The sequence below is a fragment of the Cydia pomonella genome, chromosome 8 (assembly GCF_033807575.1).
Source record: "Cydia pomonella isolate Wapato2018A chromosome 8, ilCydPomo1, whole genome shotgun sequence".
Taxonomy (NCBI): Eukaryota; Metazoa; Arthropoda; class Insecta; order Lepidoptera; family Tortricidae; genus Cydia; species Cydia pomonella.
Window position 1 is genome coordinate 10,500,386 of NC_084710.1, and position 126,976 is coordinate 10,627,361.

At 36.7% G+C, this 126,976-nt stretch overlaps 3 protein-coding genes across 6 annotated transcripts; all 3 read right to left on the minus strand.

Moving 5' to 3' along the window:
• Positions 1 to 31,352: 31,352 nt before the first annotated feature.
• Positions 31,353 to 99,146, minus strand: LOC133520547 (A disintegrin and metalloproteinase with thrombospondin motifs 1-like). Its single transcript, XM_061855028.1, has 17 exons — positions 98,478 to 99,146; positions 98,292 to 98,404; positions 98,036 to 98,198; positions 95,663 to 95,828; positions 70,442 to 70,582; positions 65,480 to 65,599; positions 60,355 to 60,487; positions 55,225 to 55,394; positions 53,528 to 53,673; positions 50,524 to 50,642; positions 50,018 to 50,126; positions 44,733 to 45,094; positions 42,164 to 42,270; positions 38,449 to 38,571; positions 36,500 to 36,604; positions 33,517 to 33,649; positions 31,353 to 32,195 (listed from the first exon to the last, which is right to left on the minus strand). Exons 1-17 carry the CDS (start codon positions 99,025 to 99,027, stop codon positions 31,917 to 31,919), a joined length of 3,039 nt encoding a protein of 1,012 aa, XP_061711012.1. The 5' UTR covers positions 99,028 to 99,146; the 3' UTR covers positions 31,353 to 31,916.
• A 1,624-nt stretch (positions 99,147 to 100,770) lies between these two features.
• LOC133520549 (uncharacterized) lies at positions 100,771 to 103,314 on the minus strand. The gene is made up of 2 exons (XM_061855034.1): positions 103,175 to 103,314; positions 100,771 to 101,289 (listed from the first exon to the last, which is right to left on the minus strand). The coding sequence occupies exons 1-2, from the start codon at positions 103,292 to 103,294 to the stop codon at positions 100,879 to 100,881; spliced, it is 531 nt and encodes a 176-aa protein (XP_061711018.1). The 5' UTR covers positions 103,295 to 103,314; the 3' UTR covers positions 100,771 to 100,878.
• Positions 103,315 to 103,517: 203 nt separating this feature from the next.
• LOC133520548 (uncharacterized) lies at positions 103,518 to 120,600 on the minus strand. 4 transcript variants are annotated; one of them, XM_061855030.1, is made up of 9 exons: positions 120,321 to 120,598; positions 118,077 to 118,279; positions 117,506 to 117,669; positions 111,498 to 111,751; positions 110,991 to 111,087; positions 107,361 to 107,460; positions 105,548 to 105,655; positions 104,348 to 104,512; positions 103,518 to 103,656 (listed from the first exon to the last, which is right to left on the minus strand). In XM_061855030.1, exons 1-9 carry the CDS (start codon positions 120,436 to 120,438, stop codon positions 103,600 to 103,602), a joined length of 1,266 nt encoding a protein of 421 aa, XP_061711014.1. In that variant the 5' UTR covers positions 120,439 to 120,598; the 3' UTR covers positions 103,518 to 103,599. The 4 variants fall into 4 exon arrangements, with proteins under 4 accessions (XP_061711014.1, XP_061711015.1, XP_061711016.1 ...); XM_061855031.1 differs by having other exon boundaries at positions 118,077 to 118,264; positions 120,321 to 120,596; XM_061855032.1 differs by lacking the exon at positions 105,548 to 105,655 and having other exon boundaries at positions 120,321 to 120,600.
• Positions 120,601 to 126,976: the final 6,376 nt, after the last annotated feature.

Here is a 126,976-nt window from a genome sequence, read left to right on the forward strand (position 1 = left end):
GCCTAGTCCTGATATAATTGTCATAATACGGATAAGCAGTTCTTTATTCGATTGTCTGATACCCTCTAACGTTAGCGCTAACCTCTTCAAGGGGTATCCTTTATAACGCTTACGCCATTTTCAACTTTGTCTTTACAAAAATAGGATCAATATTGCCAATTTATGTTTAAAGTGAAGGACTGGACGCTAGATACAGCGCGTTGACAGCACAGGGGTCATACTTTTTTGAATTAGGAAAGCGATACCCTTTCATTTGTAGCGGTAGCTCTGAAAAGAAAACCCCTTCCTAGAGCTAAGAAAAATGAATGGGTAATAAAGTCAAAGTGAAAGGAAATCGTTGGGGCTATTCGATAAATGACTAAACGACTATTAAAGGCTTTTTTCTGGGAAGGAGTGGTCGTCCATGGTGAACGATCCATAAACATTTACTGAATGTCAGTAAATGTTATAACTACACACTCAGTAAGTATTAATGGATCCAATCCTGAGAAGGACCAATCGTAGGATTACCTTATATAGTTGCATACAACTTTCTCAGACAGTAACATACAGTTAGTTAGACAGGAGTGTACAGACTATTACACAAGCATCAATTGTAGACCGTCCCCGTTTGAGTATATTCCCATACGTAGCGTGGCGCTGTACGTCTAATTTGGCATTAAAACGAAGCCTAATCTTAAATATAATGCAAACTCCGTCTTAAATGTTAGTGTTGAATATTTGTATATTCGAAATATAAGTATATCCCTACCTAAATTCATTATTAGTGTCACTTATAATCGAATGATCCCCCAAATTTCCAAAATGCAACTAAGCAATTTTTGACCATCTTCCCAAATACATTCTAAAGTCGAATCTCTACTACAGCAAGTACTTGTTAAACAAATGCCCGCATGTTCGTGACTTGTAGCCCGAGAGCACAAGCAAATAAGAGCCTTTTCAAACTACGCGGTGTCCCGCTAACGGTATGCAGTCGTTTAGAAGTAAAACAGATTGCGGCGGTGTTCTGGTTCTTTGAATAAAACATTAATGGCATACCTTTCACGCGGCGAACGACGCAGACCTTGCCGCGTATTCCGAACATTATTCGCGCAGACCTCGGGAACCTTACAGTAAGGTCATATGAAATTGTTTGTTAACGGTCTCAATTTTATATGGAGATCAATTCGATTTACATTTTGATGTCTAAATAAATATTATCTTTCACACATGCAATTCGCTCGTACTTTAATTTGAAAAAATAAAACGTGAAATTTTGAAACACTGGTATTTTTTCCATTATTTAATTTATTGTTATTTTTTATTTAGAGGTCATAACTAACAGCACGTTTTGCGCTGTTAGTCCTTACCTTTGACATATTCATCTTCAGTCCAATGGTCTTTGACATATTAATCTTTAGTCCAACTTCGAGGCTTGCGTTTTTAAGGTCTTCTAGCAAAAGACGTAACTCGGATGAAGTTGAGGAAAACAAGACTATATCGTCGGCTAAGCGAAGGTTGGTCAGCCTCCTCTCCCCGACAGTCTCTCCTCCCAAGTTTTTGGAACACGTCCTCTAAAGTGCTGGTGAAAAGCTCCGGTGACAGCGGATCTCCCTGTTTAACTTCTCTTTGTACATCGAAGGAGTTAGTACAGAAGACTGAAGTTTTATGGTGGCTGTGCTGTAAAAATAATTATGATTTTCCGATTTACTTTATTGTTATAAATTGCTACTTAAAAAAAAAAAATATTCTAGATTTGCCCGCGATTTCACCTGCGTGGAATTAGTAATTTGGGTAGCTTCTTTTTTATCCAATCTGCTTTTTATTGATTCCTAATACAAACTTCCTTATTTGAGAAACACTTATAAGGCATTCATAAAGTTTAAAAGCAATCATTCAATTTGCGCATACACGATGCATCAATTATCTCACTTTCGGGGTGGAAGTGAGATCATTTTCACCCTCTTAAGGCATAATTTGCGGGATAAAAACTTTCCTATGTCCTCCCGAGACTCGAACTATACCAAATTTCAACTAAATCGGTTCAGCGATTTAAGGATGAAGAGGTAACAGACAGACCGACAGACACGATTTCGCATTTATAAGAACAGTATGGATAGTATGGATGTTATGAATAATTTACATGATAATTATGTCATGATCCTTATTCCTTATTACCATCGCATACCGACATGCTATCTAAAGCAAACTAGAAATGGTATGTTCCCTGATTATGCTTCTACAGGCGGGTCCACACAGAGCGAGCAGTGTCGCGCTCTGCCGAGGGTAAGGCGCGCGCTGCCTCGGCCAATAGTACGGTCAAATTAACTCAAATTTCACTAAAGTCAGGAACTAATTCTAAGGACTAATAAAATCACTACGGATTGTTTTGTATGGGCTAAAAATCGAACTTTATACAATCGTTACTAAATTCACCCCCCCGGAAAGGGGTGAAATCGGCTGAAAATAATGTAATGGTTGTAACTAAGAAGAGAAAAAAGGTGTACTCGGTGCAATTTGGCGTACGTTTTACAACACTTATATCTAAATTCGCACGTGTTATTTATGTTAATTTAAGCTACGGAACAGGTAAAAAAAAAAAACAACATACAAAAAAATCCATTTTGGCCATTGCGGGTCTGGGGAAAGTAATGTACTCGGTGCAAATTGAGTAAATAATTAGAAAAAATATCTAAATCCAATGTCAAATTCGCACCAGGGTGCGACACCCGGAAAGTAGTTTTTCATGTTTTACTGTCGTTGTACTTCGGGGGAAATTTTAATACTATTGGAAATTGATGCAATCATATTCATTTGATTTTGTTTACATTCGCACCCCATAAAAAATTGGCATTTTTATACGGAACATGCAGTTTTGTAATCAAGTACCAAAAACGTAGAGCAATAAATACACAGAAGCGACAAGCGCGTGATTAGTGGCAAGAGAAGGAACGCGCGTAGATGCACCGACGAAGCACGGCTCTTGAGGCACGAGTAGTGGCATGTACCTACTGCAAAAATAGTATGATTTTTTTTCTTTTATACTACGTCGGTGGCAAACAAGCATACGGCCCGCCTGATGGTAAGCAGTATCCGTAGCCTATGTACGCCTGCAACTCCAGAGGAGTTACATGCGCGTTGCCGACCCTAACCCCCTCCCGCCCCTCGTTGAGCTCTGGCAACCTTACTCACCGGCAGGAACACAACACTATGAGTAGGGTCTAGTGTTATTTGGCTACGATTTTCTGTAAGGTGGAGGTACTTCCCCAGTTGGGCTCTGCTCTAGATCTGGAATGACATCCGCTGTGCTGTGCCCTACCACACAGAGCGAGATGACATTCACAATGCCCATACCTCTCGTAAAAGGTTTCTGAGTATGCAGACAGACAGTCAACAAATAAAAGACAGGTACGCTCAATGTTTGTTAAATTCGAAAAATCGCGTTTTTCCATATACTTACGAAAACGTTAGACTACTTAGTTCACTCAATGATTGTTTAAAACAATAGTTCCGTTTTAATGCCAGAAGAAAGATTTGTGCTCGTTGCCCGTCAAAAGTGTCAAACAAACTGTCTCGGAACAATCGCTGCGCGTAGGCTTTGAGATCCGGATCTAGCGGGTCATAAGATCCGGATATTACGGATCCGTTAAATATGGTTATTGACCTATAACCGAAACAATTTTTGAATGAAATTTATGAATAATTTTGTCATTTAAATATAGTATTTTCATATATTTAAGCAATTCAAATACTAACAGCACATCAATTTTGATAAGTACATCATGTCACGCAGTAACTTTATACAATGAATGCGAATGTTGCTTAATGCAAATATTAGATCATTGGATATCCTGATGACTTGGGGCTATAGCCTCAAAACAAAAGCGACCTGGAGGCCAAGGCTAGGATAGTAGAGTAGGAAGGAGAGAAAATTGGTCTGATAATCAACCACTAGAATATCTCCAAATGAATAGGGCTAAGATGGTCGGTTCTTTATCATTTGTCATGAAGGGCATAGTGACAAGTGATAAAAATAGAACCATGCTGCCACCGCAGATCGAAAAGAAAAGACCTACCTAAAGTAATCGGGAAGAGGAGATAGATGTTCGAATCCAAAATGCCCTAAGATGCTCAGCAGCGCTTCACCGAGTTCTAGTAGCCAAGCTGATCAGTAGACTGTCCATGATTCAAGTCTATAAGACAATAATTAGATTTTGATGAATGGCATCGGTAAGTATTACACTTGAACTCTGAATCAGAAAAAAAAGAACAAGTTCTTAGTTAAGAAGACGAAGATCTGGCGGAATATTCTGGGACCTATCAGAGATGAAGATAGAGAAGATGAAAGCGTAGGAAAAATAGGGAGCTAGAGTAGCTAGTTGCGGCACCCAATATAATTAGCGAGATTATAGCCGCACGACTTCGCAGACTTGGTCACTTAGAGTGGACGGGAGAGAATCGGGCTGTGAGAAGATAGGAGCGATGTAGCCCTAAAACGCCCTCGGAGTATCCAACTAGCGTGGAGTGGTGCAGAATAGAGCAGAGTGACGTTGTACTTGTGTCAAAGGCCAAGATTCTTGTTGGATCACTGATCCAGTGAAGTAAGTAAGTATTGCTTTCATAGTTAGTATTTCATGACGAATGAACACGAGGTGAGGCATTGGATGTATTTCCAACTATGCACCAGCTAATCCAGATATAAACCCTCCTTATTAAGTACGGTTTTAGAGATAACATTATGTTAGCTATTATAATAATCAAGTAATCATTTAAAATTGGTTGGGATAATATCATTGTATTAAAACATAGTTAAAAACGTTATTTCTGTGTTATCTAAATCCGTTTATTCGGATATTTATTTTGGTGGATATTCGAATAATTAGAATATCACAATATTCTAATTGCAAACCCTACATATAGTAGACACCCAGTAGTGACACAAATAGGTAATGTAAATACTGCGAGGAGGATCTTGTTTAGGAAATAATCGGACAGACAGACGGACATGACGAATCTATAAGGGTTCCGTTTTTTGCCATTTGGCTACGGAACCCTAAAAACAGAGCGATCGAGTATATTCCTTCAACAGGATGCTCTCTTACAGCATATAAAAAGGGCTTAACAGACCCACATTGGGACCAAATTACCTGAATAGCGACCCACAAATGCTAGATTCTTGCAACTAGGCTTGGCGAAAGAAAAATTATGGACCAGCGTACACCTCTTTGTAGAAAACCCTTCCTGATGCTAGTCTTAGCTGCAAGGAGCTATATTGTCTTGCAAGTGCAAAGAACGCTGTACAGGGTGTGGGTGAGTAAAACACGGATTTAAATACACTATGCTTTGCGCATGCGAAGGTGCATTCTCTGGGACAAAATAACACGTAAAAAAAAATTGTTTAATTAGTGTGTAACTTTAATTAGCTAGATCCGGAGTAAATTATAATAAAACGATCTTAGTATTCTTAATTTTGATAATAATACTTTTATCGAAAATATTACTTTACTATAAATATCGTTCAGCAAGTTACCTTTACTTAAACATCATTTGCCTTGCAAATTGTATTGAAACAGCCATCCGACTCTTGGTGGTGTCATCCGGTATGGAACAAAAATAGTGTAATTTGCTTGTTTATAAACCGATTTTCAAAATTTTAATGGAATTTAATAGCTTACTAATGTAGCATTCATATCTTGATACAATGTTTTCCTGTAAAGTTACTAGTAAAGTTGATGAAAACAAAAAACGGATTTTTTTTCGGGAAAATTTAAATAAAACTTAAAATTTCTCGCAAACTATGGTACTTACAAGGTCAAATGTATAAACGATATTGTAGCGCATTTAATTTTGCTTTTTATGACACCCCACACAAGCTTACATGTGATATACTTTTTGTGGTATACGCAATATTCTGAACACGGCACCGGCCATTTTGATGACGTTATAACTGGTGACTTAACCACGTTAGAAACTGTCTCCCGATGGTTTTTTTGTCAAAATAACATGCTTAACAACATACTAAAATATGGTGCTGGTTTCATCAAAGGCACCTTTTGGGCCCTATATGACCCTAAGGCAAGCGCCTTCATACCTACTCGTATAACATTTTTTTATACAATCAAACACATTTGAATAAGTAGTCGATAAAGCGGTCAAACACCGATAGATTATTAATATGTTGTAACATGACATCACTATTTTTGATCTCACATAGACAATTTACGCACAAACTTGCATTTCATTTTTGGTCGCATTCTTGATATCCTATTTCTATGTATCCGGATCCGAAAAATTGTCGGATATTGCAAACCCTAGCTGCGCGCTGCGCTATCTCCCCGCCCCGCGCGCCCCGCGCCGTGTGCGGCAACCACCTTCGCTTGCAGTTCGTTGTGATTAATTCTATTTACTTTTTGACAAACTTCCGGTAAAAAAAATCTATTTTTTATTTAGTGCAAATGTGGTGTCTTTAGATAAGTACCGTTTTTAAAATTTTCACGTCTCTCTTAATTTCCCCCGAAGCACAATGTACAAAATAATTAAAAATACATGTTCCATAATTTGCCCAGGCGTGCAAAGTTAACTGAATGTTTATAATGCTTTAAAAAGCTTAACTTGAGATTGCACCAACCGACTGACTTATCCTCGAGCCGCAATCGAAAAAAAAAATTTTTTTAGGGTATCATACATTGCACATCTTTTTAATTAAGATATACTATGCACCAAGGTGTTCTCTATACACTACTTAGCTTGAACTCAATAGCTTTTAATTTACTCCAAAATTACGGCACTTTATAGTTTATACCTAAAATTTAACGGTCTTCCGTACATAATAGAAACGGTGCAACTCGGGGGAAATAATCTAGTTGCGCCATCTAACGAATCCAAAAAAAGCACGACTACACGACTTACTTCCATACTTTTCGTTAACTTGACTATACTACAAGGCTTGTCTACATTGGCTGTTTGCCGCGCGAGAGAATTTCCTCGCGACGTTGCTCGCTCTGTGTGTACCCGCCTATAAAGCTTAATCAGCGAACATAACATTTCTAGTTTGCTTTAGGTAGCATGTCGGTATGCGATGGTAATAACAGTGCTTCTATGTGTGTCAAAGGTGAACACAGGCCTGATGTTATCAGAGCATAACATGAAAGAATGCCGTGACTGCACGTGTTGGTTGTAAATAAAAATAAAATTTAATATTGATAGTGAAAAAATCCGTCAGGATACAGTCGTTTGTTCTTTTATTTTATTTTTTATAATACGTCGGTGGTAAACTAGCATACGGCCCGCCTGGTGGTAAGCAGTAGTAGCTCCGTAGCCTATGGACGCCTTCAACTCCAGAGGAGTTAAATACGCGTTGCCGTCCCTAACACTCAGCACCCTCGTTGAGCTCTGGCAACCTTACTCTCCGGCAGGAACACAACACTATGAGTAGGTTCTAGTGTTATTTGGCTGCGGTGTTCTGTAAGGTGGAGGTACTTCCTCAGTGGGGCTCTGCTCTAGATCTGGAATGACATCCGCTGTGCTGTGCCCTACCACACAAAGCAAGATGAGATTCACAATGCCCATATCTCTCTTTTGGACACAGTTTAAGGACATACCCGGGTCCAAAGTCCATGTTTTTTGTCCATTTCTAATGCTATAATACGAATATACGAATATAGAATGAAACTTGTTATTGGAAGAATACGATTTTAAAGTTTAAGCTCAGCTTTTCCTTATTTCAATATGGAATTAAGGTAGGTTTAGGTTTTTAGATCATGATACGGTTGCCAACAATTTAATTAGCAATTTTCAAGGTTTTCTCTAGTGACTTCATCGATTTGAATTCTGTTCTTTTTTAACTTTTGATAGATAGAAAAAATAAAACACGAACAAACCGCACTTTTAGGGGTAAAAACAGCACTTTAAAGATTTGTAACATTTCATGCACAAAAGCTAAACATATGAATATTGCTTCTCAAAATGCGCCATTTTATTTTTGAGGAAACTTATCAATTACTTCTTTTTCTTTAAAATTAGAATTCTAAAACATGATATCCGCGGTACCGAGCACGTATATCCTTCTCCCTCACGCTTAATATGCTCAGTTAGAATGAGAGAACTCGTATTAATATGTACTCCAGATGTCGACTCAGTTTTCATTTTACCTAATAAAAATTCTAGAAGCAATGGTTTTTTTAGTGATAAGATAAGTACTTGTATTAATATCCCTAGGGCCTGATTCACAATGTGTTTCAAATTAACAAATAAATTAACTGCTAGATAAAATTTCATGTAAAACTTAAGCTTATTTGAAGATTGTGAAACGCAAACGATGACTTTATTCGTCAGATAAGATAGCTTATTTAAAGACTTTACTTGGACATTGTGAAACAGGCTCTTAATACAGTTAATATGCTTTGCTCTACAACAATAAAACAACGCTTCCTAACGTAAATTGTAATAACCTTTTTAGCGAACGACATAATTATAATTTATTTCATTTTATTATAACAGCAAACCTTGCGAAAATTAACCCCCGAGGGCTTGTTGTATGTGGAGCCTGGCACGCTGGCCGGTCGTATGAAGAGTCAATTAGCGTTGCATTTGTGTGTCTAGCCACTTCCCATAGTCCCCACATGTCGCGCGCATTCTGTCTGAACAAAGCGTTTCCCTTGAGGTAATTCTTTGGAAGCGCTTTTTCAGTTATAACTATTTCGTGGTTTTAGTTTTGAGGTGAAAATTTGGAGTTAACATCGTAAGAAGACACTAATAGACTAATCCCAACAAGGTCTAGTTCCTCTAGGTTGAGAGATCGAAATTATTTTTAGGGTTCCGTACCAAAAAGGTACAAAAGGAACCCTTTTTTTCTTAAAATCTATTTATGTGTTAGCTTTATATTTAAGCTAATAGGCGGGAGGTTATGTCAGGTATCTTTACGTTTCGAGCTTCGGTTGCATATATTAGACTTTGTTTCCTTACTTTTTTATTCCTTTATAATTATTACTTGCATTCAATTGATTCCTTACAAAAATGCCACCTAACTAATTAATTCTGGCCTAAGCTTCAATAAAATGGTTTATTGAAAATCGTGCTCGACAATGGGGGTCAATGAGCCCTAGAATGGTTGGAACTCGAATTCCACGTCCACGGCCCATGTTATTGGAACGTGTAAAAATAGGAATGCTTCAGTAAATTGAAATCGAAATCAATATAGGGTAGACGAAACCGGGGTAATGTGTAAACAGGACGAGATTCAAGATTCTTGGCACGGCTGAATGGCATTTCCTACTGTTAGGCCTGTTTTGCGTTTCCCAATAAACTTACGCGTTGTGAGTCGTAATATACTGTAGGCATTCAGGGCGACTTCGTGATAGAATATCTATTTATTATCACTTACTCGTATGGGTCATATGATGAACTATACAATATTTTTAAATCCATTGATTTTATTATGTGATAGCCAGCAAAAGAACAGACGAGCCTGATGGGAAGCGGTTAACGTCGCCCATGGACATAAGCAACATCACAGGAGCCACTTAAGCGTTGCCGACCTTCGAGAACCCTAAACACCCGCTTTAAATACTCGCTTTAAATTACTCTAAGGCCGCGGACTGGAAGCAAAGCGCATAGGTACTACGAATTATTTTTGCAACATTGCTATTTTGCTTTACATTAGTGTTACCCTGCATCTAGATAAAAATAACGATGTGTTTATCTGTCTCAGTTGGCTTAGATACTAACGACTGCTGACGCTAACATGTCGACAATAGTGAAAAGGAAGTGTATTGAGAAGCGGGTATAACTTTATTCCTAATCTACGTGTTGTTACATAAGTTACATTAATTGTAAGAGGGAGTCAACAAAAAATTTTAGTTTTATATTGAATTTATACACATTTTAATCAATATCAAATGACATGAAAGAAATCATACGGAAAGTATATTATTATTTACAAGGGCAGACTCCAACCAAAACCATAAAAAACCTTATTTTCAATTGTATACCGATAGCCTGCAGATACCACCACAGTATATTTTCAATGAAAAATAGCTAGTTATATATCTGAGGGACCTGAGGAGCAACATTTTAAACAGAAGTATATGTGATAATCCAAATTAAAAGGGACCTTATAGAGGTCGGCGCTTACGCCATTACTAATGCGGTACTACGCGGCGTAAGCGCAGACCGCCATAAGGTCCCTTTTGATAGGGATTGTCACATATTTTCATAGTAATTGCTATGAAAGGTAAAAATCCACTCTACAGCCATAACATGTATAATATCTTCCGTTGCTAGTTTCGCGCGGTGCCCCATATATCTTGTTCCTTTTCCTGGCTTTAGGCCTTAGGTCCCCTTATTAATCAGGTAGTAGTTAAGTACCTTGTACAGTCAGCATCAATAGTAGTGGATGAAACAACGTGCCATAAGTATATCTTTTACAGTTTTAATTGTTCTATATTAAAGACCATCACTTTTTGTTAAACTGCTACAGAATGATCTGCTACTTTTGATGCTGACTGTACGGTAAACGCACGTAACTTTAGTCCACAACCTACAGCTATGCTCCTAATTGCTTTAAACTATGTAGGTACCTATAGATATTTTTGAAATGATGTTGAGCATGTGATATAGAAAAAACATTACTGTTTGCTTGTTTGCTGTTTACTTGAGTTTACGGTACCTAAATCATCGAAAGCACAGACCTATTTGGCATTCAGCCACGATTGAAAATTATGTAAAAATATCTTAAACAGCTTTTAAATTAAACTAAATATTTTTAAACATAAACGTATTTAATTATTAATGGCAGTATTTTTATAGTAAAACTCATTTACACTACTTGGTTTGTATGTATTAGTTATTGACATAAAAAAAAAGTTGTTACTCTCTAGGTAGTTACAGAGCTTTTTGTCACAATCCATAACTCCCGCGGGAACAATATAGGCTTTTTTTCTTCAGTACACCTGCATGAAATAAGATCTTCGAGCAAGTGTGATGAAAAAATATTAACATTATTTTAATTTTGCAGTTATATCCCTTTTGAACCTTCGTTTCATGTAACATAAAATAATACTAAAAAACATTATGCAAATGATACTAAAGTAATTAATAAGGTGCAGTTTTGTGGGCATTCCGGTGATGCATGGGAAAAAAAATTAATAGCGTTCAAATTTAAATACTGTTGTAGTTATTCTTTCAAGCATTATAGGTGATTTTAATACATTTGAATTATTAACGAAATAATGCATTGGCGTTATTAGCGCGGCATGATAAAACACAACACTTTCCTAAATATACTGATCATAAATCGAATTGGAATTTCTGGGATAGCGGAAACGTTCCCGTCATCCGAATACTCCAATAATCAGTTAACATGCCAGTGAAATGCGGTTATCTGACATATAATAAAGCTAACATTAATCAACGGATTTTGGGAGCAATTATTTGTTGGCTTCATCTTTAGATTAGCCCCTAGTGGCAACCTTCGTCTGACTTTTCCCGCAACCCTTACCTACCCCTTATTAAATCCCTGTTAACTTGTAATAAAGAAAAAATATAAATAGAGATCTGTAATATTATTTAATTTCTCATGCTCTTAATGTGAGTCGTTGTCTCGTTCTAAAAAGTGTGCAGAAAATGATATGACTTCCTAAGTACACTTTCCCTCTTTTTTTACGATAAGTAATTAAAATTTTGGTCTTAAATGGTTGTTGTACAGTTGTATTAACTCCCCATTCCATAAATTTTGACGACCGGTTTGGCCTAGTGGGTAGTGACCCTGCCTACGAAGCTGATGGTCCCGGGTTCAAATCCTGGTAAGGGCATTTATTCGTGTGATGAGCATGGATATTTGTTCCTGAGTCATGGGTGTTTTCTATGTATTTAAGTATTTATATATTATATATATCGTTGTCTAAGTACCCTCAATAATATAATATATAATAATATATAAATAAGGATATTTTTTGGATCCCTTTGTTTGGCATAGTTATTGAATGGCAATCCTGAAAAGTTACGCGATTCTGAGAAAAACTAAATTATGGCTATCGAAAATACAGACAAACAATACATTATGACTTAAAACTTTATGGGAAACTATAGAGTCTCGCTATTTTTACCTAAACTGTTAATTGAAAGTACCAAGAAATACTACTGAAGTATTTACTTAGGCCGTGTTTTTTTTAATGCACTATGTATTTTATTTTCCTCGTATTTGAAATGAAAAGTAGAGTGTTTAACTCGGGTGAAAGGGACTATTTCAGTCTCGGAATATTGGAAATACGTCGACAGAAATGGGTGTCTTTCATCCCTCGGTTAACAATCTACTATTCGCTTTCGTTGTGTTCTAGCGAATGACTAAGAGATTTAATGTTGCAAAACATGTAAAAATGTATGTTACATTACATCACATTTGAAACGTACTGATTTATTTTTTCAGTTAGTGTATCAAAATTTCTAGTACTACAATCAACGTTGGAAAATTTTACCCTTTTTTTAAAAGCAGTAAAATGGCCATGACAAGCATTTGTCAATAATAGCATTAGAATTGAATAAGTTTACACCGGCAACCGGCAATAGGTACTTAATCCATGCCCGACTTTGAGCACTTTAATATTTCATTCCTAAATAAGTGGTTATTGTTTTGTATTTACAGTAGTACAGTTTATTCGGCGGTCGGCTCTCATTTCATGCCAGATTCACCTCCAGCAACGGAAAAAGCCTTTTCGAAGTGAGGGCAATTCTGATTTAACAATTTGATATGATTTCTAATTCTTATTTTGATACGACCTTGTGTCAGCGTGCGCCGCTGCAACACGTAGCGTCAGCTGCTAACGTTGAACGTCTACGAAATGCAATCAGGAGTCGTCTCGTAAGGCATGCCGCTCGCACATATTGCCTGGTCAAATGACTCAAGACCGTATCGAATTAAGATGGAAGTCATATCAAATCGTTAAACAGAATCGGCCTCCGTGTGACATTGAGCGGCGGCATATCGGCCGACCTTTCTTCCCACACGAGTATACAGCGTACTTCATAAAACCGTTCGACTGAATTATTACTTTTCTGCCCCGTAGCCCTTTATTCGGATACAAAACGTTCTAGTCCCTAGATGTTTTTAAAGAATTTGTTGCGGAAATTTGTACTTACAATATGAGTAGATAATAATTAACGGGAAAATAAGCGATGGAAATTCTATAAATGGTAGGTACAGTGTATATTTTCGTAAGTACATAAGCTCGGAGAGGACTGTAGTCTCGTTCCCTGTCTCTCATACTAAAGTACATACCTTTTAAGAAATAATTTTATTAACTTCAGTAAGAACGCTTAAAAGACAAAATTAGTACACAGACGAAATTGGGTACTTGACACATGTTGAATATTTTAACAATAATTAGCTAAATGGATAGAAAATGAGCCATCCATTATAAAAAAATGGAATTTAAAAAAGACATATTGAAATTATAAAAAAACAAGGCTACAAAGTATCAAACAAAAAAAAAACTTACAAAAATAAAATAAAGACTCGATTCCTTAAATTTTATTGTAAAATAAATTGTATGGCAACTATACCTATACATAAACGCAATATTTCAGGGTTAATAAAATAGCATTTTTTTGATCTTCTATTGAAAACAGACTAATGTAATGTGACGACACATAACAATGTCATTTTTTAGAGGCGTTTCAATCGTCGAGTGCGAGCGTCAGACTCCAACTCTCATTTCTGACCTTAGTGTTACTTGAATGCCATGAGTGCTATACAGATAGATCCTCAGGAAAATCAAAATCGATTGACATTATTTACAAAAACTGTCAAGTAACCAATTACAAGAACTATTGCGTTTGTTATATTCTAATTAATTTAGCGTTTAATACAGGTACGAAACGTTGAGTGCTCAAAAACAGTCCCGAATAACGGCCAAAGTTCAATATCTGTAGACAAACGTTTAATATTCAGAGCATTCGTAGCGTAATGGCCGGGCGCTGTACATAACTCTGAGCGACGCAATAAAATAACAATGTCAATTAAATTTCGATTCCCGCCAAGAGGCGACTGCCAATTCACTGATTTTTTATGATAGATGTCCCAAGTTGCGGCAAATAAGCCAAGATCAAAACGAACTCATCGGTTCGCTTTAGGCTCTGTTGGAATTACTTTCAAACTTGGCGATGAGTTTCCTCCTATAATATTCATTATTTAACGAGCGCTTAACCATACATTGTCGCTGCTTTGGAATAAATTATTTATCGACTTCCGAGTTAAGGGCAGTTGTTTGTAAATTTTATAAGTTGTTTAAGCTTGACTTAATCCTGTTATCGACAGACGCGCCCACGTCGAAGGAGGCCGTCGTATCGCGCCGATTCTGTTTCGCGCTCGCGCCAAAAACGGTCACCTAGGTAGTACACTTCCATACCTATCAACGCTCCGATTCGGTCGCCGCGCCGCATAGATTCGCATTTGCGAGTTGTTTGCTTACATAAAACGCTGCCTAAGAATTTACGGGTGATTTATTTCGTTCTTGATTTTCTTGTCGTTGGTCCATAGAGCATGTATGATTTAGTATCTATCAAATAGGAAGTTTTTCAATCAATTTTTTGTTTCTTTGGTTCTGTTATTATTTTGACTGTTATTTAAAATTCATTTTTAACAAGCAGAAACGTCTGCGAACGATGCTATTAACTGCCTGACTGTTTTTTCTCTTCGATTGACTATAATCGACAAAACCCTTCAAATATTATAACTATTACGAGGATTGCTTCTTATATTATCCAAAATAAAGTAAAAACCAACAAACTTATATGAGTTCTGCACAGTTCCGCATACTGGTGGAATCCCGCCTTTAGGTTGTGCTAGATGCAATGCGAATAAATTTTTTTCCTCCTAAATGTTCATAAAATATTATTTTATTAGTGCCCTTCATACTAATGCTTAAATAACTAGTTTAAAATTTCGCACAGCTTCGATATTGTGGTACACCTTACTGAACTGAATACAGTGTTATTTTCGATGGGATCATGGCAAAAAGTAAGTTGATCAACGTACTGCTGTTGGGTTAAACCACGCCGAAAAGTTATTTTTTCCAATTTTTTTCTGAAAACAATAGTAGGCTGCCCTCGTATCAGTAAACATTAAACTTTTTCAAAATATTTTATCGTACTAATTCAACTATTACCTACCTACCATATTTTTTCCGTGGCTAATTAATTATTTTCATTAAAAATAAGTTCCTATAGGAGTCAAATTTATAAGGATCATAATTCAAAATTTTAAATAACTGACTGAAGTTTTTAATGACTCTGTGTGTGGCCTTTCTACACGATACATCACCAATACCTACTTTTCATTTTCTAAACACTTGACCGGAGACAGTGACGTAGGTATCCTTGATCTATTAAGGGTTTCCGGCTGGTTTCCGCCGACTAGAGCTACGGCGAAACCATTCTATTCTCGAAACACAGAGAATGTGGCATTTCAGAAATTTGACTTAGGATGTGCTTTAGCAAATATTTTCACGGATCGATCACTGCTGGTCACGAAAGCAATGGATGCGTAAATAAACCTAGGCATCAAAAAGAAGAGACACGGCCGAAAAAGTCATTAATAGAAAAAAAAAAACAACTTTACAAAACAGAAATTTGAAATGCCGTTAAAATTACACCCATAGTACGAGTACATCCCATAACAATTACAACTAGCACCAAGACGAAAATTACTTTTCTTCGAGGAAATTATTAATTATAAAACGGCACTTAATCGCGTATTTAAACGACGAGGACGGCGTTGTCCCTCGTGACTTATATGCACTACGTACTAGACAGTCTATCGAGTGCAAATTGTGTCCGCTCTATTCGGCGTTTGACGTCTGTCACCTAGTTCTTAAGCTTGGTGACTGACGTCAAACGTAGTTGCGTAGCTTGCCAGAGGCGAAACTGTTACTTTTTTGCCTACATACGAGCTGTAAGGAATCTAGATAAAATGTATCCCATCAAAAACATTTTCATGCAAAATGTTGCCAAGACTAAATGGCTCGCACTGTCAAAAAATTATCAGATCTCTTGAAGAGCCAAGCTTCTAACTCTACAAGCCCTAACTTCACATACTCTACACCTTAGTCAAATATATGGCTTCGCCGTTTCGCTACCGTCACATGGGCGGAATGTGAAAAATGTATTCACTATTCATTATTTTTTAACATACAATAGTTCTTGTAGTAACGAAACGGCCAAGCCACATATTTTGACTAAGGTATAGAGTTTGTTAAGTTAGGGTTAGTAGAGTTAGAAGCTTGGTTCTATAAGAGATCTGATAACTTTTTGACAGTGCGAGCATTATGGTTTTATCTTGGCAACATTTTACATGAAAATTTGATGTTGAAACTATTCTATCTCTTTCTCCATAACAAACACTATCTACATACCAAATTTCAACTGAGTCGGTACCTACATCGAATATTGACTCCCCATACAAAACTCCACCCCTTATTTCTCCCCCATAGGGGCTAAAAATTTCAAGTTTGTTTTTTGTTGTTTATGTACTAATACTATCCTACCAAATTTTAGCTTCCTAGGACTTCATGAAGTACCCTAAGGGTTTTGATGATCATCAGTGTCAGTGAGTGAGTGAGTCAGTGACGATTGACCAATCGGGTTTTTTTTAGATATGAATAAAATCTAATGTATGAGAGCTATGGATTTTTTGTGCTTAATGAGTGCATTATTGACATTATATCCCGAGAATTTTGTTTATCTGTTATAGTCCAAACCCAAGTTTTGAGGGTTCAAAAAAATGACGAAGCGCTTCGAGAAAAGGTAAATAATGCCCTTGCGGCTTTGCTCGTCTTGGCGAGGTCACTACCGTGCCCCCAGATAAAACTGTTTTTGTGACACTGTGAAATAAATTTATGTGTGTTTGAGTGTGAAACTGTAAAATAAATTTATTTCCTTGCAAGTATATTGATTTTTTTACACATTGACACTGACAACATTAAAATGTAGAAAAATAGTCATAAAACTCTTTCTATTTAACTCTCGTACTCGTAGCAATTATGATCAAATCGCGCTTATAGTATAATATAGGTACTACTGTATAATAAAAACACTACAAAAATTAACATATAAAGTGTAATATATCATTATTGTGTATATATTCTACAAACAATAATAAAGGTAATCATTAGTAAGTGTTACACATCCGGGAAATGTAATCTATGCGCCAAAGAAAATGGCGTAGGGTAGGGTGGTCTAAGGCTGCGCACTTAAGCTTTGAGGTGTGATAAATTAAAAACAAACGATACAAATGAAATTAATTTGAGTTATTTTCTTCCACAATAACAAGTCAACATAATTTTAAACACTATTTGTAAATGAGATCTTATGTATCTTGATATATTCAATCATAAATGACAAATGAGAAATGCGCTTTCTTACACTCACTACCAGCCGTGTAAGACTGCGCAGCAACATGTGTAAGACTGCGCGGCTGGTGTAAGAATGCGCGGTATCTCAGGACTCTATAATTATTTACATCTATGCGCCAAAGAAAATGGTGTACATACCATCGTGAGTGTTTAAAGTGACTTTTTAATATAATCTAAATGAGCTTAAAACAAAAGTTTTTTCGCAAAGGATTATTGCTTTTATTAATTTTCTTGATATTAATTTTTTTTTCGATTTCTCGTCTCTGTGAAACCCTCATCGAAATAATTGGAACCGTTTTTGGGTTAAGAATATTACTCGTCTAATACCTGGTAAAGGTTAAAGTTACGACTCTGATTTTTTCTATTCTCTTTGCCACGGTATCTCGGGTTTTACAGGTAGGTAGATAGGCTTATAGGAGAAGGTTCAGCGCATCTGTCAGCGGACATAATGAATTGCTTTCATCGTGGATGCAAATCCAGTTATTCAACGAACTGGAATTCAATCCTAGTCTAGCTTGCTGAGGACCTGTTTGGAATTGAAGTAAATTGTAACTAAACTTCTTGCAAATGAGTTCATATTTTTCTGTCTATAATAAGCAATGAAATATGATCTAAACCAATTCAACGAAAACTGTAACGCCACACAAAATGTCACTCGTATATTTGAACAGGATCTATTTAACTAATGTCAAGAGATTTAAGTGCGTGTTCAGATTTGATTGCATAGTACTACAGTACTAATTGTATTAAGTATTAAAAAAACCCTTATTAACATAATATTTGATATAGGTAACCTACTTGTAGCTCATCAAGATTCTCTAATTCGTTCACAAATTCGATATTAAAACGCATTTGGTCAAAGCAGTCAAAGTTAACGCTAAAGTTGTGAAGACGGAGCCAGTGCCAATATGTATCGATCGGCAAAGCTAATGCTCACACAGCTCTGACCCTCGTCACGGACGGACAGTGGGTACACCAAAGAGCTGCGACACAAATTGGCACCTTAAACGCCTCTATTAGTGGAGGTGTTTACCTTTCTACAAGTATCAAGTTAGGAAAAAACTTGTAACTAAATTTAATGACGTCGGTCATTGCCAATATGGCGTCATAGTTTTATTGAAACGATGCTAGTTAATCTAAAATTTAAACATTTGCTCTAAAATATCACAAATCGTATGAAATGCGAATCACTAATCAGGCCAATTAGAACGTACATTGACATCAGAAAGACATCTATTCCAAGTGATGTCATTCAGTTATCGTGCATTTCGCTCGTACTTGTCCGTACGTGTATTGGCGCGCGTGAAAGTAGCGAGACCCACCATGACTAACATAACATCCTTCAGATTTCATTCTGATGTCAGTGTAAGTACGTTCAAATTGGTCTGAGTTATTGCGAAATTAATCTTTACAGTACATATGGGGCTACTTTATAGCACTAGTGCGAGAAGTAGCATATTATGTTACTGTGTCGAACATTTAAAGGGCCATATGTACTGTAAAACGTTGTACGATACATGTGCGAATAGGTAATTCGCAACTCGTGTCGATTTAAAACACTCCCTTCGGTCGTGTTTTAATTTATCGCCACTCGTTTCGAATTTCCTATTTTTCGCACTTGTATCGTAATGTACTATATTAATTCAGCAGTATGTTATAAAAAATACAATTTATATATTTTGAAGCAATTCATTTCATTTGTTAAGACTCTATTTCATTTTATTATTTATTAATATTAGTATTTGAATAGGCAAAGCAATGGAATCCAACATACCTACTTAGTTATTTACTTATCTGCTGTTTTACTTCTTATAGGACTAGCACGCTACGCGCTACGACGTGTTCCTTTGTAGCACTACGTCATTCTTTGTTCATAGGCGCTTTATGCTGCAAAGCGGATAAACCACCTAATCGGCTACAAACGTAGCGCATAACTCGCCCTGGCATGGAGTTGATTTTTTAAAATATATTTGCACATTTTTCTTCTTTAAATAAATAATGAAATTCTATTGAAATACGAGTAATTATATTAAAGAAGTGAAGTTTACTTTAAATTTACTGCATTAATAATAAAGAGATTGCTGTATTCTATATACCAGTTCCCCTCGGGTTTAGAACGAACGGAAACAGAACGCGATTTATGCACAATGCGAGCAGATAACTAGCTGTATCGGAGTCGAGACAATGGACGCCGAACGACTATTCCAGGCTCTTGTGTACCTGGTCCATGGTTTAGTCAATACAGGGTATGTCTCTAATAGTACGCTTTCATGTTCAATTTGCATCTCCGGGGCTTGAAACGCAATATGGCTTGCAATAATGTGCGCCCTAATACATTGCATGCGTTTGACGAAAGAAGAACTGAAAGTTGAATAATATCAGTGAATAATTGAATATGTGTGGTGGATATTCAACATTGTCGCGTTATATTATTTTTTTTGCTTCAGCTTTATGATGTAGGGTGTCGTTGGATAGGTAGTCCAAAATTAATAGGAGTCTTCAACAACATTTAAAAAAAAAATGCATATTCGTTAATATGTAATATGTTTGGAGCTCAACGAGGGGTGGGAGGGGTTAGGGTCGGCAACGCGCATGTAACTCCTCTGGAGTTGCAGGCGTACATAGGCTACGGAGACTGCTTACCATCAGGCGGGCCGTATGCTTGTTTGCCACCGACGTTGTATAAATAATCGCACTCTACAGTCCTCTCCAACTTTCGAACCTTGGGACTTTCAATGAGCACTACAGCGGACATGACCGATTAAGCCGTTTTTAGTTATCGCTAAAATTACTATCATTTTGATATATTTTTCAAGTAGTTAACAGATGGATGAGAGTACTTAATCAATATCAAGTTACCTGTTTGTATAAGTTTAACAGATTAGGGTCTGAGGCGTTAAAATCGTTTAGGAAAATTCGTACTATACCTACAGATTTACGCGGCTGCCAGATAATGAAAAACATACTTGGGAACAATACAATTTTCATAAACCATACTTGGGATCTTAGACCATTATACATGGGAATCCGACTAGACATATGCATTGCAAACTGGCGTATTAGTAACATTCAGGGAAGTCAATAATCATGTGTGAACATTCATGTTTCAAATTGCTGTCGGGTTCGGGTTTTTATTTCGAAATTTAACCTTTGCAGAAATATCCGTACGGCACTGCGGAACTGGTTGTGGGTGGCATACCCTGTGGTCCGCACCGCATCTTCGTTCGAGATTGCGAACCATCATGCGATCCGCACGGAGAGGCGGAGCAAGTGTGATTTACCATGCGGTTTCTGCATACAAATACAAAGTTAAAAACCGCAGCACCGTACGCCGCTGAGTGAAATGATAACTACCTATCCGCGCGTGTGGTTGATTGGTAGAAAATGAATTTTGATCATCCATTTGTACTTTCATGTATTGTGTAATCACGTTTAAATAAATAAATGTATCAACGGCCATGCACACCGCTCGTCGCCCCGCAGTGCGCTGACACCAACCCGCGGCCTTATCCCTATGCTTTAATTTATTAGGGCTAATTAAGTTTTGACTCTTTGTCTATTTGACAGAGTTAAATGTTGTTAAAGCTAGCATATGACAGCCTTCCTTTAAACTTCTTAGACGGACTTTCCAGGGCACAATTTTGAGGTCAGAAATTTTGAAACTTAAAACTATAAAATGAAAGCCTTTTGAGTGCATTAAAACTGTATTAGATAAATAAAACGGGTTTTAAATTAAGTACTATTATACAATTTTTAGGGTTCCGTAGCCAAATGGCAAAAAACGGAACCCTTATAGATTCGTCATGTCCGTCTGTCTGTCCGATTCTGTCACAGCCACTTTTTTCCGAAACTATAAAAGCTATACTGTTCAAACTTGGTAAGTAGATGTATTCTATGAACCGCATTATGATGTTTACACAAAAATAGAAAAAAAAACAATAAATTTTGGGGGTACCCCATACTTAAAACTGAAACTCAAAAAATCTTTTTTCATCAAACCCATACGTGTGGGGTATCTATGGATAGGTCTTTAAAAATGATATTGAGGTTTCTAATATCATTTTTTTCTAAACTGAAAAGTTTGCGCGAGAGACACTTCCAAAGTGGTAAAAAGTGTGTCCCCCCCCCCCGTAACTTCTAAAATAACAGAATGAAAAATCTGAAAAAAATATATGATATACATTGCCATGCAAACTTCCACCGAAAATTGGTTCGAACGAGATCTAGTAAGTAGTTTTTTTTTAATACGTAATAAAAATTTAAAAAAAAATTTTTTTTCATCAAACCCATACGTGTGGGGTATCTAGGGATAGGTCTTCAAAAATGATATTTAGGTTTCTAATATCATTTTTTTCTAAACTGAATAGTTTGCGCGAGAGACACTTCCAAAGTGAAAAAATGTGTGTCCCCCCCCCTGTAACTACTAAAATAACAGAATGAAAAATCTAAAAAAAATATATGATATACATTACCATGCAAACTTCCACCGAAAATTGGTTTGAACGAGATCTAGTGAGTAGTTTTTTTTTAATACGTCATAAAAATTAAAAAAAAAAAATTTTTTCATCAAACCCATACGTGTGGGGTATCTAGGGATAGGTCTTCAAAAATGATATTTAGGTTTCTAATATAATTTTTTTCTAAACTGAATAGTTTGCGCGAGAGACACTTCCAAAGTGAAAAAATGTGTGTCCCCCCCCCCCTGTAACTTCTAAAATAACAGAATGAAAAATCTAAAAAAAATATATGATATACATTACCATGCAAACTTCCACCGAAAATTGGTTTGAACGAGATCTAGTGAGTAGTTTTTTTTAATACGTCAATAAATTAAAAAAAAAATTTTTTCATCAAACCCATACGTGTGGGGTATCTATGGATAGGTCTTCAAAAATGATATTTAGGTTCCTAACATCATTTTTTTCTAAACTGAATAGTTTGCGCGAGAGACAGTTCCAAAGTGGTAAAATGTGTGTCCAAAGTGGTAAAATGTTGAACAAGATCTAGTTTTGAACTCGCATCACTCGCATGTCAAGTTCAAAACACGAATAGTTGAGTTTCGTCCGTTTTGTTCGTCCTCGCGGCATTTATGGAAAGGGGTTGAAATCGAAATACTGCTTTACCAACCGTATTGTAAGCAGCATACTTAAGTCTAACACGAGACTTATAGCTTATAGACGGACTTGCTCTGATAGACGGTCTTTCCAATATTGATTTAAATACATACATTTCGTGATAACATGCTAATTAAAACATGAGTGTAAACCGTAAAATTAGTTTAATGTTAGTATGTCTCTCGACAGTTTAAATTCGAACAAGTTAATTAATTACTCAACTATATAATTAATTATCATACTCGCAATTTATTGTTCCAACATAATTGGAGATACAGTTGATTGTAATATTATATTCATTAAATTGACTAATTATAATTGAACAACATTAGCCAATTATGAAAAATCAACATGCGTCATATAAATAATAATTTTATTTCTAGATTAAACATTCAGGACAATTCGAATTTTAGTTATTGAATCGCATTCCAATAAGATTCATACTGATATGATATTGATCTGATACTGATCTGTCAGTACCAAGTAATGTTTTTGGATTCGTGTTTTAGTTATTAGATCTCATTCCAATATGATACTGATCTGATACCTTTTGGCACTGACATATCAGTATATATTATGCCAGTGCCAAAAGTGACGTGTTTAGTTGAAGGTTGACGTAATGCGCAATTCAGCAGGTACTCTAAGCCCCACTTGCACCATTCCACTAACCCGGAGTTAACCGGTTAATCCGTTAACCCAGTGTCAAATTATACTGGTAACCAAGGTAACTCCAGGTTTAACCGATTAACCCCGTGTTAGTGGGATGGTGCAAGTGGCCCTAAAGGAGATTGGAACCATATCTCATATCGCCGCTATACTTACTCAACCTCGTATACGTATCTATATATTAGATACGTATATCAGATACGAGTTTGAGTTTTTTGCGCAACAGATTTGAAATAGCTCTTTAATTTTCAAAACCACGCGTAACTACGAGCAGTTGTCAATTAGATAATAAATATGTTTACTACAAATATCTTGTTACGAATGAATAATAGATAGATTTTAATAAATAAGTACTTAGTACAATTATCTGATTCAGAACTGTTAATTATTGTAGCTTAGTTAATAGTTAGTTAACGATACAAGCATACAGGTACATACCTACCTGCTATAAGTCAACTCGTAGCTGGGTACTAAGGACGCTTACGTTAAAAATGAGGTCTACAGGGCGGACCAAATCGATCAGTAGGCACATGAGTAATTAGGTATATCGCAGCCAGTCTGGTCGTACATAATATATGGCAACCTTAGTAATCGACCTAACCGCCATATTGAATAAACGTTCTTCAAATGTAAGTAAACGCGTGAAAGAATATTTGGGTTATATGTTATATACTCGTAGATTTGTAGCTGTCGTATGTGTATACGATAAATAAATGATAAATAAAAAATGATATATGAATGATAAATGATATTGGTGTATATGTCGTGTTTGTAGCAAGGTTGTATTTTCGTGAGATTTCGATAAAATTTACTGGATAGACAGAGTTTTCTATTATTTACATAATAAGCACAATTTTACTTAATGTCCTAAAAAATCGTTCACTAAGTTACGAAAAGGTATGGTATTTTCGTAACTAAAATTGGGATTCAGTGTTTATTCTGCACATAATGAGGAGCTCTTCGAACCAGTCATATTTTATCCAAATCGGCCCAGTTAAACTGCTAAGTGCTCGTACTTCTAGGTCTGCTAAGTCAAACTTGTTTGTCTAGTGTTCTTGGTCCAACTCAAAATTAATGACGTATCGTATTTCGACCGTATGATTATGAACAGTAAGATCATTGTAAATTTGACGACCAGTCCATGTCCGAGAGTTCGAGTCCCGGTAAGGGCATTTATTTGTGTGATGAACACAGATGTTTGTTCCTGAGTCATGGGTGTTTTCTATGTATTTAAGTGTTTGTATATTATGTATATCGTTGTCTGAGTATCCACAACATAAGCCTTCTTGAGCTTACAGTGGGACTTAGTCAATATGTGTAAAAATGTCCTATAATATTTATTTATTATTATTTATTTATAAACAGAAAGTTCATTTTATAAGCTCTGACACAATAAACTGTCCATTGGAATTTTCGTGATGCCTGTAGCACATATATCTACCTACCCCTAATTTCGTTGGGCTTTGTGAAGTTGCGACGCTATTCTTACTCGTTTTTAGCCAACATGACATGTATCCTCGATGCCATTATGTGTACGGAAAGTATTTTTATTGAAATAAAAGCTACGCCGCAGCTGATGCCGTACCGGTAATGCGTATGTTTTATTGGTTTTTAGGGTTCCGTAGCCAAATGGCAAAAAACGGAACCCTTATAGATTCGTCATGTCCGTCTGTCTGTCCGATTCTGTCACAGCCACTTTTTTCCGAAACTATAAAAGCTATACTGTTCAAACTTGGTAAGTAGATGTATTCTATGAACCGCATTATGATGTTTACACAAAAATAGAAAAAAAAAAACAATAAATTTTGGGGGTTCCCCATACTTAGAACTGAAACTCAAAAAATCTTTTTTCATCAAACCCATACGTGTGGGGTATCTATGGATAGGTCTTTAAAAATGATATTGAGGTTTCTAATATCATTTTTTTCTAAACTGAATAGTTTGCGCGAGAGACATTTCCAAAGTGGTAAAAAGTAAAAAGTGTGTCCCCCCCCCCCCGTAACTTCTAAAATAACAGAATGAAAAATCTAAAAAAAATATATGATATACATTGCCATGCAAACTTCCACCGAAAATTGGTTTGAACGAGATCTAGTAAATAGTTTTTTTTAATACGTCATAAAAATTAAAAAAAAAAATTTTTTTTCATCAAACCCATACGTGTGGGATATCTAAGGATAGGTCTTCAAAAATGATATTTAGGTTTCTAATATCATTTTTTTCTAAACTGAATAGTTTGCGCGAGAGACACTTCCAAAGTGAAAAAAAGTGTGTCCCCCCCCCCCTGTAACTTCTAAAATAACGGAATGAAAAATCTAAAAAAAATATATGATATACATTACCATGCAAACTTCCAACGAAAATTGGTTTGAACCAGATCTAGTAAGTTGTTTTTTTAATACGTCATAAATGGTACGGAACCCTTTATGGGCGAGTCCGACTCGCACTTGGCCGCTTTTATTACTTATACTCGTATCGAGGATGGGAATTGAGAAAAGTGTGCGTTTCCTTAGGTGGTTAGCAACTTTCATAGTTAAAATATTACTTAAGTATCCGTCTTAGGAAAGGATAGCAAACCGAGTTCCGAGCGAGTATATCGTCTACTAAAAGGAACAATCAAGTTATTCCAGATTTTTGTCAATACTTATTTGTGACCGCGGCCGGCAAAACGTCCCATATTATCGCTTGCCATAAGGACGAGATTTGCTTGTATCTTTATACGAATAACCTGTCAAGGCGTCCAAGGTGGCAATCTATAAAGTTGGACGTTTCGCCGGTCGCGGTCACATTTAGAGTCTAATAGTGAGAAGACTCTAAATAAGTTTTTGACAAAATTTTCATTTTTGGTACAGTCAAGTGTAAGAATATGCGAGTACACATCTTACTGAAAAATATGTCCCATTGCATCTTATTCCAGTGTAATAAGAGCGTAGTACCATGTTTATGAGACGATTCTCTCGATACATATTTTTGCAGCTGACTGTACCAGCTTTTATCGCTGACTGTCCTTTCCTTATTACAGGCAACTAAATTTTCATTGAGATTATTCTAACAATCCCAAACACAATTAGTTTGCGATGTTTTATCACAGAGATCCCATGGCCACCTGCTCTCTCCATTATCAGATCAGCTCCATGTCATCATAATATTGCATAGTTCCAACCTAATCGGAAATCGGGAGGTGGGTCAAATTTAGCTTGCAAGTTTTGACCCACACAAGCAAATTTTCATACATACATGAAAGTCAGGGCAGTTAAATAAAAGCTTGTAAAATACCATGGTCGCGTTTTGTAAAACATTGTACACTTTAATCTTAGTTTACCCCTGTTTATTATCTTAGTTTACCTCTATGCCATTGTCAGAATATGACAAACCGGCCTCGATCTTCAGTATCTACTTATCGAGGGACTGATTGATGGGATTGGAAGTATGCATCTTGCGAAAACGATTAGTTCTTAAAGAAAAGAAGGAGTAAATCCCTATTCATTTCTACTTAGTCGGTCCATAAGTTCCGTCACAAAGGTTTTTACTGGCAAAATGTAATACAAAGCTTTTAATAAATAAAAAATTGCATTATTCTATAGCTTGGTTTATGCTAATCATAACGCAATATAATTGATCGAATCGATTTTATTTACTACTTGTTTACTTTGGGATGTCAAAAGACGCGAGCACGCGGATGGATTGTGAAAAATTATATTTCACAAAATGGAAACAACATCAGTGTCGTATTAGTAAAATAATTACAATTGTTTTTTTAACAAATCTACTTTATTAAATAATATTTTATCACCAGCATTTAATTCTCCAACAAGTCTGTACTTCAGCTTATACCCCTCAAACTTAGGGTACTTTTCAGTACCCTATCAATCTGTGTTTTGCCAAATCTACTTCTCGTGTGGCAGTCAAATCTCACTTAGGAAGTAAAATCTATAAAAAAAGTATTTTATATAAATAAAATTCATTTTAAAGTATATAGACTCGCCATTTTTGTATGTAAGACTAAAACAATAAACCTAGATAACTAATCTACAATATAAAGGCAATCAATTGCCAGTAAAAATGCTGTAGATAGTAGTTTTCGGTAGTCAAAGTTGTACTTTATAGTCGAAATTGGCCCGATACACCTTATGCGTCTTGCGAAAACTAGTTTTAAAGAAAAATAGGTAAATTAAGTTTTAACGGTTTTTATAAATAGAAATGTTTCTTTGTTTAAAAGTACGGGATATACTCGTAAGTAGGAGGTATGTGGAAATTGGCACTTATGGACGATATAAGAAAGCTTAAATTTTATTCAATACATTTTTTTATTTTATGAATCCAACATTTATGCTAATTATGCTGTTAGCTTCAAACACAAAATTCAAAACGATTTTTTAAAAGAAATTAATATTGATGAAAAAATATCGTAATACTTTACCATACCTTTAATAGATCCAGAATCAATTTGTTTTCGTGAAAACGTTTCATATTTCTTTCAAGTGTCACAACCCAAATTCATTGATTGTTGATTGAGAAACTGTGAGTGCGTTTACTTAAGGGAGAGTAAGACTCAGCATATATAACTTTTAGGTTTATAGGAATAAATAGAAGTAGAACCAAGCCGAGGAATTATTGTTGCTGTCGTACGTGGACAAGTGGTAATTTGCCACGGGACATAGTGCGTGTTTAAGGCACAGCTTCGTAGTCGGAAATTAAATTGGGCCTTAGCCCAATTTAATTTCCGACTACGATAGTAGATCTAGAGGTATGCTATTTTTGTTTATTCAATAAAGTTATTATCTATTGACCAATTAATTATAATTATATTGGTAAGATATGGGTTTGTACTACCAATAGCTAGTATACACCTATATAAATTTAATGAAGAGCGTATTACCCAAGGATCGATTTTTCCAAGGTCTTTAACCAAAGTTCAAATACCGCGGCCTGAATAAAATATTTCGTTAAAATCTGTTAATATTTTCAAAGAATTTTTAATAATATTCGCTCGCATGGATTTTGTGGAAAAACACATTTGACCGTGAGACGGCGTCTGAGGATTTATTAGGGGAGAACGTGGGCGAGGCTGCCCGGCACACTGTAGATAATTAAGTACGTAAACTGATCCGTTACGCGTGGAACCTCTGCGACACATATAGCGTGCGACTGATGAGGGCAAAACAATATAATGTGACCGCAGACAAAACCATATCTATTCGGTTTGCCCAATGGTTGACTGATGGAAAATGAAGTCTGCCGTTTGTATTGTGCAATGCAGAATGAGAGTTGTAACATGTGTGAAAGTATAGTTGTTATGTTCTTTAAGAGAAGTGTTTATAGACTACCTATTACTTACATATATATAGTATTTGTAAGCGAAAACGCGTTTTTACTATTCAAAACTAGAAGTCAATACCCGTTATCTTCAAAATATGAGTGCTATTCATAGAGCCCGACTACCGCCACCTTGACTGTTTCAAAACTTCAGTAGGTATATTAACGTTTCACACTATAAATATCCTCTTAACACACTAATCTGATTATCTTTGATGTGTAATTAAGCATTAAGCACCGTTGACGTACTGTAATACGAGACACGCCTTGTAATAAGTAGTCACGTTCCCAGGGAAACTATTGTTGCGCACATGGAAATTATACGAAGTTAGCCTGTTCCGCGTCTTTTGCTCGAATAATGCAAGAGCTTTAGAAAAGGAAATCAACGATATAAGTAGTTTTCACTAAGGCAATTTGCGGAAACTAGTTTTGATATAAACATTCCGGTTAAAACTTTAGTTTTCACCGATGCCTTACGGAAAACTAGTTTTAATTTAACTAAAGTGTAAACGTGTTTTACTGAGGCGATACGGGAAACTAGTTTTAACTAGGAAAAACGCGTTTTCACTAAACACGTACTTATGTTTTTTTTATGTTGGTGTTTTAGCGATATTTCTTTATCATGTGAACCGGGTTAAACACCTTTTTTATTTGAAAGAAGGTTTTTTTAGCGTAATCTCATAGAAATTTCAAGAATAATAAACACACGGCAATATCTGTTCCTGTAATATTTATGGCAAAGTTAAATTGTTAAAAAAATATTCTTTGATAGACTTCGGAGGATTTTTTTTATTTACATTCATAAATCTATTTCTTTACCGTAATTTTTTTTAGAATGTAGAATTCAAGTTCTTTCATATGCGGTATAAAAAAATACTCTTACTTGACTTGAAGTATCATTTTCTATAGTGGATAAAAAAAACACTTTTTAATGCGTTTGGCTAGTCTTTTTTATAAATATTCCAAATTTCTAATCGATACCGTGCCTAAGTAGTTCCCGAGATATTCAGCTATGTGACATACAGACAGACGGAGAGTCTTTCCTTTTTACCTTCTTGGTACGGAACCCTAATAAAGATGTCATTTTAAACTTTATTTGACATCACTTGGCCGTGCGTCTCGCGTCTAGGAACTTGATATATCGGTAGGAGTAGGAGCGAGTTACGTCGCAAGACTCAAAGGCCGCAAGTAATGACTAATGACATATCTATAACATATTTATAAGTTCGAATACCACACCTGATGTGGTATCGCGTTCAGGATGCAACAGGACGTAGCTGTTTAAGATAAAAGGTAGGTATTAATAAATTTGCTGCAATTAGCGGATGTAGGTAGTACTCGTATTCGATTAGATTTCTACTAGCATACATTTGTATTTTCTAATACACTAAAAAAAAACCAATCTAATCTTGAAACATACTTCTTGATGACCTGTCTGGCCTAGTGGGCAGTAACCCTACCTATGAAGCCGACGGTCCCGGGTTCAAATTCTGGTAAGGGCATTTACCTATTCGTGTGATTTGCGCGGATATTTGTTCCTCAGTTATGGATGTTTTCTATCTAAGTATTTATAAATATGTATATTATATAATATGTATGGTTGGTCTAAGTAATACCCACAACACAAACCTATTGAACTTACTATGCGACTTAGTCAATTTGTGTAATAATGTCCTATAATATTTATTTATTTATACTTTAAAGACAGTCGATACAATAATATTAAAGTTATAAAGTATTTAATTGGATTAATTTATCGATGTAACCTCGTTATCAGTGCGTTGCGCTATTGGAAATGTTATGTCGTATAAAATATTGTCATAAATTTTATCATCTACAATTTTGAATCTAGACGTAAATATCATTAGAGCTATAGAAACCTTGATATTCGCGAAAAATGGAAGTTTATGAGCGTCGACCTTGAGTAACTTCCGACGCGCGCACGATATTTTCTGTGACTTTAAGACAATTTTTAGAACGCAATTATGTAGGTGTACAATACGAGTTTTCAACTTATTATTTGTCATTCCGAGCTACCCTTAATTTGACTGGATCGGCCTACCAGTCGTTACGGAGGTCATGGGGGAAAATTTCAATAAGTTTTGTCCAGCTGCATTAAAAAGGAAAAAAAAATCAACTATTATTAGAAATAGCACATTTATTATGGAAGTTATGGCACTTCGTTACACTTTAGTATATGTATACAATAGATTTCACACATACTGGTATGCTTAAGGACTTTAAACAGCACAATACAACACTAAATACACAAACAATATTTACGAAGGTACATGTGGTCTCAAGCAGTGTGTAAATTGGTATTTTAATATCTTATTACCTACTGCTAGGTATGTGAATATTTTTGGGTAGGTAAATTCATTTGTACATTATTAATATTATTACTATACAACGGTTCGTTAGCATTTCCTTGAAATATTATTTATTTTCTTTTTAGGGTTCCGTAGCCAAATGGCAAAAAACGGAACCCTTATAGATTCGTCATGTCCGTCTGTCTGTCCGATTATGTCACAGCCACTTTTTTAAATCAACGTATTTTCATGACTTAATTTTAAAAGTCAGAAAGTAAATAGATAAGCTTGGAACGATTTTGATAGCTCACGCAATGCAAGTGTTATTTTAACGTCATATTTCTATGTTCTATGAACTTATTAATTATTATTGCTTTGTGTGTGCTATCAAAATCGTTGCAGACTTATCATGGTCTAACTCTAATTTAGTTTTGATCAACTTTTCATTCAATTAAGGTTCTTTTATAATAATCACAGTTAGTAATGAAAACTGCGTGAAAGAAAATGCCATCCAATAATTAGAAAGGTACTATTGAGTTTCGTGTTCTTCAAGTGGGAAAAGATACATTGTGGTGGTGTGGTGTGGTGAATTCTGATAGAATATATTCTAATTTTCTGAATATACGCCTTGGTATATGCTTAAATTAGTATTAAGTAATTAAATAGGTACGCGACACCAAATACTGTTTATAAAATGTAAAAAAAGGTATTAAAATACATTATATAACATCGCCTGCGACGACAAAACTCATAAAAACTTTGAGTTTCGGTTGTCTACAACCGATGAAATGCAAATATATCGAAACTGTTAACAAATATAAAAATATCTTAATATCGATTGCATTGTACTGGTAGTTCGAGAACTGTTTAACCTGCTTCCGCTCTATGCATGCTATATCACTACGAGTATTATAGGTAGGTATATTCATATCTTAAGTAACATTGTTAGAATATTTTATTGAGCCACCTCCCCCCCCCCCCCCCCTTTTTCAAAGGGAAGCGATTTTTGTCCAATGCAAAAAGTGTTAAGATACTTTTGATTAGGTACGAGTATGCTAGCAGTGTCGGCATTTTCGCTATTTATAGGCAGTAAAAAATCTAAGGACCTATTATTTATTAAAGCTATCCTAACTTACGTCCCGGACTGCGCGGTCGGCAGCGGCGCAAGCGTTGCAGCAATACTTTCTGAACTGAGGAAGAATGCAGTTTCTACGGAGCTGCTCAGTAGGGAACAACTCGCAGTACTTGAGGGTGTCGGCGGGGCAGGGCGCGGGGCGCGGTGCGGGGCAGCGGCGCAGACGGCAGCGGCGCCGGCGCTCGCGCGGTCGTGCGCCGCACAAGAACTCGTGCTCGGCGGGGCACACCAGCGGCCGCCGTGATACACCGCGACCGCACGTTGTTGAACACTGGGGATTAGTATGCATGTTGGTACACACTACATCATGGAAACCATCTAAGTAATTGAATTAACCCGGTATGCTTTTTTATAAGAAAAAGCAACTAGGCCAAAAGGGTAAATCAAGTGCTTCGATCAATGACTGACTAGTTTTTGATTATATTTTTTGTATTTTACCACTTTTTCCTAACTTTGTCTAGTCAGGTGATAAATTATGTCACAAAGGTTTTGACTGATAATATGTAATACAAAGTTTTTCATAACAAAAAAGGTTAGCCATGATTTGAAAGCTTGTTTTATAGTGATCAAAACATAATATAATTATTTTAAAATTTAGATCGCGACTTTAGTTACTACTTACTTGTTTACTTTGGGATTGTCGTAAGACAGGAATACCCGGCTGGATTGTGAAAAAATATACTTCACAAAAGGGAGTAAAAATCAGTGTCACATTAATAAAATAGGTACAATATTTTTTTGTATAAACGCTATTTTATCACCAGCATTTAGTTCTTCGACCAGTCTATACTTCAGCTAATACCTTTCAAACTTAGGGTACTTTTCAGTAACACGCTTATTTTTGACTGCCATTCAACGAGTAGGTAAAACATGTACAGTTGCAATTTTGGCAGTCCAATACACATGACTTATATAAGTATGTAATGAAAGATAAAAGACCCAACATTTGTTTTATGTACGATTCAACCAGGTAAAAAAAAGAAAAATAAATAAATAGGGATCAAAATCACCTTGAAGAGGCCGCGTCTTTTTCCATGATTTTTTTTATATACATATTTGAACTTGTAAAGCATGCTGTGTACACTTGTTTTGAATCTCGTGCTAGTTTTCAAGCCATCATGCAATTGTATGTTTTTCATGATATTGTACGATATCTGTTTAGTGTACTTAATAAAGTGAAATAATAAATAGTATAGAACTTTTTTTTCGATTATTACATAGAATAATGCTAAACTGTATAACTTTTTCATCAGTAAAAATCTTTGTGACTAAACTTGTCTAAGTGATGTTGGTCATAAATTGGGGCGGCAAATTTCTGATCGGCCCCGGGCGGCAAACACATACGCTACGCCGCTTTGACTGAGAGAACAATCTTCTTTCATTCTTATAATCTGGTGGGCGTTACGAGGGCAATGCAATTTGGTATGTGACCTAGGATATTTTCATATCGGCTATCTAGTTAGGTACTCTTATTTATTGGAAAAAGGTAATCATTTACTTACTCAGTTATCCTTTTTCGTCTCAAGTGAGTGATTAAAATAAGTATATTACTAATTACTAAGTTTTGAAACTAAGTTAATAAAAAGGATTACCGGCGTCCAGGGCATCTCCTGCCAGTAAACGGGGCAAGGCAAGCGGTTGCAAGGTTGCTGTTGTTCCGGCCTGGGCTCCGAACATAGCGCCGGCGACACCATGGCTCTAATTAGATCCCTTTGGTATGTGGAGCTGCAAACATGTGGAAAAGTTTTTTCACGTCAGCAGCTCGAACAAGGGTAATTTGCTGCTTAAAAACAGTGAGCTAAATCGCATTTTGCTCACGGAGTGAGACATAATAACATTCAAGTGACCTTTATATTCGAATGTCATTTCAACGTGCGGGGCCTAATACAGGTTCGAAGTATTTGGATTCTATTGTCTTTGTCCCTTTCACGTCATTAGCAAAAAGAAAGAGACAAAAAAGTGCATACGTAATTCATCCCAGACCACATCGCACAGATTCAGACCGCATCGTTCCAAAACACCCTACGAGTCTTCATACGTAATAATTAATTAATAAAATAAAAACACCATATTTTACGTATTTTATTATACAATCAAAACAATGAACCTATACAAATTTACGTTATTATTTAATGTAGTAAATAATTCTAATTACATAACTACTTTTAACGATCTCTACTATTGTTGACAAATAGTAGTATCCGCAATTCGGACCGTATTTTACAGTTTTTTTTTACAAAATAAAAGTGGTCGATTGAATTGTCAATTGATGGTCGTTAATTGTGAGAGTCAGAATCGCGGGTGTACCTAAATAAAATTAAATGAAAACCATACCATATTTTTGTACCTAATTTGTACTATTTAGTACCTCGTTTAAAAAAAATTGTACCTCACGGTACGTAAAGTTATCATCAAAAAACAGGTCACCCGCTATCCTGACAGTCAGAATGGCGGGTGTACTTTATTACGCTATGTTCCCGTGGTTATTGATAAATTCTATAAAAGCCAAATTTTTGTACCTTTTTTGTACCTTCATATTCAATTATAATATGAGTCATTTTATTTGTGCTTTCCCAGTTTTACTCATTTTATATTTTGCTTGCTATTACAATTTTGCAGGCGTTATAATTTTTCAAGTTATCGATTTAATTTTTAAGAAAAAACGCTAAGGTACAATTATTTTTATTACACCAGGATTTAGTACCTTTAATGTTTAATCTGTTAAGTTCAAATAACTCAGTAAATCATGTCAGATTTCTTTGAATTGGCGCCTAGCCTTTTTTAAGACATGATTTTCTGAGTTATTTGAACTTAACAGATTAAACATTAAAGGTACTAAATCCTGGCGTAATAAAAATAATTGTACCTTAGCGTTTTTTCTTAAAAATTAAATCAATAACTTGAAAAATTATAACGCCTGCAAAATTGTAATAGCAAGCAAAATATAAAATGAGTAAAACTTGGAAACCACAAATAAAATGACTCATATTATAATTGAATGTGAAGGTACAAAAAGGTACAAAAATTTGGCTTTTATAGAATTTATCAATAACCACGGGAACATAGCGTAATAAAGTACACCCGCCATTCTGACTGTCAGGATGGCGGGTGACCTGTTTTTTTATGATAACTTTACGTACCGTGAGGTACAATTTTTTTTAAACGAGGTACTAAATAGTACAAATTAGGTACAAAAATATGGTATGCTTTTCATTTGATTTTATTTAGGTACACCCGCCATTCTGACTCTCACCGTTAATTCATTATTTTCGTATTATTTTAGTGAAATTTCTTTCGTTTTGTTTTATTGCGGTAATTTAACTTAATTGTTAGAATACCTTCAGAAAACATGAGTGAAATAGTGTTGAAGACGGATTACATTTTTTCAGGTTGTATTTTTTGATGGCTGACTGACGTGAAAAATAGTGTTGAAGACGGATTACATTTTTTCAGGTTGTATTTTTTGATGGCTAAATGACGTGAAAAATTGTGTGTACTACACGAGATCAAAGTTATTTACATCTCGTGCGCTTTTGAGTCCCTTACTACGCTCAAGATTCTAAATTAGATTCACTCGCTACGCTCGACTCAAAACAAACACTCGAAGAAATATCAAACTTTGCTCTCTCGCTGTACAAATAACTAGAGTTCCTTTGCCTCCGAATAATACAATATTTAAGTTAATTAACAATGACTTTCGCTTTGACACGCCAAAACCTAGTCGCTAGTTTTCGATATTTCGTTTTTTTCAGTTGGTTGTAAAGAATTTTACGAACACAAAGACTTTATATTTTGGACCTTTTTATAGCTCGTTTTGACGACGGAAAAGAGTAGTATTTCCAAGGCAGTAAAACGTGCTCTCAACACAGGCTGTTACGACTTGGTCACGCCTGACAAGTAAACTCTGAAGTAAATTCCGTTTAGTAGCTTGGCAATGAAGGGAATACACTAGGCAGGTGTTGGTTTAATATGATTCTGTCATCCCATAGTCTGTCTAAGTTTGTGGTTGATAGATAATAAGATAGTGTTACCCTGTGTGTTATGTGCTATGGAAATCCTATAAAGCTATTTGATTGCTAAACAAACCAGGATGTGAGACGGATTTAAAGTGTCTTCTCACGGATGTGAAATTCATACACATTTCTCAGTTTCATTAATTTTCAATGTCTGCATCAAATTTCTACAAACTTGATGTCCTTCAACTTATAGGCTTACCTCTACTCCCGCCATTTATATCTAAAATAGAAGTAAATGTTGATAATCGTGCATTACATACTAGACAGGCAGGCTTCGGATAAAACTGCTAAAAAATAATTACTTAGGCGCTTATTTACTTACTTCGTTCAAAGTAAAAGGCACGCAGATAAGCTGTCGCTCCTGCAGATCAGGCGACGAAAAAAGTCACAATTCGCTGCGCTGCAGTAATTGCGCCAAACAGCGGTCAGATAACAAGATACTCAAGAGCATATAACAAGTAAAAAAGCTGACGCTCTTACAGGCCAGAATCACCGCACTCCAATCCTATTATAACGGTAGCATATATCCGACTTAAGTACTTCTACCTATTTCACGTACTTGAGTGTAACAGGCACGCAGAAGAGCTGCCGCTCCTGCAGTCCGGAGTCACCGCAGGTAGCGCTGCAGGACTCCCACTCGTCTGCCTTCCACTGGAACTCGCATCTGAACATAATGAAATTGGTTATCTATTAGCATGTATAAGTATAACAGGTGACCAGGTATTATTGACGAAGTCAAACAACACGATGTGTACAGTGAGCTGCGAAATTGCATGGAGAAATTATGAATGATTCATTCATGCCTATGAAAAAAAAAAATTGAATCCTCCTTCTACTAGAATCCGAACCGGAAGAAACTAGTATCTAATGCTATGCAATTTCGTTGATAATGCCTTCATTTGAAGAAGTACTCGTGTTATATCAGTAATTATTATTGTATTTGTATTGTAAATGTGCACCAATAGAGATATTTGCGTACTTTAGTTATCCTCTCAAAATACGAGTTTCTAAGAAAATGTACAGGCAACTCAATGTTGAACAGACGTGATAAGTTTTAAGCAAGTTCCGTGCAAACCTAAACAAACAGCAATCTAATTTCGGTAGGTAAATAACTCCCCGGGCTAAAATAGCGCAACTACAAAGCGATGTCTTCTCGTCTCGGACACTCCAGCTTAGAGAGGGTTAAACGGCTGTCGTTACTAACCCTTATTCAGTGCTATGTCTCAGACAAACTAGCATAAGTGTGATCTATGGTTACGCATGGTTGTTACATATCTCGAAATCAGTTTTATTGGCCATTTACAAAAAAAACCGCACCCCGAACTTTTCGATCCCGGTTTTGTCATTTATCCGTTTTTCTTCTTCATTGTGATTTGAGTAGTATCCTGAACAATTAAGATAATAAACATATGTTTTTTTTTGTAGAACGGTCTTTATACTATTATATGGGCGGAAGTTAGGTAAGTCAATATAATGCCAGGTCCGGACTTTAACGAACCGTAGCAAGCGTCTAGGCGCTAACGTCAGAATTGCCTCACTGACTTTATTAAATCCGCTTCAGTGCACACAAAGCGTTTGAAAGCGTTTTTGCTAACTCGGCAATTTTGCATTGAATGAGAACGGAATGAGACAGAGGCTGAACAATTTACTAAATATTACGCCCTTATCTCGGTCTCGAAAAATAAAATCTAGTAGCGTGAATCCGTCCAGCTTTGCCCTAGATATATAGTTAATTTCATCAACCGTCAAATATCTATCAAAAGCAAAATGGTTGTGACCGAAGAAATACAACGATTCCAACTTGCACGAGCCCGCAGGAAAATTTAGCTATCCTTTTGCATAACTCCTCGGTAGGGTGTGCAGCTTTGCCCTAGGTATATAGTAAATAGTTAATTTCGTCAACCGTCATACATCTATCAAGAGCAAAATGGTTGTGACCGAAGAAATACAGCGGTTCCAACTTATACGAGCCCCCAGGAAAAGTTAGCTATCCTTTTGCATAACTCCTCGCCTCCTCGGGCAGTCTGTATCATGGTTACATTGAAAGAATAATTAGATACCACACTCTATCAACACCATCGCTGTATCTAGGCTGACTGCCAAAGCCTTATACTCGTATTAACTCGCAATGATTGTAGCCTGCCAGTGTGTGATCTACATCATCACAGGCCTTTGCGTCTATTGCAGACAATTTAAGCATTACTGTAATAGATGCTATGTATGATGCTAGCTATGTAATAGATGGAGGTGATGGACCGGCTCTTTGGCAAGGAGCTCACGGAGTGACAATTCCTCTGTAGTGATTACTTTATGTCTGGCGTCGTTCCATTAACTCATGTTCGACAATTGGTTAGTCAGACTTACCGATGCCTTTTTGCAGGCTTCGTACCGGCACACTGCTGATCGCGCCGTTCACGGGCGCACCACGCTCAGTCCGCGTCATCACGACATGCTGCGCCCTCACGAACTGCCTACCTGCAATAATAACGGCTTGCTGGCCAGACTTACCGGTGCATATTGCAGGCCTCGTAGCGGGGCGCGGCGCATTGCTGGCCGCGCAGGCACCGCGGGTGTACCACGCGTAGCCCGCCGCCGCACGAAGCGCTGCACGGGCCGCGCACTGGCCACTTGCTACAATAAAATATGTACATCTCTCTATTGAAAATTACTTATTTAAAGATGCCAAAAAATGAATGACTTATTTGATGATGGTGGTGGTTTTGAGACCGCCTGTTGTTACCTAGCTTTTTGTATTTCATTTTCTGTATATTTTAACTGTATGGTGCCCAACAAAGAATATTTACTTACTAACTTACAAGTACTAGAAAAAGACGAGCACTCGAATGTCTATCTTATTTATAATTTTAATTACAATAACGATTTTACGTGCAATTGAAGGATCTTTTGTTTACAGCTTACAGGGCATGACTCAACTGAAGCAACGGTTTGAACTGACGGATTGGCCAAAATTTATAAGGTTCACTTTTCTATTGACAATATTTTAAAGCTGGAATATATACATAAAAAAATCCAATCAAAGCTCCTGGTCAACAAACATCATAGTAGCATAGTAGTACCTTCGTTGTGATAAATGTAGTAGTTCCATGAAGACTGCACATGGTCATGAAGTCAGTGAGTTTACTTGTAATTACTGTTTTTAATTAATATTATTGAAATGTTCTTATGTTGATTAAAACTCAATTAATTATCAAGGTTATTCAGATTTTATTAGTTTGGCACCCTGGACAAAGTGATTAAAATATATTTTTTAATTTTTTGTTTAAAATTATAAATATTGCTAAAAATTAGAGGCTGTTTAGCATTTTTTTTCTTTTAAAGTTTAATGAATATGGACCGATAATACCTAGACATGTTTTCATTTCTGTCTTGTTTTTTGTTTGTCCAGTCAAAGGTGTCCACTATACCCGGACATCCTCTACCACCTACTCATTATTCGTTGAATTTTTAATAAGTGTGGAATTAAAAAGGAATGCTAAATCCTACGTATTATTGGTTTGCACAATAAGGCCTGTACCGAAAAAAAACTGTAAATTTCAAACCCCTCTAATTTTGTTTCTAAGCAAGATGATTACGGCATTTTTACCGCGATAAAAAGTCTTATTATTATATTATATATTCCAATATAAATAATTCTGGTTTAACGCTGTTCGACTTTAGACCAGTAAATAGAAGAGATGACTGAAATTTGGGCTTTTCCAAAAAGCAAGAAAATTTACAACATCCTACATGCCTGATTTCGAAACACTAAAAATTAACTCGAAGTTTCGTGCATTTTATAATAAATAACTAATTTAGTATGTTGTCTTTTGAATAGAGGCCTCGAAGCGGCAGATCTCTAGGAACAAGTAACCCTGGGCTCATCTCAATGCCTGTCATAATTATCGTAAAAACTGAGGTAGATATATGCGGCTAAAGTGCAAATAACTACGATGAACGTCAATTCAGTTCTTCGTACGAAGGTTAAGATAACTAAAGTTACAGAAAATGTGTGTTACTTAAGTCTAGGCCAAGTCGAAAATCATACAATTTTCTTCGTACAACAATCGCAATTGGTCGTTGACATACAATAGAGTAAGAGCTTAAAACGTCCTGCAGTGCCGTTCTCTCAGCCATTATTGGGCTCAAATCAAAAGTGTATTAAAAGAGAAGAATGAAACAGCCAAAAAACATAAACAATTCCAGCAGGTCACGGGCTGATGCAGGCAAATATGAAAAACGGGTCCGTAAAAAGCTGCCACTGAATGCGCTAGGAAGAAGCTGCCTACTCCTACAGAAAAAATTATGAATAAAAAAACGGACAAATATCTAAATAAAAAGCCGCTTTTTATTGTAGTTATTCTAAAAACCCTAGTTAGTTCTCAATCGCATCAGTTTTTTTGATTTGAAATTACCAGTTTTTTTTTCGGTACACCCCTTACTTCACAATTCTTCAAGTTATCAATGTTATCATCGTTCTTCTACTTCAATCCGCAATTTATTCTTAGTTGTTGGTTTCGACCATTCATTTAGGCCTTCACAAAGTTTTACAGCGAGCAAGTAAATCACACGGGCATTCAATTTGCAGGACGGTTTACGACCGAGCTCGACTCGGCTCGGTCAACTTTATGATGGATAAGCTCGCCCTGGAACCGTAAGGCTTTTCTATACGGAAGGCATTTCGAATTCAAAGCTACTTTCAACTTGTTCCTAGTATAAATTGACCTATAGCTTCGCAACAACGATGTGTACTCGGCAGTTAGAACTATATTGGTTTACATAGGATTGCGCTCTGTACTTAAAATTGTGAATGTTACTTGACCATTTAAGCTGAAGGTTAATCATTGGAACCTAAATACGTACTTTATCTTAAACCAGTTAAATAACAAGGTTGTATTCTCCATTCGTATCGTAAAGATATTAGAGTCAGACCAAGCTAAGTTGGCAGCGATTTTGTGTTAAGTAACCATCATAATTTCATAGAAGTTCGACGTTTAAAATAACATTTACACTGTCTGGACTGTCAAAATCGATGATTCTATCTGTTCTCGATTGAAAAATGCGAATGATAGAAGAACCACCACAATATAGATTTATTATGGATATTAAGTACATATATGAGTCGTTTAACTTCAAACTGATAGTTTGATTTATCCGAGTTTGAAGTTAAGCGACTCATTATGTACTTAGTATCCATACTAAATTGTATTTCATTTCTCCAGCAAACCAAAATGTCGCTTCATTTGTAAATTTTGTAATTAATGTTCGTATAAAGCAAATAGAGTTGTCATGAAAATTTTGTTATAATGCATGAGGCACTTTTCGCTTAGATTTCAGCACCCACTTTGTAAATGTCACTGCAAAACTTAACACGCTTTCAACTAAATCAGTATATTCACTAGTTTTGTCTAACTTTGCCAGACAACGAAACCGTGATAAACCATCACATGCAATTACGTAAAGTTTATATTTGTAGTGTTCTACCGAACCAAATATTTATATAACGTAGAAACGGTTTGTAGCAAAATAAAGTTAGTGAAAGACTCACGCAATAAATAGGTATCCCTGATCTCGTCTATTGTATGAGTTTTTGCCAAAATTCAACGTCTTCTGATCAATTCGTCTATTTTATGAGTTTTCGCCATGTCATAGTTAGCGCAAAAATAAGTTTGAACCCGTTTTTTACTCGACTTTGGCACATCCAAAAGGAAGGCTAGTTTAGTTCTCTGAAAATATTTACTTATCTTGTGTACCTATTGTATTATCTATTATATAACCTATTTTATGCTTGTTTGTATATTCCACGGGTTAATTTTTTTCAAACATTTTTAGTTGTTCCATTTATTTTCATAGAGCCTAAAGTTGCCTATCACTGATGCACGCAAAATTCGAAAAAACACTTATATATATGAAACAAAACAAATACATTCATTATGTATATAGAGTCCTTTAATACATTTTAATAAATTAAAACAACCCAAACAGTTTATTTAGGTCAGTACAAAAAAAATACTTTAAAAAAAAACTTAAGATTAACTTAAGTCTAGTCAAAAAGACCCCCCGAGTTGTCCGCGGCGCAAAGGTACCCATAACGCTAGCCTCATTGCCACGTTATATAGCGATGTAGTCCTTTGAACCAGGTAGTCACATATTAAATATATGAATGCAACTAGAGTGACCCGTTATAATATATTTATTATATGAAACATTAACTTTGAGGTTGTACCTGTATTCCATGGGTCGGCTCCTGCCATTGCCAGCGGGCGAGCTATAGTTGACCGATACCTCCACGCTGACTGGCTCTTCTGCTTGTAGTTCATGCTCGGGTATTGCCTATCAAGCATAAGAGCATAACAGGATATTATTAAATATATTTTGACGACCGGTTTGGCCTAGTGGGTAGTGAGCCTGCCTACGAAGCTGATGGTCCCGGGTTCAAATCCTGGTAAGGGCATGTATTTGTGTGATGAGCATGGATATTTGTTCCTGAGTCATGGGTGTTTTCTATGTATTTAAGTATTTATATATTATATATATCGTTGTCTAAGTACCCTCAACACAAGCCTTATTGAGCTTACTGTGGGACTTAGTCAATTTGTGTAATAATGTCCTATAATATTTATTTATTTATGATTTTATTTTATATATAAGTTTTTAGCAAAAATCATTTTTGGAACAATCTTTTATCTCTGACTGTACTTTTCTTTCCACAAGCAACCAATAATGATCGACACAATTCTAAAAACCCCAGACACAGTTAGTTTGCGTTGTTTTATCACACAATTCACAGAATTCATATGGCCACCCCATGTCTCCGTCATCAGATCAGCTCAATGGTACCATAATATTGCATTGTCACCCGAGTTACATATGTATGCAAATTTTCAGCTTCATAGAAAACCAGGAAATGGGTCAAATTTAACTTGCAAGATTTGACCCGTACAAACAGTTACATACGTACATAGGTACATTGCAAGTTAAATAAACGCTTGTTAAATATATATTCTTATTACGATTAAAAGGATTCGTGTAAGCTCTCAAAATGGTAACTATGACCAGGGATCGGAAACCGGTATTTTTTCTATGGGAACGAAAACGGTATTTTTTCGTTCTTTGTTAATTACCTACTTCATTTCTAATTGGGCAATCGAATAATACGAAGTCGTAATTTAAAAACACAACCGAGTCCTATATTTGGAGTATAAAATAAACCGAAATATATGTTTATTTCAAAGTTTTTCCAAAAAACCGGTTCCGATCCCTGACTATGACTCACAACTTAATAGCGATACAACATTTAATTAAAAAATACCTATTGATTATAAAGATTTGTATCTTTATTATTATATCAACATTAATGCGTCTTGCTCGCTTTAAGTTTTTGACTTAACACGTACTTCACGTGTCTGACTACCTCCTGTGATAGGAGATCATGGAATTTATTTCAGCTATTTATACCGCTATTGAGTCGTCCAATTAGTCTAAAAAGTCACTTTTATGTTAAATGAATAGATACTTTTTTCACGGCAAAATCCTGAAAATCGGTCTGTTACCAAAAATCTCCTATTAAAAATAACTCAGTGGTTAAACAATCAGAAATACCAAATTACTCCGTCCGCTTTTTTGAACGGATTTCACTGTAACATTTAAAAAAATACTGAACCTTTTTGAATAATATACGATAAAGGGAAACGAGATATGAAGTCGGTGGAGTGAGTTCAATTAACCCCAGAGCGTGGATTCCCATTTTTTAAGTAGAGCAGGTGAGCGCTCCTCTGAAAAGAACCAGGGTAAGGTTGACCTGCGATAACATACAGTTGTGACAGATCTCGGGGTCACATTATTTGTAGTGGTTCGATAAGCGGATGTAAGTGATTTTAATAATAGCTCAGGAGTGGAGTTGAAAGCACTTCTGAATAATTAAGCCTTGGTCCCTTATCATCAAATGTTTCACTTTGTTACACTTTTCATAGTTTACTCCCTTTTGTTGCTGTTTACTTGACGGACTCATAATATAAATGGAATACGTGAGTGATGGGAGAATTTTAGATCTGAAAATGTCGGGACTCATATTGTTGTTGAAGGTTTGATTTAGTAATACGAAGCTTTTACACGATATAAAATATTTGTCGTAGTATCGGGGCTACATAGACTAAATAAAAACTTGAACACAAAAAGCAACAATTTTGATCACAGTTATGTAAAGCAGAGATGTTTTTCACATAGATATTCGTACATTGACCCGTCTGTTGCTATCTCTATTGCACGCGCATCATTATATTGGTGTCCCGCCAATGCATAAAGCCGGTTGTCAATGTCACTGTGCGAGCTTGACAGGCCTTTATATGGAAAGTGTCTCTTCTTTAGAAAGTACTGAGTTGTATTGTAATATATAGGCAACTATGAAATAATGAAAAAATAAACAAACAAGAAGGTGGGTCAAAAAGTAATGTGAAAGATAGTACGGTCACGTCTGAAATCATCGATACGAAAAAAGTTGACGACTGTATTGCCCATATATTAAGGTAGTGTATACATATTTTTGGCACATTTTTCATATCGATATTTTCAGACGTGATTGTACCTAAAGTGAAAAATATACACTCGTTCCTGAAACTTTTAAAGGCCTTTCGATGTGGTACTGTAAAAGGGGAATGACCTAACGAGGAGAGCTTCGACAAATTTTACTGTCGAAGCCATCTTTCACATTACTTTTTAACCCACCTTCTTGTTTTTAACGTTTTAAGAATTCGGAATGTGTAAAAATGCTGCTGGAAATAATATCAGGTACTCACCATAATCATCAGATCAGTCTGCAGAGGCGACTGAGCCGATATATGCACATCAGCGTCCGTCTGAGTCCATCGCAAGAGACTACTCGCGGCGACAACCTGTCCCTCCCAGCCGAAGCGATCCTCTTTTATATCTATCACGTTACTATCCAGGTCTATTATCTGCAAATTCTGCGGCACATTCGGGTCGTATTTGAGGTAATTGTGCTGTTGTTCAAGCTCGACCCGCTTGGAATGTTTGCGTAGCTCTAGAATGTGTTTGTCGCGCTTGCGTTCCCTGATGGCTATGGAAAGCGGAACCGGTGTGGCGATGTGGATGGAGAGCTTGTTCGCCTCGTGCGGGACCATGGTTATCCGTGTCCAGCCTGTTGAATAATTAGGATGATATAAATATCGATTTACGCTCGAGTAGACTATTTTCGATTTAGCAAAGTCAAATATGCTTAGATTGTCAAGGATAATATAGATCTAGCTAAGTAGTCAGTAATATAGTTATTTGTACAAAAACAGAGCTAAGTTTGATTTTTCTTTTAGTGATTATTTTCAGTCCCGTGCGAGCGAAAGATGCTATTATTTAAAATCTTGAGCGTATCAAGGGACTCTAAAGCGCACGAGATGTAAATATCTTTGATCTCGTGTCGTACACACGACTTTTCATGTCGGCAATGAGAACACATTAGAAGGAAAAAATAAAACTTGATAAAAAATGTAATCCTTCTTCATCACTTTTTGTCTCGTTTCCTTAAGGAACTTTAATCATCGCAATAAAACACAGAAATAAATCGAATTTTATTTTAGTGAGACACCTAATATGGAAATAAATAACTTCAATTGATTGTTTAATCGAGACCCTTAAAATAAAAATTAAAGTGCGTTCAGAATTGCTGATACTATTGTTTAACCACTAAATCGTTAAAAGTTGTATTTTGATCAATACTTTATAGAAAAACAAAATAGATTATGGAAATTTTAACCCTATTGCCCTCGTAAAGGCAGACGACCAATCGATTCAGCACAGAAATACGCTGCCGGAGGTAAAACGGTTTGAGTTCAGGCCATTACCTTAATGTTTATCGCTGACATAGAATATTACGCTCTCTCTCAAGTAGGTTTAAAAGCAAAAGGGATGAACGCTTTCGGAGCGCGATGGGAGAATGATAAAATGATAAAAATCGCTAGTAGATACTATTACAATACAATGTGATTATCCCTCATTCTAGAGAGCAGCTACGAATACACTACCTACTAATAGATACTAGTATTGAATTTTCGTTTCTGAATGTGACCCTAAATGTTCGTCGATCGTAGGTATGATTTTTAAAAATGTTACCATTTGTCTATGAAGCCAATATAACAATGGGCTACAAACGACTTTTGCTATACAAACTGGAAAATACAAGTATCTGCAACGAGTTACGACTTCTGCCAAAAAATATGAGGTTTGAAAAGACAGATATTGTACAGTTTGTTTTAATGTTTTTTTTTTTTTTTTTACTTTTATTCTCATATCTACAAGTGTGCTATACTCAACCAAATGGCTGCTTATTGTCGGTTGTCAATAGGGCGCTATTGCCATAAAGTTTCAATTTAAAATAAATCTTATCGACAACCGACAATGTGGACCAACCGACAATTTGAGTTGACCTTTTAGTAGTTTTTTACAAATAAGAAAAGAAAAATAACAACATTATGATGATGATGTCGAGTATGGTTAAAAAAACAGTTTTTATGTTTGATTTAGGCATTTAAGCATGGTGTAGTCATCTGCAATAATTTACGGGCTGAATATTTGAACAACTTTTACTATGGGACCAATCCTGAAATTGCGAAAAAACAGCAGTCAGACAGCTAAAATGTATGAAACAGCCAATTTTTTGAGGTTTCTGGGTTGGTCTCATAGTAAAAGTTGCTCAGTCAGTATGACCTATTTATTTACCCCGTAAATTATTGCAGGTGACTACATAAACATCCTGTATATGTCTTCCCATCACGGAACAATGGTGTTTCAGAACTTTGGGAGGCGTGCAGGGAGCTGAAGCTAACACCTAGAGGCATTTTTTGTATTTGTTATTATTTGTTTTATCTCGTATCTTTGTATTTTTTTAAAAATATGTTTTGTAGTTCGCAGTGCCTTAGTAGTAATACTGTAATGCTGTGTAACTAATTTAAATAATAATATAAAAAAAAATTGACACTTTAATGAAATGTAAGGAGTACACCAAGCAGATGCAGCCCGTGTCATGGGACGCACACAGAGTAGCACCCGCCAAGGTGTAATAACTATTGAGAGTTGATGAAGTCTAAAATGGACTAGGCTATTCGGTGAAAGCGATGGACTAAATAATGGGCTATATGATACAAAACCGGACGCCTGTGTAATAAAATAGTATACAATTTTATTTCAGGCAGACGGTGTCTCGCCCCCACAAGATCGGTCCCTACAAAAAGCGACATCTAGGATGGCTCAAGGGCAAGACTGGTGTGAGGGCTGAGGGTAGAAAGGTGTCATTGGATTTTATACATAAGATAAGGTAGACATATTATTATTAATTATGTAGATAAGAACTATACAAACTATACATACACGGTGTAACTAACCCGACTTTTATTTATTTATTTAGACATGCATCACGAAGTATGGAGGCATGTAAATAAAAATTGATACATATCATAGTACCTATACAAAAAGTGGTCGCGGTGCGTAGATGTGTTTTCAAAATGTGTGCAATTTTCTTTTTATGATACAGGAGGCAAACGAGCAGACGGATCACCTGATAGTAAGCGATTACCGCCGCCCATGGACACCTGCAACACCAGAGGGGTTGTAAGTGCGTTGCCGGCCTTTAAGATGGGAGTACATTCTTTTCTTGAAGATCGTATCGGTCTGCAAAAACTACAGGCGGCAGTTCATTACACAGTTTAGCTGTGCGAGGCAGGAAGTTTCTGGAGAAACGCACAGTTGATGATGCCAACCATCTAAGTGATGAAGATGGAAGTTTTGTCGCGTAGGGCCATGGCGAAAAGAAGCGGCAGGGATTAATCCGAACAAATCCTCGGAGTACCAAGCTCTCTACGCAGCGCCAAGGAGTCAAGCCGATCCGAAATACGCTGGTAGTCGACATATCGAATCGCTCTTCGTTGGATGCGGTCCAGAGGCAGAAGCTGGTACTGGGGTGTCCCTGCCCATAGATGACTATACTACCCTTATACTGTACAAATTGCTCGTAACAAAAATGTCTCAATATAATGAAAATGTATTCAAATGGTCTCACGATAACGGTTTAATATTGAACACCGATAAACCAAATTTCTACTCATACAATTCGAGAAGCGACATTGTAAATGTAAATTAATAAAAGTAGTAGATAAATTTAAAACCTAGGCCTAAGTATAGATAAACACATTAACTGGAAAATACACATGGATGCTTTATGTACTAAGATCTATACTGTGTAAAGTTATTAGTTTAAAATATATAGTTAATAGTAAAATATTACGAATGTTATACCATGCACTGGCAGACGCTGTGATTGGATACGGTTTAATAGCTTATGGATGCACGTTCAAAACGTCTTTGGACAAAATATTAAACTTACAACTGCGGATATTAAAAATATAATAGATAAAAAAACTGTATTAACGATTACACGGTCTTATTTAAGAAATTGAACATCCTGCCAGTGCATGATAAAGTTAAATTAAATAATCCCAAATTTAAAACTCTGCGAGTATATACCCGAGCGCCAAGAGGGTTAAAGCGTCGTAAATACGTGGAACCAACCGCTAGCAACTACTATGGTAAAAGGACGCGTAGCTACGAGTATATCACACCGCAAATATTTAATAAGTTATCAATAGAAGACGAATGTGCTAGTAAAAACATCTTTAAATCAAAAATTAATTAGGATAGGTAAATATACTACAACAACTTATACTGTGTTAATATGATATAATTATGTATTAACCTTAGTATTATAAGTTAATCATATAATTTAGATAAAGGTACTAACGTTGAAAATGAGTTCCTCATTTTGCCGTTAAACGGAAGTTTGGCGAACCTAACATAAGTTTAAAATGTATCAAACTTTTTTGAAAACAAATTTAAAAAAAAGTACTCGCAGCAGCAGACAGCTCTCAGGCCCGCAATCATGGCGTTTAAAATAGTACATAGTATGTTTTTAGATAGTATGACTACAAAAATACTCGTACATTACAACAAACACTTATAATATTTGTCAGTAATTTTATGTATGCGGTCGAAAAATCTGCGTAAACGTATTATTATGAAGAGATTCGCAGGGGATCAGCGTCGTCGAGATATTAGGAGTGGGTTGCCATAGGGACTGCTCAAAGAACGATAGCCACTAGGGCCGAAAGGTAGCCACGTTTCATCACCTAATTAGAACGAACGACGGGCTAACGAGATAGTAGACCAAGAGCTAGCTCTGGAAAATGGTCAACGATCTTCAGAGCAACAAAACCTATCTAAAGCCCGACCACAAATATATGATCATTGTCAAGAGGGCGCTGGCGCTGCCATTCTCATGTATCAGGTGACAGTTCAGTTTAGTATAAAAAATTTAGTTCTAATGAAATTCCGCAATATGGCGCGTGATCATATATTACTGGCCAGGTTTTACTTAGCTTACTCTACTACCTTTATTACTAATCCGGGCGTCTGGCAGAAGTTTATAAGTGGAGGTCAGAGTGACAGGCCTACAAAACTTTTCAACAGTGATAAAAAAATGCCAACGTACACGAAGTAGCTGAAAAATTCTCATTTATACAGGCTAGGTCCTATATTTTACTTAAAATAGAATAAACAACATTGGGCATTATTACGGAAACAAAAACAGAAGGCGACGACTATGAATAACTTCAGACGTCACCTGGCCCTCACGTCCAATAGAAACGCCTCGCAATGTTGTATTCGAATTAAAGACATGAGTAATTCAGTACTACGAGTACAGAACTCTAAAACTTGCATCCTTCAAGTGGCCTGCATTTTCTGATCTCCCCCGATGAACAGCTGCCAGTTGCCTGGAGTAATAAGAATAATAAAGCAAACTGTTTAGCTTCGTTGCTCTTAAAATCGTCGGCTATTTTCAAGGGCTAGGTCTCCGTCTATACGGCGCGAGTTCGAACGTAATTACTCCAGGCTGTAAATGTCGGCATGCCGAGAGCAGCCGTATTTTTGAAAATTAAATCATGAAAGTCCTTTTATTACTTACCTCTATTATGTGCCCTTCGTTGGGAAACAATGTAATTAAATAATATAACTTATTTACCTTTGCCCAGTTGTCTATGGTAAAGATGTGTGTTGTTGCTGCAGTAGCCGTCAGGACACCAGTTGCAGGTCGAGTCCGACGGGTTGCACTGGCCTTTTACACAAGCCCCCTGAAAAACTCAAAACAATTAATTATGTGAAATCGCTTTTATTTTGTGACATGCCAGCAAATAACATTAACTGCCAATTATGCAGGCAGATAATGAACTGTCCTGGCCACGTAAAATGTATATACCCTACAGCCCAAATGGGAAGGGAAGTCTCAGATTTAGTACTTGTTTTGCCTTCGGCTATCTTTTACATTATCGCCCAAGGTAATGCGTTTGCGCTTTATATATATATATGGGCGGCTTTATGCTACTGTTGCGGGTTGATACAGTTGAGAGCTCGACGCATAGTTATCAGTATCAGATTCCGTAAGATTTGAACCATCGAGCCGCAAGAGAGAATTTCTCTAGTGCTTCTCAGTTTCTTAATTGGGCCTTATTGACCGGCCTTATGATATACCTGGTAACAAAGATCGTAGGGTCTGTCGTAGCTGCAAGGCGTGGCATCTGGCAGAGAGCCGTAGCTAGAGGGTTCTCCTCCCGTGTAGTCCACACACCACATTTCACATTGTTGAGACTCTACGCACAAACAAAAGATACGTAAATATTCATGTAAATTATTCAAACAAGAAATGGAAAAAAATCCTTTCCTAATAACTACTCGGAATTGGTCACACGATACCTTTCGGCTTCCCCTTGGAACCTGTTTACTTACTCATCAATTATTTAGTGAGGGTTCATATTTCCTACTATGCCTACTTAATTTTTTAGCATTAGAGAAAGGGTAAACAATCTTGATGTGTATTTTTATTGGAAAACGCTTTAAAAATAATTAACTATTGGGTACTTATGAAACCAAAAATTATCATATATTTATGCTACAGGTACAGTCACGTCTGAACATAACGGTACGAAAAATGTGCCTAAAATATGTATACACTACACTGTGTACATATTTTTGGCATTGTTTTATTATCGATATTTTCAGACGTGACCGTACATATGATTATTACATATTTGCTGTGACTTATTTTTCAAAAGTGTTTTTCAATAAAAGACACCTCAAGATTGTTTACCGTTTTTCTAATGCTAAAAAACGAATTATAAACGCAAGTAGCAGATTTGTGAGCTCGCACTAAACACTAAGCACCCTCGTATACCTTACATACAGTTGCTTAGCAACGCTATATCCAAGGGTCGTGTTCATGTGTGAGTACAACACGTGTTAGAAGTAATAATTGCTTAGGTTTGTTACACGTTAATTTAGACTGAATGTTTTATCGTACCGTAGACTTAAACAATTAGTAATTTATTTATATTCTATATATTCTTCAATGTATAATATTATATTTGTTAAGTATTTTGTTTAATTAATGTATTTCCATATTTCAGTACCTATAATACCTACTTTGGAATTCTAGATGCCTGAAATTCAAAAGAGAGTAATATTTATTTAGGCATTCTGTGCTGTGGAATTCTGAACTTTATCAAATACCACATTTATTCTCAGATTCAATAATCTAGTGTGATAACGGATGTCAGCATAATCACGAGCTGTCATGAAATTAAAATAGGTACCTATCTGAAAAATCAGAAATTCCGTTATTAAAATTGATATTTGTAAATGCATTGAACTGCACGATCAGTAAATATAACGAATAATGATATTTGTTACGTATGAGTAGACTATAGTATTTTTTACTGAATCTTTAGCCTTCGTCGAACCAAATTACAACTTAATTAAGGGGTGATCATGCATGGTATGTTATCGGGCTCCGTAATGTGTTTAAAGCGTTATTATCATTGTTTACTTCACAAAATTAAAATGATTAAAGAGCTTAATATAATAAAGCGCTATTGTTTGTTGTGTGTGAATCAAAATAACAGGACAGTGGAGCTTTTGTGTGCTGGATGTGAATCATTTACTCGTACGTCGGAAGTGACCATACCTTTATAAAATTTATTGTGTTGTGTTTTTTTTATGTTTTAGGAGGCAGACGAGCAGATGAATCGCCTGGTGGTAAGCGATTATAATCGCCAGTGGACACCCGCAACACCAGTGGGGTTGTAAGTGCGTTGCCAGCATTTAATATAGGATTACCTTATTTTTTGAAGCTATTTGTTTTGATGGTAGGTGTATAGTCAAGTGTAAAAATATGGGTGCATACAAATTGCTCAAAAATATGTCCCAGGGCTCGTATGTCGGCGAATTAAGAGATATGGCATAATGGCACATATTTTTGAGTAAGTTGCGTGGGCCCATAATTTTACATTTGACTGTACCTAGGAATTGGAATTTTCTAGATGGTTTGGGGTATAATTTACGAGTATGGTTGCATAATGTGCCGCCCTAATTAGATAATTATTTACGTCCGTAGGTCCGTAGTTAGCTGTACATACCTAGCCAACCTTTATTATCATTATACCTCAAAATGACTTTATTAGGCAAAGCATGTCGTGTGACTATAGGCAGACGTACCGTCGGTGTGTATGTGGGGAATGAGCGCCGGCGCCGGCGGCGGCACCAATCGGAGCGCGCGTCGCGTACTGCTGCGCAAGTGCTGCCGGCCCAGCACGTCGGCACCTGTGACGTCTCCCCTGACTACAGACAGACATACCGTCGCTGTGTATGTGAGGTATGAGCGAGCCATGCCGGCGGCGGCACCAGTCGGAGCGCGCGTCGCGCACAGCTGCGCAAGTGCTGCCGGCCCAGCACGTCGGCACCAGTGACATCTCCCCTGACTACAGACAGACATACCGTCGGTGTGTATGTGAGGTATGAGCGAGCCGCGCCGGTGGAGGCACCAGTCGGAGCGCGCGTCGCGCACAGCTGCGCAAGTGCTGCCGGCCCAGCCCGTCGGCACCTGTGACGTCTCCCCTGACTTCAGACAGACATACCGTCGGTGTGTATGTGAGGTATGAGCGAGCCGCGCCGGTGGAGGCAGCAGTCGGAGCGCGCGTCGCGCACAGCTTTGCAAGTGCTGCCGGCCCAGCACGTCGGCACCTGTGACATCTCCCCTGACTACAGACAGACATACCGTCGGTGTATATGTGAGGTATGAGCGAGCCGCGCCGGTGGAGGCACCAGTCGGAGCGCGCGTCGCGCACAGCTGCGCAAGTGCTGCCGGCCCAGCACGTCGGCACCTGTGACGTCTCCCCTGACTACAGACAGACATACCGTCGTCGGTGTGTATATGAAGTATGATCGAGCCATGCCGGCGGCGGCACCAGTCGGAGCGCACAGCTGCGCAAGTGCTGTCGGCCCAGCACGTCGCGTCGGCACCTGTGACGTCTCCCCTGACTACAGAGTACAGACAGACATACCGTCGGTGTGTATGTGTGGTATGAGCGAGCCACGCCGGCGGCGGCACCAGTCGGAGCGTGCGTCGCGCACAGCTACGCAAGTGCTGTCGGCCCAGCACGTCGGCACCTGTGATGTCTCCCCTGACTACAGACAGACATACCGTCGGTGTGTATGTGTGGTATGAGCGAGCCACGCCGGCGGCGGCACCAGTCGGAGCGCGCGTCGCGCACAGCTGCGCAAGGGCTTCCAGCCCAGCACGTAGCCACCTGAGATGCACCGCCCTCGCACGCGCTCTCTGATACCTCCCTTAAATCAAATATAGTTTACAAGGATTGTTACACAGTTTCTTATAACCAATAGATATTTCCAATTATGTACACTAAATTAACACCCGGATAGGTAAGATGAGTAGAATTAATAAGGTGTTTTCGATTTATGCTATGGAAAGTTAAGAGGGAAGTGTACCACGTGATCATCCATACAAAAAGAGAAAACGTTTTTCCACTTCTTTAACATTTTCCAATCTCCATGATTTTTTCGTATCTTATTGACAGAATGAAAAACTATTCGCAAAGTTATTCTTCCCTCTTAACCTCATTATACATCTTCTCCTGCCTGGTGCTGCCTACACCATATATTCCATAAGGTAAATACCAGAAATAAAATAAAAAAACCTATAAAATACACTGACTTGAAATGTTACGCAATTAATTGCATGAATATTGCGTCTACTGAATCATTTTGTAATTCGCTATTCGATTTTCTCAAAGGTATTCATTGTGCAAATTATGCATATACTATTGTATTCTACACATAGACTCGCATAAACATTTTTAGAGTTAACAACAACAGTATTTGAAAGCCTTTTTTTCTATTTCTACAAAAACTACGCTCTTTGTCGTCTCGCTTCGAGTACTGAATACCTGTAAACAGTCTTATTATGAGATATTGGATATGCGTTTCTCAATACATCATATCGAAAATTTATTTTTGTCAGCCAAATGTTTGGAAGTACAATACATGTACTGTTACCTACTTTGAAAGAATGATTTTTTTTAGAGAATGAAGTTTTTAAATGTCATACGGAACGACTTTTCTATGGGAGTAAGGGGATGTACCACACTGACATCGCCAAAATCTTTATAAAGTAAGATCTTAAATTCAATACCGAGTAACTGTAAAATGTACATTTGTGAATATATTCCTTTGGACTATAAGGTACATTGATATACATAGATGATTATATAATAAATAAGGCCTCCAATACCTGAGGTTGGATTTAAACTAACATCTACAGCATTGGCGATAGCCACAATAACTCAATTTGATTTGTCTGAAATTATAACTTTTCTGAAATTCATCTTGAATTCACAAAATATTATTATTAAATTGACGCGCGAATACGGCTCCAGTATAAAACAATTTTCACTGAGATCGAAAAACTCAACGCACATTGACTGTAACTTTTCAACTTATTCTCGAAACAAGTGCTAGTTCACAAAGAAGTTTTTATTGACTCGCGTCATTGTTAGTTTTATTCGTGAGAAGTTCTTAAAAGAACATTGGTAAACTGTTTTAATGACGCCATTATCTCATATTTTATTTAATACGGTTAAATGATTGCCTATTAGGGCGGTCTTTATTTTGTCGAAGTTAAAAATTTAAACGGGTCACTTCCTCAATGTGTTGACATTAAAAACACAAAAAAAAAAACTTTTTCAGATCGTAAATACCCCTTGAACTTTGACCTCGTCCGTGACTTGTAGCGCACTTCTCTGGCCCCAATCCTTCTATTCCTGTCGATCTTCGATCTCGACCAAGACTGAACTAGACTAGCATGTATCAATAATACCGTACCCTTTGTACCAGCATCGCCGCGACCTGGTTCGCAGCCCATAACCGCAGTCAGCGTTGCACGTGCTCCATGCCCCCCACTCCTCCCAGTGAGGCTGTTCCGGTGGTTCTACTGTGTCCTCACTTCTGATCCCATGACCTGGCATTGGTTCACAGACTCGATCCACGCACCACTGCAACAAATTATTTAGTCGCATGACATCATCATCATCATCATCATTTTTTATTCAATAACAATATTACATTGTGTTTGAAAAATCTTAAATCTAGGCACATGCATACAAAAAATATTTCAAAAACAAACATCATAAAAATAAATATTAAAACTAATTCAAATATATCGCCCGCTCAAATAGGTAGCCCAAAAATAAAAATAAAACATGAATAGTAATTTAAAAAAAAATTGTCATTAAAATATTAAAAATATTAGAAGAAAAAAAAACTAAAAATATCAACAAGTAAGAAGAAAAATTAATCAAATAATATCATTTAAAAATTAATTAAGAAAAAAAAAAAAAAATTGTAACATGTCAGAATAAGAAAATAAATTATAAATTAAGAGAAAAAAAAATGTCACCTAGTAAAATAAATAAAATAAAAAAGTGAACAAGTAAAAAGACAAGAAAAAATTAAATATTATTATGTGAAAATTTCCAAAAAGGCGCAAAAATACAAACATTTATGTCAGCAATTAAAATAAATAAATAAATAAAAATTTAATTCCCTAAGTCATGATAAAATAATTCTTCAATAGTATAAAAACATTTCTGAAGTAAAAACGCACGTAGCTTGATTTTAAATGTATCGGGGTCACAAATAGATTTGAGCTCAACCGGTAATTTATTAAAAACTTTAACAGCTTGATAGCGAGCACAATATTCTGCTAGTTTAATCTTAGGAGTAAAAGGGCGGTTTAGGTTCTTTGTCCTTGTTGCCAATCTACGCATCCTAGCATCCTCTGTTTCGCTTGTTGTCAGAGATTTGACTAAATCTGTACATAGTATTAAAATGTATAGACTTGGCACAGTAAGAATTTCTAGTTTTTAAAAAAAATCTTTACAGGACACCCACTGGGGTTTCCGCACCATTATTCTAAGTGCTCTTTTTTGAAGTAAGAAAGCCTTTTTTATATTATAATCATAAGTAGCTCCCCAGAATTTTATACTATACCTTAGTTTGGAATCAACTAAGGCATAATATACTGCCTTTAATTGGTCTATCCCGATTAATTCTCTTAGGCTCCTTAAAGCGTAACAGGCGGAACTAATTGATTTATCTATTTGCTCTAGTTCCTGCTTCCAATTAAGAAATTGATCAATATAGACTCCAAGAAATTTTACAACTTCAACGGAACACAAGACCTCATTTTCAAAATCGAGTTCAAGTTTATTGTAGTTCCTGCGATCACTCTTAAACAACATGATGCTTGTTTTATGACAAAAGTAGATAAACAATTTATTATTTAATGTTTCACTTATTTATGCAATATACGAGTGTTAGGTAGTTAGGTGGTAATTTGTGATAGGTTAATGGGGGTCCACCAAAAATCTATAGTATAAGAATAAGTTGATGCTAATGTTGGTCATCATTCCATGTACCGACCGCGTAGGTCTGGAAATAGCTGCCCTATAGATAAGCGAAGTTTATTTATCTATCTGCAGGTTTTGTTTCTAAAAGCTATCACATTAGAGCAAGACACGTATATAAATACAACATTTACAACCGCACTAAAATTTTCTGTTGTAAATTTCAACCGGAAGGTTCTGCTCCCAACAGACGGCTAAGTGCTTGCACCTGTTTTATCAGTCGAATAAAACTTAGAAAAAAATATTTACCAGTGAGGAAATACTTTAAGCATACCAATTTTATTTTTAAACGACTTAACGACTAATCGAACGCATATTTAAGTAGTAAAAAGAAATTGAGTACAGGTAAGTAGTATCGATAAAACCATATCCCGTTAAAACCATACAATATACTATGGAGTGCGAGTGGACCGGAAAAAAAGTAGCAACGAAACTTTTTCTATGTCGTAATAGTTTAAAATGATAATAACTCTCTAGTTTTTTGATATAAATTAAAGAACAGGTGCACGAGTTACATCAAATGACCGAGTCATATATTATTAAAAATACATATAAGTTTCAGTTGCCAAATATTTAAATACATCTCGAATTACAGTAAGCAAAGGTTCTCCGAATCAACAGAAATAGTTGAATGAAAGCATTCTTTAACGTGATCGTCCATACAAAAAGAGAAAACGTTTTTTCCACTTCTAATATTCTCCATTCTCCATGAGTTTTTAGTATGTTATTGACAAAATGAAAATAGGTTTATAGGTTTTCCTTTTTTTGTCAAAATATGCAAAACCTAATTTGTTTTGTCAAATAAGCAAAACTTATAAACCTAGAATATATTATGCTGAAGTGATCGACATCAAAATCAAAGTGATTTGTTAAAATTTAGTTACTGAAAACAGCTTTCTCACGATATTAAATTTCAAAGAAAAATTACCGTTACTTCATTAGATTCAAAAAGCTATTCTTCCCTCTTAAGAGTAAGTATTTCAGAACAAAAAAAAAAGGCAAATTAAATCTAAAACTGTCGAATAGAAACTCATCGATAAGATTATAGTGTAGATCAAAACAATTATTATATTCTGAACGTGACCTAATCCCTACATAATTGTAAAGTCCATTATGTTTGCAATTAAGATTCACAAACTGTTGTTTTAATAATCTTGTACAGATATTCCCTGTTACTATTTTTCCGGACCACTCTATACAAAAATATAATACAATAATATTTATAGTAACTAGGTACACAGCGGTATATTCTATAGTGGACGCACGGTTTCAGACTGCAATCAACGAATTGCACTGGTAAAATAGTTTTCCCGTGCATCTGCATGAGAATAGGCAATATTTACTGCCCTACATTCGCCCGCGGTGTGCACCCGATATGTAACAAATTAAATCAGCGCCGTACTTTAGGCCATTTACATACTGCGACTTTTTGCAGCGATAGGTACTGTCTCGATGTGTTATGGTCTGGGTACGAGTACCTACATGTACTGTGGCAATATTATAATCTCCTGCTGCGAAACAGAAAGAAGCTAATTTTGTATTGTTTCCTCAGGTTGATTGGTAGAATTAACTTTTAAGTGATGATTTTGAATAATAAATATGTAATAGAGTTCATTTTCATTTATACCTATAGGTAAAACTTTAATAGCGCTCATTTTCATATTTAAAGTTTTACCTATAGGTATAATAAATGATATATTGTTTTACGTTATGGTAGCTACTCAGCAGCGTCTATTAGCCCCTCGAACAACGATCGGATCGCGGAGTATTCGCCCCAGCATTCCTCGTATCGCATCAACCGCGCGTGTGTCGGCATAAAACCGTCAACGTGAAAAGCTCACGAATATTTTACCTGCATGCAAATTTTAGCACTGGGTGTCGCTGATAACACATGTTTTTATCAATGCACGGCAGGTTTTAGCAGACATAAGCGAAAATGAGTTATAGATAATTCTGGTTAAGTGATGTTTTTGGTAAGCAAACTGACGTCGAAGATTTGAATATTTAAGTGGAGGTATTTTCAAGCTGTTTTGTACCAAATACTTTTTATTGTAGAATTACGAGGAACTTTTTCTTTTTTTTATCAGGGTCGTCAGCTCTGTCCCTCAGTAAGATTTACCTCCTCTTTTAAAACCCGACCAGAAATATATGATCATTATCAAGAGGGCGCTGTTATTCTCATGTACACCCTATACATGAGAATAACAGTTCAATTTAGTATGAAAAAATTTGGTCCAATTAAATTCCGCAATATGGCGCGTGATCATATATTACTGGCCAGGCTTTACTTTATGATCCGTAAGGAAACATTGTTCTAAACTAGTTCCGTGTAACTTCCGGAGGGTAACTTATCTACTTTAAAAACATACTGTATTACCCCTTTTAAAAGTTGAATGTTTTTAAAGATGTCAGAATGTTATGGACAACTCTTATATACTAAAGTGTCATAAGGTAATAAGGTAAACATCTAACTATAATAAAGGTTAAATCACTCGCATTTTACTTTCGATCTTACTTAATACGAAGGGACATTTACCCTCCAGGGCAAACTTAGAGGACTTTCTAAATTTATACAAACTAAGTTATGTTTGCTTCTCGGGTTGAAAGTGAACCTTTTATCCATCGGTTACTCCAAACTTTGGAACATTATTGGCTCAAACTAAACGAAGCTAAGGAGAGAGGTCGAATGTTTCCTAAGCTTATACAACAAGAATAGCGTTTCTCGGCACGCCCTCTGCACAAAATAGCTGATGGTCATAAAGAGAAGGGCTCACAAAGTTTTCTAATACTCCAAAGTACTTTAAGGGAAAATGGCACGCGGCAAAAGTTTCTAAGGTTTAAAATGTCTACTTGCTTTGATAAGATCCGACAGATACAATACGTACATTTTAGCAAAAAAAAATTGTTTCGAAGCCGGCATTGTAGCGAGCCTGTATCGGTTTTAGCACAGTTAAATTGAAATGTTTCACGATGAAACCGATGCGAGGTTTTCAATGGCCATTTTATATGGGACGAGCTCGGATATCAGCCTCCAGCTAATAACTCAATACACTCTTCGTTCAATCAGTTTGCTAGTTCAATTTAAAAGGGAGCTGCTTTTTTACACTTTCGTATCCGTGTTATATTGCAGTGCTGCTGAACCGTAATATGCAGGTTTATTGTTCCACAAACGTGAATCATGAATATAAAATAATACAGTTGGGCTGAACTTTGAGCTTTCCGATGGACATGTGTACAAAAAGTACTGACGTTGACTGAAGTAGCATGACAAATACGAACGATTGTGCACTACATCTGTAAGTACGTTGCACGCTGATGTACGCTAATTTGAACAGTACACATGAGATTGGGCCTAACAAAGTGACAACATTTTGTACAAAACGCCAAATGGAACATATGTAACTAATGTATGGAAATTTGGAAATCGTAGCTTTTCGTTGTACCTGTCATCCTGATATATTATTACTTTTCGATTTGGGTTTGTCGATATACGATTCTCATCTAGAATATGGCTACTGACATGTGATGTTACACGTCATTATGTTACCTGGCCAGGTCCACAAGGCGTGCCGTCGAGAGGCGCGCCGCGCTTGGATCGACACACGTTGGGCTGAGCGCGGTGCGCGCACCACAGCCGCCGACACGCCGATCGCACCTTCACCGATTTGCACACCGAAAACCTATGGACAATTTGCAGTTACATACTTTGTGATATTATACCATTTATGCATTTTATAAAATACAAAACTTCTTTTTTCTTTGTATAACAATTTATAGCAACAAATTTAATATCAGAAATATAAATATATAAATGTACATACCAAGTTTAATTTTATTTCAACATAGTGTTTTAAAATGGGAGCGTAACTTCGACTTGGCTTTTTCGGCGGTGAATTCTTGTGACTCTTAAGGTTCAGTAGACACACAAGGTTCAGTAGTACACGTAAATAATGACAGATTTTTATAAAATTATATCATTGAAAATACTGCTAATGACTTGAATTATCAGGGCACAGTTAGGTACTTATTCGAATTCTGGGTATAAAATTATTAAATGCTAATGATGATGATGATGATGATAATGTTGATGAAACATCATAATTATGTTGTTTTTGTGTATTGATTTGTGTATTTGTATTTGTGTATTCATTTTCTAAAGTTATCTTAGAAGTTATAGCTTATGCTTTCCCAGCGCTGCAAATGATTTGTGTATTTGTATTTGTGTATTCATTTTTTAAAGTTATCTTAGAAGTTAGAGCTTATGCTTTCCCAGTGCTGCAAAAATAAGAAAAAAGTACTTAATACAGCCGTTGTAAAGAGCTTTTATATAGGACTACCCCAGTCCACGGTCGAATATAAGCGGAACTATAAACTAAGTGATGAAACTTCGTAGCGTAGGTACATTAACTATATAATTTTGGTTCTGGTTTCTAAATGTATATATATTATTAACCCCCTTATTCATAAACGTATACTAAAGTTAACAAGCCGCTAATAATCGTTTGTCCCTTTCCCACGTATTGGTATGATGGAAAGGGACAAACGATTATTAGCGGCTTTTTAACTTTAGTAGACGTTTATGAATAAGGGGGTAAAAGTATAGTTATGTATGTTGGGAAATTCTAAAAGTATATTCGGCGCAGTTGTCATGAACTCGGGGAATTGCGTTATAGCACTTGTATCTGTTATAGACGGAGAGCTAACCCTGAAAAATTATACACGATAATGGTGAAACTTGACGGATAGTTTGATAGTTATCATCATCATCATCATCATTTAAGAGCACGGCTCTTGTTGGTAGAGTAGACGCCAGTTTTCTCGGTCCTCGGCCAAGTTCTTTAGGTCCCTGTAAAGACACGCCTTTTGCATTTCCTTTTAGTTGCTGCGTGTAGCTTGCTATTAGTTTTCCCCTTCTAGCTTCGATCTTTCCATCTAAGCTAGTTTTAAAGAAAGTGTCGTGTATTCTATCAAGTGACCTTAGTTTGAAATACTTATCCTTATTACTGGATCCAGGCGCAGCTGTTCATCAGTTGAGTTCTATTGTGAGTTAGTTTTTTCTGTAAGAGTTTCCATAAATCTTGTACCTGTCTCATGATTATTACCATTTTGACTGAATAATCCTGGCGCGCCTTAAATCATCGACCGGGCTCAAATAACTCTACTTGACCTAAATCCACTGAATCACTCGGAACTCAAAAAAAAACGATCTATGTTTTGTAACGTTGTAACGATGCATGTTAAAATAACTAATAATAATATTCTTTGTGATGTTTTTTTTGTAAACGTTAATAAGTATTAAAATAAAAGAACTGTATATAATAAAACCTCCTAACAAATTAAGTAATTATCAATATAAATGTACATAGCTATAGTATGTAATCATCTATATATATCTAAAAACCAATAAGCATGTAAATTAACAATTTAGGAAAATGTGTTTCGCCTTAAAATACACTTCCAGGTAGTTTTAGTCACAAAACTCTTCTCAGTTAAAACGGATCCTCATTTTTAGTAAGCTTAAGCTGTAATATTTTTTATTATTATTCTTTAACTCGATGTTGACAGAGCAAATGTTCAAGTTGAAAACTACATTCTACCGTTCTTCAAGTCAGGGGTAAAGGTTTGGACAGTGAACGAGGAGCTCTCTCCCCGGTAACAAAGCGAACGTCGTGAAAGGGTGAGCGTTCGCTCTGCCCCTTTGTACAAACACTTTTTCATTTCAATTTGCAAGAGAATGTATATTTAATGTACTGATCTGATCTGTCTGGCTTTTAGTATTAGCCTTCCGAAAAGGTAATCGTAATAATTGGACTCTAAAATGTAAATTGTAGAGAGAGCGTGTTTTTCAAGGCAACTTGTGCCATAAATTGAGAAGACAAAAAAGGGATATAAACTATGTCAAATGCACACGGAAAAAATAAAAGTGCTGTATATATTATCCCTCGTATTTTACCTGTGATAAAGGGAATGAGTATTTTCAAGGGACTTTTTTTTCTTTATCACTGAAGTAACGTTTCAAGCTGATTGGCTTAAAATATTATATGAATCCGTGACCTCGTACGCCTGCAACTGAAGTCCTCTGGAAATTTTCTATGAATTGTTGTAAGTACTTCTGTCATACCAACATTCAGTTAAACTTTACGACACACATATTTTAATATACAGTTGTTTAGTATATTTTTCTCCAATATGCTTGGAAATGTTCACCTTATTGTAGCAAAAATAGTACGGGAAGGACTTCATTATGGCCAAACTCAAATTAAAAAAAAAAAACAAACCATTACTGGCGTGTTTTAGCGGACGGGAAGTTATTACTTATTGTTTTTTACTTTTTAAATTCACGTATCCACTAAGAAAAATCCAAACAGCCAATTATTATAGCCGCGGGCTGCGTCTACACGATCCGGTCAGCATCATTTCAAGCTGTGTCATGTCTCGTTCTTACGGGACCGTCGTGTATGATCGTGCGAATACTGCTTAATAAAATCTATAGGGCCCTCTACACTCGTGCACGAATCGAGGCGCGAAAACGCGAACGCGAGTGTGGATGGCCCTGGTCGATTTCGCAGATTGTTCACGCCTTCGCGCCTTATTCCCCGTTTTTTGTCGGTATTTGGCCCGCGTCAAAGGAGACGCGAAGCGCGAACTTGCAAGACTCCACACTCGCAATCACTTCGCGCCACGATTCGCTCATGAGTCGGTTAATCTGTTAAACTGTCATACTCATAACCTTCTATGGCGGCTACTTGGTTATATTGGGTGCGATCTTGATCAACCAAAAATCAATTTGACAGTTCCCAGTTTGAATCAGTGCCTTGCCGCAAACGAAATCCGATCAGCTGACGCTTCGTCGGCGCCATCTTGCCGCGAACCAAACTGCGAAATCGCCGTGAAGTTGTGCGAGTGTGGAGTCTACGTCAACGTCGCGGTATGTTCGCTCCGCGAAGTCGCGCCGCGATTCTCGCGCATAGTCTGGAGCGGGCTTTTTGATCAAAAGATTTTTTCAAATGTTAACTAATTAGTTATTTTTAGGTATGGAAAAAATAAAATCTTATAAATACTTAAACTTTTCGCCTAAAGATAAACTTTCGATATAAATTCAGTACATTTCGTGCCCCACACGCCACGATTTCATATAAAGTCATCGGTTTGGTCAGGATTGTATACGTGCAATTTTTGACGTGGCGTTGATGATACTTTATTACTTCATTGACGTGGCGGCGAAAAGGTTATGCGGCTCAAAATAGATCTGGCAATATTTTTTCATACATATAATTACGTAACTAAAAAAACCGATCAAATGAGAGTTCGTTTTACTCGCGCACCGAGGGTTTCGTACAAACTTTGAATTATCTCGTGTAAGGAAATCCTCCTTCTAATCCTAATTTAGCATTCACATATAACAGCTTAACTAAGTATATATAACAGTTAGGTAACACAAATTACTAGTAGTTGGTTGATAAAAAGTAACCAACGTTCACTTAAATTAAATATATTGAATTACTTAACAAAAATATTAGCTTTCTGATGATACCGAAATATACTTCAAAGAATACTGCCAGACCAGAGATGATTTCTTAAGTAGTTCTGGTATGTGAATAAACGAAAACCAGTAATACATATACTTTGAAATCAGACATTCTTAATTATTTATATGATACAATCTTCTGCTGATTCAAATCCTAGACGTGGAGAGCGTCCAACTGTAATGACAAAATGGATCTCGGCTGTGGTTCTAATCCCTCATAAGGGGATTGAGCAAAAACCTTTGTGAGCGTAACGCTCGTCCTCGTTTTATTTGGCTACACCGTACACAGTTGTTAGGCAGCGCGCAGTAAATTTTCTATGAGGATTATCCTCCCCGCAGACGATTCCACTGTAAGTATATTTACGTTGTTAAAATAAGAAATATTCGCTAATTGTAAACGTTAACTGCGAGTGTGATTTTGTCCTTGCTAATGGTTCAACTTCTAGGTTCCAAAAGCATTTATGTATATGAAAACAAGTAAAGTTTATTTGATTTATAAACTGGTTATTTATACGGACTGTAAACGATTTACGTCAAATAGATCTACGAGTATTACACCCGTCAATGTACGTAGGATAAAGGTACATTCATATGAGAGATTACATAATATGGAATGTGTTAATTATAACACATTCCATACACACACATATTATATTAACTCATGCATTAATGTGTGAGAAGATATTATCTTCTATATAGGTAACACAAATGTCTATTGCGATCGTCGAAATTTTAAATCAACGTAAATATAAAGTATCTATAACAGCACAAATCCTATGAGCTTTAATTCATCTTTTGGCTCTTTGATGCCACGCTGACCTGATTAAACTGGAGAGGGCGCCGGGTTGTATTGGTAATTACTCTCTTTCATTCCACCCAGATTGAGATAGGACTATTGTGTTACTACTGAAATATCTGGAATAACAGTAAACTGAATTTGGGGTATTAGTCTTAATTAAACCTTGATATCTATACTGAAACAGATACTGTTTTCTCTAATCCGCGTTTTATTTATTTAGCTTTTATAGCTGACAGTTGTTTTTTTATAGTGGTTTAGATTCAGCTTTATAAAATAATAATATTTACGTAATATGTTCGGTACCTACATTTTTTCATAAACAATGACATGTCCCCTAAGACTCACCCATCGCCAAATTCGGTCCGGCACTGCTCGTCCATAGTGAAGGCGTATTTGGGCAACTCCCTGGCGCCGCCCAGCTCCACCCCGTCGTCCTGGCTGCGGGTGTGGAGGCACCACCACTTCCTGGAATGCGCAATTATTTTTACAGGCTGTGTTTGTATAGTTGGGTGCACATGGTGAATCCTTACAACAATAAAATAGCAAATATAGCAATCTAGATTTGATATAGACTCCTTTGCATTTATTTGTCCCAATTACAAAAAAAGCGGCCAAGTGCGAGTCGGACTCGCCCATAAAGGGTTCCGTACCATTTATGACGTATTAAAAAAACTACTTACTAGATCTCGTTCAAACCAATTTTCGGTGGAAGTTTGCATGGTAATGTATATCATATATTTTTTTTAGATTTTTCATTCTGTTATTTTAGAAGTTACAGGGGGGGGGGGACACATTTTTTCACTTTGGAAGTGTCTCTCGCGCAAACTATTCAGTTCAGAAAAAAATTATATTATAAACCTAAATATCATTTTTGAAGACCTATCCATAGATACCCCACACGGGTTTGATGAAAAATGTTTTTTTGAGTTTCAGTTCTAAGTATGGGGAACCCCCAAAATTTATCGTTTTTTTTTCTATTTTTGTGTAAAAATCTTAATGCGGTTCATAGAATACATCTACTTACCAAGTTTGAACAGTATAGCTCTTATAGTTTCGGAAAAAAGTGGCTGTGACATAAACGGACAGACAGACGGACATGACGAATCTATAAAGGTTCCGTTTTTTTTCCATTTGGCTACGGAACCCTAAAAAGAAAGCCTACCTACATGTAACAATCGCAAACCTGGCAGATATGTTACTTGAATGCCTACATTGTTTGGCGTCCTCACGTAAGTGCACAGTATACTATGCACAGTAAGATAGTTATTTTAAACTGCTATACTTATTACAATACATTTTTTTGTTTTTATTAGATATTTGTAAATGGCGATACGAAAGCTTTTATTATTTACAAGTTGGTACATATACTTACTTATATAGGTCTGTATAAAAAAAACTGCTATAATTTATTAGCTTTTCGTATTTTTAAAATGTATAGTTATCTAAAATAAAATATAAAATAACTCTATCTGTTTTAATAATGAAATTAAAAATAACAAGATCCGTACTATTTTAAGCTTGTTATGCCAAAAAAATTGTGTTTGAGCTTTTAGGACCTTCCATCCCTAAAAACTAGAGTTCTAATCACATTCTACAGTAGGAAAGTAAAGCTTCTTAAATTAGAGTTGACGGCTGAGTCAAATAAACGTGTCTCCGGTACGTCTCGGCATTGGCTTGTCCGCTTTGTTACGACATCATTAAAGTGCAGCTACTCCAAATTGTCACTAATTGCTCCGCTGCTCCTCGTTTCGTCGTGTTACATATTACGTAATTCTAATTCCGTTTGAGAGACATGTGCTACTTATACACCTAGTTTTACATTACTTGCGGTTGATACTATCACCTTCTTATTCTTCCTCGCGTTGTCCCGGCATTTTGCCACGGCTCATGGGAGCCTGGGGTCCGCTTGGTAACGAATCCCGAGAATTGGCGTAGGCACAAGTTTTTAAGAAAGCGACTGCCATCCGACCTTCCAACCCAGAGGTAAACTAGGCCTTACGGGACCGAAAAGCGACTGGTAAATATCAAATGATACCTCGGACATCTTCTTCTTCTTTTCATCCTGTTACCCCCTGCTGGGGTGTAGGGCTCGAACCATTTTCTTCCACTGACTCCGGTCCTGGGCAGCTTGGGTAACCTCCTCCCACCCCATCCCCAATACACCCAACTCTTGCTCCACGGAACGGCGCCAAGTAAATTTAGGGCGACCATGTTTCCGTTTTCCGGGCATCTTCCAGGTCAGGGCCACCTTGGATAGTTCCGAAAAACTCATTGGTACGAGCCGGGGTTTGAACCCGCGACCTCCGGATTGCAAGTCGCATGCTCTTACCGCTAGGCCACCAGCGCTTCTTTATCCACGTATCTGATAACTTGTGAAACAGAATTCTTGCCGAGGCACAATTGTAATTTCTTGACGGGCTCTTGACGGATTTATTGTCTCTTTATAAACTCTCAGAGTTATACAATAACTAAAACCATTTACTCAAACCCGTAAATGTTTAGGTTAGGTTAGCATACCGAGTAACTTTTACTACTTATAAAATTTGGCTATTTCGTATATTTTGGATGGTCTGGCGTTGAAATTTTCTATGGGAGAGTAAATTCTTTTTTGCAATTTCGGGGTTGGCCCTAAATAAAAGTTGCTCAGTATGACCTAAATATTCACGGGTTTGAGTAAATGGTTTTAGTTAATATACATACTGTATATGAGGAAAACGTAGTGAGTATACCGTAGCTAATTTTACTTGGTATAAGTGAGCTGGGAAATTGCATGCAGAAATTATGAATCAATTCATTGATAAAGTTGCCATGCATTTTTACGGGTGATGGTACCTACCTAGCTACCTACCTACGTATGCTCAAAAAACAATTATGAAAGCGGCATTAGATACAATATCTACTTATTAGCTTAGAGACCGCCTGTTTCTTATTATTGTGAAGTTCTTTGTTTTAAAGAAGTGTGATCTCATTGTCATTCCAGCCTAAAAGGCAAATATTTACTATGTGTGTCTAATTAGATAGCACTTCATATACTTACCCAGTTGAAACTTAGCGCGCTTGTATTCTCAACACACGCGGTACTTCAACGATACTTAATAAAGTGAGAGCTGTATTGTATTACCAAGAATTGATCATAAGAACAACTTTATAAATGTAGCAAGTCAACTAACTTAAATGGGCTTCGTTGTCCTCGCGACGCCCCATTCACTCCAGTTAAGCTCATTAAAGAAATTCAACTCGATGCAACGTATACTTTTCCATTCAAATAGATACGTCACATTCCTACAAGTTCCTTTGGCATTATGTACTTAGTAGGAATTTTAGTTATAATTATATGTATAAATTAAACATATGATGTAAATTATTCAACGTGTATTTTTGATGCGACCACGTAATAGGGTAGTTGCTTAGTTTTTATAGTTTATTTATATCACAACAAATCATACAATGAAAGTTATATAATAATCCAGCAAGCAATATATCACTACTTTGTTTTAACTCAAAACGTCGCGTTAATGACGCGACGTCACAACTATCACAAATGATCATGATCTACGAAATACATTGCAGCTTGAAAATATTTAAAAAAATAATTATGCTCTTGTGGTATAGAGTAATTTTTTTTATTTACTTAAGCAATTACTTTTGGAAGAATAAACAACGAATCAGCCTTGGCGTTCCATAAATATACAAGGCACTGAAAGTACCTACTTGAGTACAAAAACAGTAATTAAGAACAAAAAGTAAACTTATCAAGCTTTAACTTAAAAGCAACTGGAGTTGCAACTGAGCGGGAACTTCGGAGATTGGCTAACTTGGCGCGATATACAATTTAAATTTCTACTTTAAACCTACATTTTGAACATCTATTAAGTCTTAATATACCAGACAGAAAAAAAAACAAACAAGTGCGAGTCGGACTCGCCCACCGAGAGTTCCGAACTTTTTAGTATTTGTTGTTATAGCGGCAACAGAAATACATCATCTGTGGAAATTTCAACTGTCTATCACGTTTCATGAGATACAGCCTGGTGACAGACGGACAGACAGACAGACGGACGGACGGATAGCGGAGTCTTAGTAATAGGTTCCCGTTATACCCTTTGGATACGGAAGCCAAAAAATTAGTTTAACGGATATCGCGTATAGTCCGTTAAAATATTTTTTTTTATAATATAGGAGGCAAACGAGCAGATAAATCACCTGATGGTAAGCGATTACCGCCGCCCATGGACACCCGCAATACCAGAGGGGTTGTAAGTGCGCTGCCAGAATTTAAGATGGAAGTACACTCTTTGTGATGGTAAATAAATATATTTTAATATTATCACAATAGAAGAATATATTTTATTATTATTATTTATGAGTATCTATAACGGTAGGTGATCTAATGTAATTTTGACATACAAATAATACACAGGTGAAGGTCAAAAACACACATTGTCCTAGTCCGAAAATCAAATACGGGACCTCTGGATTACCGGTTCAGTTCGCCACCCAAACAGTTTATTATCAGGCATCTTTCTTTCTTTCCTTCCTGTCTGAACTTTTTTCCGTAACATTAAATTGTTGTTTGCATTGCTTTGACCATATAAAAATAGATTGGCAAAACGTGGCTACACGTATAGATAGACAAAAGTTGGGTGTGACTGGAACTGAGATACGTGCAGCAGAGTATTAAGTCAGAATATGCTGATAAAAAAAACTTCTGACTTGGTCTTGTTTTGTAGGTAGCTTTTATTTGGAGCAGGCGTACCAGAAGGCCCAGCTAATGTGACAATCGCTTTCGCTCCGTAGCGAACAAGACGCCAATATCATTGTCGTACTAATATGGGAGAATGATACTCGTAGAGAGAGACTACTGTAGGTATCGTTCGCCACGAAGCGAACGATTGGCATGTTGGCTACGCACCCAGGATTAAGTAGTCGTGCAGTGACGTCTGTGGCTCAAGCACAATCAATAAATACCTTCACCAACCCTCTGAGCGCCACCCCAGAAGTGGTTCTATTTATAAAGCGTTAACTTAGCCTTATCATGTAGCATTGTAGCAAGTGAACCAGGAGAAGCTGAAGAAGTTGTGAAGCGACATGAGTATAAACAGATATACTGTTATACAGATGGCGCCATCGAACTTGTTCTATTTAAGAAGGTTCTGACTTGGCCTTATCATGTACCTGTTTCTTGGCGCAGGCCGACCAGGAGAAGTTGCGAAGCGATTGGAATACAGACGGCGCCATCACCGAGCCACGGAGTGTCACCATGAACTGGTTCTGGTGGTTTGAATAGAAATTCAGGAAGGTACTGACTTGGCCTTGTCATGTAGTTGTTTCTTGGAGCAGGCGGACCAGGAGAAGTTATGAAGCGACGCCAGTACAGTCGGCGCCATCACCGAGCCGCGCAGTGCCGCTGCTGCGCACTGATTCTCGCCGTCATGCGTGAGGCCCAACCTGGGAACAAATACGTAAAAGAATAATTACTTTAAAAAAATATATATGTAGGTACTTTATGAAGATGAAAAAAATATGTAAATCGAGTCTACATATTAACTTTGTCGTCTTGACCATTTGGATATCTTGCAACGCTCATTTTTCTTATAAGCCTACATGTTTCCGAAAACACAATAATAATCCTTAGGATAAAAGTCCAGGTAACGTGAAGATAAAACCTAATTTATAACCTTGCATTCAACTAGACATTGTCTACAAAAAACTCGTACCTAACTAATGAAAAATGTGCTCGAGCGATGCAATTCATATACAAATAAAATGAAGAGGAGAATACTACCAAACGCAGATTATATCAAGCGATGCGAATGTTGAAGTTGAACTTGAAGAAAACCGAATTTATTTATAATAAATAAATAGGTAAATTTATTCACTTTTAGTCAATTTGTGTAATAATGTCCTACAATATTTATTTATTCCAGACAACATCAATCCATAGGTATTTCCTTGGATTTTACGGGCCTATAAATCTCAGTCTTTTGAAAACCTTGCGTGGGGATATAGATTCAACACGTAGAGGCTCCTTGGAGAGCTTTAATGTGATTTAGAACGCCTACCGGAACCCGTTCACAGGCGCAACAATAGACACCCATGAATCGGTTGCAGCAGGCATTGGGAATATTGTAGAAAAGCGGCCAAGTGCGAGTCGGACTCGCCCATGAAGGGGAAGGGACATTTATGACGTATTAAAAAAAACTACTTACTAGATCTCGTTCAAACCAATTTTCGGTGGAAGTTTGCATGGTAATGTAATATCATATATTTTTTTTAGATTTTTCATTCTGTTATTTTAGAAGTTACAGGGGGGGGACACATTTTTTCACTTTGGAAGTGTCTCTCGCGCAAACTATTCAGTTTAGAAAAAATGATAGTAGGAACCTAAATATCATTTTTGAAGACCTATCTATAGATACCCCACACGTATGGGTTTGATGAAAAAATATATATATATTTTTTAATTTTATGACGTGTTAAAAAAAATCTACTTACTAGATCTCGTTCAAACCAATTTTCGGTGGAAGCTTGCATTCGGTGGTAATGTACATCATATATTAAAAACCTCAATATCATTTTTAAAGACCTATCCATAGATACCTACCCCACACGTATGGGTTTGATGAAAAAACATTTTTTGAGTTTTAGTTCTAAGTATGGGGAACCCCCAAAATTTATTGTCTTTTTTTTTCTATTTTTGTATAAAAATCTTAATGCGGTTCATAGAATACATCTACTTACCAAGTTTGAACAGTATAGCTCTTATAGTTTCGGAAAAAAGTGGCTATGACATAATCGGACAGACAGACGGACATGACGAATCTAGAAGGGTTCCGTTTTTTGCCATTTGGCTACGGAACCCTAAAAAGTGAACAGTATAACATTCTATGGATAGAAGTCTGGGTGGACTATGAGACTGGGTTATTGCAAAGACGTCCGAGCACACCCGCCATAACAATGTTTTCACTAGTTATTAGGCGGTGACATGACGCTCACTAGATGGGCCCCTGAAACTGCCGTCGTGTAGACGACCAGGAGCAACACTGGTGTGAGCGGCTCTGGGGTGTCGAGAGGTGTGCGCCGCTTTCAGTTGCTGATAACATCCACTGTGTCAACTCGCGTTTTATGCATGTTTCATTTTAACTTTGGAGCTTATAGCTCTAACGACTCCTAGGTATTTATTACTACGCTCGGATCATGTTATATAGTTTTTTTTATAAAAATCTTTCTAATTTTACTCTAACTCTATGACCCTGCACCAACTCAATCTCTCAGTTTAGCCCATGGTTGAATGGTAGAGAATGCCAACCGGTATTAAATCCACTACGTATTTGTACTTTCATCATAATTATGTTTAAATAATATGTTCCATTTTGATCACGATCTTAGGATTTAAGGAAATGCAATAAAATATTTTCATCAGCAGCTCGTAAACGGTTTTATATGCCAGCATACTGAGATGGAATGAGCTATATATTTGTTATTACGCCTATGGGCATATTGGGCATAATTTTTTTTCTCAAGTCGGTATAAATGAGTTTATATTTTTTTTTGTGTATGATGTTTATAAATATTTAATATGATTAATCTAATATAGTTATTTAAAATATGTTTACACAATTTTCAATCGCCAGATAGGTCTGTGCCTTCAATGCCTAACCTGTAAAAATGACATAATGGCGGACGAATGTTTGAAATGTGACCGTATTTCAGAATTCTTTCGTTTAAAAATTATTTTTTCCTCGCAAGTGTGATGAAAATATTGTGTGCCACGGGCGATACAAGAATTAAGAATTAATTAATTAAAATTAACACAATTTACTATATCGTCAGTATTGCTAAAGCCTAACCACTCCAATCTTTTTGGCTTATTTATACCCGGCTTCCCGGCTTAAATCCCTAACGGGGCCGCGGTTAATGCAACGATTCAAGCGCATAGTTCGGAAATCAACACATACTGTTTATGTTAGAATATCCACGTGTACAACCAGTGCACGTTGATTTCGTCTAAAATAGACAAAATATTTACTAAGTCGAAACGAACATCGGATGTTAAAATAAAAATAAGTTATTTTAGGAGTATTTTAACAATAACAATAGCTACCATAAGCGAGGTTTACTAATAAAATTTAGTACGTGATGTTACATAATAGGTAAGTAAGTACATATTAACAAGTAATATAATATGTTTAAAAAACTGTTTATCATTGTCATATACGTTAGAGTACCTAAACCTTAAAACATACATTTAAACCTTACCCGCAATGCAAACATGCCAGTCGCTCCTACTCAACGACCCGCGAATGTTTGAAAGTCAGTGTTATTGGGCCCAAAATATGTAACAAAATTCCTAATGATATTAAATGTACAGAAAGCGATTTAATATTCGCTAAAAAACGTAAATGTTTACTTTTAGACCAAGCATGTTATTCTGTTGATGATTTTAAGAAATAGAGTAAGTAATTAAAAACAATATTGAAAAATAAACTATTGCACGATTATTATTTCAGGAACCGTAACCTTTGACCTATGATTCTAGACAAAATAATGTTATATAACTAGCGTATGGCAAATGTACTTCTGTGACCTGTAAAATATTTTTACCAATAAAGAAACTGAACTGTTGCTATGTAACGGTAAAGATTTCCCCTAAGAAAGAAATAACAAATATTTTTTTCCCTAATAGAAAGCCTGATGTCGAATTTTGTTGTCTACAAGGAAAAAGGGATTGTTTTCTAAAACATCCAAATAAAATGCTAGTACCTAGTGCGCCATTTGGTACGTGTTCGCAAGCAAGGCGGCCGCTTTGAACTCTGCTATCAATTCTCATCGCGTCCGCAATTAGTTAGGACACGAAACGGCGCGGTTCAATACCATCTGTTACAGACCATTCAGAAGTACGCGACAAAAGTATCTACCAACACTAAACAACATCTCAACATAGCTAGGTGTTGGCTTAGGATGGCGTAGAATAAGAAAATACTGAGGTACATACATCAGAATGAAAGCTGTTGTACAGTCACGTCTGAAAATATCGATACGGAAAAAGTGCCAAAATACGTATACACGATCTTATTGTCCATATTTGGCATTTTGTCCGTACCGATATTTTCAGACATGACTGTACGAAGCGGATATCGTAATTCAAAGGTCGTCTAACTCCATTATAAATAGGCTCTTACATTATTGGACAAATTGAGCAGACACGAATTTCGGTTACCGTGGTAAGCCCTCTGGCGTCTGTAGTGACGCCATAGCGACGAAGCCGTAGGAAGACAAACTGGAAGTAAACGTGGCGTGTTTAAATATTTAACCAAGTAAATCTAAGCAACCAGAAAATAGTAGGTAACAGTCGGGAGTGTTTGTCATCTTTACTATTTCCTTTCAAAATTAAATACCGGTCTAATGCATGTCGAACCAAAATGGAGAGATCCGTACACTATACTTATTATATCAAAGAATTGCTTTAGCATTATATATATATATATATAGGTATTTTTTATAGGGATGGGTCTGATTCTTACAATTATCTATTTGTAATGAGTACCAGAGATCTAAATATTTTCTTAGAAACCATAACACAAATATTTCAGCCAGAACGAACGGTAGCTCCTCGTACCGACATGGGAGGCCATTCGGCTGAAATGACTAATTATTCTCAGAAATGCCCAATTTAAAACATGGTTTCGTTTTGGCTATCATTGATCACATATGTAGGTATATTATATGTTAACCCTTAGCAATTAATATGTACCCTGAGGGTAGATCAGGGGTTCCCAACCTTTTTCCTCGTGCGACCAATATATTAAAATAATGTTTTAATCACTTTTGGTCATAAAAGGCCTTTAAATTAACATACCTAAGTATTTTATCATACGTGGAGTTACAACGCAGTACTTATACTTACACGGGTTTTTTCATGTTTTGCAAACAACAAATGTTATAGTCAAATGTATATATTATAAAGTATTACGCTAAGGAGTATTTATTATTGTCGTTTCTTGCATACATTTACAAAATTTTATTGTCGCCATCAGATATATTCATAAGAGCGGTCAAGGTGCTCACAAATATCTGAACACGCCTCTATTGTCAAGGCGCTGGATTACTTGTTCAGATAATTTTGAGCACCTCGGCCGCTCCGATATATATGATGGCGACTGTACATTGAAGTTCAGTGTTACCTACCTACCTACGTTTATCTTATCTTGTGCTGTTAATAATCATCCGATTTTTATAAATAGTCCACCATTGAATGCGAAATACAATAATACATACTCGTCTATTTAGTAGTAAGTAGAATAATTTTGATATTAAAGCATATGTTTATGTACATACTTCGGCCTAAAATGGAAACAACTAGGTCGTTTACCTTATAAAGCAACCTACCTACCTTATAAATTTAACTAGTTGGCATCCAAGTTGCCGTGCTATCGATATCGTAACATTGGCAACTATAGCGTAAAGGCAGTGAGGAGACTCTAGAGCGTTCGGGCATTCTAGCTCCATTCGGCATTTTTAGGGTTGGCACGACTTGGCGTCCCTTTGCGTGCACAACCACAGATAAGATAATGATTTGAATTTTGACAACCCGACTAAAAGTGTCATACGTTAGAAAGAGACAGCATGATTTGTCCCTTAATCGCTGTCAAACTTTGGTTTTGTATGAAGCGTAATTTCTATACGGTAGTACTATTACTTATTCTATAGTAAAAACCAGACCACATTGGATGACTTCATGCAAATCACTCCGTAGCGAACGAAACGTAACTGTCACTGTCGCACTAATATAGAGAGATGGCTACATTGGCTACGCTACGCTAACGTTAACAAGCGTTAACTATTGGCACGTTGGCTACGCGGACAGTACATCTTCGGATCTCTGTGTATTTAGTATATTTCTCGCTTTGCGTACCGCATTCATTTACGACTACCTACGCAACGAGCCGGAGCCGTGCTCAATTACGCATGCTGTGTGCATCAGCCTTTACATTAAGTGCTACTGCGAAAGAACATGCATTATACATGTCCACGTCCGTTACTAAATATAGATAAAAAGGATATATTATAAAAGTAACGTTAGTATTAACGTAACCCAAAATACTTAAGAGGGAAGAATAGCTTTTCGAATCTAACGAAATAACGCTAACTTTATAGTTCTTAAGTAGTTGCTATTGCTTTAAAATAGAAATCTATTTTGGATAGGTATAATAAGAAAAAGAAATCACTGAATTCTGATTGTTTGCCGTATACTTTGAAACAAGTTCATTTCATACTATTTCGCTGAAATCAAGCATCTGTAAATAAATCCTTTCATGTTTACCTAGGACCACTTCTCGGTCCTCATTACATTGAAGCAAATGAAGCTAATTACGCGTGAAGAGAGCCGTGAGGCCGGCTTTGACATGAGTAATTACCGAACCGAACTTATTGCCAAGCTAATCTAGAGCTTGTCAACAACAAAATTAGTGGTAGTTTGGCTTGAAATTATACATTTTATACTTGATTTGATTTTTTATATGAAAAAGAATGACTTTTATTATGTATGGATACCTACGAAATTACCTGGCAGTTAAACAATATAAGCCTTATAAGGTATTATAAGGTAATAATATAAGGTATTTATTGGGCGCTTCAAACACAAACTACTTTAAAACATTGAGGTAGCTCATTTTCTGAAAGGAAAAATAGACAATGAAAATATAAAAAGAATAACTGCATTTAAGAATTGGATTATTTTACTTGTCATTTTGTTTGTACCTTCACTTCGGTTGGTATCTAAAAGTATTTTATCAGTACTGTAATAAAATAGCATGGCACTAATGGACAATAAAAACACCGAGAAAGATAAAAACAATAGTTTTTTTACTGACTTTTTTTTTTACAAATTGGTGAATGCAATGCAGTACAGTAATTCTACTTAGGAAAAATAAAAGGATGTTTCTGTTCGAATTTAAATTGTCGTGAGTCATAAAATTACAAACAAAAATACGTGATAACTCACGTATCTCCGTAAAAATAGCTGGATGTTTCTGTTCATTAGCTTGATATCTCAAAGGTTGAATAAATTATTTCTGTTTACTCCGAAATGGCATATTACTACACTGATTGTAAGATAAAGTGCCTAGTTAAACATATTTCTTTGAGTCATCCGACCCGCTTTATCACTTAACGACGCTGTTAAATTTAGAACGACTATAAACTAGTCGAGGTTGTACCCTTTATGTCCCGCGGTAGGTAAACATCCCATATACGTGAAGTAAATCATTTTAATCATTCCAGGCTGCGCTAGCATGACCGAATAGAGTTAGAAGTAAGGATGTTATTCGAATGACGAGCATGCGTTGCAAAGCCCAGTGCGTCTGAATAACCAGAAAAACTTTAGCCATAGATAATCACTAATATGTTACATAGTATAGGTGGGATAATTGTAAGAGTGAAATCGTAAATATATGGACAAATCACGTTTCGGTGCACGAGCTTATGTGATATTATTATTTTTATGAAATTAATCAGCCATGTTAATCTATGTATATATCAGAATGAATCCCTATTTTGGCCGTGACCAATCACGGCATGATGCGTGGACGGCTGGACCAACTTTGCTTATTCTTTAAGGAGTCAGAAGGTTCTCATGAAAGAAAAAATCAAGAAAGTACGAATGTGCAAAAAAAATTATAGATGTAGGTGAAATTAAGTTGGCCAGGTCATCTAGTTATAAAAGGATCCTAATCGATGGCGTCGTTTAACGGAAAATAGCTTACTTTACAAAAGAAGACCTAATATAAATGGACAGTTAGATTTTTATCTGGATAACGATATACGTATAACCGAATGTGAATGGCAAGAGAGCTCTTAGTTAATTTAATTTATTATAATGATCGTGGGGTTGGCGTAGGTAAATGTGTAATAAGATGCACGCTAGTTTAGGATCTCGAGGACCCACTTACACTGGCCCACGTGAGGCGATAGCTCGCCTGCGCTATCGCTGCAGGAGTAACTAAGTTGCATTGTAAATTTGTAACTAGGGCGAGTACACTCGTCTAGGAGGCCAAATTAAACTTACATGGTGATATCAAAATGATATCTAAATGATGTCAGTCAAGCGTACATTTCGCTCGTACTTGTCTGTATAATGTATTGGCGCGAGCGAGATGCACGGGCGACCGACATCATTGAGATATCATTTTTATGTCACAAATGTAAGTTTAAATTGACCTCTAGGAGCTGGCATGTAAGTAAATATCGCAGAGATAATCTGCGTGGCTCCAGACACTACTGTCAGCTTGGTAATGAAGATAAGCGTACATGTCATGCCCCTACCCTAAATGAATGCCTGCTTAATTATTAAAACGTGATTGCACCTAAGTGCATAAGCTATCTCCTGTAAGAATTGTACCTACGAAAGATAATACTAAATATCGTGATTATCATACCATGATCTTAGAAATGTTGTATAAAGTTAAGTAGGCACTTGCTTTGCAAATGGCCAAAGTACGAGTATATCAAGTCGGGACCGCCAATAAATACATACTCGTATATACCATATACGTACCTACTTATCTTATCTCGAATCCTCGGCAGTGGTGCGTTCAGGCTTAAGGCTCCGTGAGTTCAGGTTCTTATCTCACTCTCACTGTGTGTGAGCGTGAGCGAGACGACTGTGCGTGTCCGGGATCGTAGATATCATTGTTTGTGTAGTTAGTTAGTTAGATTTAACAAAAAAAAGTTATTGGTGAGTTCCATCAAAAATAAAAGCGCATTTTTAGAAGTAATTCCTATATTTTCAGCTGTTGTGCAAAAATTATTACAATTTTTTAATAATCCGATTTAGCCTTATTTTTCGATTTTACAAAAACTTTGCTGACTGAATTTAAAACTTTTTGAACTGTTTAAAATTGATAAAAAAGCTACTAATCTAGCTTCAATATATTTTTTAAAGTTAGTTGTTTTTAGATTTCAAAGCTAAAATAGTTTTCAGACAGATGCCAACGGGATATTGCTCGATTTGCTGAATGGGTACATACAAGGTGTAACAAAAGTGGGGATACGTTTAAGGGCATATTCGGTATCGTGTAAGAAAAAAGTTTTCGTCGCGAAAAATTTGTGGCCGTTGTATGGAGGGTGGGCCGAAACGAACGACCTGGCCCATAGAAAAAAAATCGGGTTGCATTCCGGGAGTGCCGGCAGAAGTGAAAAGTTGAAAACTTGAATATTAAGAGGCTGTCAACACCCAAGTCCTTGAAATTGATGTTACTTAAACAGTTTTTTAAGAAAGACTATTTGTTTTAGTCAAGTAAGAAAAATATATGTTCATATTAATTATATTTCAAAGACCGTGGTTGTACTCGATACATGATTGAACGAAATCGGCTCGATAGAAAATAATTGCAAAGATTGGTCTTAAAATCACAATTAAACGGTTTTATGTCTTTATTGTTATGACTTATGGGTCTGCAATTAAAATCACAATTTCAAAACATTTATATCTAAACCGCTGTTGAGTAAAATATTACACTAATAATCCACTTTTATTTATTTAAATCTTTTTCTTATTATTCTCTTGCCCAGGCCCAGTAACATGCGACAGTGCTATCTCATTTACTCCGAAACAAATAGACAGTGTGCGCGCTTTAGGTATTGACAGCCTCTTAACGTTATGCATTTTTGATATTTTGGAGAAATTGAGTAGCAGTTTTATAAAAAGAGATAATTGTGTATTATACCAACGTAAATAAATTTGAGTGTAAAATATATTTTGAAATGCGAATTTTAGTGTTCATATATAACATAATTATACAGAGTAATTCATGAGATGTGAGCAGGACTACAGCTTACACAATCAGTAAATGTTAATGAGTCGTTCACCATCATATTAGGTAAAACAACCACGCTTCTTTTCTGTTTTTTAACTTTTTGGTAAGGAAAAATTTGAGTATCTAATACAATCATGGACATCCAACAACACAAAGATACAATACAACACAATTAACAAAGATTAAACCTCTTTAACCGTTATGACAGCGATTTGATTATGAAGAAAATAAAATGTCACGCTTGAATGAGATAAGATTTTTCAAAAGTAACCAGGTTTCGATGACATTCAACTTGCACGTCACCATGCATGATGTCACGTGTCCGTTTTACGAATTTTCATTCTGACGGTTACGTGACCCCTAACGCGATTTGTTTTCGCGCCGCTAAAGAAATTTTCACTTCAAAAAATACGTCAGAACATTGTTCTTCTACTTTTTCTATGCTTTATCCTTATCAGAACATGCTGATACAGGTTACAGATGATGCAGGTATATAGGTTTATGTATATGTTATAGTTTGCGTATTCATACTACGGGTTTTCTACTTTTTATTTTATTTTATTATTATTGGGGACTATACATCTCTATTGTATTGTAGTAATTATTTATTTTAAGATTATTATAATGTAATGTTTACCCAGGTATTGGCTGTTGTATTTATAAGTGTTGTTATGTATTTCTCATGTCACTAAATGATGTTACTATAAATGTTGTTTTGTTACTTGTAAAAGAGCCCTTGAGGCCTACTTGCAGAATAAATTTTTGAATTTTGAATTGCACTGAAAAAAATAGATAGCCGAACTGGTTTTGTAACTTTACTAAATAACTAAACTACGGTTATAAGAAAATAAACTTTGCATAAATTTACAAACTTATTTTGTAGTGTATACCCAGTACCTGAACACTGATAGCCAAACACGGTTTTGTAACATATAACACATAGTTCGCAAGTCCCAATTTTTGTGTAAACAGTAACCAAAATTTTGTTACAGTTATGCAAACATTTCTTTCAGTGTGATTGCTCTCTTCCTACTTTTATGTGTATCCAAAATTCTCATATTGCTAATGTTAATATTGATTTGTCTTCCACCTCACCTGTTAGTGTTTGATCCTTTCGCATTTTCTCAAACGTTAGTTGGAAGAGATCCCTTTTAGGGATAAGTTCGCCTTTGTACATAACATTTTTTTTGTTTTGTTTTGTCTGTTTTATGTTAACCTGTTTATGTGCAATAAAGTGACATACATACATATATACATACATACATTACCTTGTACGTAGGAAGGTCCAAAGTTAAAGTTAAATAATTTTCAAAATCCACTAATGCTCGTAATTACTGGTTGTTGACCCTAAATTACATCTTAACTACTACTAATATTGCACACAATATCAAACGACAAACGTTCAAGTTAAAATACGTCAAGCTAACCATTTGAGACATTGATTAAGACTATTTTAAGACTTGAGAAATCAAACCAAAATACGCATTTATTTATAAATTATAATTAAATATAAATTCTTTATTTACAATACCAATATTGGATATATAGAGATGATTACTATAACTAGCTTATATCTAAAATAGGCCCTTGAGGCATTATATCAAGGATCCTGGCTGCATTTCTTCGTTGTATCGCAATACTGATACGTTGTGCGAGGAAGCCGCCAGCTCTTCGGTCACCAGTTACGTCAACCAGACGTTTCGCGATTTCTCCAAAAAACTTGTGCACGCATACGTATTAGGACCTGTCCCTCCTTGTAAATAAGGTAAAAATGATGGGTAAATATTCATTCAAAGCATCTGTAAGTAATAAGTATCTACTTAATACTCAAATAGACACCGTTGAACCAAAAGATATAAATCGCCCACGGCTTATGTATTTGCACACTGATTTGAGATCCACGTGGAGAAAATTCAGGCCGAGCCCGAAACTCCGCAGGCAAATTATCACTTTCGATCGAGACAGGACTACGTATATTTTTTGGGGACATAAAACATGGTACATTGAGCCCGAAAAAAAAACATACAAGTGTGTATTACATAAGGTATACGGTTGGATTGGATCCCTCGCGTAAAATGATAGATGACCTCAACGCAACGGAAATACATACATTTACGGACACGCCATGTGAACCTCGAAAGGTCCGGGCATGTGTGGAAGTAATGTTATTTTTAAATATCGAGTTAAACGCGGTATTGAACACAGAGATGGCATTTTACTTGCTTACTGAACTCGGGTGAGGTCGATAGTGTCGAAGAACCAGTATAACGTGCAAGTAGTTAGTTTGTTTATTAGTCCGGAGGGCCTACCGCGAACCACGTTCGACGTGTTGCCTCTCTGTCGCACTTGTGAATTCGTACGTAAGAGTGACAGGGATGCAACACGTCGAAAGTGAGTCGCGGTAGGCCCTCTGATTTCGAAGTCACATTATATTGTTTAATTTTAGTGTTGGATCCAATATTCTAGATTTAGTCCTCAACTTTAGGACTCGACTTGGCTTTTTAAGAGTCTAGACATTATATCGGAACTTTTTTTTACTTGTTAGAAACTTTCTTTTGTAGAAATGTTTGAGTTCCTAATTCCTATTGATCAATTCAATTTTTCTCAATTTTCAAAAAGGGTCTACCGCGAGCATAGAACAATTTAAAATTATATTTTCCTCTCTTTTACTCGAATACGCAAGAGCGATAGAGACGCAGTTCTTTTATTGATTATCTCCAAAAGAATAGAGTAAATTAGAATACCGGTATGCTTACCTAAGCTCTGGAATGCAACCTTGAAATAAACGGAGTTTAGAAAACATACGGTTTATTAAAAATGGTTACCCCTAGTGCCTTTTACATCTCAGACTTATAACAAGCTTTGGGAGCCTAGCCAAGATGACAGTCATATATCGACAAACGCCAAACGAAAAGATTTTTTTTGACAAAAGCTACGAAAAGTCACGTGACTATTTCCAATTATAAGTTTCGATTTGCGTTTTCTATCAACGATTGTTATCTTGGCTAGGCCCTAGGCGCCATAATGGGGTAATTAAATCATCTAAGCTCTTCACATTACCTACATTGAATTGTTAATAGGGCTGGATGGTTAGTAACCGGCTCACAACGGAGTTATCATATTCGCAATTTCGCTGGGATTGGCTCGGAGATGAGAGGTTTAGTTATGAACCTACGCTATACTAACATGACACTTCGAGTAATGTCTGACTTTTGCATTCCTTCTACAATATTGTGGTTAACGTGTACACAAGTTTGTGTGGGCAGTTAAAATGTTCAATGTTATTAGTTTTACAACGCAATTTGTTGTTTGTGTTTGTGTTTTATTAGTCAATCTCGATTAACTTACAATCATCAAAATATGTTACTTGTATTATTAGAACAGGTTAGAAGGTATACGGTAGACCACCGGTCTGGCCTAGTAGATAGTGACCCTGCCTTTGAAGCCGATGGTCTCGGGTTCGAATCCCGGTAAGGGCATTTATTTGTGTGGCGAAGATATTTGTTCCTGAGTCATGGGTGTTTTCTATGTATAAGTACAATGTATTTATCTATATACATACGTATATCATTGCTTGCTACCCATAATACAAGCTTTGCTTAGTCTGGGGCTAGATCGATCTGTGTAAGATTGTTCCCAAGTATTTATTTATATATTTCTTATGTTAACTAGAATAGGTTCGACCAGAGGGTGAATTTTCGTGGCACTTTAATTATCATAGTGACTTTTCATTTATCGGTCCCCGATATACATATATCGATACTATATTAAACCACCACATATTAAAGAAGATTAAAAGTATAGCGGAAACAACAGGCGGTCTAACCGCTAAAGAGTTCATTTTAATTTCAAATTATTAAGTATAATTGATACGCAGTCATCTGCATCTCTGCGTACGTCAGCAACCCGTCCACTTCTTATTTTAAACCCAGATGTGAAACAGATGCGTCGCACTACTTACCCCTACGTTTCAATAGAAACGAGCAAAGATAAAGACTGTCAATCATACAATATCATATTTTTTTCATTTTGGATTTCACGGGCCTATAACGAGACTTTGGAGAGCTTTAATGTATGTAGAACTTCATTATTGTTATACATGGATTTACAAGTGCTACTTAGCGAGATCTCAGACCCGTACATTTTAAATAAAAAATAGGTCTTAAAATAACAGTATAAAGCCATTCAGAGGTCGCAACCATATAGGTTTGACGTAACTCAGATAATTGGCGAGTCAGTTTCCTAGTGTATTTAATTTGTACATGTAGGCCAATTCGTATGTACCCTGATGTCAGAATTATATTTGAATCATTTTATTTAGTTATCGTGTGTCTCGCCCTCGCCAACACTTGTACGGACAAGCACGGCCTGTTGGTTACTGAATAAATAGAAATCAGTCAAACCTTTTACTGCGCCGTAATAACAACGATAATAGTTACTTTTTACCAACCGTTTGAAAGTCATGAAAAAATCGAGTCTTTATAAATATAAAAATACTCGTCTCTGTATTCACTAATGCCGCGGGCTAGTATTCTCAAAGCTTGCCGAGCTTCTGCAAAGCACCCCAGAAAGACCAGTATAAATTTGATATCCGATTTCATATAAGTACTAGAAACTAGAGAATTTTAGGTGATGGTGGCACTGGTTTATTTAACCAAGTAACCTTCTGCTTTTGGTCTGTGGAGGGCTTTCCGGACCATTTCGTTCGTCTAATTGCCTTTCTGTTGCTCGAGAATATGCAAGAATTATGGAAGGAAGCGGTAAGGAATGAAATCTCCATGTATCAAAAAGTGTCCGTCAAAAAATAGACAGCGCACTTCACTCCGAGCTCCGTCAATAACGCCTAAGCTCTTAGCTACTCTAGCGCTACTCTGGAGAGATTTGGAACTATTATTTATAGCAGACAGCTGGACACTTTTGCAACAGTTCTACCAATGGAGATTTCATTCCTTACCTCTACCTTCCATAGCAAGAATGATAGAGACGAAGAAAGCGAAATTTCGATTTTCGATGTTCGCGGCAAGTCGGCAGAAGTTCAGCAACGGATTTCAGGACGCAGCGCAGATATTAGTAACTGCATTCAAGTATGTGGTATAATAGGTATAAATAACATTAATTTATAGAATATGCCTCTAACCTGTAACCTACAATAATTAGTGTAGACTTTATATACATCTCTAAGTAATAATAATATTTTACTTACTTTTTCTTTAAACAATAATACTGTCGTTTGAATTAATATTTTCAATGAACTGTGTAAAAGTGCCCTTGTGGCCGATTTGCTGAATAAATGTTTAAGTTGAAGTAGATCGTGTCATTCGTATTGTCATGTTATTAAACGTTAGGTTTGACAAATCTGCACGTCACCGTGGTTGACACGAACTATACGAGTTCTTAGTTTTGTATATTAAAGTCCGGCAGAAAATACAGTTTTATAAAATATGTTTTGGGTTTAATACGATCTTTAAAAAAGCGGCCAAGTGCGAGTCGGACTCGCGCATGAAGGGTTCCGTACCATTTATGACGTATTTAAAAAAAATCTACTTACTAGATCTGGTTCAACATTTTACCACTTTGGACACACATTTTACCACTTTGGAAGTGTCTTTCGCGCAAACTATTCAGTTTAGAAAAAAATGATATTAGAAACCTCAATATCATTTTTGAAGACCTATCCGTAGATACCCCACACGTATGGGTTTGATGAAAAAAAAAAAAATTTATTTTATGACTTATTAAAAAAACTACTTACTAGATCTCGTTCAAACCAATTTTCAGTGGAAGTTTGCATGGTAATGTATATCATATATTTTTTTTAGATTTTTCATTCTGTTATTTTAGAAGTTACGGGGGGGGGGGGGGGGACTTAAAATGTGTATTTTACCACTTTGGAAGTGTCTCTCGCGCAAACTATTCAGCTTAGAAAAAAATGATATTAGAAACCTCAATATCATTTTTAAAGACCTATCCATAGATACCCCACACGTATGGGTTTGATGAAAAAAGATTTTTTGAGTTTCAGTTCTAAGTATGGGGAACCCCCAAAATTTATTGTTTTTTTTTTCTATTTTTGTGTAAACATCCTAATGCGGTTCATAGAATACATCTACTTACCAAGTTTGAACAGTATAGCTCTTATAGTTTCGGAAAAAAGTGGCGGTGACATAATCGGACAGACAGACGGACATGACGAATCTATAAGGGTTTCGTTTTTTGCCATTTGGCTACGGAACCCTAAAAACATACGTCAGCGTCCAAAATACTGGACAATAAAATATGTTAAAGCTTATTTTATATTTATTCGTTATACGATTATTTAGCGCCAAAGAAGCTTTGGCTTACTACCTCCCGTATTATATGTCAAATTAAGGGACAATAAATGTACCAATATATATAAAAGCCTGACCAGTGATATATATCACGCGCCATATTGTGGAATTTCATTAGGTATAACAAAAAATTTCATACTAATAAACTGATCTGTCACATAAGAATAACAGCGCCCTCATGACAATGATCATATATTTCTGGTCGGGTTTTATAAGAAGTTGATTTACATACACTATTAGTGAATATAACATACGCGTAACCTTGCATATCGAGATCAATCGGCCCGAACTAATCTTACAGAAATAGACCAAAGAGATGCGGTAACTATCCATTGAGCAACGGACCAGAATACTTATTCCTTTTCCCGACAATGTTCGATTTGCCTTTCCAAAAAGGTGCTGACAACCTATTGAATATTTTTATAATAGGAATATTTTTGTTAGACTAGCTTTCTCTGCTTGTTAAGACTGTTCATTTTCGTTTTTGTGAGCACTTCTTTTGAGAAATAAGCTAACTGGACGGATGACGGTATTGCCGACGGAGCTGCTCGCTTTTCTGTTTGCATAAAGTATGAAGATACGGAATACCTTTGACTACGGCACAGATTTTTAAGGTTAATAATACAGAATGTTCCATTCCAGTTAAAACTTTGAATGCAGTTTTTAATGTCCCCAAAATAGGTTTTGAGATTACCAATATCAATTTTAGCTATATATTTTATACATCACGTTCCCGCAGTGGACTTGTGGTACAAAGTAGTAATAACGTCTTTAAAATTCTGAGACGTCATTCCTACGGGATAGTAATTTTAATAAATTACACTGCAAAATGAGAATCTTTATTGCATTATAAATGCATTTTTCCCGAGCCTCAACTATTTTCATGTCTAGAAAATGCTTATTTCTACATCCGTCATGTGCACTTATTTATTTATTTAAATTTTACTGCACAATTAACCAAAACAGAGTACAAATGGCAGATTTAATTCCTTAAGGCATTATCTACTAGTCAACCATTGGGCTAAACAGAGACAGTTTGGTGCAGGATTGTAAAGACATTAGAGTAGACAGAAGTCGAGTCGAGACTATTATAATATACAATAATCTTACACAAATGTAATAACTTTACCTACATACATACAAATTCAAATAAATGTGTGAGACATTTAGTATTTATATTTTCTAGTAAGATGAATGTTATATATCGATCATAAACAGGAATTAACTTAAACACATGTCGTAAACACATAGTTCTTATTAAATTAAACGGTAGTAGAGAACCACTTACGGTTGATATTTATTTTATAGGTAGCCAATATGGCTACATAAATTACTTGTTAAGTGGCATTTATATTAGCGTATGCCCGATATTGTATGTAAACATGATTCAATCCTACTAAATAATATAAATTACTGTAATATAAGCTTTATTGCACTTGTAATAATGTATACAAGCGTATATGTTAAAATAATTATGTCTACTTACTTATAATATGTATAAAATAAAATGAAACTATTATGTTATGACTTATGACTGAACATAACACAAAAAATAAAAATAACTAAACTACTAGTCGCTATGAGATATATCGTAACGGACAAAGGGCTCAAAAATACCCGAAAGTGTACACTAACGCTTCTACAATAGTAATGTGTTTAGATATTTATAAGCAGTTTGTTCGCTTCGGTAAATGTGATGGCGACTGGTATGCTTACCATTATACCCTCATGGTATTCATATTCAGTATGAACATACACTTAACACTTATTAAAAATGCACAAGATGTAGATCAAAGCGTACGTAATGGATCAGGGTGAGTAGCCAAGATGCCAATCGCTCCGTAGTGTAGCTATCTCTCTCTATCACTCTTCCATATTAGTCCGACAGAGACAGTTGCGTTTCGTTCACTAACGGAGCGTTAACAATTGACATGTTGGTTAAGCACCCAGACTACGTACCGAGAGTATCTACCCAACATTCTCTAATAAGTTAACAAAAAGAGATGTCTCTACTCGTACATGTAGAAAAATTAGACTGACAGAAAAGTATTCCGGAGTAGCAGATGCTTTTGGCGCGTTGTTTCATACGCTATTGATGCTGACCATATCTACGGTCTACCATATAGGTCATTGTCTATGGTCATACTGAGCTACTTTTACAGTGAATTTTACTATGAGACCAACCCCGAAATCATGTAAAAAATACTTGGCTGTTTCATAGGCGACCTTTTTGGCCTAGTGGGTAGTGACCCCGCCTACGAAGCCGATGGTCCCGGGTTCAAATCCTGGTAAGGGCATTTATTCGTGTGATGAGCATGGATATTTGTTCCTGAGTCACGGGTGTTTTCTATGTATTTAAGTATTTATAAATATTTATATATTATATATATCGTTGTCTATATAAGTACCCTCAACACAAGCCTTATTGAGCTTACTGTGGGACTTAGTCAATTTGTGTAATAATGTCCTATAATATATTATTATTATAGGCTACATTTAAGGCTGGTCTGATATTTCCTATGAGAGAGTCAATTTGTGTTCGCGGTTTCGGGGTTGGTCCCATAGTACAAGTTGCTCAGTATGGCCTATATATTCAATTCACATCGTAAAATATTGCAGGTTATTGAAAAACATCCTGTATAAATTAATTTAGCTCAGTGATCAAGTTTTATTTGAACTGTTATTTACATCAATTTTTTTGATTAGGCATGAAGTTGGCAAAAATATAATTATTCATTTCACACTTTTGTACGGCATGATGTCACTAAACAAGTTAAAGTATGCTTATTGATGATTACTAGAAGTTTTAACACGGTTGTGCGAAGACTTCAAAATCTTTATCTACCTACCGATATTTATCTTTATACCTACTTCTTTATAATGTGCTTAAAATCTTGAGGCTGTGTGGATTGAAAGCATATACTTATTCTACTTCTTAACTGTTACCATGTATGATGTAACTGTTATGATTTATGATGTATTTACACATTTAAAGTTAATTGATATGTCAATATACCTGATAATTATAACAGGTTATGTAAAATTATCGATCTAACTAGTAATGTTCATATCGTTTACCTTTGACAGCCCGTGTAGTGGATCTAACAGGACTTGTGACACTATTAATGCTGTAAATTCGCCAAAAGTTAAAGGTGAAATGTCAAACTTTGGAATTTATTGAAATTTGAAAAAATGGATAAAAGGACAGTTTTACGATTCCTCAATATTCTTGAGATTTTCGAGCTCTCAAATTAAATCATTATCAACGTCTTGAGTCATTTTTTAAATTAGGTAATATTATTTAAAATTTATTAAACTTCTGTCACAATGACTAACTTTAGATAAGTATAGGTATCTTACTGTTTTCAATTAGTCTCCCAACTAAACTGAGTGCCATTCCCATCGCTTCAGGCGAGATGATTAGGAATATATTCCTCCAAGTTGTTATAAATATCGACAACATATAGCAAACCCACTGCCCTTTTATCACCAAACATTTATTCTTCTGACGGGTAAATCCTGTGCAGAAATGGCTAGATGATATCGAGTTCATGTTTCACTGGTTCTTCCATTAAGAGGAAACATTAGTGCAAATTTTCCATGCAAACGTTCTCGACATTTTCTTCTTTGGATTTTGGCGGAAGATATTTTTTTCATACGAGTTCATTATTACCATTACCTGTGTCGTTTTGCTTTTTTTGATACTTTGGTTTTTATAAGAACTAGGTTACTTCAAACAGCCGTAATAACGGCCAAAAAATGCGCCGTAAACAGACGCCTAGCATACAAAATCGGCAATAATAAACCCAAAACTCTAAACGGTCAGACACAGAAAATTTCTTTCTCATTCCGTTCCCAAAATTTAATTACGATTGGTTAAGTTTTGTAGGAGGAAAACTTCGATTTCTGAGATTTTTACGTTGGGTTTTAGCCTAAGCTGCACGCTTGTCCTTATCGCACTAATTTTAGGAGCCGCCCCCGTCAGCGCGACAAAGATATTTACATAAAATTCTCAAATTTGAGAAGGGACTCAGCTGCTATTGGCAGGCTGGCCGCTCTTTGTAAGCTATGAGAGAACAAAGTCTGATCGACACTATTTACTGACTGAACTGGCCAAGTGCTAATTAGAGTGCAAAGGGTTCTTTGTTGGCTCACATCAATGAACACAGCAGACTGTAAATCAGTGACCGGGAATTCCCTAGGGTTAACTATGCACGTAGTTTCAATTGTGTAGTTTTAGATGAGTTTTTGGTAAACGTTGTCAACTGATGCAACCATGTGACGATTTTGTGTAGGCACTATTTATATCACTATAAATAAATGAATAAATGCTTAATATACCTAGTATAAAAAATTTGTTATAATCATAACTATTACGATCAGAGCATTCGACTCCCATAGTTATAAAAGTATTCACATAAACCGGCATTAACAGGCCGTCTCAGTCCACTCGGCGCCTGTGCTGATTGGTATGAATCGTACACATTGACGATGATCTTCATCAATATTTGCTGACTTATTGATTAGATGTTTTTTATATTGATTTCTAGCTGATATAGGCACCTTAAGCTTAAGCTGTAAACTAGGTACATAGTGCAATGCCAAGAGACGGTCGTTAAATGCGATCAAGGACAGGAGCAGACGGAACTAACGGGCCCGGAATTGTGGTCACGCCCGCGGTCACACAAAGGCTTGGCACCGTATTGTCATAAACAGCACCGACGAGTCCTGTTTCGGTGAACCAGTATAAGGAGGGAATTGACGCGACGTTCAAAATAATTTTACTTAGTCGCGGAGTATCAATGTTACCGCACTTTTCTTTTCCCTAGCCTTGCCCTTTACTGGTTGCATTGTATTTCTTTCCCTTTTGTTAGCATATTGAGGAAAAATATGCAGTTAGCGTAAATCCCTAAATAACAAACCACGAAATAAATTGCAAGAAGCCCAAGTAAAATCAGTCACAGCCTCTAGGAAAACGACTGACCTTGTGACCTAAAGTAGACCAATTTATACCTAATAAAGATGTTTTCCTTTAGGTACCAAAAAGTGACTGATTCATTTCTCTTCTTAATACGGTGAACTTCAAATGCACGCTAATAATGTTAATAAATGCTTAATCGAGCATTTAATAGCATCGTCCGAGATCACAATTAAACTGGAAACACTCGGCGAGCAATGGCAATAAAGGGCCAGCAACATCCGACGACGACAGACGACCCTGGGACGCATTTAAACCTTAATGGAAACCAAACAATGAATTCTAATTAAATTCACATATCACCCGACTAAGGATACAAAGGGTCTGCACTGCAATTACACTTCCTCGAATATTTGCCAAGAAACGTTTTGTTATTGTTTCGAGGCCGTTGTTTTAAACTTTTGCTACGTCACTAAACTGTTTACATGAATTGTTGAAACAACATGTTTATGAAACGAGTAAGTTCGTGACAAGCGCGAAATTGTAGGTAAACGCCGACATGTATGTATACCTACATTTGTAAATGCAAACTCCAGCCAAAACCTCTAACTAGGTTAAAGTTGGCTTTTGGCCAAGTAGTAATTTAAAAGCCTTATGAACAATAAGGTGTGAATTTGCCATTGTCAAATTGTTAAATTATTTCCCGCCAAAGCATTAGCACTTACCGTACACCTCCACGTATCCAGTGGTTATTAATTTTTACGATATCTTTTACTGTAATTAATTAGACGGTGATATAAATCGCATGAGATCTCGCGTATTGAATTATATTTAGGTTGGTAATTAATGTTTTTCTATTCCTGATTACCGTTTAAATTTCATCATGTATACCACAGAGGAGAATGGGGATTACGTCTGCAGGAAGAATTTTAGGTACATAATATAATTGATGGTTTAGATTTAGGTACATAATATATTTGGATCTTTGTTCACCAGTAGGTAGATTAAGTCCGATACGCATATCAAGTTAATTATTAGAATTAACTGTTAAAATATTACAAACAAATGTCAAAATATGTGTCTGTGTATGTACATCTACTTTGACATTTATGGTAAGCGTTAGAAGAGAGAATTACGAGAGAACGGAAGATCACTAAAATCTACGCGATCGGAGCTGCGGGGACAACTAGCTACATAAAATACATATATACATTATAAAATACCAAGATAGCTTGTATTTACCCGAATTCAGTATAAAAAGCTTATAATGTTATGTCATGCGTCAAATACACCTACAAAAGGCATGTAGTGGTCAAATTTTAGAGCACACGTGCTGCATTGGAATATGAGAGGTAGTTGTGTCATAGAGCGACATTTGGATATAACTCAATCCTTGATTTGATATATATTGAATTACATGTATCTCTGTGCATTGCGCTTGCACCAATACACAAGGGCGACCTAGATGCACTGAAAGGTAAACGTAAGCTCACGTCGCAAACATCTAAACTCCATTCCAAGGAGATAGGAGTTTTGCCGTTAATACCTAAAGTTGCAAACCTTAAAGGAGATAAAAGAGGATAGCATCTTTAGCCGACGATTATTACAATATCAAATTAAGAATAGATGTTTAAGAAATAAATGCCGCTCATAATCATATTACTTTCAGACTTGGTTCCTAGTAAATTCTTTATAGGATACTGATAGATAACCCATTTTTTGGAAAACAGATACTTGAGATCAATTTATAATTAAAACATTTGAGAATATTGTTATGCGATAGGCTATATAGTAAACGCCCCTTATATTGGAACAGACACAGGTAATGGGATGGTATAGACAAATACTGTAAAACAAGTAGGTAATCATGAGGTTTTAAACGCTGACAACATTTTACCATAAACAAGGGCCAAAGAGCTGCTTAAGTTTATTTTTCCATTGATATTTGTTAGTTTGAAAATTAATGACACCATACATCCCATTACTGGAGAAAAAACCATAGTTTTAATTGGTTAATAATATCAACCCCAATTGCAGTAGCTTTCATTAAATACATAGAAAACATAGAGGATGAATTGGAAAATCCACTTTTAAAGCATAAAGCGGCAGAAATTTTACAGATGTCGGTGAAATATCAACAATACTCCAATTTTTCTCTTAAATGTCCCATGATTGGTGCCGTTATCTTATATACTGTGTGATAATGTATAATCCTTGCTATTTTTAAATTTCTTCAAACTTTTCACATCCCTTCTGATTCAAAATCTCTAAACTATGCCTGAAGTTACGTTGTAAGAGATTAAGAATGGAAATAAAAAGCAATGAAGCCTTCTTAATAGGACTTAGGACTAAAAACTTCTGTAATTGAATTTATATTGAGAAAGTTTCAGAGGAAATTGGCCACTGAAATCGCATTCGGCGGCCTATCTTAAAGGGGACGATGGGGACCCATTCAAAGGTGGCGCATGTTTTAACTGGAGGCCTATTCAGAGTTCAGTTTAGTTTTTTTTTTATGAATGGCATCTGTCTAGTGGGAACATTTTTCCAGCGTCAAGGTTGGAAGATCAAATTTATATAACGATTTCGACAATAGATGCACTTAATTCTTCATTAGCTGCACACTTCCACATTAGTTTACTGGATAATAAGCAAAAGCAGAAGTAAGATAACTCTGCAATGATTTTGATAGCACAGACTGCGGCAAGTGTTATTCATTCGTCATATTTTCATAGAAGTTTGACGTTGAAAATAGCACTTCCACAGTGCTATCAATACCGCTGCAGACATATCTTGGTCTAACCCTATCTGGGGGCACAATAATGTAATAGCTTGATGTGACCATAGATAGAGTTGGTGATGTTTTTGGTGTGATCAATATTACACTTTGAACAACGTTCATGAGCAAATAACAAAAAAATATACTCGAGACGCTTTCGCTGTTCACCCGGAAAGTCCGGGCCTATTCAGATAGGTAGTAATTTCTTCTTATCAAACGGCTAAGGATATAAGCTCTTCCTCCTCCTGCTTTATGCTATCTCGAAGATTGAGTAAATATTTTCTATAATGATTACTAATGAAAAATGATGTAGATACTTTGATTCATCAAGGCGATTTATTATTTATTTATTTAACCTTTATGGCAAAATACAAAAAAAGTACAAATGGCGGACTTAATGCCTTAAGGCATTCTCTACTAGTCAACCATTGGGACAAACAGAAACTTACAATTGGTGCGGAAAAGAAAATCAGTACAGAGAGATAAAAGTCTAAACACTACTATTATCAATAAACATGCATAAATACATAGTATTGTAATACATACATATACCATATATATATACATACACATATATATAATATATATATATTTGAAATATTGTACCCATTTACAACCGTCATATTGTCTAACAACGTTGGTGTACGTCTGAAAAGTATTTAGGTATGTAATTGGCGATTTGTTTACAGAAAGCCTACTGCGAAACACGTATAGTATATGTCAAAAGTGGGAGATCATATTTTTTTTGTAATTTCAAAGCTTACCTACTTCTTACTTACTTCAGAGCAAAGGTCTCCATTTCATCTTCAACAAAAATGCTTTCATTTGTCACGAATGTTATCTACAGGTCGCATACTCAATAGATTCTCGTGAAATTTTGTGAACGGGTTCGACAATTAAATTAATTAAGTATATAGATTTTATTTGACCATTCCGTTATTCGAAATATAGGTAGATAGGAGTCATGGGGTTTCGCAATGTCTACAGCTCACATAGCCACTGATATTATAAGAAGATATCTGAAGCTACATGTACGAGTAGGTATACTGTATAAACGGCTATCGGCATGTAGTGTTGATAACTATTACTAGTATTACTACTTATGTTTTCTATCCAAATGTTTATTTTTAGTTGGTGTCTAGACTACATGTTCAATGAATATAACAGGAATAAGTCAATTATGATACTGACCTCAATTCTAATATAACAATCTTAATTTAAGTTACAGATTATGATATATATATTTGCAATGTGATTAACTGATAAAGCACCATGTGTTAATATGTTAGATATAAATCTTTTTCATAAGTTCGGCAAAATTATAACTCATGTGAGTCATCTCAATTAACACGATTGTTCTAGTTTTCTTTTTACTATATCGGTACTGACACAGCCAGCTCATATGAGAAATCGAAGGCACTTTCGAGCCTCTTCTCGGAAGATATCAGTGGACAGTTTGACGCTTGGAGATGCGAGGAAAGTAAGCACTACTCAATCTGTTAATGACCGAGTGATGAGATGACGGAGGCACTCGTTAGCCCCTAGTCGTCAGTGATGGTGGCGATGACGGACTACTCGCGCGAACTGATCGTAATCCTTATAGACGGGGGCAAAGCCCGACGGCCCGCGGAGCGTCAATCAAGCCCGTATGGTCTGTGAATAAACTAGTGAAACGTACGAGGTACTTACAGATGAGCCACCTCGTGCGCGATAACGAAGGCACTCGTGAGCCCCTCGTCGCGGATAATGGCGGCGGAGCGTTCACGCGAGCAGACCCCGGAGACGGGAGCGAAGCCCGACGGCCCGCCGAGTGGCGCACGGGTCAGCCAAGCCGCTGCATCCCAACCCGCACGGTCTGGAAATATGCAAGTATTAAGTACTGGTGCATAGACAAGGAATATTAAGATGCATAAAAGAATTATTATTATTATTATTGAAACTTTATTGCACATAAAAAAGAGTACAACAGGTAGACTTAATGTCAATAGGCATTCTCTACCAGTCAACCATAAGGCAAAACATAAAAACTTCAAGGTGGGTGCAGTGAGAATTAAACAAAAAAACCATAACTTTTGAGCGAAATAAAATTTCTAAATAAATACTATAGTATGTTTCATTATACCTTATGACTATGAGTACACTAATATATACATAAGTATATATGGATAAACAAGGATAGATACATAATGCATAATATAATAAGCATAAGGATAGGCTTGTAATGTTTTGTAGTATTGCCTGTAAACATGTTTCAATGTGGTGGTAAATAAATAAATTCTATGTCTTCTATGTCTATATACATACAATTGCACGTACGTTATGGGTTACCTATCGACTAATTCCCACTACGCCTGCCTTAGCAGGTGGTTATAAAGCAAACGTTTAAAAGTTAACTTGCTTGGAGCCTGTCTGATCGTCAGAGGGAGTGAATTCCAGAGACGGATTGCTTGTACGGTGAAGGAAGAAGAGAGAAAACAACTATGATGAGGGATTACTGAGAGTTTAAGAGAGCGGGAGGAACGTAGTTCACTACCCGGGCGAGGGGTTACATTACAAAGCTAAATCTACATTTTAGGTAACTGGGAGCAGAAGGCTCGAACAGTATTGAAAAAAGCAAACAAATAATTCTGAGAGTCCTACGCTGACGAATAGGGAGCCAGTTAAACTGGCGACGGTAATGAGATATGTGGTCGTACTTGCGCAGACCGAAGATAAAACGTATGCCATTATTGAGCAAGCGATCGAGCCTGTTAAGAATATCTACCAAATAAATATTGCAGCCGCAATTATGATCCTAAGGGCGAGTAGGTGTATGGTAGGTGGTGGTGGTATATGCATTCACCTACTATCTGATTAACTAAAAGCCTAGATTAGAAGCCTGAACGAATTCTGGAAACTTCGGCTATGTTAAATAGTACCTACAAGTTCCGTACAATAATTTTATTCATCGAAAAGCTAGTTATGTAAATATTACATTAAGTTCAGGGAAATGCATTGGCACCTAGAATGTATCTACAAATCAGGATTTGAACTCACGAACTCCGGTTTGAAAGTCTCACGCTGACGGTTACTTAGAAATTTTATAGAATTTCTACTTCTATAGTTGTGCTATAAAGTTTTTCATTTCTTTTTTATTATTATTATACACAAATACTACAGCCAATACAAAAATACATATTACATACGCAAAAAAATTACTGATTAGTAAGTATTTAATGATATCTACAAAACAACAAGCTAGTGGAAAAATGAACAGAAAACAAATTCGCAGAATTTTTACTACTCGTATAAAATTTTCTTGTTATTGCCCCGAGTTATGCAATAAAGATTAATTTAAAGTGCCTCAGTGTATATCGATCCGACAGATACTTTGGTATTATTAGGTTAGAACGTGAAAGCAGAGCTTAAATAATATATCGTACATCTCTTATACTTGCTAATCAAAGGCGTTTTCAATCACAATAATTGGAATAAGCCCAGGCAGTCTATCTCCGGAACCACGGTTGCAATGTCGGAACATAACGTCGGAGGAAATTGTCTTTAATTTTATACGTGATTACGTTTCGATTTAGATTAAAAAAGTAGTTTAAGCAGGAGTTGAATACCTATATTTGATGTTAGTATTTTAGACTTATCCCTGTTAGGTCAACGTCGTCGTCCTGTCGGTCATTAGGTATCTAGGTTATATCAAAATTTATTTTTAACATTTTCGTTGCAGTCGATTCATTGTGCATGGCTATTATAACAATTTACGTCATTTCTTTTCAGATCGCTGAAAAGAAAGGATCTAATTTATAAGCAAGGGCGGATTACCTGTATCCGTAGCGGATAATAATTTAGATATCAATATTTGCGTAATATCTATTTATTTTATATTTATTTATATTTATTCACTTAAATACAATGCAAGTTTACAGCATAGCTCAGAAGGATTCTAACACTGACTAAAGAGTCTGACACATTGACTAAAGTGTTATGCATGTTAAACTGTTCTGGGATAAAACAATCCTAATTTTAGATAGTATTTCACTAATACTGTTCATAAGGCGGTATCTCACTCACCTGGTGGCAATTTCATTAAATGTCTGTAGTTCCATTTGTTTACAGCTTCCAGCGTCTTCTTAACATTCCCGTATTTCACTACAGGGTCGTTTTCCAAGTACAACTGATTGATCACAAGCGTCATGTTCGAGCTCACCGATGGATCGTTGAAGATAGCACTGACCTAAAACGTTATACTAATAAATAATAATGTACAAAATTACTGGCGTGCTCTGAAATATCTCATCAATCAATTTCACGAAAGGAATGTACTTACAATATTCATTAACGCTAAAATATAATGCCTCACTCGTGTTTCATCTTGACCGTGAAACTTCATCATTGTGTGATCTGCCACAATGGCCATTTCTAACCACAGTTCCTGGGGGCCTGTAAAGATAAATACACCATCAGAAATGCCGCCACGGAATTTGCTAAGGTACTCGGTAAACATAGCACACACCTGTTACGGGTCTGGATACTATTACATTGCGATATTCCTGGACGTCACGGTCATGGTTGTGCCGCAGACGCACTTGCGGCATCGGAGTCGCCGGCTCCTCGTCAGATAGGTCAAGTTCAAGATCGTATACAGTGTCGCCCGTAAGGTTATACGCCGCCGGCTGCTCCGAGAGTAATACATCTCTTCTCTTGAGCACATGAGCACCGTCTCCGTTCTCTTTGCCTGTGGGCTGCAGCACAAACTCTTCCCCATCTACTTGCAGAAGCCCGTAGAGTTGGTCCCCGCATTCTGTTACTGTCGCTGATGACTTTTCCTCGTACAGCACTCGTCCCGTGTAAAACTGGCACTCGTTGTAGTAGGGAGATCGTATCGCCGTGTTTTCCTGAAGCTCCAAATGCCAGCCGAGCAGCTGGAGGTGTCGCGTGTCGCCTGGAGCTTCTCGTCGCGTGCGGTGGAGGGTGGTGAGGAGCAATGGTTGCGGCGGGGGGCGCCAGGCACCGGCGCAGAGGCCGGCGAGCAGCACGAGCGCCGCCCTCAGCCAGCGCACCATGTCCGCGCGACGCCGCGGGCTCGGCCTATCTGCGCGCGCGTCGACTCGGGCTGTGCACTCACGCGTCCGCGCACATGGCGGCCGTCTCGGCGCGCGGAAGGTAAACGACTCCGCGGTTTATAGATTGCATGGGTTCACGCAGTATGCGTCATAGTAAACAAAGGGCGCGCTTCTGTTTTTGTTTTGTAATTGCCTAGCATACGCAGCTATCTAGCGGCCCTTTATCATAATGTGGCCATATGGTATCGGAAATATGAGAGCTAGCGTTGATACAACAATGTATATACCTAGTTACTTTTAATTATATTCTAAGTACGTTTCTTACGTATTATTCGCATACATATATTATTATTACAATAAGTTTACATAAACCTATTTTATGCTTGCAAGGGAAGAATGAGATTTAGGATATTTTGAATAGTAATGATACTAATGATTTATTGGGTATACAAACTTGTCTTCATTGCTCTTTTTATTATATTTATTTATCACTAAGTACCTAACAAAATTTCCCCGGGGTATTGGGTCGTGTATTACTTAGTCATAAAACTCATAAATTCGTATAATATTTGTATAATGTCCATACCTCCGTCAGGAATCTCGACATCTTATTAAAACCAAAACAACACAATGGCAATGTTGCTTTTCCCTTGACGCAACAAAAACGTACGTACAGTCAAGTGTAAAAATATGGGTGTACACATCTTATTCAAAAATATATCCCATAGCATCTTATTCCAGTGTAATAAGAGCGTAGTACCATATTTATGAGACGATTCTTTCGATATATATTTTTGCACTTGACTGTACTGTAATTTTATTATGAAATGTTGTATGTAGTAGATTAATGTATTGATCTTGTCAAAGCAGAGCAGGTATGCAAATGTTTCACTGATATGGCTGAAATTTAATAACCATACCTAATTTAGAAAAAGATGTCAAATGAAAGATTATTAGTATTAGGTACTTACCTACCTATTTAGGTACATGTATGTTCCATATTTACTCATTAGGAGCACCAATCGGAACCTAATATAAATATGAATTTATATTATTGTATTTTGCGTTACCGTAGACGGAACAGAGACTGCTCTAAGTAGATATTAGGAAGGAGAGACTCATACTCATACCTACTCAAAATCTTTATTGCATATCACATTGTATCTAAACCTATTACATAGAATTGTATACAACATGACACCCTGTAGGGCGCAGCAAACAGTTTATTCAAGAGGAGATCGAGTTTTTTGTACAAGATATTATATAATCATTATTTACCGTATAGGTTCTTTATTAATTGCCGCTGGGACGTCGTTGCCGCTTGGTCGTTAAAAAAACATTTATTGTATTAAGCTTTTTCCATGAGATGATCTTTTAGTTTTTTAAAGAATTCATTGTCGGACTTCGTGTTATTTATTTCGTTGCTGATTTTGTTGAATATTTTTATTGCCATAGTGTTAGGACTTTTTGAATGTAGTTTTAGTTTTGAGGGGATAACCTGCACCAGCTTAGACCTGCTTATTGTTCTCGTATTGTTTATGCATACTAATTAATTTAAACTATTTATTTAAAAAAAAAACACATATTTATGATATACATCATACCATCATACCATCGATATACATATTATCGATGATTCTTAGAAATCGTTTATCATCATAAGACGCTGTTAAATATTTCATCGGGAGTTTTTAATTTGACGGTTATTTGAACCTGTGATGGTCGAAATGAAAAATACGGTACTCATAATTGTGCTTACTACTTTTTTAATCTTTTTTTATAAAATAAGGTTTAATAAACAAGTGTGAAGTAACTATTGTTTTAAAACAGATTCAAGCGCTACGTGTCGTGTCAATTCTCTATATCAGACACAGCTCTTTTGTTGCGGGATCCTTTGATAGTGTCCAAGTACCTGTAGAGATTCTGTCTTTCGTCCTTACTAAGATCCTCAGTTTTATGTACGTAGTAAGACAAGGTCCCGTCTTCTTGGTCCGTGATGGAGCCTTGTGGCGCTGGAGTTCGGTTGGAGTACTTAAGTGTCAGAATGACGCCCTCATCTTTAGGTTTCACGTTGCCGTAGAAGAGATAGTTGCGCAGGTTCTGAGACAAGTACTTGCCGATGTTGCCAACCTGGAAGTAGCCGGTCTGTCTGAAGCCCTCGAGGGTGAACTCAGGGTGGCTCCTCAGCTCGTTTGCAAGTGTCTGCACATCGCTCACTCGTATGGATAAGTCTTTCAATGGTCCACCAGAGTCTTGGAAACTCTGAAAAGCAAAACATTATTTTTATCTCGAGCCTCCTTCACGTACTCTTATTAAAATGGATTAGTAATTAGTTCATGCAGCAGCAGCATCAGGTCATGATTTGATATTGAGTGGACATTTAGTCTCATTCATTTTTCGTAAATAGTTTTTATTATTCGATTTTTAGTTTAAGGTAAGGTTGATAAGAGCTTGTGAGTGACGCTTGGCTAGACGTATTTTTAACACTGAATTCGTAATTTTTCCTTAATATTCAGGATTTTCCTCGAGTCCGTCTGACTTGTCAATCCTCTCTAAATCTATCCTCCGCCCCACCGCTGGCCCAATCCCTCAACCCCCCGATCCTTCATCCTCACATCCCCTCAACCCCTGAACATTGAACCCCTAGATCCTGAACCCCCAACCCCTCGACCCTGAACCCCCAACCCCTTAACCGCCAATCCTCACCCCATAACTCAAAACCCCCAACCCCTCATACAGCACCCTCTGAGGAGGCGTCCCATGGAGGTGACGCATTTTTTTTGGAGCTAATATTTACGAAAATATTTTGTTTATCAAAATTTTTTGAAAAACCCTATTCGTTTTGAAAGACCTATCCAACGACACCTCACAAGCTCACAGCATACGGTTAAAGCAAAAAAAAATCATTTCTACTTTTTCTTACTAAGTACTTTGTCAGCGTGATTGATATACACCGTGTTTTTATTGAATTCCGTTAACTTCGGGGTATCGGTAAGTACGTTTAAGGAAACTAAATGGCATAGTTAATTAAAAAAAAAAGTTGTTATTTTTTAAAGTATTTTTATTTTTATAAAAAGTAATTAAATGTTGCATATAGCGTTGTTGTAACACGGGCATTACATTCAACTCGACCAAACAATTGAAAACTGTGACATATCAATGTCATTTCGAACATCGATCGTCCGAGATAGTACTTACGATTAGTAGCAAATGTATGAACTCTCACTAAACACTAATCAATATGTAAACAGGCCTTAAGGCAAGTGCACACACTCGTAAGGGCCTTATAAAATAAAAATGAATGATTGATTATCTCCGAAATGGAGTTAATTAGAATACCGAGAAAGTTACTTAATTTAAGCTCAGGTATGCACCCTCGAAATTAACGGAAATAAAAAAAACACGGTGTATATATCCATGCTAAATTACAGCTTTCTAGCATTAACGGTCACGGTGCAAAGCCGCCGACAGACAGACGGACATGGCGAAACTATACCTAAGTTGACTATGGAACCCTATAAACGTTAACGCAATTCTCTCTCTTCTTCCTCGCGTTGTTCCGGCATTTTGCCACGGCTCATGGGAGCCTGGGGTCCGCTTGACAATTAAACTAAGATTTAGCGTAGGCACTAGTTTTTACGAAAGCGACTGCCATCTGACCTTCCAACCCAGAGGGTAAACTAGGCCTTGTTGGGATTCCTTCACCGAAAAGCGACTGGTAAATATCAAATGATATTTCGTTCATAAGTTCCGAAAAACTCATTGGTACGAGCCGGGATTTGAACCCGCGACCTTCGGATTGCAAGTCGCACGCTCTCACCGCTACGCCACTAGCGCTTCGATACGCAATTCGATAACATTTATTTTATTTTATTTACGTAGATTAATTAGGCACTCTAAGGGCTTGTTTCACAATGTCCAAGTAAAGTCCTGAAAAAGCCACTTGCCACTTATCTGACGAATAAAGATATCGTTGGCGTTTCACAATTTTCAATAAGCTTAACTAGTAGATACTGGTAGTGGTGGTACTGGTAGTACCTTTACTACTTAAGGTAGTTTTATCTGGCAGTTAATTTATTTGTTAATTAGTTATCCTTTACTCAGACTTTGTGAAACAGGCCCTTAAAGTAATGAATTGTATTTTTACCTGGAGATTAGCAAGCGTAATCAAATATCCGACGACATTCATCTTCTCTGAACAAATATGGCGCGATGTGTTCACTTCAACTGTCCCTCCGACTTTGAGGCACAAGTCCACTTCCAACATTTATAATTAGTATTCGGACGAGACCACATTGGCTAACATTATTCCAAATTGTTTTGTGCAGATGTAAATAAGTGTCTGACAATTGGTCCAAATTTACATAAAAATATAGGAGGTTTCGTGCCATTTTTACGTGTTTTGTGTTCTTCATGTCATTTTTCTGAGATAATGTATGAGTGGAATTAATTGATGACAGGTGTCTTTTGCGACTGAAGAGTAAGTACTTAAATTGTGAATGATCTAGAAGAGGGATGTGCTACACGCTGTTCAAGCTTTATCTACGCCGGATTGTTCTAATTATCTGCTGTTTACTCGTGGCGCAGGCGAAGTAAAACTGTAAGAGCACTGTATGAAGTCTTCACCAACTGTAAATGGAAAAACAATACAGTTATTTTAAGATATTTTCGTTATTAGATAATTATATTTGCATCGTATAGGTAAAGCTTTCGGGTTATAGGAGATACTTAAATTAAATAATGCGTTTCGTAAGTAAATAAAAATGTGGGCACTATATTCAAATACATATCCGAAACGTAATCAACATTATTATGAATTCTGGTTAGTTTGCTGATATAGGTACATACTTGGATTGAACTAGATTTTTGAAAATTTGTAACACTTATTAAATTAGTCGTTCCGCAAAATTTTAAGAGAGCGCGCAGCCGTCGGTTCGACCTGCCCGCGGAGCCAACATGCCAATCGTTAACTCTCCGTAGCGAACGAAACGCAAGTGTCGCTCTCGCTCTAATATGGAAGAGTGATAGAGAGAGATGACGCTCGTCCCAAAGCAAAGATGCAATAGCTGCATAGGCTCTCCAAGGGTATGATTGCAAGGTGATGAGTGATCATCATGATCATCCTAGTGATTGTTGGAGACTAGTATTATGTTTCCCTCTAGATCACGATCCTGAGCAGTGAGGGATCGACGTACCTTTGGTAGCGTATACCTATTGATCTGGCACAATCGTTACAGTAGGAGTTACTGGCCATCTATTCCAGCGCGTGGCAGATGTTCAGAGCTCTGACATATACCTACAGTGCTAATGCGACACATACGTTAGAGTAGGAGTTGAGCGATAGGTCTGTGATGCCGCCCGCAGTGAGCACGAGTGGCTTGGAGGCTCGCGTGAGGACCAGCAAGAAGCGCGCGCGTACTCCCGGCATGGTGGCCACACCGCACTCCCAGCCTGAGCAATACAGCGCGTTGCTGATGTTTTCGCTCTGCCATAAAAAAAAAATTGTCCCTTCAAGATTATTTATTGTCAGCTGTGTTTCTGAACAATCCAGTGGGTTAATATTATTTAGCTATAATTTACTGCAATAGTATTTCATAGGTTGAATATTAAAAATTGTCTTCCACTAATATATATATAGCGTTTTATTTGATATTTATGATTTATTAAGGAAAACGGCACAAACTTGGTTGCGTTATTCATGCTTGCCCACACGTTTTTCTCGAGGTTTCTGCTATTTGTATGCCAAATGCAACTTAAATCTGTTTTTCCTATTCCTCTGTTATTATCTGCCATTTATACATTCATTAACACTACTATAAGAACATACATAAAAGGTTTCAAGAAAAGTCTATATTGTCTATTCCTTATAACAGGACTTGTTCTTTAAAATCGCTATAAAGTTACTGCGATTAATGGCTACCAACCTAAAAAAATCAAAACTAATAGGTACAGTTTCAAACTAAGTGCATTGCTGCCAACTTACAAAATATTCATTTGGTTGCATAGTAGAAACAGTTGCTTCATAAGTCCACTTAGCGTTGCTTGCTAGTCTCCAGAGGGTACCGTGGCAAAAATCGAGAAAAAAAACCGTCCAAAAATTTAATTTAGTAAAGAGCCTCATGAGTTACGAGGTGTCGCTGACCGGCCGAGCCGTGGCGGGCCGGCCGCGAGGTATGCTCGCGTATCTTAGCTATATACTTTTGCATTGTTTACCTTTGAGATTTATTTTTGTTGACTCGTAGGAAAAGTATTGTATGCAACGTTGTATAAGTGAGTCAAAAGAGGCGAGTGGCGTGAGTTGGTGAATACGCCACGACTATACAACTGTTGCATAAAATAAGTACTATAGCCGTTTTTTCGTTGGTAACTGATTATCAAATATTCAAGCATACATATTTTAATATTCATAATACTATAGTAATACTGAGGTAGAGTAATAATGAATTTATAAACGTACTTTAACGGCAATAATGACAATACGATGTAGTTAGTTAAATATACTTATCATCAGGTGTCTGACCTGAATTTTAATCTCATCGCACCATCGACAGACAACGAACAGCTCGAACAAGTTGTAGCCGAGAAACAGCAGACTCATGAAGAACTTAGTGAAGCTCACGGTCAACGTCTGAAATAGTACATTACTATAGAGGCCGGGAAACGTAGGGTTGCAGGACAAGCTGAGCGTAGCGAAGCCGGATGGAGATACGCGGCCGGTAACCCCGTTTCTCGCCAAGATTTGTATAGTGCTTTTCTCAAACTTGCAATTAAAACAAAAAATTGTAGTCAATTTGTTGTGTGGCGAACTACTCGGCTCGCCACTCTACCAGCGGTGCCTTACGCGCGTAAGTCCGCGCGCCTGCGCGATGCGCCACCGCCGTTGCTTAGCAACAAATATATATGCACAACAGATCACCGTACCGTACCTATTGGGACCGTGCGAAGTGCATGGTGGGGGTAAGTAAAGCGATCCCAGCGCATAAGGTGGTAAAAATTTGAACTAAGTGCGGATAGGGTCTTTAACATTTCATACAAGTTATATGGCTCGAAATTAAACTTTAATTTACGATTACTCGTAAAATATTCATTTAAATTGTATGGTGCAAGGGATTATTGTAATCTGTATGAAATGCTTAATATATCTAACGTATTTAATTGGATAATTATTGATACTGTACCCGTGTAAACAGCTTTGCAAATGCCACATATTATGTGATTTTTTTTCTAGAAGTTAAGAATGGGTATATTAAGTTATCCTTAAAAGATAGACATTCAACATTGCAAACTTTTTTGTGGACCCATGAAAGAGAGACAGCCCCACCATACATTGTGTTGTTATAGCTCTAACGGATTAGGCAGCGTTTTCGATTAAAGCTAGGAAGCCAGCGTGATTTTTTCCGACAACATCGTTATATTTCAACCAATTTACACAAAACCTTAACAAGTTATATACCTAAACCTTCCTCAAGAATCACTATATTGATAGATGAAAATCCGTTCAGTGGTTTTTAGTTTTGGACTAGTTTTATAAGATGTAGTGAATTGACGTTTTCCCCAAGACTTGCGGACGCTAGGTTACATGACAGTCGTGCACATAGCGAATATTTGTTGATGGTTGAATGCCAAGACGTTGTGTCACAATTTGACGTTAAAAAACAAAAGAAGGTTGCTTTAAAATCCTAGGTGTGTAAGGCAATATGAAATTCCTTTACATATCATCTTCACTCATCGCACCTGATATGTAGTATTTCCGGACCTAATTTGACCTAAGTCATGTCATCATTTCATAGCAAGTTTAAGAAAATAATATTTAAGTTTCTCTATCATACTAAGCAAAATGTAAGAACTGTATAGTTTGTGGTTTGAAGTCGTTGTCCTAAGTACATTAAATTGTTGTTTGTTATGAATCGCGCCTTTTTCGTAGGTATTGGGTCATCGGTGATGATACCAGGAAAATAGGGGAAAAAAATACGGACCCCGAATATAAGAGCTTTTAAGACTAATGAAAGATGGCGAAACCGAATTCGAAATTACCTCTGTTGTTATTGGATATCCAATTTCAGAGGTTAGAAAAAGTCTACATAATTTTACATCAGCTGTTTAAAGTCGACTAATTATAATTATATTGTTTTGTGGCATGTTTATCAGTTATTACAGTTGCCTGTGTCGCATCCAAGCGTTGACCGGAAAATGGAATGTTGCATAACAGACACCACTGTGACATACTATTATTTAGGGAAACAAGTTCATAGCATGATTCAGCCTTGGTGTAACGTGAAATATCATTAAATTACGCAGGCATTTAATTTACGAACAGCTTACTAAACTCTTACCATCGCGACTTGATAACCCGCGAAACAAATTTGTAAGCCGCTTGCCGCCACTTGTCCCAACATCGGCGGGCTTAAGGTCTTACGGAGCTCCATAGTGTGCCTGAAGTAATAAGTGAATATTAAGTTAATACAAGTCTGTGGTATAAGTATAGCTTTTTGAAACGTAAAATTAAAGCGCTGAAGATCTCGCTCGCATCCTCGAGTAATCAAGTAGTGTTGCTATTGCTCAGCCGCAATAGCTATCTCGGTACAGCTACCGAGACAGCTGCAGTTGCCACCCGAACGGCACCTTTATGGCCATTAAAAAATCTGCATTCTAATTACCACGACTTTAAGATACGTATAAAAATGGACGTACAGAGGTGTTTATTACAAGTAGAGGCAAATACTTACAGTTTCCATTTCTGGTATGGATTATGTAAAACAAATCGATTGTACATATTTAACAATAGTTTTGTTTGCGCATTGTAGGTATGTTATATCCACTCGGCACACGATGGGATTAAAAACGCCTTTCATAGATATAAAAACTCAATTTTTAAAGTGTTATTTTTTTTTATTGAATGATCTTTATTTAGCTATTAGTCTACTCGACAAACTGAAAACGGTGAAAAATAGCGATACTACTCCTAAAAATACCTCAATAGATTCGTAATGATGTCTAAAAACTGGTATACGAAGCGTTTATTAGCATACAAAAAATATCAAAAGTTATTAACAAAAAAAGGGGGGGAAAGTAGATACGAGGGTGGATTGAAAAATTCGCGGCCTGAATATTAAAAACAAAACAGAGGATTTTTAATTTATTTTTATTTTTCTACATAGTCCCCGTCGAGTTGAATGCACTTGTTCCATCTGGATTCCAGAGCCATTACACCACTTTTGAAGAAGCTTTCCTCGAGACCTTCAAAATAGGCATCCACCTCAGCTTGGATCTCGGCGTTGCTTGAAAATTTCATACCACCCATATGTTTTTTAGGGTTCCGTAGCCAAATGGCAAAAAACGGAACCCTTATAGATTCGTCATGTCCGTCTGTCTGTCCGTTTATGTCACAGCCACTTTTTTCCGAAACTATAAAAGCTATACTGTTCAAACTTGGTAAGTAGATGTATTCTATGAACCGCACACAAAAATCGAAAAAAAAAATTGGGGGTTCCCCATACTTATAACTGAAACTAAAAAAATATTTTTTCATTAAACCCATACGTGTGGGGTATCTATGGATAGGTCTTCAAAAATGATATTGAGGTTTCTAATATAATTTTTTTCTAAACTGAATAGTTTGCGCGAGAGACACTTCCAAAGTGGTAAAATGTGTCCCCCCCCTATAACTTCTAAAATAAGAGAATGATAAGCCTAAAAAAAATATATGATGTATTTGGTTTGAACGAAATCTAGTAAGTAGTTTTTTTAATACGTCATAAAATTAAAAAAAAATTTTTTGTTCATCAAACCCATACGTGTGGGGTATCTATGGATAGGTCTTCAAAAATGATGTTTAAGTTTCTAATATCATTTTTTTCTAAACTGAATAGCCGATAGAATAACCGAGTCCGACTTGCACTTGGCCGCTTTTTTAAATTGGGGAACAGATGAAAGTCCGATGGTGCTAAATCGGGTGAATAGTATGGGTGGGGCAATAATTCAAACCCACATTTGGCAATCTCCGCCATCGATTTTAGTGACGTGTGAACACGTGCATTGTCCTGGTGGAAGATAACTTTCTTTGTCAACATTCCAGGTCTTTTTATCTTCAGAGCCTTGCGTAATCTGCGTAATAACGCGCAATAATAGTCGGAATTTATAGTTTTACCTCTCTGGAGATAGTCAACCATTATCATTCCCTTTGCATCCCAGAAAACAGATGCTATGACTTTATTGGCCGACAAAATTGCTTTGGCTTTTTTGGGAGGCGGAGATCCAGGACGAACCCACTGCTTCGATTGCTGTTTGGTCTCTGGTGTATAGTGGTGGACCCACGTCTCGTCCATAGTTACAAATCTGTCCAAAAAGTCTTGAGTATCGGCTTCATACAGGTCTAGACATTCACGTGAATTAGTACGGCGAGCGATTTTTTGTTCCACTGAAAGAAGCCTCGGGACCCATCTCGCCGACACCTTGGAAAAACCTAATTCGTTCACTATAATATTTTGAGTACTTTCATAAGAGATGCCTACGATGTCAGCTATTTTCCGCACCTTTAATCGCCGGTCTTTCATTATCATTTCGCATATAATTGCCACATTGTCCGTGTTAGTCACCGTTGTTGGCCTCCCGGGACGAGGGTCATCTTCAGCTGCCCATTTTTTCACCATCGTATATGATGGTCAGGATTGCCCTAATGTACTTTATATATCATCATAAATTTGCTTCGGTGTCAATCCGATTTCTACCGACACGTAACTTTAAATATGCCGTAAAATTGCTTTTAAATATAGACGCCAATTGAAATTTCGCGGGAAGACAGTTGAATAATGACAGTTCAAAATGGCGGCAGAAAAAAGAAAAAAGTTTTTTTTATTGGCCAGGCCGCGAATTTTTCAATCAACCCTCGTATTTCTTATTTCCCCAATATCTCAAAATGTATTAATATTTAAGAAATCAAAATTAATATAATATAAGAGGACGATATTTACAATAGAAAAGTCTATACTTGCAGAACTGTATCTTCATTTGCGCGTGATTTTGGGTGTGGGAGTTAGTTTTTCAACAAGTTAGGAAATTGTTTATTAACATAATTTTCTCGAACTTCCTTCTTCAATGTAAACAAAAAAAATATCTTAAAATATTTTTGCTACATACTAAACAAGATCACGTCATAAAAGTTTAGAAATCATTATTAGTTTGGTTATAATATAGTTTTAAATTTAACACTTTTACCTTAATTTTTTTTGTTACTTTTTCCTTTGAATAATAAAAACTATCACCTTAAAACTTGAGTTTCTATTTCTATGAAAAGCAATTTTAGCCTACCGTGCGGCGATCACTTAAAAAATGTAGAAACAACTCTTTTTCCCTTTTGTAATGAGTTTTACGAGTACTAGTTAATTAAATATTTCCGCGATTTGTCAAAGACGGCTGACCCGATTTGGAAAATTATTTTTTTATTTGACAGGTTCTTATGTGTCTGGAAATAGGAAAATTATTATGCGTCATGATTGATTGAAACCACAATCTGGTTTTTAATTAAAAATTACAAATCTTCAAGTTATTCAGAAAATTAGGCAAGGCTCTACGTTAAACGTCTATATAATTTGATTGAAAGTAAAACTCTTAAATTATCGAAGTGTAAAAATTGTGATAACGTTGATAATCACTTTCAGCTCATCAAGTTAATTATTAATTTAGCCTTATTTTATCTAGGAAATAACATAGTTTTAGTTTATAATCGAATTAGACGGATTTGCCTGTTGTGTTACTAGCTAAATTAATGATTAGCTCGGCTATCAAATTTAAAGTGTAGGAAAATTTCCCTTTGTGACTTTCTTATGAAGACTTATTGTTTCTCCAAAATCCCGTGGTTCCTGCCACTGGTTGTCATGGATAACATTAAATTATGAACATAAGGAAAACGTAAAATGTAATTTGAATGGGATAGGTATTAATTAGGTAGTAGGTATAATAGTTACATCAAAATCTTTTTGTGTTGTCCAACCAGGAGGCCCAGCCGGGAAATGTAAACTTCTCTGAAGCGGCTGTCACGAACAAGTTGATCTCTGGTTAAACCTAAAAAAAATATATATTTAGCATACACTTTAAACTAAACCTTTATTTGCCAACACATTTTTTTTTTCCTGTATTAAAAGTAGTCATGTGACAGCTTCCAATTTGGCGTATCAAAAAGGCCTGTGATCATCAACCTGTTACTCACTCACATTACATTACAGTCATATACTGTTAATTGATAAGCTCATGTTACTGCTTCTTTTTATAGGCACCCTTCCTTATTAAGACACTGAGTTGAATATACAAATATTTGCTTTTCAAATTAAATTACGCCAGCCAAGAGCATGTTGATGACCAATCTCAATTAGCAATGGTAATTCACGGGCACTTAAAACATCTTCCAGGATCGTATCTAAGGTACAAACCCGTCATGTTTACTCATTCACTCTTTGCAAACAGCTCAGCTTTACCTTTGAAGTGTTTTTCGCAATCGACTAGAATATTCTCGAAGCAATCAGCCAGAACTGTGTACTGGCAGACGAGGTGTATGAGGTGCGCCTGCATGATGACATCATTGACGATGATGAAGAAGGCGGTATAGTGGAAGGCGACGATGTGGATGGTGTACGCGATGGGGTACCGCGAGGGCCTGCTGAAGTCCACGCCTAGCCGCAGCCCCACGGTTAGATTGTATTCTATGTCGTCCACCAAAGGGTAAACATACCTGGCATGAAGGGTAAACATACCTACGTTATTTTGAAATGTTAATTCTTGGAAAGTATATTAAAACTTAAATAATTTGCAAAACTTTGGTTAGTGACAAATCGTAATTTCAAATTACCTACTTTGAAGTAGGTACGGTCACGTCTGAAAATATCGATACGAAAGAGCCAGAAATATGTATACACGACTTTATTGCCCATATATTAAGGTAGTGTACACATATTTTTGGCACTTTTTTCGTATCGATATTTTCAGACGTGACTGTACCTACTCAAGTACGGCGAATCAGTTTCTCTCTCTATACCAAGCACAGGTCCGCTCATGCATGGAATAATACCTATGGGACGGTTCCGCCAAATATCAGCTGGCAGCCCTGGACTCGATAGAGCGCCGGGCTCGCCGGTTTGCCTCCTCTTTTCTGGTACGGACGGCTAAGGAAAGGAATGCGCTCCCGCCATCTGTATTCCCTGATAAATATGACCTCGGTCTCTTTAAAGCAAGAGTGAATAGGCTACTGAACCGGTGAGCTACATCTTAGCCTTTGTTCTCCGTCTGCCTAAAACGGATTGTGCTTATGTAGCTCTCAAGTCTAAATCGCACATGACATAAAACCAGGGACCGGAAAACCCGTTCATTTGGCTTACCCGTTCGAATGGGTAACCCCTTCATATGATAAGCTAATCGTTTGGGTAACCCGTTCAACCGGTTACCCAACAATAATGATTAACCCGTATTATTCAGATTAACCTAATCGTAACAAGTGGTTACCGCTTACAGGAGCTGATTCGGTTTGTGTTTTGCGTGTACTAACCGGTAACCTTTCGGTTTAGGGTAAGCCTTACCCCTCTCCCGCGCCTTTCCCCCACCGCTGCGGCACCACGGCAGAGATGGGCATTACGTAATTGATTCGATAGTTATATTGTAACTACCGATGTAAAAGTACTTTTCGTTAATGTTGACTTACTATATAGATGCTTATTTGTATCCGGTTTTAGTAAGATGGCGGCCACACACTTTGTCATAAAAATCATCATTTTTAGGTTTTAGGGAGTTCCGATTTCGAAAATGATGACGATTTTGGAATCCAAGATGGCGGCCATGCAGTAAGTCATAAAAGTCGTCATGTAAATCGGTTTTTAGGTTTATGGGAGTGCAGATTTAGAAAAAGATGACCATTTTGGAGTCCAAGATGGTGACTATGTACTATGTCATAAAAATCGTCATGGATGTCGTTATATAGGTTTTAGGGAGTGCAGATTTCGAAAATCATGACTATTTTGGAATCCAAGATGGCGGCCATGCAATTTGTCATAAAAGTCGTCATGGATGGAGTCCAAGATGGTGACCATGTATTATGTCATAAAAATCGTCATGGATGTCGTTTTATAGGTTTTAGGGAGTGCGGATTTCGAAAATCATGACTATTTTGGAATCCAAGATGGCAGCCATGCAATTTTTCATAAAAGTCGTCATGGATGTCGTTTTATACGTTTTAGGGAGTGCGGATTTCGAAAATGATGACCATTTTGGAGTCCAAGATGGCGGCCATGCAATTTGTCATAAAAGTCTTCATGGATGTCGTTTTATAGGTTTTAGGGGGTGCGGATTTCGAAAATCATGACTATTTTGGAATCCAAGATGGTGGCCATGCAATTTGTCATAAAAGTCGTCATGGATGTCGTTTCATACGTTTTAGGGAGTGCAGATTCCGAAAAAGATGACCATTTTGGAGTCCAAGATGGTGACCATGTACAATGTCATAAAAATCGTCATGGATGTCGTTATATAAGATTTAGGGAGTGCAGATTTTGAAAATCATGACTATTTTGGAATCCAAGATGGCGGCCATGCAATTTGTCATAAAAGTCGTCATGGATGGAGTCCAAGATGGTGACCATGTACTACGTCATAAAAATCGTCATGGATGTTGTTTTATAGGTTTTAGGGAGTGCGGATTTCGAAAATCATTATTTTGGAATCCAAGATGGCGGCCATGCAATTTGTCATAAAAGTCGTCATGGATGTCGTTTTATACGTTTTAGGGAGTGCGGATTTCGAAAATGATGACCATTTCGAAGTCCAAGATGGCGGCCATGCAATTTGTCATAAAAGTCTTTATTGATGTCGTTTTATAGGTTTTAGGGAATGCGGATTTCGAAAATCATGACTATTTTGGAATCCAAGATGGCGGCCATGCAATTTGTCATAAAAGTCGTCATGGATGGAGTCCAAGATGGTGACCATGTACTACGTCATAAAAATCGTCATGGATGTCGTTTTATAGGTTTTAGGGGGTGCGGATTTCGAAAATCATGACTTTTTTGGAATCCAAGATGGCGGCCATGCAATTTGTCATAAAAGTCGTCATGGATGTCGTTTTATACGTTTTAGGGAGTGCGGATTTCGAAAATGATGACCATTTCGAAATCCAAGATGGCGGCCATGCAATTTGTCATAAAAGTCTTTATTGATGTCGTTTTATAGGTTTTAGGGAATGCGGATTTCGAAAATCATGACTATTTTGGAATCCAAGATGGCGGCCATGCAATTTGTCATAAAAGTTGTCATGGATGTCGTTTTATACGTTTTAGGAAGTGCAGATTTCGAAAAAGATTACCATTTTGGAGTCCAAGATGGTGACCATGTACAATGTCATAAAAATCGTCATGGATGTCATTATATAGGTTTTAGGGAGAGCAGATTTCGAAAATGATGACTATTTTCGAATCCAAGATGGCAGCCATGCAATTTGTCATAAAAGTCGTCATAGATATCGTTTAATAGGTTTTAGGGAGTGCGGATTTCGAAAATGATGACCATTTTGAAATCAAAGGTGGCGGCCACACATTTTGTCATAAAAGTCATCATGGAAGTCATTTTTTAGGTTTTAGGGAGTGCGGATTTCGAAAATCATGACTATTTTGGAATCCGAGATGGCGGCCTTGTTTTTTGTCATAATAGTCGTCATGGATATCGTTTTATAGGTTTTAGGGAGTGCGGGTTTTGAAAATGATGACTAGTTTGGAATTCCAAGATGACGGCCACGTACTATTTAATAAAAGTCATCATGGATGTCGTTTTATAGGTTTTAGAGAGTGCGGATTTCGAAAAAGATGATCATTTTGGAATTCATGATGCCGACCATGAAGTATGTCAGAAAAATAGTCATGGATGTCGTTGTATAGGTTTTACGGAGTGCGGATTTCGAAAATCATGACTATTTTGGAATCCAAGATGGCGACCATGCAATTTGTCATAAAAGTCGTCATGGATGTCGTTTTATAGGTTTTAGGGAGTGCGGATTTCGAAAGTCATGACTATTTTGGAATCCAAGATGGCGGCCATGCAACTTGTCATAAAAGTTGTCATGGATGTCGTTTTATAGGTTTTAGGGAATGTGGTTTTCAAAAATGATGAACCTCAACCATGTGTATCGTAAAGAACTCGTCATGACATTTAAAATGAGCTTAAACTCGATAGCATTATGGGAAGTCATCGATGAGTTCCATTGACAACTTCCGATTTCACTATCAGACCTTCGTCACCATGTGTATCGTAAAGAACTCTTCAAGACATTTTAAATTAGCCCAAACTCAATAGCATTACTAGTAGTTATCGATGAGTTCCATCAACACCTTCCGATTCCACCATCAGACCCTCGCCACCATGTGTATCGTAAAGAACTCGTGAAGACCTTTAAAATGAGCCCAAACTCGATAGCATTACTTGTAGTTATCGATGAGTTCCATCAACACCTTCCGATTCCACCATCAGACCCTCGCCACCATGTGTATTGTAAAGAACTCGTCAAAACCTTTAAAATGAGCCCAAACTCGATAGCATTACTAGTAGTTATCGATGAGTTCCACTCACACCTTCCGATTCCACTATCAGACCCTCGCCACCATGTGTATCGTAAAGAACTCGTCAAGATATTTAAAATGAGCCCAAACTCGATAGCATTAGTAGTAGTTATCGATGAGTTCCATCTACACCTTCCGATTCCACCATCAGACCCTCTCCCCCATGTGTATCGTAAAGAACTCGTCAAGACCTTTAAAATGAGCCCTAACTCGATAGCATTATTAGTAGTTATCGATGAGTTCCATCGACACCTTCCGATTCCACCATCAGACCCTCTCCACCATGTGTATCGTAAAGAACTCGTCAAGACCTTTAAAATGAGCCCGAACTCGATAAAATTATTAGAAGCCATTGATGAGTTCCACTGACACAGGAGATGTGCACAGACAGCTAACGATAAAGAAAGTGACTATAATAGGAGTAATAGGTACTAAACAAAAATATACCAAACTCAATGCAACGCCTTACCATATTAGGTAATTTGCCTTAAACTTTAGCATGTGTTTTGAAATCTACGTTGTGCGCTACTTGACTTAACGTACACTTTTGTTTGAATTAGCAATATTAGGTCGGCAAATTACAAAGCCTTTGACAAATACCGACTGCCGCCGCGCCGCGCCGCGCACTCGCACGTGCACGTAGGGAATGGAACCGCCGTGTTTCGCGTCGGGCGCTACGTTAATAGACCATATGCAGTTCACGTAAAAGTTAAAACAGCTTGTTCGTATTTAATCAGCGCTTGAAGCGGTAACCCTTTCCCGGGTTTTTAATATCGGTAAGCGCTAACCTGAATTAATTCAAATAAAAGGATTAGTTTCTTAACCGGTAAGCCAATCAAAAGCTTACCGAAATGAAGCGGTTTTTGGAACACAGCTTTACAATAACCCGGGTTTTTGAACGGGTTAGGGTAAGCGGGTCCGGTCCCTGCATAAAACGCCAAGTTCCTAATTATCAACATGCCATTACAGCTTTTGAACTAATGGATATTAAGACTAAATGGCTGTTGAGCTACATCGCATTACGACTAACATGCATTAGGACAACAGCGGTATTATGACTGACTTAGGTATGTGCTCGAAACAGGCAGTGCACTGTATAGAAGAACAACGAAATGACCTATCGCCCATGAAAATTGAAGTTTGGGCAAAACGCGAGTAATTGAATGTCACTTAGAGAATCAGGCACGAGCTCTAAACAGGCGGTCCACTATATAGACAAACAGCGAAATGGCCAGCAAGCTAGATAGTCTTTATGCCCTTAAGGATTGAAGTTTAGGCATAACGCGACATAGGCACAATCCGTTGTAGGTAGACGGAGAACAAAGGCATCTTAGGCCCTGTCTTCACTTTCCATCAGGTGTGACTAGAGTCACTCGCCGATCAGTTTTTATAAAAAAAAGTGACAATATTTTAATCATTCTTCATTCACGAAGGCCTTCGTTGCTTTGGCGACACTCCAATGCAAATGAAAATTAGTTATTCAATTCAAATTCAAAACAATTGGCGACTGGACTTAAATAACCGCTGGCATCTTCTTTCCAAATAGGTCTGAGAACCAGCCGTGGAGTAGATTTTATTGTATTTTCCCTTAAAAAGTGTTGATTTAAGTGAAATCTGTGTTAAGCTTTATTTCACGGCTCCTAAGACTACACTGACTAGAATCGGTTCGTTTTCGCACTTGTCTTTTTTTCTATTACTGGAATGTAGGTACGTTAACATAAAATAGATAACGCATTCCAGTTATGCTATTGAAATAGGATAAAAAAATACACTGTAACTGCGCGTACAGGTGACGAACAGACAATAGATGGGTATATTTTCATGCCGGCTTCAAAAAGAAGAAGTTTTTTCGTCAGTATCATTATTAATTTATTTTTGTGTGTTCCTCGTACCATGCAGCTAGTGTGAGGCTGCCCAATCCAAGCATAAGCTTCAAGTATGTTTCACTCCTCTTCATCCAGGTCTCCAGCAGTGCCTTCCTCGCGGGTGTCGACGTGTCCAGGTTTGAGATCTGCATGGACGTTGCCAATCTCTTGTAGACGCGCTCGTGCATTCGCTGAATAAAAAAGGTTTTGAAAATAGCAACCGAGTAACTGGCTGAGTCTGTAAGCATATAATAAATATTATAGGACATTATTACACAAATTGACTAAGTCCCACAGTAAGCTCAATAAGGCTTGTGTACATTTCGATATTCATTTGTGTATATCTCCTTTTATTTGAAAATAATCATGGGCCTTAATTGTGCAATTAATAATTCTATTTTCAACTTAACAGCACATCGTATGAAGCTAAATATAGGTAAATTTGATTGTAGTGGTATACCAAAATATTAGAAGAAATTACATAATGTACGATGCAATTTATCTATGATAATGTTACCAGTTCTGTACAAATCTCGCGCCACCTTTTAAAAATTATTAGAGTAACTAAAGTAAGTTCTTTGCACTTATTTACACTTACCATGTACCTATATCGAAACAAAGCCATCCCTTGTATGACGATGACATTCATCTGCTCGATAACGATGTCCAGCGAGGACACGTAGGTGAGCATGTACCACACCTCGCCCAACATGAACGTCGCTATCATTAGCTTCACGGTGTTGCTGTAGAGCTTGTAAAAGAAGCTATGGTCGGATTTCGACAACCCTAATATGAAGGTACCTACTTTATTATTTATTATATGTATATATTACCGTAAAGACACATTTTTGGTGAATACGAATTTTCCCTAGTTAAAACTAGTTTACCGTATCGCCTCAGTGAAAACGTGTTTTCACGAGTTGAAACTAGTTTCAACTGGGATTTTTTTGTCAAAACTAGTTTTCGCAAAGGCACTACACTAGTTTTAACTAGTGAAAACGCGTTTTAACTGAGGCGATACGAAAAATAGTTTTAATCCTTTAACCAATATTGACGTACGATCTAGGTATTTTTTTTATTAAAGTTAACATTATTTTATCCTTCTGTTATCATTTCCAAGTGACTCAGACGGCAATATTTTTGCCATTGTTGGTCAATGAATATCAGAAATGGGTACCATTTCCATACTGTGAATGAAACTTTGGAAGGAATTTTGAATACTTCATAAAATTAGTTATTTTAATTTTCGAAAGCATTAATTTGACGTTTGAAGTATGAACATTATGGTTATCAACAAAATCAAGTGTCAACTGATTTTATTCGTAGATAGTTTTGTTCAAACGTAGGCAATATCAAAATATCTAAGACAAACGTGAAATACCTTTTATCAACTTTTTAGTAGATTGGTACGTACCTACGAGTATATTCTCCAATGCGAACTAAAATTTATATTAACTAATAACACGTTCATTGAGAAAATAATTAAATGTCTGAGTTACTACTAAAGGGTCAACAAGTAAAAACGCGTTTTCAATAAAACTAGTTTTAACTAAGGAAAACGCGAAAAACGGTTTTTACGGTAACATATAGGTACAACACATACCTACAAATCTAAATGATATTGAATATATAATTTCAATATTATTTACATAATTGTTTACTTGTCACCTAAGTAGGAACAAAGTCCCCAGGATGCTTGCTACATTTCCCCGTTAGATTGCCAGACTTAGCCGCAGAGCGAATTATTCACCCACTCGCAGATCGCCAGATACCCCGATAAGTTAACGGGTCATTTTGCAACTTGTTTGGTGTCTGATGACCACGGCTCAAAGGTTTCGACAGCAAGTGCTGCAAATATGTAATTGTTTTAAAAAAAATGCATATTTGCGGCACTTGTTAAGTTGGGCGTCTTCTGCGGCCGTCCCCGGTTTTCGGGCCGAGCGCTGGACGTGGGACGGAGCCAAAGTATTATTTAATTTCATTCAATTTCTGATAAGAACTGTACAGGGTGAAGGTAATCGGTTAAATAAAATCTTAAGTTTTTCCACAAAACTGATGCCATTCCTGACAAAATCTTCATAAGTCTAAACGCACATCACTTTACTAAAAACAGTTTTATTTTATTCAACATTTTGTATTTATACGTATTCCCAGCCCAGTACGCTCTTTTCAATGGAATATTCACTATTCAATGGTCTCTCAACTTTTTAATAAAATGCATTATATAGGTATATTGTTTGCCTCTTTAGAGTGTAAAAAGGCATAATATAGCTCAGTTTATTATTATCCTATCGGTAACTATTTATATTGATATATCAAAAACCGAAACTTTTGTTAAATAGGTACTTACTTAATTTGTTAATCAAATATGCTGCTCCTACTACACTTTTGCTGCTAAGCTTATAAATGAAACCAATAAGTGGAGAAGCTAGCCTTTTATTTCAACGAAACTAATACTTAGTAATTGGATTCCACTGAAACCGTTTGCAAAAGGATGCCGACATAATTGACTCGGACTCAACATTTCGTTCTTTGCTGAGCTTGTTCAAGAACAAACAGCGGTTCTCCTAGCGGTGCGACAGATAGGAAAAATCCTTTATTATAATACGCGATACTAGAAATTCATAATGGAATTTCCTTTCAATACAGCTAAGAGAATTTTTCTTAGAGAAAACCATTCGTAACCACCAGCCGTTCGTAAGCCTTATAATAACGTGATGAAGTCTTATTTTGAAACTAAAGCCGCGTGTGGGTGTCCTAATTTGTACATTTAGCAGCAAAAGTAGCTAAAGTAAATCAGCATACACAGACCGTAATATTGACTCTACTCGTACTTCGGTACCTGCTATATAAGTGATGCGATATACGGTCTCAAAAAATGTAGTTTCCATTTCGCCACTGGACTCCTCTAAGGCTTTAGTATGGGTTATTGCCCGCCAGAGAGACGTTAGGAAAACCATTGCGTTACCCGGCTCCAGCTATACTGTGCTGAGTAGAAATATCAGCTACGTTTAAAATTGTATGTAGTCAAATTACACGTGCTTGTTAGTAATTAAATGTAGATCAGATACGGGCGCGTTTCCATTTTAGGCTCGGGCCCGACGCCCTGCGGCAACCCAGTCCGCTTATTTACTCTTTGCCGTTTACATTTTGCGAACGTTTGTAACATACCTTCTCGTTATTTGATTTGTTCTTTTACACAGAATTTCGATTAAGGCCAGGTTATTCATACAGAATTTACCTACTTTTATCCTTCAAAAATATTATTTATTTGGTAGCATAATTTTTTTATCGTAACGTGATTTATTTGAATAAGTTAATGTTTAGTAAATTTAATTTTTGATTTTTAAAAACACAGGGTAGTTTTTTGTTCGATTATTGGGTATTTTTCTTTTGTTAAACACAATAAAAATAGCTTAACCAAGTTCAGCGAATTAATCAACGGTTCCTTTTTAAATCTGTTTCTTTTTAAAACGTTTCATCATTAGCCGAACAGAGTGCTTCGCCAACGTGCCAATAGTTAACGCTCCGTAGCGTAGCTTAGCCACTTCTCCCTATCACTCTTCCATATTAGTGCGACAGTGACCGTTGCGTTTCATTAGCTACGGAGCGTTAACGATTGGCACATTGGCTACGCAACCCAGAGCTCAATAACTATTTCTAAATAATCATATTTCGAAAAACCTGACCTTAAGCGATTCAATAATGTATAAAGCCATAGGTATAAGAGCCGTATTCTAACTCTCAAAATCTGACATCAATCCTGGTGCATCTCGCTCCCACTAATGTATTAGTGATAGAAGGATGCTCTATGTATTCTATCATGTTAGTATAACTATTATAAAATCTAAATGGGCACTACTCCAGGAGGAATGTAACAGAAAGTATCCCTAACTGCATCGATGCATCAACTTTTCAGCATTCGCCTGCCTCGTTAAAAGTTATTTAAAGCGAGGCATTGGTGTTCTCTAGAATTCTAGACAGCGGAAAAGTTTTATTGGTTTCCCTGTGTCAGGTTTGAATAAAACGAAATAGGTAGGATACCAATTTAAACTACGTAATGTATTCTTATAAAAGCTAAACTAAATGTTGCAAAAGTTTCCTTTCATATGTACCTATATAAAATACAAAAATATATGTTTAAAAACGCGTCTGAGCAGTACTATAGGCCTACATTACTCCTTCAACTAAGACAAATCTTCGGAGACGTTAAAACTTTTAAAGCCTTTAGGATCTGCGGGAAAGTAAACATACATAGGTAAATACAAACGTACATGTTCTACATGTATAGATTTAAGAAATATTCTCATTTTTGGCAGTCAAATAAAAAAAACTACGCATTTTCCTGCTTGTTTTTGTTTTATATACTTCATGTTTAATACCGTGTTTAGGTTTAATAAAATTGAAAAAAAATCACCCATTAAATACTTCGTCCTAGTTTGACTCAATTTTACTATTTGCATGTGATTAACTCTTCACCTGTTCCGGTGTAAATTCTAATTATAAACATGAATGCGAAACTGATGAAATCAAACTTGTCAAACAGAAACTTATAATTGATGTGGGAATTTAGCCCTACGGCCCCAAGCCGATTAATTGCTTGATCGGCGACAAATTACTCTCACTATGAAACTACAACTACATTTAAAACATACTCAATACATATGTTATTAGCTTAATAATTTATTAGGGCGTTTGTAGGCAGAATGGATAAAGTAATGTTTATGTGTTTGTTAAGTATAAGTATATTAAAATGTTACGTATTTTATACGTAAGTCGAGAATTGCTCGACATGTTTCGCCCCATACCTAGGAGCATTAACGTGAGCACGCACTTAAGTGTCTGCTTCAGAAAGAAGATCAAGGATTTGCCACACTGGATGCGTTCTGCGGGCTGCGGTTAGGTCAAATTGAACGCAGCCCGCATTATGTACAACATTGTCGGTCTTTATATGTATATATTGTATAGATATGCGATCTAATCGTGCGAGCACGCGGAAGGAACGGAAGGACGCGTACGGGCAGGTAGGCGGGCAGCGGGCAAGCGGGCGGCGGGCGGCAGTCACTGTCAGTTTGACGTTCCCATATAACTTACATATTTTACTAACTGAAAACAGCATGGATTGACCCAATACAAAAATTTCCAGAAAAAAGTCTACGGAACGAACAGAGGAGTCTATAGATGCCGTACGACGTTATCCATACTTGTACGACTTGGAAGATTCAAGTCATCTCTATTCTACTCTATTCATACTTTACTTTAGACACACAGCAAGCCTTTCTTTGGTGGGAATTGCATTTCGCCAGTTTGTATCCTGTATCTGCATCGCCCGGTTCGCTGACCAGTTTCCCTGCCCGGACCGCTGACCGATGCGGTCATACATAATGCGGGCTGCGTTCAATTTGACCTGACCGCAGCCCGCAGAACACATCCAGTGTGGCAAATCCTTCATCATTTTAAAATCGACTACTTAATCATTTTAGAAATTGATATTGACATTAATTTCACGATAATATGAATCTTGTTTGCTCTCGTGTCAGTGTGAGAGGCGCCATCCAACTTTAAAATTTATCAAATATATAAATAAATTATACGCCGTCGGGAAATTCGTACGTTAATGTCCTAAATTGATTTTCTACAGAGCCTCTATGGCTACTTTTAGTCTATCATCAGATCAGCATCAACACAATGTATGCTTGTTACACATTGTTTTATAAGTAAGTGAAGTCAGGGAGTACGTTAGGTATCTAAATAACCATTTTATCTACCAGCACAATGTCTAAAATTACTGCATAATTACATATTATTATATTATTTTCTTATTAAGCTTTTAGAAGCGTGGGAAGGAAGATATCTTATATTTTAACGTTATCATCACGTAGTGTCCGAGCCGAGCTCTGCATACAATATTGAACCTGTTATCAGTGTTGCCTTTTAACCTCAACTTATCACATAATTTGCAAAATTTCTCTCTTTGTAACACATAATTTGCAAAATTAAGCAATATTCTCTTACTTCATCTTTTTAGGGTTCCGTAGTCAAAAGGCATAAAACGGAACCCTTATAGTTTCGCCATGTCCGTCCGTCTGTCTGTCTGTCTGTCTGTCCGAGGCTTTGCTCCGTGGTCGTTAGTGCTAGAAAGCTGAAATTTGGCATGGATATATAAATCAATAAAGCCGACAAAGTCGTACAATAAAATCTAAAAAATTAATTTTTTTAAGGTACCTCCCCTACACGTAAAGTGGGGGTGATTTTTTTTTTCGCTTCAACCCTAGAGTGTGGGGTATAGTTGGAAAGGTCTTTCAAAACTAATAGGGGTTTTCAAGAAACATTTTTTGATAAAGTGAATATATTCGGAAATAATCGCTCCGAAAGAAAAAAAAAATGTGTCCCCCCCCCATCTAACTTTTGAACCATAGGTCCAAAAAATATGAAAAAAATCGTGGAAGTAGAGCTTAAGAAAGACATTAAATGAAAACTATAGCGGACATGATCAGTTTAGCTGTTTTTGAGTTATCGCAAAAAGCTTTCCCTTCATAGTAAAAAGACTTACTTTAATTAGGTACTGATTATGCAAATTTGCCTATTTGTTTAACTCGGGTGAAAGGTACCGTGTCATCCCTTGGTTAACAATTTACTATACTTTAAGCTCCAGTTTAGCTTATTGTGACGGAAGAGTAACTACGGAACCCTACACTGAGCGTGGCCCGACATGCTCTTGGCCGGTTTTTAGTCATAGCCTTACAACTAATAATGATATTCCTCCCTATGGTAGAATAGAACCACAATCGGTGATGTCAGTTGACTAAGTAGTCATGCTTTTGGTATATCTACACCCTAGATTTGGCCTAATATATTGCTTTTTCCAGGTGGTCGAAAGAAGCATTGAATTTTATAGTTCTCTTTTTATTTTCAGGCAACAATCTTATTGGCCAATTCGAGTTTTAGTTATTCGATCTGTTTTCGATATTACTTCAACCAAAAACGCCATTTTTGACACTGCTAGATCAGTATCATATTAAAGACAGATCGAATAACTAAAAATCTAATTTGGCTGTTTCAGTCAACAGGGATGTCACGAATGTCGCATTCTTCACATTCGTGAAAGCGAATGCGAATCCGAATGTCCAGGATGCGAATGCCCGAATGCGAATACGAATACGAATGTTAGGAAATATGAAGGTGTGATTATTATTCCTACTAAGAAAAAAATCTGTTAGTAAATAAAACATAGTTACCTTAGAACGGGATGTTATAAAGTGTTGAAAAATGCTGTTTACTGGTCAAAATGCATTACTTGAAAACAATTTGCGTGCACTGCCCATAATACGTGAGTCGACGAGACAGAACACGACCTGCGCGCATTCGCATTTGCAAAACATTCCCTTCATTTGATGTCAATGCGAAGGTTTAAATTGATGCCAATAATCGTGTATACGAATGACATCCCTACTAACCAACCTCACTAGTGACACAATAAAGCTATATACAGCTTGGGTTGTTATTTACAACTCTTATAATGTCATATGTGATGTGCCGGCCCTTTCAACCTCCTACCTACTCGTATTTTTAAGTTGAACTATATACCTGCCACAAATAGGTAGGGTAGGACAAATGTAGGCAGAAGGTTAAACGCTGTAGCATCTCGAATATGAAGAGGACAAGTTCTAGGTCGGCAAAACTGTATTTAATCAAATATCTTTATGACGAAATGCAAAATGGGCACAGTTTATCTTGCATTTCCCGTTGTTTGATGCATTCGGAATACTAATTACAGAGCTTCGCTGAAGCAAGGAATCTCTTTGAAGCGTCACATGTATTATGCATTGTCGTCCGTCACAAAGGTGCATAACTATCAGGTTTTAATGCATATCCATCCTACACTTATAAACGGGCAATATTGATACTTAATATTAAATGTACATTTTAAATAGGCACACTTCAACGAGCAACTATAAGGCTAACAATATAAGCCAAGAAATTTATTATAGTTCTTATTGCTGTTAAAAAAACATAAGCACCTAATTCGATTTACAATAATTGGCCATGTGACCCATGTGCGAATCCAGGCCCGGATTTAGAAACCTGGGGCCCCTGGGCACTTGGTATGGCTCTTGGAATTCCAGGGAGCTACCCTAAATTTATCGGGGCCCCTTTCTCCATCTCAAAAAATGCTAGGTTCCTTGGGCCCCTAGGCCCGGGCCTTGTGGGCCTAGATGGAAATCCGGCCCTGTGCAAATCGGACTTGAGCCCCAAGGGTTACGTACCATCACACAATGTACTTTACCTTTTCAAACATATTTTCACAAATAAATAACCATTTACATTACTTAATACTCATTTTACATAATATATCCAAGATATGTTATATGTAGGTATATGTTGGCGGCCGATTGTAAGATTAGGCATATCGTGAAACGTGAAAATCATGTCTCGTTCCCTGAGTCGCTATTACGCGGCGTGGGGCTCTTATTTCTGGACAGTTTGCCCTTCGGGCATCTGATCAACCTAACGAACCTAGCCTACCTATCTACTGGTTTAATGTGACTACCGTTAAAATATTACACAGTTACGTTAGTAACATTACGATCTGCCTGATCTTAACATGGCCGCCGGCATATAAACTAAGACTCAGATTAAAGATAAAGAGGCTGGGCAGAGTTACAAATAGATTTCTTTCTTACTAATGAATTGGTTCGGGAGTTAATGATGCGTAAATCCTCCAAGAGCGAACGAAATAGATAATTCTGTAAGAGATAAAGTGAGGATCAAAACTTTAAGAATAGCAGGAAATTTTCCATCTTAGTGAATTTCATAGGCTAGGTGAAGAATTGTTTTGCAAAAAAAGACATCGAGAGAACGGTCAAACGTTACGGTTAACGTTGTTATGACAAAACAACGTAGGAAATATGTAATACCTATGATACATAAGATACGCTGTTTCGCTGTAACAGTGCAGAATGTCACCATTAATGTCAAATTCTATAAAAAAATATGACGTCTATAATGGCAAGTCGGTGCAAGATTAGCTTAGACGAACTCTACAGACACAGTGAACAAAAACCTTATTAAACTACTTATATCCAAACAACGTTTAAGTCCGTCTAAGTCTTGGATAAAACGAATTGAGGGAGTAAACGTTATATTTTCATAGAAATTGGACATTAATTATGACATTCTGCACTTTATTACATATTTTCTATCTAGATACCCTGTTTAGTCGTAACAGGGAAGCATAGTCACACTGTCGTTGTTGTGCAGAGTTAGCTTGGTTGGACTCTACCAAACAAATCGTACGGAATTGCTATTTGTCACAGCGTCGTAAATATTGCTCCTGTGCGATGTGGTTATTTTCCAGTCAACATTATTCTACATTGCATTAAATAATAGTTAAGGCGTTGGTCGTACTTTTTTCCTTACAATAATGTTTGCATTGAATGTATAGCCAGCCTAAAACCACCTGAAATGTAGCAGATGTTACCACTGGGGGCCTAGTCA

What these genes read in the sequence shown, in the direction of transcription:
- LOC133520549 (XM_061855034.1), bottom strand. Translation starts at nt 103,294, where the DNA reads ATGTTGGAAGTGGACTTGTGCCTCAAAGTCGGAGGGACAGTTGAAGTG. An exon ending in TTACGCTTGCTAATCTCCAG is followed by an intron (nt 101,290 to 103,174) that starts GTAAAAATACAA and finishes TTTGCTTTTCAG; the next exon opens with AGTTTCCAAGACTCTGGTGG.
- LOC133520548 (XM_061855030.1), bottom strand. Translation starts at nt 120,438, where the DNA reads ATGGTTTTCCTAACGTCTCTCTGGCGGGCAATAACCCATACTAAAGCC. An exon ending in TTGCGAAAAACACTTCAAAG is followed by an intron (nt 111,088 to 111,497) that starts GTAAAGCTGAGC and finishes TATTTTTTTTAG; the next exon opens with GTTTAACCAGAGATCAACTT. An exon ending in GCGATGAGATTAAAATTCAG is followed by an intron (nt 104,513 to 105,547) that starts GTCAGACACCTG and finishes TTTTTATGGCAG; the next exon opens with AGCGAAAACATCAGCAACGC.
- LOC133520547 (XM_061855028.1), bottom strand. Translation starts at nt 99,027, where the DNA reads ATGGTGCGCTGGCTGAGGGCGGCGCTCGTGCTGCTCGCCGGCCTCTGC. An exon ending in AGTATCCAGACCCGTAACAG is followed by an intron (nt 98,405 to 98,477) that starts GTGTGTGCTATG and finishes TTATCTTTACAG; the next exon opens with GCCCCCAGGAACTGTGGTTA. An exon ending in AGACTGATCTGATGATTATG is followed by an intron (nt 42,271 to 44,732) that starts GTGAGTACCTGA and finishes TATGCTTGATAG; the next exon opens with GCAATACCCGAGCATGAACT.